At 46.4% G+C, this 144,179-nt stretch overlaps 1 protein-coding gene across 1 annotated transcript; it reads right to left on the reverse strand.

The window, feature by feature from the left end:
- Window positions 1-3,374: 3,374 nt before the first annotated feature.
- On the reverse strand, window positions 3,375-91,134 carry C1QTNF7 (C1q and TNF related 7). Its single transcript, XM_054999647.1, has 4 exons — window positions 90,958-91,134; window positions 11,206-11,443; window positions 8,490-8,735; window positions 3,375-4,233 (listed from the first exon to the last, which is right to left on the reverse strand). Exons 2-4 carry the CDS (start codon window positions 11,291-11,293, stop codon window positions 3,602-3,604), a joined length of 966 nt encoding a protein of 321 aa, XP_054855622.1. The 5' UTR covers window positions 11,294-11,443; window positions 90,958-91,134; the 3' UTR covers window positions 3,375-3,601.
- Between the last annotated feature and the right edge of the window lie 53,045 nt (window positions 91,135-144,179).

A 144,179-nucleotide genomic window follows, 5' to 3' on the forward strand; every position in this document is an offset into this window, starting at 1 on the left:
TTGCCATCCAAATTAATTAAACACTCGTTGATCTGTTATATCAGAATTACTTAGACAGTTAGTTTAGAAATAGATCTTAGGAAAAATCTGCATGCACATTGGTGTGTGAGAGAAGTATCAGGTAAAAAAAAGAGGCCAGCATGAAGTTTAGGAGTACCCATAAGCAGGGCTTTTTTTCTGGGAAAAGAGGTGGTGGAACTCAGTGGGTTGCCCTCAGAGAAAATGGTCACATGGCTGGTGGCCCCGCCCCCTGATCTCCAGACAGAGGGGAGTTGAGATTGCCCTCTGCACCGCTCGGCAGCACGCAGGGCAATCTCAACTCCTCTCTGTCTGGAGATCAGGGGGCGGGGCCACCAGCCATGTGACCATTTTCAAGAGGTTCCGGAACTCTGTTCCACCCCATTCCAGCTGAAAAAAAGCCCTGCCCGTAAGCTATAGGTAATCTATTTCATTTTTAAAAAACAGATTATTGTCAGAGGGCTGTCAAGGGATGTTGACGTAGTGCTCAGTTTCTAAAAAGAGAGCTGCAAGACACTTCCATCATGAAAATAAGCCCTTCTTCATAATTTAAGTGTCTATGAACAGATTTCAATTGCTTAGCAATGAGGGAAAGGTCACTCTGTACATGTTCGGGAGCATCTTTATTCTGTATTTCCTCATGACTTTTTCATTGAAAAAAGAAGCATGGCCCGAAGGTCATAGGTTAAATGGGCTAAAGCGCTTTTTTTAAAACTGCGTTTTTAGCGTCACATCTTCAGTGTTTGAGAGCCCTGGTTCCCCTGCCCCCAGGATTGGGGAAAGGCAACTATTTCTGCCTGAGGCCCAGGAGAGCTGCTGCTGATCAGAGATGACTGGCCTAGCTGGACTTCCAGACAGAGAGTGTGATAAGGCAGTCTAACATATGCTGAGAGCCAAGCTACAAGTGACGCCTGACACAGGTTGGACACTTGTCAGCTTACCTCAAGTTTTGATAGGAAATGTAGGCGTCGTGGGCTTACAGCTTGGATCTCCATTTCATTGAAGTTTACAGACCCCCTCCCCCCCCCACACACACCCAGCGGAGGGGAAGGGGGGCGCCCAGTGAGAGCCCAATGCTTGCACTCCCCTCCCGACCGCATGTTCTCCCTCCCATAGACTGCTGCTCTGTAAACTTCAATTAAATGGAGAGCCAAGCTGCAAGACCAGGATGCCTACATTTTCCATTAAAACTTGAGGGAAGCTGACAAGTGTCCAACCTGTGTCAGGCATCACTTGTAGCTTGGCTCTGAGAGTGTAAGGTCGGGTCTAAGCCCACAACCCTGGGTAGGGGGAAAAGTAACTGGGGTTGGGGGGGGGGAGGCAGGGAGTAGAGGAAGTCTCAACCACCCTTTCCCCACGACGTCTCTATTCCAAACCAGCCCCTCATCTCACAGCTTTGCAGCTGTTGAGCAAATACTTGTGTTCTCGCAGCTTCTTGGGGAATTGGACCAGCATTCCTACGAGCATCTCCATCACTTGGCAATATCAAATCATAACTTGCCTGTGTGAGTAGACCGTCCCCAATATGCCACCGTAGATGGCGTACAATGTTTTGTGGTGGATGTAGTACCACACATTCATATGCAGTCATCAAGTGTAGAGGATTCAAGCACTGTGAAACCAAGCGCTGTCTCCTTAAGGGGTGTTAGGACAGCCACTGTTGGATCCTGTACGTTTTATGCCGCTGCCCCTGATTTGTGACATGGGTTTTAGGATGATGTCGGGAAAGACATTTTAAGGTACCAAACATGAAAAAAAAATCACTGCTGAGAAGGTATACGGACTTGAGAACCCTATCTCAAAGCCAAACGAGACATGACAGCATCTTCATAGCTGCCACAGTGTCATTTAAAAGTAATTTTAAAATGCCAGAAGGGGCTGATTCTGATTGGGCCCCCACTGTGGCGGACTGAGGCGCTCTCCCCTTGCCCCCTGGTTGTGTTGGCACTTGATAAGGCACAGGTGGTGGTGGGGAACAGTATAAAATGGTGGTGGCGTCCTGGGAGCCACAAGGATGCCATCACGTCTTGTTTGGCTTTCAGAAATAGTGTTTGGGTGTGTGATATGAGAGTCTACAATGGGAAGGGTGGGAATCAATGAAAACCACTATCCCTGCGGCTGATGGAAAATGGCTTTTGGAAACAACCTACTAGCCATGTTCTCCCCTCCTCTCTCAATGGAAAATACCAAAGATGGGTTTAATGGTTATTTACTCTTCTCAGAGAAATATAGCTTGGTCAGGAGGGGATAGGCAAGAAGTTTCTAAAAAAGGAATTCTTAGCAGCTCACGAGAACCACAACCCCCAGGATTCTGTCGAGTTAGCATTGACTGTTATAAAACTGGTATCACGTTTGTAGCAGAGATAGTCCTCCTGCTACAGGAAACATAGCCGGCATATTTCCTGTTGTAACTGACACCTGTCAGTTGGTGTAGAAGAAGAAATGGAAGTATAAACAGTTAACAACGACTACCATTCACATTCTGGGATAATTGTGATCTAACGAGGCCCTTTATGCAAGTCCAAGAGCTTCTATGCTCACCGTTGGTTTTCTTTTTCTGAAGAGCTGCTTTTGACATTCTTGACCCAGTACAAAGTTCCACATTGCAAAGGGCGTTTGTGTTCCCACCTCACTCCATCCCATGTCTTATGATCAAGAGTGTTCTGGGAGTTCTGCCCTCAGAACTTAATGTTCAGGTACATGAGGGACCAGTTCAGATTGTGTGCGGAAGGGAGGCTTAAGCCTTTTTCTCAATCAGAACTGGCCCTGGGGAGCTGTTATTTGCTCTGCGGTGGGGTCCATGTGTATAGATAGCCTACAAGTGTAAGTGTCCCCAACAGGGCAAATAGTGATTCACCAAGACCATTTCGGTTTGTGATAAAGGCACAAGGGAGAAGGCCCTTACTTTCCATGCACCATGGTACCAATCAAAATTGGGCCCATGGGGCCTCCTCCCCCAGGTTATGTTCCAAACACAGAACTCTTGAAGTATGTCAAGTCAACAGGACCCAGGGTGGACATTAAGACTTTGTAGCATGTAAAGTGGCCTGAATTTCAGACATCTATGTGGTAAAAGGGGGTGGGGTGGGATCTGCCTGCACATATTACTATATCATGGCTGTGTTCAATTATGTCAAAGAGGTACCTGTGGCATCACCATATTTACATATATCTGCATTTCTTATTGCCTTTACCTTCCTTGAATTATAAGGCTGTTTACCGATACAATTATTCATATTTAGCTTCATAGCAATTAATATTTAGAAATTCTGAAAGTCCACACCATTCTTGAGAACAATATTATCATTCAACATATTTATATAAAACTACATGTACATTATCATAACTTTGTTTAAATACTATTATATAAACTTCGTTTTCCAAAAGACAATCATATACATTTTGGTTGGTTGAACCTGCTATTTGGTAAAAAGACCCGCGGGTGCCTTCGACTTGAGTGCCTTGGTGGCATAAACAGAATCCCAGGGCAAGTCATTTATTGATTTGTCTTGGTGACACTGCGGATCAGGTCCCATCCACTGTCTTGTATTCACTTAGAGATATTCCTTAGCCCTTTCCACTATCACAGCTCATCATCATCGAAAAGGGCATTGTGATAGTCTGTATCGACATATAAGAGGAACCCTGAAAATAAACTGTCTGCCCACGTTGGATCAGCAAAAAGGCCGTTTTGATCCGTGTAGAAAATCTCAAGCCATACTTCATCCTCTGGCTCAAGATACATCACTGTCGACCCAGAAGCTACATCATGGTTTCCTGTGTTCGCATCGAACGTCTTTATTCGGAACTTCCCGTTATGAACCAAGCCTATGGCAAGATGTTTATTTGCCAAGGTGATGTCATAAGAGAAGTAATAGATCCCTGGAATGGCACATGTGAACTTTCCATTTGAAGGGTTGTAATGGCCTCCTTCGTTGAAGAGGACTTTATTGAAGATGATCGGTAATCGTTCCTCGGGGTAACTTGTGGTGATCCCGACAGAAAAGGCAGATTTCAGGACTATTTTCCCACACTTACATACACCTGGCAAACCAGGCTCCCCTCGATCTCCTCTATCACCTTTTGGGCCTGCTGGACCAACGGAACCCACATCACCTTTAGCACCTCCCAGTCCTGGAGGGCCTTTTTTACCGGTCTCCCCTTGGTTTCCTTTCTCTCCAGGTTGTCCAACGGGGCCCGTCTTTCCTCTTATACCTTGAAGAAAATTGAAAGTAGTTTAGTATCGCAGTCTCCAGCAAGCAATTCTCTTTCCATCAAAGGGTCAGATTGATTCGAATTCGGATCAGGGCCTTTTGAACGGAGGCCCTATAAAATTGGCAACGTTCTGAGACCTGAGCTTTGTAGGCCATGTACGGACAATGCATGCATTTTTTCTTAAATTTGCGTTTAAAATGATAGGGATCGCTATAGGATAGAAGCCTCCATGAGGTGCCTGGCAGGTACCAGTGAGGGAGGTAAGGTTGCTAGGTCTCCTTAGCAATCAACGTGTGTGTGTGTGTGTGTGTGTCCAGTACTTACCAGTGTTGCGCACATGCTTTTGTCTGAGGCACAATGATGTCACTTCTGGAAGTGATGTCATTGCGTGGCCTGTGGGAGTGCTCCCACGCTTTGTGTGGGGCCTGTTTGGAGCTCAAATCGGCCTGGCATGAAGCGCAGGAGCACTCCTGCAGCCAGCATGATAATGTTACTTCCAGAAGTGATGTCATTGCTCCTGGACAGAAGCAAACACACCACATGTTTGCCCAGGTTGCCTGCCAGCAGTGGGTGATAGCTTGGAAGCTTGCCACCTGCTCATCACCACTGGGCACCTGGGAATGCTCGAGGGAGGAAGCAAGGGCTTGTGGGTCCATTAAGAATTTGAAATCCAAATGGGAGTCCCCAGCTTATTCTACCATATAAAAGGCAAGCCATATTGGCAACGACTCGCTTTTTATCCTTGCGCAAGCGCACTCTGGCCTCGAGGCCACTGCGAAGTGCCCACTTGCTGCCGGGAAGGGGCACACTGAATCAACAGCCTAAGCACTCTTCCCTGTGACTCCCCTCAATGCCCTCCCACTCTGGCCTCCAGGCTGCCGTGAAGCACCTGCTTGCCACTCAGAGGAGTTCTCAGGCATCAGTTCACCGGGCCCCCACGTGGTGGCAAGCGGGTGCTTTGCGGTGGCCCCCAGGCCAGAGTGGCAGAAAGAAGAGCAGAATACCAATTAATCTTCACACAGGTGCATTACTAGGAGAGGGCCCGCTGAATCGATGGCCTACGCACTCCTCCCCGTGCCTCACCTGAGGGTTGCTGAGGAGAAGGGGGAAGCCCCGGTGGTGCTGGATGCCTGTCTGTGGTTGCCTGGGAGAGGTCCCTGCTGGATCGTGGTGTCACGGGCCAGTCTGTGCTCAGTGAAAGTGAGGACTCCTCAGGAGGAGAGGAGCCTCGTGTAGCCAGCCCTGACTCAGCCCAAGCCGGTGATCAGGAAGAACAGCTGCTGGCTAATCAGAGTCCACAGCCAGCAGCTGAGGTAGAGCCACCAGCACCCTCCAGCTCCTACACCAGAGGTGAAGCCCAGCCAGGGACGTCCAATACCACAGGGGGAACCCAGCCAGGGGCTTCTACCCCCCAAGGTTTGCCCACACCCAAAGAACGCCACAGACGAAGGCAGAGAGTGGAGCTGCAGGAGAGAAGGCGCAGTGCTTGCCTCCTGGGACAACGCCAGCTGCTTATGGAAAGCGATGAGGAGTAGCATCAGGGTAGAGCCCAAGCAGTTGGCTGCAAACCACGCCTGGCTATAAAAGCCAGCCTAGAGAAACCGCTAGGCATGGAAGCAATGAGTTGAAGTCCTGCTACTGCTGTGGCCACGGCCTTGAACCTTGCCTTGCTCCTGTAGCCTTTGGACCGTGCTCTGTCTCTGCTTGCATCTGGACCTGACTTTACTGGTACTGGCTTACGGACCCCCTGACTTGGCTCTCGAACTTTGGACTCATGCTCTGACCCTGGCCTGGCCTTTGACTACTCTGCTGGGGCTAGCCCAGCACCCAACATGTGTGGAGCTTATTCTCCCTGCCCTAAAGAAGCCTGGCTGCAAACCTGAAGGCAGTTTCCTCGGAGTAAGCTTTTATGAAAATGTTTTATGAAAAAATTTAAAAAATGACCAACAACAGTTTTCTATTTTTTTCCACTGCTCTCTCGGAGCTCTCTCAGCCCCACTCAGGGTGATTGTCGTGAGGATAACAACACATTTTGCAAACCTCTGAGCGGGCCTTAAGTTGTCCGGAAAGGTGGCTTATAAAGCAAATGATGTTGTTGTTGTTAAGGGGTTGAAGGGGACAGGTCAGGAAGACTGTTCGTTTTGAGGCCAAACGTTTCTTTCAAGGATCTTGGACACAGTGTTCTAATGAAGTAGAAAGTAAAGCATGGGAAGGGGATGTTGGGGTGTAGAAAAGAGGTGTAGGGCTGTGGTGTTAGAAATTGAGAGACCCAGGTTCAAAACCAAGGCCTTGGATCTGTTGCGCTCTCTTAGCCAAACCTACCTCATACAGTTGAACAGAGAATAAAATGGAGAAGAATCCTTTATGGAGCCCTGAGCTCTTAGATAAAGGGTGGGGCAAACATGGGAAAGAAATGTGAAGATAATGAACTGACAGGAGAATAAGAGTCTCTCTACGCAAGACATCTGACATGTGAAGGACACGTTAGCCGGGATTAAATTTTAGTTTAAAAAGACAGAGCCGGAGGCAGGGCAAAGGCTTTGCTGTACACTGGAGCTGTATGAAGGGGCTGTAAAATGCCAGCGGGGAAACTTCAGTGCATTATAACTTCTCCAGGTCCAAGCCCAGCTCTGGGAGGCAGCTCCGGCCCATTTCCATTCCTTGCTGCCCTGTGGTTGCGATCCCACACAGTTTTAGCCTGGAGAGGTGAAATTGACTGAACCTTTGGGGAGGCAAAGATGAAATTAACAAACCCTCTGAGGAGAGATCTTCTTTGCCTCTGTCTTTTTAAACTACACTTCCCGGCTAACATGTCTCTCCCTACACTTGAGGAACATGCACTGGGGTGTCTCATGTAGAGAGACTCTAGGTAGCTATACAAGTCAGGAGTCAGAGCATACTGGGGCGTTTCTTGGGAGATGCCCTAATGAGAAGCAGTAGAATAAACAATAACAAAACAACAGAAGAAACATAACGAAAGTGCTGAAGGGTCAGATAAATGGTTCCTGTGCTCCCCTCCCCCATCCCTGGACATTGCCAAGGCTGTACACAATATGGATTTAGTCTTGCAGGCTTGTAATGGTTGCAACCCATTTGCTGACTGAAGAAGTTCAATGCAACGAAGTTGAACCAAAGCAATGAAAAAAAATCAAGATATTTCTAACAAAATTAAACACACAGTAAGATGAAATTTAGTGAAATGTAGTTAAAACATTTGCTCCATTTGTCTGTGTCCCCTCCCCACACTGTACCCCTTCTTTTCATTTTCTCTCCTTCACACCCACCCTCCAACCTATCTTTTCTCTGTCCCCATCTTCAGCTAAATGTATCACTTATTTACTACATTTATATTTCATCTTTCTCCACAATGAGCCCCCAAAGCAGCTTACATCACTCCTCCTTTGCATTTTAGCCCCATAACAACCCTGTGAGATAGGTTAGGCTGGCATGTATAACTAGTCCAAAGATACTCAGTGAGCTTCCATGGCAGAGTGGTGATTTGAACCTGGGTCTCTCAAATCCCAATCTTTTTTTTTTTTTTAAGATTTCAGATTTTTCTGCAAACCCAGGGTTTTTCTCAGGTTTGTAAAACTATCTGTCTTGAGTTCCAGATTTAAGTATCCATAGATGGGGCCATGTTGAGAATTAGATATATTGAAAATATGCTGTAGTACGTGGAAGTGCTCAAAGTGTTTCATAGACAACATTGTTGCCAGGGCTTTTTTTCTGGGGAAAGAGGTGGTGGAACTCAGTGGGTTGCCCTCGGAGAAAATGGTCACTTGGCTGGTGGCCCCGCCCCCTGATCTCCAGACAGAGGGGAGTTTAGATTGCCCTCCACACCATGCCACAGAGGGCAATCTCAACTCCCGTCTGTCTGGAGATCAGGAGGCGGGGCCACCAGCCATGTGACCATTTTCCAGAGGTTCCGGAACTCTGTTCCACCGCATTCCTGCTGAAAAAAAAGCCCTGATTGTTGCCATCATTATTACAATGACCCTTTAAGGATGGCTGGTATGATGCTAATATCGCAGTGAAGTCCTGAGACAGAGACAATGTGCTTGTCTTGCCTGGTGAGGTTTGAACTAGCTCTTTCCAGACCTGTAGCTCCATCTCTTGACTGCTGTATTATGGCAACTGCAGAACTCCCAGTACAGTTCTCCATGGCCCACAGATCAGAGATCTGAAAGGTGTAATTTGGCAACAAATGTCCTGTGTTTTTTGTGTGTCTGCTTTTAAAAGGAAAGAACATTCAGTACCTGCATTTCCTTTCTCACCCTTTTCTCCTTTCCGGCCGTCTCTCCCATCCCGTCCTGGGATCCCAATTCGGCCATGCGGTCCAGGTGGTCCACTAGCTCCAGTAGGACCTGCAGGGCCTGGCAATCCAGGTATGCTACAAATGTACTTTGAGGAATAATTTTCTCCTTTAAATTGGCTGTGGAGAGGTTGTCCACTTGTATAGAAGGCAAAGCTTGTAACATACAACAGCACAAACATCCTAGAAACTGGAGAAAAACAATAAGGATATGTAAACAATAAATTAATTATTAAAGCTTTATAATTAGATTGTAAATTTGATTGCGACAAGCAGGAGAGGGAATGGGAGGTGGGGACATGGGAGGGGTGGCCAATAGCAATGGCGTGATATCACTTCTGGGAAAACCTTTCTAGGAATTGCCAGAAACTGTATGGCAGTTTACAATAGAGTTTCTGGCAATTTCTAGAGTGGCATGGTGTCAGATTTGGGCCGTTTCCACACTACTCACCTTCATCTGAAACGCTGCGGAACGTCATGAAAAAAAGTGGAAGATAGCGTCTTCTCGCACGAGTTTTGCACAATGTTGTGCAGAACTCGCACGAGAAGACGCTATCTTCTGCGATTTTTTTGCAATGTTCCACAGCGTTCTGGATGAAGGTGAGTAGCGTGGAAACGGCCTCTGGTTTTCCCTGAAAGTGATGTTACACCATAGGCACAGTGTTAAGTGATTCAGCTACAAACCAGCACTCTGCTGGTTCGAATCCCACTACTGCCATGAGCTCAGTAGGTGGCCTTGGGTGAGCCACTCCTCTCAGCCCCACCTCCCCAGCTGGGATAATAATAACACTAACTTGTTCACTGCTCTGAGTGGGGTACTAATCTGTCTAAAAAGCAGTATAGTGCTAGTACTATTTTTCTCCCTCCACGACTCACAGTGGCAGAGGGAAATGTGAGCTGAGGGTAGAGGATCCACTAAAAATCGTTATACACAAAACTTTTATATTACTGGAGATAACTGTAACTTGAATGCAAATATAAAACAACCCTCTTTTTAAAAATAGCATACTAGGGAAAAAAACTCTAGACTTGCATTTGAGTAATTTGTCAAAGTGCCTCCATTCATATGTCACAACTAATTGGATTTTGTTGAAGACCTTCCATCTAAGCCTACTGCATGCAGGGAGGCGGGCTGGAGTATGTAAACGCAACAATTAACCAAGTCCATGCCCATTATGAACAAGCTGCTTGGCTGTGCTGTTTAGAAGTGAAAGCTGTTCTCCATCCAGATCTCTCTCGTGCCAGGGAACGTTTATTCGAGGGGTTGGGGGAGGCAGTTTCATTTCCACATGGCTCTCTGCAATGACTAGTACCAGTAAATAAAATTCGTACAGGCCAATACAGAAAGATAGATACTTCTTGTACCATCACAGGCATCAATGATGCAGATTCCAGGTAGCATGCTACCTGCAGAACCTGGGATGGGGTGAGGGGGGGTGGTTCTGCTCAGTGGGGCAGCTGCTGTAGGCATTTGCTGCCCTTGGTCGTTGAACCCTTATGCAACCCAAACAGCAGCAGCCTGGTAGCTGCCCACATTCCTGCCCTGCAATGATTCTTCCCTGCCAGCAGGGGCACTGTGGTTCCAAGCATGGCTACCTCAGAGTTGCAGCAGCTAGGTCTGATGGCCTTTCAGGCTCCTCCTGGCAACTCAGGTGCATGGCCCATTCAGGATCCGAGCTCCAGGGCAAACTAGCAGTAGATAGTTTGGGCAGTAAGAGGGAAGGACACAGCTTCCTATGAAAAACCAAGGTCTGTTGTTCCCTGGAAGCACCACACTCATCATTTGTTTCCAGCCAACAACTGCCATGCCAAATTTTGGGAGCCTTTCTAGATCAGTTTCCTCATGGACTAGGCAGGAATACAGCTTTCTGAAGCCTCCAATGAAGTCGTCGTCTTGTGTACTCACAAGCCAAGGTCAAAAGAGCCATTTAAGGAATTCCATGAGCTCGAGGAAGCCATACTATTTCATTTTTATTTTAGACTTGCTATTCTTAAACATCCCCTCTCTCACTACATGGAAATCAAAACCTCTTTTGAAATGAAACGGTGTTGGCAAAGCAGTTTTGCATTATGTGTTCTGAGCGCCCGCTGTTTAAAGAACAACCAGAAATTCCACCGGGCTACCATAAGCCCCTTGTTGCTGTTTTGAGCCTTGGGACTAGTAAATGAAACAATTGGCCCTTACTGATTCTTAAAGGATTATGCTAAAGATGGAGTTGCAAGCAGGGCTTTTTTTTCTGGGAAAAGAGGTGGTGGAACTCAAGACCGCAAATGATATCACTTTGGGTCAGCTGGAACAAAGGGGGAGTTTTTTAAAGTTTAAATTTCCCTTGGCAACAATGGTCACATGGCCGGTGCCCCCCCCCCCTGATCTCCAGACAGAGGGGAGTTTAGATTGCCCTCTGCGCCACCAAGCAGTGTGGAGGGCAATCTAAACTCCCTTCTGTCTGGAGATCAGGGGGTGGGGCCATCAGCCATGTGACCATTTTCAAGAGGTGCCAGAACTCCGTTCCACCGTGTTCCCGCTGAAAAAAAGCCCTGGTTGCAAGTATTTTAGGCTTTGTTTCAGAATGAAAATCTCCAGTATAGATTCATCTCAATATATTCAGCACACGTTAATAGTTTAAAGACCAATTTATACACAGTGGTAGAAGACATACCTAATGACACTGGCTGCCAAATAACTTGGTGATCAATGGTGGAGGCCACACTTTGCAAGCTGATGGCCCTCGGCTCAGTCTCTGGCATCTCCAGTTCAAGGATTGCCGGTGGCAGAATGTAGGCAAGACTGTTCTCTTCTGGAAAACCCCTGCCGGTCAGAGCAGATAATTCTCAGCTAGATGGGCCAGTGTGCTGACATGGTATAAAGCCGCTTCAGATGTTCCATATCCCTGAAGCCTAGAATCAAACATGGGAAAGCAATATTTTCCATGGGCAATTTCCCCTGGTACAGTTTTTTTTAAAAAAATTGCATAAGTAAAAAAGACTGACAGGTCCACACATGAGTAACTTTACCCTCTTAAACAAACATGGTGTATGCCAGGAGAATATTTTCATAGCTGTTCCTTTTGGAAGCAATGAGTGTACACACCTAGGTCTCAAAATGCTTAAAAATCCCATAAGGAAAGGGCAACAGAACCATTTACAGCTATTTTTCCCCACAACACAGGAAACAGCCATTCAGAAAACCCACTGGGCAGAGTGGCTGCCGTTTCCTTCCCTTAAAAGTGTAAGGGAAGGGGTGGGTATCTACCAGGCTGTGTGCATGTGGCACTTAACTGTTCTGTGATAAGGTAATCCAAATTCCACAGCAAGAAAAGCTAAAATCTATAGTCTCTCTAGGTTACTCCCGTTCATATGATATTATCTATGTAATTCCTCAAACGGTTCCATTGTGTGAATAAAAAAATCTACAAAGGGAGAGTAACCAAGAATATGTTATATTCTAAACCTAGGAATCCCCAAGTTTGCAGAAAAAGTATAAGAAGTTTATATGTGTGTTGTGACCATGTGTATGTTGGTTAACCCACCGGTAGCTGGTGGCCTCTGTGTAGACACAAAGAGTTGCTCTTTGTGTCTGTGTAGACACAGAGAGTTGCTTCTAAAAAAACCTGCATCTGATGAAGAGCTGTGATTCTCAAAAGCTTATGCTACAATAAAGTTGGTTAGTCTCAAAGGTGCTACTGGACTCTTCTAAAAAAAACCCCTATGTGAACACAGACAAAAGGGCAGGAAAGAAAAACCATGCACCAGGGGGACCACATGCTGGGATGGTTGGGGCCACAACAAGAGGAAAGAAAGTGGGTGCTAGTAGGAGAGATAGGACTTCCCCTACCCCACAAGTACTTCTGGGCCCCTGATTATGTGTGTATTTCATGAAAAGAGAAAGACTGGGTTGCATAGTTTCTGCTATTGGGTTCTGGCTGACATAGCCACCTCCCTCTTCTGAAGGGGGAGTGCATTTCTTGTTACAGAAGGGATAAATGAAATGTTGTTAATATAAGCACAAACTACGCTACATGCAGTCGTGGCACTACATGCTGTTGTGGCATAGTCCTGTGGGCTACAGGGAATTTCACGTACAACTCCCCAGGCTTCTTAAAAACTGAAATGTCTAAATCCTCTTTCAGTTTCAATCATGCCAGAACCCTGATTGAATCCCTGGGATCTCACAGGATATACTTCTGCACTGCTAGCGTTTGTATTTCCATTCTCTGAATTTGCAACCTTACATAATAAATCCCTTCCAGTTCTTACCCTCCGCAGGGAGAGTCCTGGGAACAGCTGCATTCAAAGAACTGCAAAACTCCTTCTATATTCCCACCCAAGTATGTATTTCTCCTACCCACCTGCCCACCCCACAAACAGCTCCTCTTCTGAAATGAAAGGAAATCCATAAGCAGTTTGTGATATGGCATAGGAGGGGAGGCAAGCACCAGACAAAGGGGGAAAGCAACAAAAAAAAAGCCACTGGGTGTGGCCAAGCAGATGAGCATACCAGAACCAACATTTTGGATCCTAGCCTGAAAATGGAACTGTTTGGGAGGTATAATTTCATATATATCACTGCTTTCCACTCAGCTTTGTAAACAGCATGCCAGACTAAGGTCTGTTGCTGGACATCTCGGTTCGATACGAAAATACTGAATAATCAGACACTTTGCAAAAAAAAATTGAGAGAGGAACTTGCAGAAAGGTGACGTGGTGATAGGGCATCTGCTTTGTGTGCAGAAAGTCCCACGTTTAATCCTTGGCATCTCTCGTTGAAAGGATCGGCTAGTAGGTAATATGCAAGACTTCAGACCCCCGAGAGCTGCTGCCAGTCAGAGTGGACAATGCCGATCGCAAGGGTTTGACTCAGAAGGAGGCAGCTTCATGTTGAGCAAGACGGAACACTCCGATATGGATAGTCAGACATTATTTCCAGTGCTTTACTGTTACAAAACTGGTGCTCAAAAAATTAAGCTGTTGGTGCCAGCCCAAACATTAGACATACACACTAGTTTCTTGAGCCAACCCAATCTGCCAAGGGCCCCCTTACAGAAACTTTGAATAGTCTGTACAGAGGCCTTGCCCTTCAGTATGACAACAGCTACACAATCCACTGAGGATGAGAACATCATCGAGAAATAAAATATAGCTAAAAAGGATTCCAGCTGGCCTTGACTGCACATCAGATTTTTCATGGCCGTTAATTTAGTTATGGACCCTGCCTTTGTAGTTGTATAATGTGACTGCATTCACACACACTGTTAGAATTACAGTTGTGAGGAAAACGTGTTATGTGTCAGCTGAGATTCCAAGGGAGCAGTCCTAAGCAGAGATGGGCACGAATCGAATTACGACCCAAAAAAAACGCATGGACCAGGCTGGTTCGTGGTTTGCAGACCAGTGGTTCGTGGAAGCTCATTTCCACAAACTTCCATGAACTGGTCTACTGGTTCGTTGGGTCGTATTTAAAGGGGCAGTTTAAATGGCCATTTCCCCAGGGAAATGGCCATATAAACTTTTCCTGCCGCTTCCACGCCGCCACCGCCTGCCAGCTGATAGTTTGAAGGGACCTGCCACTTGCAAGGCAGGAAAGGGCCCTTTAAACTGTCAAATGTCTTTTCCCCTGCTGCTGCTAAGCGGCCGGAAAGGGGCATTTAAACCCCTCGAACCACGAACTGGATTGTAACTCACCCCACTTCCGTGCCAGTTCGTGGTTCTTGGTTCATGAAAAGCCATAAACCATGAACCTCATGGTTCGGGGTTTTTGGGGGGTTCGTGTCCATGTCTAGTCCTAAGCCCTGGTCCTGCATTGCTTGTGTTTGGCCATTTCCACACACGTTGAATAATGCACTTTCAAAGCACTTTCGCAATCCTTTTGAAGTGGATTTTTTGTTCCACACATGGAAAATCAGTTTCAAATGTTCACTAAAGAGTATTGAAAATGGATTATCCAACGTGTGTGGAAGCAGCCTGTATGTGAACACTAAAACCTACCCTGCTGGAAAAATGGCTGCCTTGTCAGTGGGTTGTACCAGCTGATGCCGGACTAGGATCTGGGAGTCTCACGTTCAAATCCTCCCTCTGCCACAAAGCTCACTGGATGACCTGGGCCAGTCAGTCTCTCAGCCTAACTTACCTCACAGTGTGGTTGAGAAGACAAAATGGAAAGAGAGCTATGTTTCTCTGAGATCCTTGGATTCAAGGTGAGATAAAAATGTACTAGATAGATAAAAATATATTTTAACCAGACCCAGTTTTCCAGATTCTCAGTCTCCTGGAGCACATTTGGGTGCCTTGGTGCATTTTCTGTCAAAATTATTTATTAAAGAAAATTTTCTATCAGTCTCTGAATGGTACAAGTAAATTTGATCCTAAGGAAATCTAGACGCCAAGAACGAAAATTAACTCGCTGATTTGTTCTCTGGCTGAGTTTTCCCTCTGGCTTGATCAGTACATGATTTCATTTTGAATAAAATACTCTCTTAACCTTCTGCTGTAAATGGAGATAAGCTTCTGAAAGAGACTTCGATCCTTTTCTAATGGAGCCTTTCACTATGGATTAAATTAACAGCCTAATACACATCTCTCACTTCTGCAGATATCGTTAATTCGATGTGCTGTTGTATATTCCCCTTCTTAAATTCTGATTTCCTTTGAAGAACTGATTTTGCTGGGCAACCTTTTCTTTGAGGCAGTTTTTACCATAATTCAACTAACAATGTTCCTCTGCCTTTTACTCAACAACATTACCGCTTCTATCTCCCAAAGTTCAGTTCAACTGATATCTCTTGCTAAGGTGGTAATGCTGGGCTTTGCCATTTTGGACTGTGCAGGGGGCTGTCACGTGACTTGATAATGGCACCCTCAAGAATTCAAGCTTTCCCCCTGTGCCATTTTTTCCCAACCTGACATCGCTCCATGGATCTGCTCTTTGCCCGTTATGTTTGCCCCAAGAGGTCTTGTGTATGCCCCTGTATGCTTGCTGCAATGGAACATAAATAGATCTGTGAAAAATAATAGATAGGCTTGCCAAACTCCAGGTGGGAAACATATACAGAAGATCACTGTGTAAAAGGGCTAATGAATCTATTATAGATTTTTATAATCAACCATAAATAATTGTTATTTGAGATGTCTGCTAGGATATATAGGACAAAATCCTTAGTGTAGGTAAACTACACATCAGAAAATCACCTAAAGACAAGTACAATTACATTCAACTACAAAACATATATACCATTCAAATGTTGATTAGAATATTCAACAATTTATCAACTTATCAGTTGTGTATTCTAATCAACATTTCAATGGCGTTGAGTTGAGCTGTGTATTCTAATCAACATTTCAGTGGTGTTGATAAGTTATTGAATATTCTAATCAACATTTGAATGGTGTAGAAAACTTGGATTTTTCTTGTTTGTTGATTATAAAAATCTGTTTGTTTGTTTGTTTAATGCCTTTTCCCTCCAGTTTTAATGTATCCCCTTTTGTGTTTGACATGCCAATAAAGGTTCTCTGTGTGTGTGATTATAAAAATCTATAATAGATTCATTAGCCCTTTTAACTTTTACACAGTGATCTTTTATATATGTTTCCATTTACACCGTGGCCCATTGTGTTGTATAAACTCCAGGTGGGGGCTGGATATCTCCCAGAATTACAACTTGACCAGTGCCCCTGAAGAAACTTCTTAGATCAGTGCCCTTGAAGAAAATGGTTACTTTGAAGGGTGGGCACTACGGCATTATACCCAACTGGAGTTCCTTGCCTTCCCAAAATCTGCTCTCTCCAGGCTCCACCGCTCAAATCTCCAAGAATGTCCCAACCTGCAGTTGGCAACCCTAATAATAGATTGCATTAATTTTGTAAGCCACCTTGATTGTAAGTAAAGTAACTAAATAAAACATGCGGCCATTTCAGCTCAGACAAACAACTCAAGGAAAGTTTAACCAGCCTTCCCTTCTGCTGTAGTGCCAGTCCAAACTGAGCAGCACACTGGACTGATTTTTTAAATTTATTAGTTAAAATATTCATAGACAACTTTCTTTGGACAAGCCAAACCCAAGGGTGTGTGTGTGTGTGTGTGTGTGTGTGTGTGTGTGTGTTCATGAAGCTATCAACCTCCCGTGCCATTGTCAGACGCAGGACTTCTTAAAAACTGCTCGACCCGTTTTCCTTGCATGGATCTGTTTCCCTCTGTGAAGTGCTTAGGCAAAAACAATCTCAAATATCATCAACGTTTGGGAAGGGTAACAAGTTTTTCCTTGTTCTACTCATGTGTCACTACCCTCTCCTCTTGCAGGAAATTCATTCTCCCTCTTATAGCAGGCTTTTTAGGGACCTGATTAGATTTATCACTTTTGTAAAGGTAGGATGGAATTCTCCCCCTCCCCCCATATCTCTCTTTTAATTGTGACATATTTGTGGATGTGGAAAGAGATTCCAGAAATGTTATACTGACATGGAAAGATGTTGATGTGCCCTCCTTTGTCCCCATCCAAACAACAATTGTGGGGAAACATGGCAGCCCATGTCCGTCCAATCACATGTATTTGGAAAATCATAATATTGCTGTCTTTTACCCACATTTTGCTTCACCAGCTGCTCTGGTGTGTGTGTGTGTGTGTGTGTGTGAGTGAGAGTGAGAGAGAGAGAGAGAGAGAATGCCAGTACCTACGATATCAAACCACCATGTGGCTCCATGAAAATGGAATCCGTTATGGAATTGGTGATGTCAGAAATCGCATGAAGAAGCCGCCAGAGTTCCGTGAGTGGGGCACTATTTTTAAGATGTCGGGAAATGGCCCATGTTTTGTTTTTTAAAAACTTTTGGGAAATGTAGTTGCCTTCTCCCTGAATCAGGCACAGGGAGGCATCCATGGTTCTTAGATTTGCTTTCAGGTTGTTTCTACAAAAGCAAACACTTAGCAAGTCAAGTGTAGAGCCAGGGCTTTTTTTCAGTGGGAATGTGGTGGAATGGAGTTCCGGCACCTCTTAAAAATTATCACATGGCCGGTAGCCCTGCCCCCTGATCTCCAGACAGAGGGGAGTTTAGATTGCCCTCCATGCCACCAAGCGGCATTGCTAGGAGCAGGATCAGCGGCTGGGCTGATCCTGCTCCTAGCAACAAAAAAGTGGCACAGTATGGTGAGTGGGCCAGCTGTGATTGGTGGTGTCCTCTTAAAACCTGATAGTGTGCTAATCAGGGCTTTTTTTCAGCGTGAATGCAGTGGAATGGAATTCCGGCACCTCTTAAAAATGGTCACATGGCCGGTGGCCCCACCCCCCGATCTCCAGACAGAGGGGAATTTAGATTGCCCTCCGCACTGCCGAGTGGCGCGGAAGGCAATCTAAACTCCCCTCTGTCTGGAGATCAGGGGGCGGGGCCACCGGCCATATGACCATTTTCACTGAGGGTGATTTAAACTTTAAAAAACTCCCTCTTTGTTCCAGCTGATCCAAAGTGATGTCATTGTGCAGTCTTAAGTTCCACCACTGAGTTCCACCACCTCTTTTCCCAGAAAAAGAGCCCTGTGTAGAACCATATGAAATTTGCTTATTATAAAGGTGGGGCAAGTGCTGTTACTGTAGTGGCATGTCTATCTGAAATCAATATAGAATATGTGTATACACATCTTACTCTAAATGGCCCAACTCTGAAAGAAAATCAGAAACGATGGTTGTTGTGGGTTTTCCGGGCTGTATTGCTGTGGTCTTGGCATTGTAGTTCCTGACGTTTCGCCAGCAGCTGTGGCTGGCATCTTCAGAGGTGTAGCACCAAAAGACAGAGATCTCTCAGTGTCACAGAGCACCAAAGACAGAGATCTCTCTGTGACACTGAGAGATCTCTGTCTTTTGGTGCTACACCTCTGAAGATGCCAGCCACAGCTGCTGGCGAAACGTCAGGAACTACAATGCCAAGACCACGGCAATACAGCCCGGAAAACCCACAACAACCATCGTTCTCCGGCCATTAAAGCCTTCAACAATACAAAATCAGAAACATTGAACGTAATGAAGGGATTGCTGGCTCTTCTTCCATCTTGCTCTAAAGACTAACTTGCCTTTAGGAACTGATAGTCTACATAGACAAAATAAGTACTAATAAGTTTGTTTCAGGAAGAACTACTTGCTACAATTTCCTTGTAGACTAAATAATCTTAGTTCCAGACTCCCTTGCTGCAAAGAGAAATAAAGAAAGCAGATCCAGGGAATGACTCACTACATACATCGAGGACCTGGGGTCTAGAAGCAAAAGCAGCATTTCTGGCAATCATACAAAACTGGTTATTGCAAAAACTCTCAATCTCCCCAAGAGGTGAAAAGTCCAAGGCCAGTGCGGAATGGGGCAATTTGCTTTGCTTTGAATGAGAGAGCGCTAGAGACTTAAGGTGGCCGATTCCGCACGGCTTACCTGAAGCCGGAACGTTGCGGGACGTTGTGGAACATGCCGGCAAAAACGCGAAAGATCGCGTTTTCTCGTGCGAGTTTTGCGCGATGTCGCATAAAACTCGCGTAAGATTGCCGGCATGTTCCGCAACGTCCTGGCTTCAGGTAAGCCGTGCGGAATCGACCGGTGTCTGCAACAGTTGTGATGCTGTTGTAACAGTTACTCAGTTTGTAACTGTCCAAGCAGAGCTTTTGGGATGTGCTGCAAAACTGATGAGCCTACATTTATATTTATTTGTTTAGAAGACTGTTGGGCCGCTGCTCAGAAAACGGGTTGAGGTGGCTTACAATATAAATCAAACAAAGCCATTCAAGTTCAAACAGCCAGCTCAATAAAACTAGCCTTATCTAAGGTTGCCAAACTCCAGGTGAACAGCAGGCTTTGAGTCCCGTGGCTCCTTAGAGTCCAAAAAGATTTTCAGAGTGTAAGCTTTCAAGAGTCCGAGCTTCCTTCTTCAGATACAAGCAGGAATGGAGACTCGTAAGCCTTTATATCCCAGCCAAAGGTGGTTGGAGTGTTATTAGGGAAGACATCAGGATGTGTGGGTATAATACAGCTTGATTAGACAGGAGGGGTGTAATAAGAGAGATGTTAGGATGTAAAGGTACAAGGCACTTGATTAGAGCAGAAATTAGCATCTCTCTGCACAGTGCGACACTTGCGCCCATTTGAGGATACTACAATCCCTCCTATATTACAGATGCGTCAGCAACATCTGTATGTGTGGTTTGGGGGTCTGACAACACAGTTCTTTCCCATGCCATTGTCACTTGGCAAGGAGGCACGGTGAGGTTTACACTGGAAGAGGCCATGAAACATAGGAACATTGAGATGGAAGGTACCCCCAAGAGTCATCTTGTCCAGCCCCCTGCACAATGCAAGAAAGTCACAGCTATCTCCCCCCTTGCCTCCCCCAGTGACCCCTGCTCTATGCCCAGAGGAAGGCAAAAAACAACAACAACCCACCCTCCAGAATCCCAGGCCAATCTTGACTAGAGGAAAATTCCTTCCAAAGTGGCATTTGGTATTACCCTGGGCATATAACTCCAGCGATAAACATCTATTAAAGACCCCTGGCCCTTGGGAGGCCTGCCTGGCATCGACCAGGGCCAGGGCCTTTTCAGTCCTTGCCTCAGCCTGGTGGAACACTCTGTCCAATGAGACCAGGGCCTGGCAGGATTTGTTAGCTTTCCGCCGGGCCTGTAAGACAGAGCTGTTCCGCCGGGCGTATGGTTGATGTGAGGCGGTGCCCCCTAGCCAGGGAAGTATGGCACATGCCCTCCCTACTAGTGACACCTTCCATCTCTCACATATTTTCCTACCAAAATGCTCTGGAGATGGCTAAAAAAAGGTGATCGTCTAGATTATTGTGCCGCTGTGTCTCTATATATAGAGATATATGTATTTTATTCTAGGGTATTTAAATGTTTTATGGTTTTCAATCATATAAATTGTGAAATGTGATTTTAAATTATGGTTGCAATCCGCCCTGAGCCTGCTGATGTGGGGAGGGTGGAATATAAATCGAATATAAGTAAATAAATAAGAAATATCCACGAGAGCCAAACTCCAGCTCATCTCTTCACACACTCCCTTGATGTCATTGGCCTCGCCCACGTACATGAATCGTTGCAAAGGACTATGAAGTTTATTGCAGCATCTTCAAAGTAAGCACGTCTAGGGGCTGGTTGATGCAACCATTCACAGAGATTGACTGCAGTAAATCTGATTGGCCAGCAACCAGGGGTTTTTTTTCTTGGGAAAAGAGGTGGTGGAAATCTCAAGAGGGAAATGAAAAAGAAGAAACACACGGGATTCTTTGAAATAATATTATTTTCAATCCCTATTGCCAAGTATTTTCAAGAGGTGCCGGAACTCCGTTCCATCACGTTCCTGCTGAAAAAAAGCCCTGCGCAACCAAATATGTAAACCGAGTCAGTAGAAAGACATTCTGTTTGAGATGGTACAAAACATTTTTTGGTGCAGATCATTTTTTTTCATGCGGCATTCATCAAGTGCAAAACTCACACATAAAGCTGCCTTATACTGAATCAGACTATTGGTCCATCAAGGTCAATAGTGTCTACTGAGACTGAAAGTGGCTCTCCAGGATTTTACGTAGAAATCTTTCACATCACCTACGGCCTAGTTCTTTTACCTGGAGATGCCGGGGATTGAACCTGGGACCCTCTGCATGCAAAGCAGAGGCTCTTCCAGATCCACAGCTGCTCCCCATGTATGTTTGTACAAACTTGTATGAACAGCCTCTCTATCCTTTTTTCATACTCTATAGTTTCAAGCAGGGCTTTTTTCGGGGAAAAGAGGTGGTGGAACTCAGTGGTGGAACTCAGGACCGCACAATGATGTCACTTTGGGTCAGCTGGAACAAGGGGGGAGTTTTTTTAAAGTTTAAATCGCCCTCGGCAAAAATGGACACATGGCTGGTGGCCCCGGCCCCTGATCTCTAGACAGAGGGGAGTTTAGATTGCCCTCCGCGCTGCTGGAGCGGCGTGGAGGGCAATCTAAACTCCCCTCTGTCTGGAGATCAGAGGGCGGGGCCACCAGCCATGTGACCATTTTCAAGAGGTGCCGGAACACCGTTCCACCGCATTCCGGCTGAAAAAATGTCCTGGTTTCAAGGAAACCACACCTGCAGGATTTCTGTGATTCCTATGCAGAAGGATGCAGTAACTTAATCTAGATAAAGGGCTAGTTCAAGATCATTTGGCATTCAAAGCAAGATACTTCCATTCCCTCCCGGGTCTATGGCACTGGTTGCTGGACCCAAGCCAAGGCCCTGCATTGTTGGGTTGCTAAGATGCTCTCAGGAGGCATGGCTGGAGAACCGGTCCTGTATAGATACATTATTGGTTGGTATCTAGATAACAAAGTGGTTATCAGTGCTGGAACTCAGTGCTGGGACCATGCGCAGCAAAGTCTGAAAGTGACATCATCGTGCAGGGTCTCTTTAACTTTTAAACCCCAGAGGTTTCAGCTGGCAGGAGGGGGCTTCTTTCCAGCTGAAGCAAACTGCGCAGGCTAAACTTCAGCCAGTCAGCTGAAGTTTAAAAGCTCTTCCTGGGCGCTGCTTCAGCTGACTGGCGGGGAAGCCCCGCCAGTCACCTGAAGTTTAAAGGTGATCTCTTTGGAGATCACGTGACCTCTTTGGAGAGGTGCCAGAATGCCGTTCCACTGTGTTCTGGCTGAAAAAAAGCCCTGCCCATAATCATTCATATCAGAGTCCCTTTCCATATCACCCAGCATGTTTTTCAAAGTGATACAAAACTGCCTGCAAGTCCAAGGAAGAGAAATTATTTTAAACCAGAAGGAAAAGGTTTAAGCTTTTTAACCAAGGTTGTTTAAGCCTTTTTACAAAGACCTTTTCAACGTTAAGTAATTGAAGACAAAATCAAGGCATGCAATCCTCTTGTTGCTTTGATCATGTCCTTGCATCATAAGCGTTACTGGAAACACTAGAAAAACATATTGTCCTTTGACCACTAGATGCCACTATATGGTATTGGTGAAACTGTCATTTCAAAAATAGTTGAGGGGAGTCTGATTGCTGTGAAATTCTAGCAAAAGGACCTGGTCTGAATGGACATTCCTGGACCTTGAAATTCTGAAGCGAATTTGGATCATGTCTACAAATGAAGAGAAAGACATGCTCCAGAATGACAGAATAAAAATCCTAAGAGTTTTTCAAACCAGGATCTAAGCAAATTTTCTTCCTTGCTTTTGAGCAAGTAATTCAACTGGCTTCAGTAGCCATATGTTTTATGGCATTGGACAGTAATAGCTTTTAAAACCACAGCGGGCCTTAATCATATCAAGCACAGCTGGAAGGTGCAGAGATTTTAAAAATCTGTGATCTTCATTGCATCTGTTTTGGAATTCAGCTGGGCCTGCCTTTAATTTCTCTCTCTCTCTCTCTCTCTCTCTCTCTCTCACACACACACACACACACACACACACACACACACACACACGGTGTGTGTGTGGCAAGGCCTGATTTCAATAGGATGGGCAAGCAAGAAGAATTTACCAGTCAAGGAGTGAATGCTTTTGGTCTTTGGTATCTCACTTAAAATGGGCTGCTTTATCTAGAAAGGGCCTGGTTAGGATGTCAGGTTAGGATGTCAGACTAGGAGCTACGAGACTCAAGTTAAAATCCTCAGTCTACACCGGAAATTCACTGGGTGACCATTCTCTCCCAGCATAGTCTACCTTACAGGGCTGTTATTTTGAGGATAAGATTGAGAAAAGGAGAACAATGTAAGACAGGATTGCTAGCCTGAAGCAGGCAACCAGAGGTAGATCTACCAGCAAGCGCTGAATGGCCAGGATTGAGTCCAAAAAAGCCAGGATAGGTGATGTCAGGGGGTTTGGCATGTGCAAATTAGTTATACTAATGACACACTTCTGGTGATGGCAAGGGGTGTGGCATATGCTAATGAGGTATGCTAATGAGTTCCTCCAGCTCTTTTTCTACGAAATGACCCCTATGAACAATAATGCAGAAGAAGGGGGGAGGGGGAGATGAGAAATTTAGATTATTGGCTTGCATCTGGAATGGGCTACCTCTGGTCATATATGTTCATCACTAGAACTGGTATATAGACCCACTAATATCTGTGATGCAGATTTCTGAATTTTGTGCCCACCTATCCAGATACTTGGCATATAACCAAGGACAGACTGCCTCTGAAAATCAGGGCCAGTTTTGAAGGCAAATGATTGCGAGTCTTGTGTGCCCATCTAATTCTGGGACTGTGAAATTTCTTTTACTAAAGCCACCGAAAAGTTGCTGAAACAATCTGGAGGTAGAACCATCGCTTCATTCCCATGCAGCAATTTTTCTCCGTGCTGGGGCATGTTTTGTGAATTCCAAAGAGTGTAGCTAAGTCCTATAAGCAACACAATCCAACTGGCAGCTTTATGGACCAGGAAATGGGATAAACAATAAAAGATTTAAGGACAGCCATCATTGTCCAAAAAGTCAAAGATCCAAATCCGTGCCTGGCTGATGAGAAACCAGGGAATGGGGCGGCTGTCTGCTTATTGGCAAGATCCGTCAAAATGGCTTTCAGCATTCTGGAGAACAGCATGCCCAGTTGCTATCATCCCGATATTTAGTCAACGATAATAAAATAAGTATCAGAATACTGTAAAAAAAAACTTTACAAAACAAGACGGAACAAAAATTTAATTGGCAAAGAAACAAATCTAGCAGAAGCAAACAGCATCGTGGCATTTAAGTAAGGAGGCCTTTACACAGTTAGTAGCTAAAAAAGCTACTTTAGTGGCATACTGAGGGCTAGAAGATGCTTGCACACTGATATGGTGCAGCTGCTAGGGACCGAACCTTTCCACCTGCACGCTGGGGAAATAGTTTTGGCAGTTTGTCTGAAACCCACATCAGAGAAAGAAGTTTATGTTTTGAGAGCTTTTCAGGTAATGTATTCTCCAACCTCTTGAAAGACGTGCTCGTAGTGCCTCTGTTTTCATAGCAAAGATGCCTGCTGGAGTCTCCACAGTGGAACGTGCTGCTCTGCTTGCTACATACTGTATTCAGCTACCTTAGTAGGTGTCCCTTGGCACGTTGGAGGATAAAAGCAATCCCAGCATAAGCATTTGCAAGTCAGAAATTGTTTCATGCATCTGATGAAGTAAACATCCATAAGGCCAAAAAGAGCCCAACCATAAAGGCCAATAGCAGCCTAGAAAGACTGATCTTGTCATATCTTGGAAACTATGGCTACGGTTTTGCCCAGACCTGCATAGCCCAGGTGAGCCCGATCCCATCAGATCTCAGATGCTAAGCAGGGTCAGCTTTGGTTAGTAATTGGATGGAAGACCTCCAGTGAAGACCAGGGTGGCAGAGGCAGGCAATGGCAAACCACCTCTGTTAGTCTCTTGCCATGAAAAACCCACCAGGGGTTGCCATATGTCAGCTATGACTTGAGGGCAGGATTTCATTTGCCTTGACCTAGGAGAGCCTGATCTGGTCAGATCTCAGAAGCTAAGCAGGGTCGGCCTTGGTTAGTAATTGTGTGAGAGACCTCCAACAAAGACCAGAGTTGCAGAGGCAGGCAATGGCAAACCACCTCTGTTAGTCTCTTGCCATGAAAAACCCACGAGGGGTCGCCATAAATCAGCTATGACTTGAGGGCACTCTCTACTTATGACTATGGTTAGTATTTGGATGGAAGATTGCCAAGGAAGATGGGGGGTGCGGGTTGCTATGCAGAGGAAGGCAATGTCAGAACCACTTCTGGTCACCTCTTGCCTTGAAAAACCCCTGAGAGACTGCCGTAATTAAAAAAGACCTAGAAAGATGGGAGAAATTACAACTATCATTGTTAGGAAGAATTTCCGTTATTAAAATGAATGTTTTGCCGAGACTGCTATTTTTGTTTCAGACAATCCCAATTTTAAGCTCTGATAAGCAGTTAGAGCTTTGGCCAAGAGAGATAATGAAGTTTATATGGCGAAGGAAAAAAAACCTCGTATTAAGCAAAAGGCTTTGCAAGATGCAAAGGAAAGAGGTGGACTGGGGGTGCCAGATCTAAAATTATATTGTGCAGCTGCCTGTTTAGTTTGGTTAAAGGACTGGATAACGTTAAAGAATAAGAGACTCTTGGAATTAGAGGGACATGGTTTAAGGTATGGTGGCATGGCTACCTGTGATACAATAAAATCAAACGTAGACTTTAAGAATCATATTATACGCCAAGCCCTGATACGAATCTGGAATAAGTTCAAGGCAAGAATAACAATAAAAACACCACTGTGGCTTTCACCACACGAGGCACTATTTAGAAGAGAAATATTACATAAGGAAAAGAGGTTAACATATTATGATTTATGTAATTTCTCACAAGGGGGGGATAAAAATGCACTCAAGAGAGGAACCGAAAGAGAAAGGTCTGGATTGTCAGTGGTTTGCATATATGCAACCATCAGAAAGGTTTCAAAATGACCTTAAAATGTATGGCATGGAAGAAACAACTAGTACATTTGAAAAAGAGTCATGTACAAAATTGTGTTAAAAGTGGGACTGGAAGAAGAACAATTGAAGGACTGCATGATTAAATGGGCCAAACGTTTTGGATATAATATCCATATGGAGCAGTGGGAGAAAATGTGGGATTATGGTCTAAAATTTACATTATGTTACAATCTGAAAGAGAATTTTTATAAAATGATGTACAGGTGGTACATGACCTCACAAAAATTAGCTAAGATGTTTAATGGGGTGTCAAATAAATGTTGGAAATGCCAAAAAAATTAGGGTTCCTTCTGCCATATGTGGTGGACCTGCCCCATTGCTAAGAAGCATTGGAAACAAATACTTAACAATGCAAAAAATATTAAAGAGTAACTTACAATTAAAGCCAGAGATGTGCCTATTGGGCTTAGTGGATAATTCAATAGAAAGTGAATTTGGCATTTTGATTAGATATATGACAACGGCTGCAAGATTAGTCTACGCATGATATTGGAAATGGAATAAACTTCCAACAGTAGATGACTGGTTAATGAAAATGTTGGAGATTGTGGAAATGGCAAAACTAACGGAGTTGCTGAGGGATAAGACGGCAGCCAACTTTGGGAAGGCCTGGAAACCTTTCATGGACTTTCTGTATGTAAAAGAGAAGTCAGAGTTAATGAGTTGCAAATTTGAAAATTGGATTTGTAAGGCAGGCAATAAATAATAGGCTGAAATATGGAAAAAATGTGGATATCTTCGCAGTAAAGTCAAAGTCAAAGTTATATACTTGGTAAAGATATGGGTATTATGGAAGAGTTACTGATTATGCAATGAGTTTAAAGAAATTTTATAAAATCTTCAAAATGGTATGTCTCCCTCGATGCTCTTTTTCGTTCATTCTTTTTTGTTTGTTTTTTGTTTTTCATGTTCATGTTCTTGTTTCTTTATGTGAATTTTTGCTTGTCATCTGTTGTAATAAAATAAAAAATAATATTAAAAAAAGAGAGATTGCTGTAAGTTGGCTGTGACTTGATGGTATTTAATTATTACACATTAAATTCTGCAAACATCAGAATGGCGGGTATGCGTGCGTGCATGTGGTGTTACAAAGAAAGGCCCCTTTAAGATAAGTGCAGCAAAAGCAGGTTACCCACAGACAAGGGGAATTTCCCTGATATGGAGAAAAATCTGACAGTGTACATTAAGAAGCCTTAAGAAATAGCCTAATGAGGCTGACTATTTTCCAGGAGCACAAAATGCTGAGAGCAGTTGAATGCTAAAGAAAATAAAGGACGGAGGATCAGCTTTCTTTGGCCCCCAAGAGCTCAAGACTGAGTGAGGGGGAGAATTTGGGAGGTTCAGTTTCCAAACTGTCCCCTCTCCTGCTTCTCCTCACAGGCTCCCACCTCGTGTGTCAAATTTTTCAAAGGATCCAGGGCTGGCAGAAATGTTTGAATCAGATCTAAGTCAGCCCAGATCTAGCAAAAATGTCTCAAACCATCCACAGGGTTCTTAGAGGGGATGTATTACCACCTTTATCCCGCCCCCCCCCCCCACATCTGGATACTTCCATTGTTATATGTGCAATTGGCCCTGAACCACTTGGCCATGCCTGCCTGCAGCAGAGGGCGTAGTTCTGTAATAGACGCAAAGCCCACAGCTGGGCCATAGAATTTTGGATGGCAGGTGTGACGGACTACGACTGAAGGCTGCTACTTAAAAAAGTAAATTCTCCGCACATATCAAGCTACAACTATCATTCAGGCAGCCGGCTTAATTCACAAACCCCTTTTATAGTTGATATGAGTTGCTCATTAAAATATCTGGCTGGAAGGCTCAGGATGGGGGGGGCAAAAGAAAACGAGAACACACACAAAAATCTTATTAAAGCACAAATAAACCATAATATAAACTGCTACCCAACTTTCTTGTCAATTTAACTATCACCACAGAAAGCTTGGACAAATAATTTTGCCGGCCACACTCACACTCGCACTCGCACTCGCACACTTGATCTGTACTAACAATCAGGGCTTTTTTTCAGCTGGAATGCACTGGAATGGAGTTCCGGAACCTTTTGAAAATGGTCACATGGCTGGTAGCCCCGCCCCCTGAACTCCAGACAGAGGGGAGGTGGCACGGAGGGCAATCGAAACTCCCCTCTGTCTGGAGAGAAGGGGGCGGGGCCACCAGCCATGTGACGGTTTTCTCCAAGGGCAACCCCCACTGAGTTCCACCACCTCTTTTCCCAGAAAAAAAGCCCTGCTAACAGTAGATGAAGTGTTTGCAGACTATGGCAGCAACCCTAAGATAGCTTACTCAGAAGGAAGTCCTATGTTATCCAGTTGAGCTTACTGAGAGCTAAACTACGAGAGACGCATGACACGTGGTAGGTCCACACAAGTTTACCTGGGAAATGCAGTTAGAGATTCCTTCCCCTCTCTCTAGCAGCTGCGGCGGCAGTCTCAGCAGCTCCTTCTGCCGCTGCTTGCCGCCTGCCAGCTTCAGGCTCCCCTTGCTGGCTGAAGAGCTGGAGGAAGCCAGCAGCAGCAGCCATCACAAATCATTCTTCCAGGCACGAGCCCGCCAGATGCGAGGGCCCCCAAAGACTGTTCAGAGGTTGGCAGCTGCTGCTCTCTCCCAGGCACCCTGTGTTTGGTGGGCTGCCTGGGGATCTGCTCTGGAGACAGCCACCGTGTCAGCAAACCTCCAGCCACAGCGAGAGTAGAGGGTTCTGCTGCTGCTGCTCTGACATGCCCTTGCTTCGGTTTTCCTCTGGGAGCTCAGAGGCAGGGGGAGGCCATGTCATTGCCTGCTTCTGCAACCTGCGCTGGTCTTCGTTGGAGGTCTCCCATCCAACAGTAACCAAGGTCGATCTCGCTTAGCTTCTGAGATCCGATGAGATCAGGCTCACCTGGCCTATCCAGGTCAGGGCATTATATATATTATTATATATTATATTATAGGTCTCTCCCTAGACTCCGCCTTCTCCAGGCTCCACTCCCAAACCTCCAAGAATTTCCCAACCTGGTGCTGGCAAACTAACTCAACTCCTTCTCTTGGCTATTCATGTTCTTAAAAGCACCGCCATTTGATGTTTTATTGTTCTGTTGTAATGATTTATATTGATTCATTGCCTTCGGTGGTTGTTTTAAACAGAAAGGGGGGTCTAGATAAAGAAATCAGTGCTGCACAAACCTGTAATTTTCATTTTATGGATGGACCAGACATGGGATCTTTGTCTCGTCTGTTTGAACTCTGCTCAGGTGGGAAACTATGGTTAGCACTTGCCTGCCAAAACAAAATTGGAAGCTCTCTTTAGACTTTGGTTTCTGGAAGAGAAGCACCCATTTTGTTATTCAGACCTCGTGGCAAATTCTGGTAAATGTTTAACAGGAAATAGCAACGGATGGTGGAGGAAGGAGCTGAAAGTATATCGTACAACCTAAGATGAATTTCGGCAAGATACCTGAATGTCCCTCTTAGTTTGGAAGCAGAGAAGTTTTTTCTGCAAATCTACCGAGTTAAGAGTTAAATGTATATAGGAGGAAATGAAAACAGAGAATGGAAATAATAATTGAATACAAAACAAATTTTGAGCGAGCCAAGGTCGGCTAAGGAAGAAGGACTTCATATGAACACCACATGGCTGTTAACCGAGAGCTATTTCGCTTGAAAGTTAAAGAAGGCCTTGCTAGCATGCATTTCATGTTGTTTCAAAAGACTGGGGAAAGCCATGGCAGCAGTGAAAGAAAAGCATCCAGAGCCATCTGAGGCAGAAGCCAATTAAACTGCCATCTGCCTGGTGATACTGTCAAAAACTACCAGATCAATTCTTAGTACCAAAATGGAGAATATCTAAGGTTTCTGTGTATAGCAAATGCAGTGGCAGCTAGGGTTGCCAGCTTCCAAATAGGTCCTGGAGATCTCCTGGAATTACAACTGATCTCCAGGTGACAGAGATCAGTTTCCTTGGAGAAAATGGCAGCCTTGGAAGGTGGGCTGTATGCCATTATTCCTTGCTGAGGTTCCTCTTTTCCCAAACCCTGCCTTCCCCAGGCCACACACCCCCTCCCCAAATCTCCAAGCATTCTCCATCCTGGAGCTGCCGCATTGCCACACTGGATAATCTAAAGCAATACATTCCTAATACTGCTAAAGAAAAACAATTATATAAGTATCAAATCTACTGTCCAATAATTTTAGTAGAGATAGGCATTCATTTATTAAGGAATGTAACAATGGGAGAAGAGTCCCATCTATTATTGTAATTATTATAATAAAAATGAATAGGGCCTCGAAAATTTGTTTATGATTCTGGCACCTAGCTGTCTGGTTTTCATAGAATCATAGAATCATAGGACTGGAAGGTACCTCCAGGGTCATCTAGTCCAACTCCCTGCACAATGCAGGAAATTCACAACTACCTCCCCTCCCCACACCCCCAGTGGCCTCTGCCCAGAAGATGGTAAAACACCATCAGGATCCACGAGAACTAAGCACTGATGTAACCCTTCCTGCCCATGATCTGTCTAGGTTCACAGAATAAACATTGCTGTCAATGGCCATCTATCCTGTGTTTAAAAACCTCCAAAGAAGGAGAGCCCACCACCTCCCGACCACTCTAATGGTCAGGAAGTTCTTCTTAATGTTTAGCTGAAAGCCCATTTGATTTAATTTCAACTCATTGGTTCTGGTACGACCTTCTGGGGAAGCAGAAAACAACTCTGCACCATCCTCTATATGACAGCCCTTCCAGTACTTGAAGATGGTTATCATATCACCTCTCAGTTGTCTCCTCTTCTGGCATATTGAGCTCCTTCAACCTTTTCTCATAGGACTTGATCTCCAGACCAAGAGTTAATGAGCAGAGTTAATGCTCAGCTACAAAACAACTCATGGATGGTGGACTGGACAGACAGACAGACAGACAGACAGACAGACACACACACACACACACACACACACACACACACACACACCACTCCTTTCCTCTTCAAAACCTGCTTAAATACCAGGGCCGGATCTAGGGTTGCCTGCACCTGGTGCGCATACGTGCTCCTGGCACTACGTGATGGCATCACTTTGTGACATCATCATGCAGAGGCAGGAGGCATGCCGCCCGTGCTGCAGAGCTGGCGGTGGCGGTGCGGACGTGTGTGCTGGGGCAGCCGACTTGCCGCGTGGGCAGCTGAGTGTAGGGCTAAGAGGCTCTCTGGGCGGTTTGCCTGCCCCACTGCCCCGTGCTGCCTGTCAGACTGTGGCTAAATAAGGCTCTCACTACAGGGTTCCCTTTAGAAGCAAACACAAGTCCATTGTTTGAAAAAGGAAACTTTACTGCAGAAAAGGTCCATTATAGTCCACTGTCCTGAATAGGAGACTCAGGATGGTACATGATCATTGTTACCAATGAAGAGTAAGCATAAGGTACAGAGTAACAATACCCATCTGGATTAGCCTCCCCCCACAGTTCTCAAAACAACATCTCTCAGTCCTGGGAAGCTGCTCTCCTTCAAGGCCAATGCTTGGTGGAACGGTGTTAGACAAAACAGTCTCCTCCGGTGGGAACGCTGCCTGGGAACTGGTGCACCTGGGAAGAAAGCACTTAGACACTAGAAGCATTAGAAAATGGAGTCAGTACAGTTTAGATATACACTGGACCTGACATTCTGCCCCCCTTAAAACAGATCCCCCCCTGGTTTATATGGGTAGCGAGTATGAAAAGCTTTGGTTAATTTAGGAGCATGAACATGTGCAGAGTTCACCCATTCATCGTAACCAGAATCAAAGTCCTTCCATCTAATGAGGTAAAAAAGCTGATTTCGCTTGAGTTTAGAGTCCAAAATTTGTTGTACCTCATAGTGTATTTGGTCGTCAATTAAAGTTGGAATGGGTGGAGCTTTGATGTGCCATTTGTTGTCGGTGGGAGCTCTCTTTAAAAGACTGACATGGAACGTATCATGCACATGGCGCAGGTTCTTGGGCAAAGTTACAGCAACAGTCACTTTATTTATTATCTTGCGCACAGGAAAAGGTCCCAGGAATTTCAGAGCGAGTTTGCGGCTTGTCTGAGCTAGTTTCAGGTTCTTTGTGGAAATATACACATGATCTCCAGGTTGTAATTCCCATTCGGCCACACGATGGCGATCTGCGTATTTTTTGTAATCCAGTTTGGCTTTTTCAAGGTGTTTTTTAATAAGAGTCCACTGTTGCGCCGCCTCCCCCCACCACGAAGATACATCTGGCAATTTAGAGGAATGGAAAGGGGGAGCGTCCAACGGGAAGGGATTGAAGTGAGTTCCATAGACAATTTTGAAAGGGGCCTCTCCCGTTGAAGCGTGTACACTGTTGTTATATGAGAATTCGGCTAGAGGGAGAAGGTCCACCCAATTATCTTGTTGAAAATTAATGTAGCAACGAAGGAACTGTTCTAGTATCTGGTTTGTTTTTTCGGATTGTCCGTCGGTTTGTGGGTGGTGGCTTGAGCTGATACCTTGCTCAATATTTAACATTCTCAAAAGCTCCCGCCAGAAGTTGGCAACGAACTGTCCGCCGCGATCCGAAATCACCTTGGACGGAAAAGAATGTAATTTTACGATGTGTTTTAAAAACAAATCCGCTAGTTTTCGAGCGGAGGGTATAGCAGTACAGGGGATAAAATGAGCTTGTTTGGAGAACAGATCTACCACAACTAAAATACAATTATGTCCTTTTGAAATAGGTAGATCAGTGATAAAGTCCATAGATATTATTTCCCAGGGTCTGTTTGGCGTTTCCAATGGTTGCAGGAGACCCGGAGGTTTTCCTTTTCTGGTTTTGGCGCTGAGGCAAATGGGGCAGGAACTAACATATTGGGAAATGTCTTTGCGCATGCCCGGCCACCAGAATTGCCTTTGGATTAGGTGCAAAGTTTTCAGATACCCATAATGACCAGCAGTGGGAGCATCATGACAGCGCTGCAAGACCTCCAGCCTGAGGCTGTCTGGGACATAAAACTTGCTCCCAGCTAGCCAATCCCCGTGTGGAGATTGGGTCAGTTTGTTTCGCGGAGCTTTATCCCCCTCCTTCTCCACTTCAGTTTTAAGTTTCGATTTCCACTCCTGGTTGGCCGGGAGGGGCGGCTTGGCACGACTGCGAGTAGTCACCACGCCTCCAAGTTGCGTAGGCGAGAAGACCGTGTCGACAGTCTCCTCCCGTTTGCTCTTATGTTGGGGCATGCGCGATAGGGCGTCCGCCAAAAAGTTAGTTTTGCCCGGGAGATAATTTAGAGTGAAGTTGAATTTGGAAAAGAATTCCGCCCATCGCAATTGCTTGGCATTCAGTCTGCGCGGGCTTCGGAGGGCCTCCAGATTTTTATGATCTGTCCAAACCTCGAAAGGGTATCGCGCCCCCTCCAGCCAATGTCTCCAATTAGTAAGGGCTGCTTTTACTGCAAAAGCCTCCTTCTCCCACACATTCCAATTCCTTTCCGCCTCCGAAAATTTTCTAGACAAGAACGCACAAGGCCGCAATCTTCCATCCTCCCCCTTCTGCAGTAAAACTCCCCCTATTGCCGTATCGCTGGCGTCGACTTGTACTATGAAAGGGGATTGTTCGTTGGGGTGGGAGAGGATGGGTTCCGTTACAAATTGGTTTTTTAGGCATTCGAAGGCAGTTTGGCAATCGGGGGTCCATTGTAGTTTGGAGGAGGGTTTTTTAGCTTGGTCCCCTTTATCTTTTGTTTTTAGCAATTCTGTTAAGGGGAGTGTGATTTGGGCGAAATTTGCTATGAAGTCTCTATAGAAGTTGGCAAAACCCAGGAAGGATTGCAGTTCTTTACGGCTGGTGGGTGTTTGCCAGTCTTGGATCGCTTGTATTTTGGCTGGATCCATTTTTAGACCCTCTTGGGAGATACAATACCCGAGGTAAGTGAGTTCGGTTTTATGGAATTCACATTTGGACAGCTTGATGGGCAGTTTATTCTTCATCAAGGTGGCCAGGACCTTTTGTACCATTTGAACATGTTCTTCCTCGGTGTCCGAATAAATTAAAACATCATCAAGGTACACCACCACCCCTTTGTACAGAAATTCGTGTAGAACTTCGTTTATCATGGACATGAATACAGACGGGGCTCCCGTCAATCCAAAAGGCATAACTAAGTATTCATATTGTCCGAGGGGCGTATTAAACGCGGTTTTCCACTCATCCCCTGCCTTGATACGAACGTGGAAGTAAGCATCTTTTAGATCTAATTTCGTAAAGATCTTACCTTGGGCCACGACGTTGAGAAGGTCTCGGATGAGCGGTATAGGATAGGCGTTGTTGGTGGATACTGCATTCAGTCCCCGGAAATCCGTGCACAGTCGGAGTCCCCCATCCTTCTTTTTCACGAAGAGGACCGGAGTGGCGTGGGGGCTATTGGCTGGGCGGATGAACCCTCGTTGGAGGTTGGTGTCGATGAATTTCCAGAGCTCTTCGCGTTCATGGAGACTCATGGGATAGAGTCGTCCTTTGGGCAGTGAGGCTCCGGGTAGAATTTCCACCGCACAGTCCGTTCGTCGGTGCGGGGGTAGAGTATCAGCTTCCTCCTCAGAAAAAGCATTTAGAAAAGGCCAATACGGTTCGGGTATTTGGTTGACTTCTTCTTGGGTGAGAAGGGCCTTTTCAGTATGAGTTGGATCATCGCCCCAGTTTTGGTTCCAACGGTGATTTTTACAGTTGGCATGGCTGAAGGTAATACATCCTTGTGCCCAGTCTATGTAGGGATTGTGATCACATAGCCATTTGCTGCCTAGAATTAACGGGTACTTGGCAGTAGAGCTGATGACGAAGGACCTCCTTTCCCAATGTTGTCCCATGCCTGTGATCACTGGGATGGTCTCAGTTGTGACAGGGTTCATGTTGGTACCATCCATTTGCTCAAAGATTACTGGATTTTGTAAATCCCGAGTTGGTAAGACCAGTCCATTGACTAGAGCTGGGGCGATGATGTCTCTCGAACAGCCCGAGTCAATAAGAGCTTGCACCCGAATGTGCATTTTTCTCTCTGGGTTGATTAGAGTCACTGGCATGAATAAGATGGACCCAGGCGGCCGGTTCCGTGCAGGGACTGGCTTGGGGCGGATCTGTCGTTTGGGCCCTTTTACGACAGATCCATCTCGTTTCCCGACTGGGGACTTTCTGGATTGACTTCTGCGGTTGGGGAAGCGGGGTCGTATTCCATGACTTCTTCCGCTTCCAGCCCTCTCTCTGAGGCTGGCCTTTGGGAAGCGCCGCGGCCTCTATTCGCTCGTGGTGCGGGAATCGGGCGTTGGAGAGTAGGAAACGGAGCAAGGGTTGGACGCCGTAGTTGAAGCGGAGGTCTTTGCACAGGCCGGTAGGGGCATTGTGCTGCAAAGTGACCAGCTTGTCCGCATTGCAAACACAGCCCTTGTTGCCATCTAGCATCTCTCGCTCCACGGGTGGCGTAGCCAGCTCCCCGTCCTCCCTTCTGTAAAGTCAATGGTCTTCTTTGTCCCGTTTGTTGTTGTTGTTCAACCAAACGGACTTCCAAAATGCGATTCTCCACTTCGCAAACAAGTTGGATCCAACCTAACAACGTAGGGGGATTGTCTTGCATGAGGGCTCTGTCCAAAAGTCTCGGGTTTAGTCCTTGCTTGAACAGAATAATCTTGGTGGACTCCTCACACCTAGGGCACTTGGCTGCCAACTGCCGGAATTTTGTGACATAGTCTCTTGCTGACATGCTGCCTTGTTTGATGGCTTGCAATTCTGTTCGGGCCCTGGTTTCTTCTAAGGGGTCTTCATATTGTGCTCGGATAGCATCCACCAACCCCTGGAGAGTATCGAGTTCTGGGGCCCCAACATTGTATAGTCCTACATACCAGTCCGCTGCCTTGCCTTGTAAGCGAGATCCAAGATGTTCAATTTGACTGGCCTCACTGCCGAAGAGGTGTCCCCACCGGTTGAAAAACTGTACCACTTGCACCAAGAAAAATCCTAGTTTGGAGGGATCCCCATCGAAGGTGGCTTCCAGTTTCACCCAGCCCATCGGGAGTTCTTGTCTCGGAGCAGGCGCTGGGTAGAAGTCCATCGGCAGTCTTAATTGCGCCTGGGGCGCGGGAGGAGGTAACTGGGGCCTCGGTTGGGGCAACGGTGGCGGTTGTACTGGCGGTGCTGGCAGAGGTTGCCGTGGTTGGGCTGCCGGGGGTGGTCTCGGTTGGGCCGGAGGCTGCAGTGGCGGGCGAGCAGGTGGCGGCAGTCTTGGTCTGGCTGGTAACACGGGAGGCGTTGGCTGTAGCTGTCGAGGTGGAGGAGGCTGGTGTGGTTGAGTGGGGAACGGCCGCGGAGGAGGGGGTTGGAGATGTCGTAGTGGTGCGGGCCTTCCCGGTTGATTCGGGGGTGGTAAGGCGGGCTGGTCCTGTGGCTGCTGCAACGGTATGAGCTGCGGTCGAGGTGAGAGGGGCCGCAGCGGCGAAGGTCGGACGGGTGGAAGGCCGCGCGGGCTTGCCCCTCCGGGCGTCGTTATTCTGGGAAGCAAAGGCTGGCCTCGTGGCGCTGGTAGACCGTCCCCCGAAGGTTGCCCGACGGGCACAGTTTCCCGCGGTTGACGAGGGGCTTCCTCCTCGGATGGAGCCGGGTGTGCTCCCGATTGGTCCGGCCGGACCGTTATAGGAGAAGTATGGGGGGGTATCACCGGTGTATCACTTGGCTTTTCTTCCCCTTCCGTAGGCCGCTCAACGGGAGTCTCGTCTGGCGGCACATCCCCTCCCGAGTTAGGAGGTTCGGTGGGAGTCTCTCCGGGTGGCTCAACCGGGTTATCCCCTCTCGGTGGAATTTCGTGCTGTTTGGGAAATTCCTTGGGTTGTTCTCCCGATTCGCCAGGGTAGGTGCCCCCCTCTCCGGTAGGTGACGACCGTTGCTGGACCCCCTCCACCGGATAGGAGATGACACTTTGGAGGGTAGCTATCTGTACCGCCATCTCTCCAGGAGACAGTCTCTCTCCTGCTCCCATTGCAGAAATTAAATGAATGGCATGAGCCAAACTTTCTTCCATATCCATCAGTTTAGCTTCTAACTGTTGCATTCGACTTGGCCCCGGTTGCTCCCTCATGGAACCTCCATTCGTTGCACTCACCGGGGAGAAGGGGCCCCAAGGAGGAGGGTCCCCTTGAACGACTCGCGATCTCGCTGCTAGAATTCCCTTGGCCAGACCCGTCACTGCCGAGATGCTGGTATCTACGGCATAGGTGCGACCTTGTATCTGCTCCCAACTATGTTCAGGAACTTCCGTTGGCTCTTTCCACGGAGCAAGTTCGGAATAATCCCAACTCAGGGCGCCGCGGCGGGACGTGTCCCCCTCCGTCTGCTCGAACGTCCTGTTCCAATATCGCCATGGTTGGCTGCTATCTAGCTCAGGGACGGTTTCTAGGCTTCGGCGCCCGTCCATCGAAACTCGTGGATGGAGTCCACCTGCCCGGCGCTCTCTCGTTTCTCGGGGTCTGGCTCCCCACTCCGACGGGGTGGGTACCGAGATCAAGGGGAGAGCGGTCGCCTTCGGCCTTGCCCCGAGGTCGCCTTCGGTCTCGTCCCGAGCACCGAGGTCGATGAGAGGCGGGGTGGAAGTGGAGGCTCCGGTCCCGTTCCCGGCTGCTCCCAGCTCCTGGGAGTCTTGGGCTTGCACTGGTTGATTGTCGGGAGACGCATATGGATCAAACAAAGGATCCCTGTCCGGGACAACCTTGGATTCCGCTGGGCCCGACTCAGACATGATTGGTAACAAAATGTCAGACTGTGGCTAAATAAGGCTCTCACTACAGGGTTCCCTTTAGAAGCAAACACAAGTCCATTGTTTGAAAAAGGAAACTTTACTGCAGAAAAGGTCCATTATAGTCCACTGTCCTGAATAGGAGACTCAGGATGGTACATGATCATTGTTACCAATGAAGAGTAAGCATAAGGTACAGAGTAACAATACCCATCTGGATTAGCCTCCCCCCACAGTTCTCAAAACAACATCTCTCAGTCCTGGGAAGCTGCTCTCCTTCAAGGCCAATGCTTGGTGGAACGGTGTTAGACAAAACAGTCTCCTCCGGTGGGAACGCTGCCTGGGAACTGGTGCACCTGGGAAGAAAGCACTTAGACACTAGAAGCATTAGAAAATGGAGTCAGTACAGTTTAGATATACACTGGACCTGACACTGCCCACGGGGCAAGCTGGCTGCCCCAGTGCATGGTGCGCTGCAGAGCTGGCGGTGGCAGCAGCAGCACGGGTGTGTGCTGAGGTGGCTGGCTTGCCGCACGGGTGGCTGAGTGCAAGGCTGGAAGGTCCTGCGCAGACGGCAAGCCAGCCGCCCCATTGGCAGGGCAGGCAAGGGCCTCCCAACCCTGCGCTCAGCTTCCCGTGTGGCAAGCCACGGCGTGCTCCTGGCAGCTGCCAGCTGCACTAGTGCCCCCTCTTTGGTGGCGCCGGGGGCAGGCTACCCCCCTGCCCCCCTCGATCCGACCCTGTTAAAGACCTGATGCTGCTTAGAGATTTGTATAAGCAGCAAATTTGGGCCTAATCTTTTGAGATGCTGAATGACATGAAAGAAGTTTGGCACACACCTGGAGGTGAGGGTCTCCCTCCATTGCTAAAATGATTTGTTTAAGAGCTCGTTCCTTTAAGCTGTAATTTGCTGTCTGGGAGCTGAATTCCACCTGGCATTTTAATGCATTCATCTGATTATTACAGTAAGAGAAACTCTGTTCAGTCCCTAAAATGTTTTCTAAGCAGATACATAACTGAGTCAGTTATTAATAGACCAACTCTATTAATAACTGACTCACTCGTCCCTTGGATTTTCAGGTCAGAAAATTTTAAATCTTCACTTATTTACTTATTGGCTATAGGAGAAATTAAACTGTTAGGCATAAAACCTACATATGACGTAATCCACGTCACAACCTCTCTAAATTCCTGGGGGCAAAATCATGTGATGTCCAATATGGGAAGAAAATATCTTGACAGGGTAGCACTTCCAGAGTTGATTTGCTTCCTGCAGTCTCTATGAACATGTGAAAGAAAGCTTGTTCAGGCCACAGGTATGGCAAACCCCCATTTGATTCCCCTGGGAATCCACATCAGCCACCACAGTCAAGAGGAGGCAATGTATGAGACAGCCACCACTTCCATATGGGGCAGTATGTGGGCCGCCACAATTTGCACAATGGCGCATGTATTACATTTTTTATCCTGCCCTCTCTATGTGGAGTTAAGGGTAGAGCATCCCATCGCCCACTTTTTAACCACACAGCCACACTGTGAGGTATGTCAAGTTAAGAGAGATCAACTGGCCCAAGGCACCCTGCGAGCTTCCACGGCTGAGGGGGATTTGAATCTGGAGCTCTCTTGTTAAGTTCAGCATTCTAACCAATACATCATGCTGTCTCCTTCGAAAGGTAGTTTAGATGGGTAGCCACGCCAGTCTGCAGTAGAAGAGAAAAGTTTGAGGCCAAGAAGGCCAACAAGTAGAAGAGCCAGTTTGGTGTAGTGGTTAAGAGTAGAGATGGGCACGAATCCAATTATGACCCAAAGAACCCGCACGAACCAAGCCAGTTCGTGGTTCACGAACCATGGATCATGGAAGCTCCTTTCTACGAACTTCCACAAACTGGTTACTGGTTCGGGTTTGTTTGAGTTGTATTGGGAAAGGGACAGTTTAAATGGCCATTTCCCTGAGGAAATGGCCATTTAAACTTTTCCCTGCAGCTTGCAAGCGGCAGGGCCCTTTAAGCTATCAGCTGGCAGGCGGCAGGGGGGTTGCCTGCCAGCTGATAGTTTAAAGGAACCTGCTGCTTGCAAGGCAGGAAAGGGCCCTTTAAACTTTTAAATGCCTGTTTTCTTGCTGCTGCTAAGCGGTCGGAAAGGGGTATTTAAACACCGCAAACTGGTTCATAACTGGCCCCAGTTCCATGCTAGTTCATGGTTCCTGGTTCGTGAAAACCCACGAACTACGAACCTCATGGTTCAGGGCTTTTTTTGGTTTGTGCCCATGTCTAGTTAAGAGCAGCAGGACTCTAATCTGGAGAACTGGGTTTGATTCCCCCCTCCTCCGCTTGAAGCCAGCTGGGTGACTTTGGGTCAGTCACAGCTTCTAGGAGCTCTCTCAGCCCCACCCACCGCACAGGGTGTTTTGTTGTGGGGATAATAATGACATACTTTGTAAACTGTTCTGAGTGGGTGTTAAGTTGTTCTGAAGGGTGGTATATAAATCACATGTTGTTGTTGTTATAACATGATTTCCATAGTATATCATGGCAACTGAATCTGACGAAGGGGGTTTGACTCTTGAGAGTTTATTCCCTTGAAATTTTGTTGGCCCTTAAAGTGCTACTACACTCAAAGCTTGTCCTTCAAAAGGGTTGTTTCAATGGCACAAATTGCTGAATAATGGGAGTTAGTGGTCACTTTCCTGGTAATATCAACTAAAATATTACTGTGGTTGTTGTGGGTTTTCCGGGCTGTATTGCCGTGGTCTTGGCATTGTAGTTCCTGATGTTTCGCCAGCAGCTGTGGCTGGCATCTTCAGAGGTGTAGCACCAAAAGACTTTTGGTGCTACACCTCTGAAGATGCCAGCCACAGCTGCTGGCGAAACGTCAGGAACTACAATGCCAAGACCACGGCAATACAGCCCGGAAAACCCACAACAACCATCGTTCTCCGGCCGTGAAAGCCTTCGACAATACATAAAATATTACTGTTTTACAATGTTTGTAGCTACATGGCCACATGGCAAGCAAGAACTTCCTGCGGCTGTTAAGCAGTATGAATAAATGGATATTTTCTCTTTTAGGCTACGACTTAGATCCAACGGAGAATTTCTGTGTGAGCTTGAGAGGTGGGATTGGTACAGACTCCCCCTCCCATAACAGACCTCTGACTCCCCCCTCATGCTGTTCCTGGGGTTTCCTGCATTTTGGGGGGGCATTTTGGATTGCAGTGGGAGGAAGCCAGACTCTTGATGTGGACAAATTTTCTGTCCATGGAAACCTTCCAGTAGATCAATGTCCAAGGATGTCTCATAAAGTAATTAATTAATTTTATTTATTTATTTGATTTGATTTGTAGCCTGCTCTCCTCACAGATGGACTCAGGGCGGCTAACAACATTTAACAAATACAGTAAAAGTCACAAAAACATAAAATCAATAATAATTTTTAAATTTTTAAAATAACAAACAAACAAATAAATAATTTTTTTAATAACAATTTTTTAAATAACTAAGTTTAGTGAATTAGTAACGTTACAGAAGGGTTTTGGTTTTGGGGTTTTTTTGCAAGGCTAAAATTGAACCATAGAATTTTTAGTGAATACTAGAGTGTCACTCAAGGTCATGATGTTACTTTCAGGCTGCACCAGAAGCAATATCATCATGCTAGGGACACTGATTGGGTGGGAGACTGCAGTGGCAGGGGAGTCTCTTGCTATACCGGGAGTCCTGGCAAACAGAGGTGTGACCTACCAAGCCCAATACAACCCCCCCTCCCCATTTTTGAAGTTAATCAGCAAAGATTGGTTTAACTGAACACCTGGTGAGTGCCATACACAGCTGTGTGGGCTGCATTCAGCTTAGCACAGCACAAGTTGCGAGGTTGCTGTTGTTATAATACAAGTTCGGCCTCTTTTCTGAATGTATAGTTTGGGAATTCAAAGCCAGGTATGTGCTGAAATTCATCTAACTACCACTCTCTTTTGATACTCTGCATAAGTAATGATGTATGTTATAGAACCATTTAGCACATGATTGCCATTAAGTAACAGGAAGAAACTAACCCATCAGAAAGACACAAAACAACATATGTGGCTTATTAGCTATTGAGCCAGGAAATGACATCAGACACTCAGGAAGAGGGGCGCTTCATAGAGTCTATGGACTCATGATAAGACCCAGCACATTCCTGAAGGCAGAAAATGTATACAGAAGAACATTTGCAGATTAAAAAGAAAATTAAAGGGGTTAACCATCTGTGGACCACGGAACATCTGCAGGATCAAAGACGCAAGGAATGAAAGGCTCAGAAAGCATTAAATGTACTGACGACACATCTGTCAGGGATCTATCTATGACTCTGTTGCGAATACCTACACCCTGCATAGTAGAATATCCAGGGTTTATTTCTGAAATAACATCACCTAACATTTACAGCACTTTCAAGTGTTCAAAGCACTTTGCACATATTATTTCTGTAACCTTTGTAAGTGCCTAATAAGTTAGATTTGTAATTATTATCCCCATATTGCAAGGCCCTGCCCTCCTCAGCTGAGAAAAAATGGCTGTCATAAGACCCTTTAGTGAATTTTGGGCTGAGAGATGGACCAGGGACTTCTTGGCTCACACTTTCAGCCATTGTGTTATACCAGCGTTCAAGTCTATATCAGTTTCAGGAACCTATTTATAAGGCTGTGTTTTCTTTTCTGTGGACATTCCTGGTGGCTTACAAATGCCAAGAATATAAGATAAAGACATATACATTTACATTTTTACAACAGACTAATAAAGAGTTGAAAAGCCAAATGATAACACTTCCAGCAGCCTGCCTAAATAGTTCAGCCTTGGCCCAGCATACCTACGGTACCACTTCCCTCCCTATGTTCCTCCACGGCAGCTTCGCTCATCTGAACAGGGACTCCTGCAGGCGCCAGGCTACACATGGGCGAAATCAACAGCAGCCCATACACGGCTTTCTCTGTGGTGGCCCCTACCCTATGGAACGGCCGGCCTGAGGAGGTCAGGAGACCCCCCCACACACACACACTCGCCTAGCTTTCTGCAAACGATGCAAAACTGAATTATTCAAAAAGGTTTTTTTTACTCAGATAGGAGGACTGTATCGTAGGGAGGGGGTCTCAGATGCTTTGCTAAGGGTTCATAGATTTCACCACTTTGTTGGCATGCATATTAACTGTTGCTTTAAATATGTACTCCTATGTACTACCTGGGCTTCATGTCAGTCCTAGAATTGATTGTGTTCTGTTTCAGCATTTCTTCATTTCCGTATTGGATTCTAGCTCATGCTATGTCTTTGTAAAATTGTGTTTACTTACCCTATGGCATTGTTTATGGAAATGTCCTTGAAATTGACTGTACTAATCTCACACTGCATAATCTGCCTTGAGTCTCAGTGAGAAAGGTGGACTATAAATGACATAAATAAAGGTTCGAAAGGACTGGGGGAGTGAAGGGTAGCTGTGAATTTCCTGCATTGTGCTGAGGGTTGGACTAGATGACTCTTGGATTGCTTTCCAGCTCTGTGCTTCAATTGCTGCCATTCTAAGGACACTTTTCTGGGAGCCAGTCCCATTGAATAACGTGAGATTTGCTTTTTGGTAGACCTGTTTAGGAGCACTCCCCTATATTTCTAGAGCACAGACTTCTGTATTCTCAGGGACCTCTCTCTTCTTAGATGTTAATTTGTCACAGTATTAATCAGGTTCCAGTAACGAGCTTGGCACATCTTAGAGTTAAGGATTTCTCAGGGCCAAGCTACACATGACGAATGACACTTGAACAGCAAGTGTATTTCTCCCTGTTCACTTGCCCTCCACTCAATCCACTTGCCGTTCAAGTGTCATTCGTCATGTGTAGCTTGGCCCTCAGTTAGGGGAACTATTCTCAAACTATGTGTATGTTATGCGCTGTCAAGTCATTTGACTTATGGTGACCCTATAATTTAATTATCTCCAAAACGTCCTATCATTGCCTTGCTCAGATCTTGCAAACTGAACACTATAATCTCCTGTATTGAGTAATCTATTTTACGTTAGGTCTTCCTCTTTTCCTACTGTCTTCAGCTTCTCCTAGCTTTATTGTCTTTTCTAGTCTTGTCTTCTCATGATGTGACCAAGTACGATAGCTTCAGTTTAGCCATTTTAGTTTCTAGGGAGATTTCAGGCTTGATATGATCTAGAACCCACTTATTTGTCTTTTTGGCAATCCATGGTATCCATAAAACTCTCCTACAACTCTCCATTTCAAATGAATGCATTTTCTTCCTGTTAGCTTTCTTCATTGTTCCGCTTTCACATCTGTACATAGTAATGAGGAATCCCACAGTATGATCTTGGTCTCCACCAATGCTTCCTTACACGTAAGAATCTTTTCTAGTTCCCTCACGGCTGCCCTTCTGAGTTTCATTGGACATCCATTGAAGCTTTTCATTTCTTTTAGCTACAGGAATAGCCTTTGCACATTCTTTCTTGAAAATGCCTCTGGTTTCAACCTGTACTTCTTATGGTTCACATTCAGTTGCACTTAGTAATGCAAATCTGTCCTTTACACAGTCTTTAAGATCTTCAGGAACGTAATTTAAATTATATTTTGACACTATTTTTTTGTGTGTTTTTCTTCAGCTTCATTCTAATTTTTGATATAAACAGTTTGTGATCTGTACCACAATCAGCTCCTGGTCTTGTTTTAACAGACAGCTTCTCCGTCTTCTGCTTCCAATTATTTGATTCTTGTATTGGCCATCCAATGATTTCCATGCATATCATTGTCTGTTCAATTGCCTGAAGCATGTGTTTGCAATGAAGAAATTGTTGGCTTCATCAAACTCTGAGCTGTTCTCCTGCTTCATTTCTTAACCCTAGTCTAAATTTTCCAACAATATTTGATTCTGCTTTGTTTCCTACTTTTGTGTTCCAGTCACTTGATCATCAGCACATCTTGTTTACATGTACGATCAGTTTCTTCCTGGATACTTGCTAAAAGCTTTCAATATCTTCTTCAAAATCAAAAAGAGACCAGTAGCACCTTTAAGACTAACCAATTTTATTGTAGCTTAAGCTTTCGAGAATCACAGTTCTCTTCGTCAGAGAACTGTGATTCTCGAAAGCTTATGCTACCATAAAACTGGTTAGTCTTAAAGGTGCTACTGGACTCTTTTTGATTTTGCTACTACAGACTAACACGGCTAACTCCTCTAGATCTAATATCTTCTTCAGAATCTGTAGCTGGGACATATATTTGAATGACAGTGATGTCGGTTGGCTTTCCATGAAATCTGATATTTTTCAGTCAGACTTTGCATCGCAGCCCCTGATTGCTTGTGCTACATCTCACCCAACTATTAGAGCAACACTGTTTCTTCTGCGTTTGCCATTTCTGGAGCAAAACACTATAATTTTCTAACTGAAAATGTCCTAATCTTGTTCACTTTACTTCACTCACACCCAGGATTATGATATTTAAATGTTCTGTTTTTTATTTTACAATGTCAAGCTTACCTTCATTCGTACAGCTCACATTCCATGTTCTTATTTTATATGTTGTAAAGCTTTGGGCTTTCCTTTTGCATCTGTTCACATCAGCAACTGAATGTCCTTTCGGCTTTAATCCAGTTGTTCATTAAGAACAAAGCGATTTGCACTTGTCCTCTGCTCTTGAGTTTCTAAACCACAAAAGCTGTTATACTCGAGAACGCCAAAATCTGAAGACTCAACAAAAGCTCCTGGTTCCACAATGTTAACAACTCTTCAATAAATTTACTGTAATTTAAAGCGCTCTGTGCCCAAAGTGCATTCTATATAACAAACATTACAGAAGTCAAAATTCAGAAATACACATGATCTGTCCTCAATACATCTGGAATTCATTCTAATCAATAGTCCCAAGAATACTTTCATTCATGCATCAAAAGCAGTCCATTAACATTTCTGCTTCTCTTTCTGTTATTACTACAATCAATGGGAGTCCAAGACTGCTGACCATGGTCCAGCCGAGTACAATTCTTTCTTGAGGTCCTACGCAGAGCCTGAAAACATGTACAGCTCGACAAACTGCTAGCTTGGGTTTGTTTTGCATGTAATTGCTTCCTCAGGGGCTGAAGGAATTTATACACTGTTGTTCCCAATCATGAATTATGAATACATTCTCCACGGATCACTCCCCTCATCTGTCGGATGCCATAGCCGCAATGGGTAGGGTCATAAGAAACTCTTGAGTGCCTTCTGACCTGGGGGTTCTGTCTTCCAGCTCTATATTGTCTTTTGTTTTGGGATGTCTCATCATAGGGATTTTGAAGTATAAGATGATCAGAGAAAGTACTTTACCATTGCCTTATTTTGTGCTGTACTAACTAGGGTTAACTAATGTGTCACTGTTGTTGTTCATGAAAGATCCTCTGCCAGCGTCACCCTTTACTCTGCTCACCACTGGAACTGTCCATGCTCTTCCGCTGATGTGACCGTTGATTCCTGAAGGGGTGGAGGCATCACTGTGCTGATTCCGCACACGTTGGATAATGCACTTCCAATCCTCTTTATAGATCATTTGGAATGGATTTTTTCGTGTACGGAACAAAAAAATCCACCTCAAATGATTGATAAAGTGCATTGAAAGTGCATTATCCAACGTGTGCGGAATCAGCACTGGTGTCTTATCTTCGACCATTCCACCTTGAGTGACTCTGTTAGGAATTTAGAGCGGAACTACAAGTGACAAAAGGCACAGGTTGGACACTTGTCAGCTTCCCTCAAGTTTTGATGGGAAATGTAGGCGTCCTGGTCTTGCAGCTGCTGTCCAATGGACTTTTCAGCTGTCACTTGTCCAACATTCCACCAAGCTGCCTACATTTCCCATCAAAACTTGAGGGAAGCTGACAAGTGTCCAACCTGCGCCTTTTGTCACTTGTGGTTCCACTCTTAGACTCTTGACAAATTCTAAACTCCTGACAGTACTGATCTCAGATCCACTGATGCACTCAGACTTCCTCACTGCATTAAGGGGTCTGTCCAAGAGAGAGAACTATTGCACAGGACACTCAAAAGTGGTTTTCATATCTTTGCAAGGGAAACTGTGACAAAATGATGACACATTATGCTAATTTATGCAGTCACTACTCAGTCATTACTCAAGTATGATATGTATGTATGATAAAAAATAGTGTCCCTTGCAAAGATATGGAAACTAATACATAAATTAGCACGGAGTGACACTATGACATCACTTTTGGGTTTGCACCTGGAACTGACATCACATGTTGCATGATGCTGTAGAAATCCCCAAATCTCTACAGGGCATTGAGCAGCAGTTGGATCCCAGAGACTAAGGGTGGGAGGTTGCCTACCACAGTGGACAACTGGCAAGCCTTATTGTTATTGTTGTTATTGTTATTGTTGTTGTTGTTATTGTTAATAGTCCACTTTCTCTGCTAAGACTCAAGGAGAATTACACAGTGCAAGTGAATACAATGTAAACAATACTGGACATTCTCTGAGCAAAATACATCAACAGGGTATTCAATAAATAGATACAATAGGGTACGGTTGCAGAAAACAAGCATAAATCCAAACACAGAAATGAAACCTTTCTAAAACAAAGTGTAACTAATTAAACAATTAACATAACATCTTTAACAACACGGAAACTGCCCAGTAGGAACATATCCACATCAGCAGACAATACCAAAAAGCACAGTGCTTTAACAAGGCACTCTTTGAGCTATTTCTTATGATACAGCACCGTAATCTCAGTAGTAAGCCCTCCTGAATCATTCAGTTTTGCAGAGGTTGAAGAAAGCCAGGAGAGTGGGTGATTTCCCAACCTCCTTGGGCACTCCATTCCACAATGTGGAGGCTGCCACAGAGAAAGAGCATACATGGGCAGCTGCTGATTTTGCTTAGCGGAGGGGTGGTATCTTCAGAAGGCCTTGCATGTCTGCCATCTGCACTGCTCAACATGGGATTTCTAAGGGCAAAGAAGGAGATGGGAAAGGGAGAGAGAGGAAGGGAGGGCCTATAGGAGCCCTCTAATTGGCACTGAAAGGGCTCTAAGAGCCAAGCTACAAGTGAGGAATGACACTTGCCTGGCAAGTGAACAGACTCATGTGTATTCCTCCCTGTTCTCTTGCTATTCACTTGCGCTCCAGTTGATCAAGTGAATGGTAAGTGAATGGCAAGTGAACAGGGTGGAATCCACGTCAAGTGGAGAGCAAGTGAATGGCAAGTGAACAGGGAGGAATACACGTGAGTCTGTTCACTTGCCATGCAAGTGTCATTTGTCACTTGTAACTTGGCTCTAAGTCAGCAGTGCCCATACAAAATGAAATTTTGACAGTGTAAATGGCAAAAGTGTGTGGGCAGATATTGACTGATCATTTCATTCTAGCCCTCTGACTTCAATGAGATTCAAACAAGTTAAATTCAAGAAATCTTAAGCCATTTAATCTTTAGCCAGGCCACTACCACAGGGTTGCCAGCAATGCGTTATGAAATTCCCTGAGATTCTGAAGGTGGAACCTGGGGACAGGTTAGGAGAGGGGGGTATAATGCTGTAGAGTCCGTCATCTGAAGCTCCCCTTTTGTCCAGAGGAATTGATCTCTGTCATCAGGAAATGAGCTGTAATTCCAGCAAATCTCCAGCCACCACCTGGAGGTTGGTAAGCTGACCAAGACCCAGCAAACTTCCTGAAAACAACTAGTGGCAAATAGAAGCACTTCAATTATTTCAAACATAATTTAACAATTCAAAACGTTTCTGGGAACTGTGAGAATGCCACCAATGAAACTGCAATCAGTGGTCAACAGGCACCCCAAACATGCACATACACAACTATGGAATTAGTTTCCATCTCTCTCTTTTTGGAAAAATTTCTTTTTGGGGTCACCTTTAATCACACTAAAATGTTGCAGCACCAGAAATTTTTCTTGAATTCCACCATATACTGGGGGGTGGGGTGGGGTGTATATTTGTATTTGTATTTGTATTTGTATCAAACCATTTCCCCATTTTTAAAAAATGTGACGTCTGGGCTGGGGTGGGGTGTATATTTGTATTTGTATTTGTATTTGTATCAAACCATTTCCCCATTTTTAAAAAATGTGACGTCTTTCTTCAGCTTAAATCACTATAGGCTACTGTCTCCGGAAAAGTATTTTGTCATACATATTTCTTATTTTCACTATTTATTGCCAACACCACTTTACTCCAAAAAGGAAATATGCATGATGGAAAGACAAGAACTAAACCAGATAGCCTTCTCTTGAGGCCAGAAATGCCAAGTGGAGATTTCTGTGATTTAAGAGCAACGAGGAAAAAGTACGCCTGGGGAACTGGCTAGTTTATCACAAGCAGAATGTTTCTAGAAACAGTATGCTATTTATTATGCCAGTGGGTAAAGCAGAGCCTCCGTTAACAACCCCTTCCTTAATCTTGGCTGTCCCAAGATTTCAAGAGGCAAGAGAATTTTTTAAAAGGAAGAATGCCTTTTTTACTTACATGGTTTGAAAGTGTTCCGAACAGCTGGAGTCTCTGGATTATAGTATGTGCAGATGTTATGTTTGGTCAGCACCAAAGACTCTGTATTCCTTGAGCCTGATAAATAGCCCCCCGGCTTCTCTCTTAGCAGTGGTCTGCCATGGTGGTGGAAGAACGCACAGCGGCAGCACACTGAATGCGCAAAGCAGTCGTTAAGAGGCACAGAGTCCTCTGTTACTCCAGCCTACAGAATCTTTTCAATTCAGCCTCTTCAAAAAAAAATGTACAATATCTTCTGGCTCAGCCTTGAATGCATATTTGAGCAATAACATAAGAATGAACAATTGCAACACAAGAATTGTGCCATGGCCACTCAGAGCGTACATCTCCATTTGAAACGCACACAGAAGCTGCTCTTCATTCATGCCATTCGTGCTCTACTTTTATCCTCATGTTTTACGGCAATTGTTTCAGCTGTTTTTAGCTTTTGTTTTGCATTGAGCAACAGCGAGACATAATCAGCATCAGGAACCAAACGTTTAAGGATGGGTGAACTCTCCTGGCCCAATCTGGAACTCATCTGGGGAAATGGAATAAATTACCGAGATGGCTGGAGGCCCTCTTGAAATTAACCCAGTCTCCTGGGTCAGTCTCCACACACTGTATGAAGAGTTGCCAACTCTGGGTTGGTAAATGCCTGGAGATTTGGGGGTGGCGCCTGGGGGTGGTGGGGTTTGTGGAGGGGAGCAGCTCCAGGGAGGCATAATGCCATAGATCCCGCCTTCCAAAGCTGCCAATTTCTCCAGGGGAACTTGTCCCCTGGAGATCAGTTTTCATTCCAGGAGATCACCAGGCCCTGGGGGTTGACAGCTCTACCACTATGCCCTGCACAGACTAGTTGAAATAATCAGCTATGCTTCTGGCCTAGTGACCTCTGAGCCTGATATGAATTAGGCTGCATTTAGCTATTACAAAAAAAGTCCAGCATCTTTGGGGTTGCATTCTCCAGCTCCTTCGCCCTCCCACCTTGTCTTACATGCGACACCAAAATTGCAAACCAGAAAGGACAGCGCATTAATTCTCCAACACCCTCTCTTGCTCCCACGGAAACTGCAATGGCTGCCTCCAGAAGTTCAGACCACTTTTAGAAGTGAGGGGCACAAAACTACGTGAGCGGAGAGAATGCATTCTCATCAAGTTAAGTTTATTCAGGGAACTGCTTGAAAAAAGAGAGGCTGGAAATGAGGACGAGCGGTCAAATGGATAATATTCAGCCTTAAAATATTAAGATTTTAATGGAAAATAACGTGTATTAGGAAAAAATAAGAACTGTCTTGTTTTGACAGAAGGCTTTAAACACAGAATATTGATGATGCTACCAAGAGATACTACTAATTTGTAAGAGAACCTTAAGCACGGGATGTCAGCCTCTCGAGAGGAGACATTCCAGAGTGCCGTGGCCAGCTTTTGGCGTCTTGGCAAGTGCTGTTAACAGGGGGAGGAAAGAACATCAGTTCTGCTGTGACAGGTGAATTCCTGTTCAGACCCTTCCCAGTTTTAGCTGTGGGGCGAACAGGACACCAAGTTTAGTTGCAGACATATTTTCAGCCTGCACAGTAACCCTCATTTTTATCTTCTCTTCCTTAAAAGCAGAACATTTTAAGCTTGGTATCCAGGGCTGAATCCACACTCACCTATTTTCCATTTTTCAAACGCAAAGATTGTGTTGGTTCCTATCCCGCAATTTTCAACCCACCTTTCACATTCATGGCCAAATTGCATATGTCTCTCACGACCCGGTGTTCACATGTCTGGAAGAAATCACGCCATAGTGGGCGGGGCTTAGCCCACCCGCACCAACCTCCCCTTTTTGTTTATTTTAGATTTCCGCTATATCAAAATTGGTATGTTTTGAAACATCAGCAAATAGAAATTTCGTGCACCAATTTTTCTTTGTGTTCATTGGTTTATATCTCTGGCGGACAATTTAAAAATGATCTAAAAAGGAAGCACTTAAGAAAGATCGCTTTGTTGGGGGAAGTGGCTGCTAAGAATCAGGATTTACCCAAGTTAAAACATCATTTTTCCAATATTTCGATATTCCCTTAGTTCCAAACCAAAAAAAAAAAAAAGTCGTTGAAGCGGCCATGGAGTCCTAGGCGTTTGTGGCGCTGATAAGTGTTCCCTCGCATTCAGTACGGTTTTCCATTTTTTGTACAGTGGAACTGAAGTGGGGGTGGTTAGAGGGGGCGGGTGTTTGAAAACCGCTTCTAAGCATTCACATCCACCGTGAAAATTGGTAAAAGAACTGAAAACAAACGTTGAAACCACAGCGAAGGAAACACGTAAGACTTGCGGGATTGAGTTGAGGGAGTGAGAACAGTACTGAGAATTGCGCTGAACAAGTGGGAAAATGGCGGGAAAACATAAGAAGTGTGGATTCAGCCCAGGTAGAAACAGGATGATGGCCTCTTATAATGGGCAGGGATCCAGAGAGAGCAACCACTTCGGAACGTCTCCTAGGTTTCAAGAACAGTTTGCTATGGCGTAGGAGGCAGGGGCGGCGCCAGGTTTTTTGGCGCTCGCGGCCGGCCAGCCGGGCACCCCCCCCTGTGTGTGCATGTGCGCTGGCCTGCGTGATGACATCACGTGTGACGTCATCACAGGGTGCGTGAGCTGCCGCTGGCCCAATCGCTGCGGCGGGCAGCTGTGACGGTACGCGGGTGGCCTCCGAGCTCTCCCGCTTGGTTGCCTGCACTGCCACAGATGCCTGCCTGCGGCTGCTGTGCCCAGCCGCGGGCGTGTGCTGGTGGCGACGGTGTGGGGTGGGAGGGATAAGAGGCTGTGGCTCTGTGGCACGCTCCTGCCCCCCACGCCTCCTCCAGCGCTCCCTCCCTGATAGGAGGGAGGATGGGCTGCTGGTTGAGTAAGGCAAAGCTTCCTTAAGTACATAGAACTAGAGCCAAGTTACAAGTGCCGAATGACACTTGAACGGCAAGTGAACAGAGTCACGTGTATTCCTTCCTGTTCACTTGCGCTCCACTGGAGTGCAAGTGGAGTGCAAGTGGAGCGCAAGTGAACAGAGAGGAATACACGTGAGTCTGTTCACTTGCCCTTCAAGTGTCATTCGGCACTTGTAGCTTGGCCCCTACTTGTACAAGATTCGGGTCCAGTAGCACATTAAAGACCAACTAGTTTTCCAGGATATAAGCTGAATAGTCATAAATCTGATATAAAAAAATCTGATATATAAACAGTCAGAGAACATTTTAATCTGCCCGGACATTCCATTGCTGACCTAAAAGCAGCAGTTCTCAAGCAGAGAAACTTCAAAGAAAAACTACATGAGATGACTGAAATTAAGTTTATTTGCAAATTTGGAACAACGGATCCCCCAGGGTTGAACGGGAATGCTAATTTTCTGCACTTCACACCCAGGCTCTATCAAGCTAACTACAACACGTATTATCACTAGCTTTCTGACACTCTAATTGACAATACCCCTTGCACCCTCTGCCTGGATTATAAGGACTCCTTCCTTTTCCCTGAATGGAGCTCTGGTTCTTGAAAGCTCGTACTCTGTAAATGTAGTTGGTGCCACTGGACCCAAATCTTGCTCTTCTACTACAGACCAAACTCACCTGAAACTACCTAGAACTAGTTGTGTGGCCTTTTGAAGCAAAGATGTTATTCCTTGGTCTACTAGAGAACTTGTTAGCAAACTCCTGAAGCAGTTGGCAACAGAAACTATTGCTATAAAACATTTTTTTAAAACCCTCAATAAAATCATAATACAAAACATCAGTAGATCAGTAATAAAAATCAAGGCAAAGACTGTTGCCAGGATTCATTCTGAAACCTTTTCCATGAGCATCTTTGAACAAATGCCCCTCCCAGCCCCATGGAGAGCTCGTTTTGAAACGGGGATACAAAGCGGTTGGGGATTAACTGTGGAAAGAGAGAGAGAAAAACATTCCAGTGGGCTGGTGCATGTCTGTTCTGTGACCCAAAGCAGGTCTTTGGATCGTTGCCTGTAAAAGCTATTTTTCCAGTGTGCTCACTAATAAAGATGAGATGGGTGCTAAGTTTGATCTAGCAGGGCTGTTCTTCTTCCTTAGCGTGGTGATGACACAGTGGCTTGCATTATAGGACTCTCTTTTCCCCATGTTTTCCCCAACCATGTGACTGACTCAGGGCCAAACTACAAGAGACGAATGACACTTGAACGGCAAGTGTATTTCTCCCTGTTCACTTGCCCTCCACTCAATCCACTTGCCATTCAAGTGTCATTCATCACTTGTAGCTTGGCCCTCAGAGACTTCTAGAGGCCTTTCTGGATTCTAAACTGATCCCTCCCCACTAGTTCAGGTTGGGAAATTTCAGGAGATTGGGGGGGGGAGCCTGGGGAGGCGGGAATTTGGGGAGGGATTTCACCTAGACTCTATGGTATACCATAGAGTTTGCCCTCTGAAGTTGCCATTTTCTCTAGGAGAACTGATCTCTATGATCTGGAGATCAGATGTAATCCCAGAACTCTGGGTCCCATCTGGACATTGGCAACCTTACATCTGCATGATGAACAAGAAACAGTTGGGCCTGCTTCTGACCATGAGTCAAGTCCATGAGCCAGAAACCAGCTCAGCTCCATAACCTGTTGCTTGTTTTCCGTAAAGCAAACAACATATTTTCTTGAAGGAAAATGTGGACTGCACAGGCATGTAATTCTACATGTGTGGCTACACTCATCTGAATATTTTCCTTATGTATATGCAGGGCTTTTTTTCAGCAGGAACGTGGTGGAATGGAATCCCGGCACCTCTTGAAAATGGTCACATGGCCGGTGGCTCCGCCCCCTGATCTCCAGACAGAGGGGAGTTTAGATTGCCCTCCACACCACTCTTTTTTTTTCCAAATTTTTTTATTGGATGGATTAACAAACATAAACATGATAATCATTATCATTTTCCACCCCATTACATTTTCCCCATCCTTTCCCCCTTCCCTTATCTAGTGACTCCCAACAGTTTTCCATACCCAACTTAACCTAAATAATATATACTATAAATTCTTAAAATCTATAATAATAGGTATAATATATATCTATATAATACATAGTAATCTAGTCTATCTAATTGTATTAACTATATCAATATAATACTTATCTAACTTAAGAGTATACAAAATATATAAGTATATAATGGGTACATATACTAACTAATATATATATATATATATTATACTAATCCTTAAATACCTATTATCTATATTATAAATCTATTGCTTCTAATACATCACAAAAATATTATATATACTCCCTATTACCTATTCAACCTTAACTTTATAATACTATAATACTATAACTCTATACTAATCCAATAAGATACAGTAAAATATACCCCCTTTTAACATTAAGTAAAGTTCTATCTCTCCCTTAACAACTATCCAAAGACCACAATTTCCCCTTCATGTCCCACTTTTTCTCCACATATTTCTTGAATTTTTCCCAACTTAATGTATATTCCAATACTTCTTGTTCTTTCAATTTCCTCATTAGTTTGTCAATTTCTGCCATATTCAGAACTTTCAAGATCCAGTCTTCCATAGATGGCATCTCCTGAGTCTTCCACAACTGTGCATAACACATTCTGGCCGCCATAATAATATAAAATACCATAACTCTGTCCATTTTATCAAAGTCTTCTAGGTTCATCCATAGTAACAACAATTCCGGGGTTATAATTACATTCCTTTGTAAAATATCCGACATAACCTTAACTATATCCCCCCAGAACTGTTTGCCTTATCACAAGACCACCACATATGATAAAAGGAACCTTCATGTTGTTTACATTTCCAAAATTTGTCAGACATCTGACTATTACCATTGGCCAGCTTCTTTGGTGTTAAATACCATCTATACATCATTTTATAAACATTTTCTCGCACCGTGGTACATGCTGAAATTTTAACTGTATTTTTCCATAACTTTTCCCAAGCTTCCATTGAAATTTCCCTATTAGTTTATTGCCCATTTAACCATCTGAACTTTAACAACCTCCTCCTCTGTGAACCATTTCAATAATATCTTGTATATCTTAGAAATCATTTTCTTCCCCCCCTGAAGCAAGCAGTTCTCAGTCTCAGAATTTTGTAGCCTAAAACCATTTTTCCTTTTATCCTTCTCATACAAATCTTTTATCTGCATATATTGAAACCATCCATATTGGAATGGTAATTTGTCATTGTCTTTAAGCAAATAATTGTTCTGTTTTATCTCAAGAATCTCTTTGTATGTCAGCCACTCTTCACCTGCAAGATTGCCCTTTGCACCACTCCAGCGGCGCGGAGGGCAATCTAAACTCCCCTTTGTCTGGAGATCAGGGGGTGGGGCCACTGGCCATGTGACCATTTTTGCCGAGGGTGATTTAAACATTAAAAAACTCCCCCCTTGTTCCAGCTGACCCAAAGCGATGTCATTGTGCAGTCCTGAGTTCCACCACTGAGTTCCACCACCTCTTTTCCCAGAAAAAAGCCCCTGTGTATATGAACTTACTTTTTTGCTTAGAGTCATGTCCCACAATATTTAGAAGGCTAAATAGATTGGCCAAAAAAAAAATAAAATTCTCAGAGCTGGGAATTGAAGAGCCCTAATGCAGATAGCCCAGGCAAACCTGATCTCATCAGATCTTGGAAGCTAAGCAGAGTCAGCCTTGCTTAGTAATTGGGTGGGAGACCTCCAACGAAGACCAGGGCTGCAGAGGCAGGCAATGGCGAACCACCTCTCTTAGTCTCTTGCCACGAAAACTCCACCAAGAGTTACCATAAGTCCACTGTGACTTGCTGGCACTCTCTTCCACCACCAACGCAGAAGAATGGAACTGCACTAGAGATAGGCATGAACCAGGAAAATGGCGGTTCATGGTTTGTCGCATTTCATGAATCACAAACTTGCATGAAATTGCCCGGTTCGCGAACTGTTTCATTTGGTTTGTGAATACGTCACTTCTGGGGCAGCAGACGGTCTGCAGAAAGCCCATCCCCCCCCTGTTGCCTAGGAAATGGATTGATTGGCACCGCAGTGATGAACTGAAAAACAAACCAAACAAACCAGCCTAAAAATTGCTGCGGTTTGTCATGGTTCATCAGAAATGCCTTCCGACAAACTGCTGGTTTGCAAACCAAAAACAGCCCGGTTGATGATGAACTTTGGTTCGTATTTTGGTTTGTGCCCATCTGTAAGCTGCACTAATATTCTTCTGGAAGTATACATTTTTCCCCTGGAACTGTATCTTTTGAATCTGGTTGCATATCTTAAAAAGTCCCATTTGTCTAGTGGTCTCTGGGTTTGCTAAGCAACTGTCCTCTGTAGAACTCTGCCTGTCTTTTTTGGTCGTCGAATGCCACCCCTTGCCTGCTCTGTCATGAAAGAATTTTAATTGCCTTTAAACACCAAACTTTTCCCAATCTGTCTAAAATTGGGGTATAGATAAGGTTGCCAACCCCCAGTTGGGGCCTGGAGATCTAAAATTATCTGACAAAGAGAGCTGTGGCTCTCGAAAGCTTATGCTACAATGAAGTTGGTTAGTCTTAAAGGTGCTACTGGACTCTTTACTATTTTGCTACTACAGACTTGTGTGTCTGGTCTGCTGAATGGGCCTCCACAGCATCTCGGCTAACAATCAGGGTTGCCAACCACCAGGTGGGGCCTGGGGATCTCCCAGAATTACCAGAGATCTCTACGCAACAGATTAGTTCCCCTGGAGAAAATGGTACTCTATGGCATTCTACCCTAATAAGTCTCCCCAATAATAATAACAACATTTGATTTATATCCTGCCCTTCAGAATAACTTAACGCCACACTCAGAGTGGTTTACAAAGTGTTTTATTGTTACCCCCACAACAATCACCCTGTGAGGTGGGTGGAGCCGAGAGAACTCTGAGAGAGCTGCAACTGACCTGAGGTCACCCAGCTGGCTTCAAGTGGAGGAGTGGGGAATCAAAACCGGCTCTCCGGATTAGAGTCCTGCCTCTCTTAACCACTCATTCTCCACCCTCCCTAGGCTCCACCCCCAAATTTCCAGGAACTTCCCAACCAGGAGTTGGCAACCTCATCTAATATCCCAAGCCAGAGTATTTCTGGGGGGAAATGGCACCTATTCCTAATGCTGCCAAGTTTAGTATTTAGAGCAAGTCCCACAGGTATAATCCCGTCCTCTCCTATATGTATTCAGCCGTGCGTATTCAGTAGGGATAGGGTTGACTCCAGCGTCACTGGCACCTGAGGCAGCTTAAGGGCTGCCTCTATGTGTGTGTGTGCGTGCGCATGCGTGCACGCACTGGACTGCATGATGACGTCATCACGCAGGGGCTGGGTGCACACAGGGTGGGGGGCTTCCAGCCCTCCTGCTCTGTGGGCCAGGCGCAGCCCATGGTATGCGCCCCTGCCCCCGGGCCAGCATCCCTCCGGCATCTTAGCGCCCTGAGGCAGCTGCCTCACCAGCCTCAATGGGCGGGCCGGCCCTGAGTAGGGAACATTTGCACAGGGTTTCTGAAAAGCAGCTTTAAATGCGAAGATAAAGAAAAGCATAAATATCTTGTTTTCTTTATTTATGTTGTCAGGGAAAATAGTTGGAATGTCCTTCATCCTTTGCCAGTAACTAGTTTTTCCACAGCTGTGCCTCTATTTGTAAAGCAAAACTTCTGCTTTTAGTAAAGAGCAAAGATTGACAGAGCAAAGATTACACTCTTCTCTAAGACCATTGACTTTAATGGATTTGCAGGAACGGGGCTTTGACCCCAGGACCATTAGCTGCCATCTAGCAGCCATTTAATTCTTCAGCTATGCTCATGGTTTCCTGGACTGATTCTTTCACTGTGAGGTGATCCATCGAGGGTTGGAGGGGGACTGCGCTGCCCCTGACAGACCCCTGCAGGCCCATCACCTATCCCCTCCTTTCCCGGCTCACAGGGTTGCTTCCCGCACCTGTTGGTTGGCATTTGAGACACTGCTGTTCGAGGCATCCTTCACCCTGGCCTTCTTCGGGGCCTTCAGGGCAGGGGAGTTGGTGGCCGGCTCTCGCCAGGATGAGTCTAGACATGCCCTGGAGTTCAGGTACGTGTTGGTCTAGACAGTACCAGGGACCACATCATCCTCTGGTGCGCCAAGATCAACCGGAGGGGATGGGGGGCCCACATCTCCCTGAGGGTAGCCCTGTCCCCTCCATGCCCTGTCTGCAAGCTGTCGGCATACACGGTGGCCTGCCTGCTGGGCAAAGGGCCCCTCTTGGCTCTCCCCTCATGCGCTTCCAATTAGTCAGTGAACTGCGGTCGGTGCTGGGGGTCACGGGCCTGCCCACTGGGGGAATTCGGGCCCCATTCCTTCTGGATCAGGGCGCTCATAGCTGCATCAGAGATCAGCCTGCCCCCTGTGCCTATCCAGGCAGTGGGCGGGTGATGGTCCAGCCAGTATAAGGTCTACATTTGGCCAGGGCTTGCTATTAATCCCCTCTCTTTTTAGTTTCTCCGGGGCAGCGCGAATGGGTCTGGATCTTTGGGCACAGCATCCTCCACTATGCAGAGGGTTCTGCTTTGGGCCTGGACCTAGGGCTTCAAGAGCTGGCCTTTATGAGGGGGATCGGTATGAGGGGGATGCTGTGGGACTTCTTGTGCCTCATTTCCTTTGGCTTACAGACCGGTGGGGATCTCTGGACTCCTTAGTGACGCAGCTCAAGGAGAACAACTTGTGCGGGCATCCTGGACTGGGCCTGTTGTGGGCAATTCAGGCCGACCCGAGGACTTTGCAGGGTCAGTTTCCGGGCATGCACATCCTGTGGTCGGACTTGTTGGGAGCCGCTCTTGGCGTGGGGCCTTTTCTCAGGAGAAAATCAACATGGCAAGAAAGAGGGTGACTAAGGCTGTGGGGGGGGGCTGGTTATTCACCATCCTGACATCTCCTTTTGGATGGAAGCGTTGTTCCCTCCTGATGGGAGTCAGCTGTCCAGCTGGGGACTGGACGTTTGGCTGCAGGACGCTTGGGACAGGTTGAGGAGTTGGCTGTGGGAGCCATTTTTGGCCTCTTGTGGCAGTTTTGATATTGAACATGGATCCTTTTTTAGGGGGGGGGAACATGGCCTACGGACACTGTTTCCCCATAGTTGGGGATCTCCATAAGGGATCTTGGGGCAAGGCATGGCAGGGACAAGCCCAGCTCGGCGACTGTCAGGGCATGCCCACTCCCAAGTGACAGGTGAGCCATGCAGAGGCTTATGCCCCTGTGGAATCCTACTTATTGTCATCCCTTGGTTCCCCCCTTCAGCTGAGGAGGTGTGTGTGTGTGTGTGGGGGGTAATCAGCTGGCAGGTGGGTCAGCCAATGCTTGGCTCTGTGCCCTATGCTGCACCAGTGCTCCTAACACTGTAACCAATAAAGTTGAGGCCTTTCGACTCCAGCTGATGCCTCTGTTTGTCGCCTTGCCCCCCTCCCCAAGCTAGCCCTGCAACCTAAAATTCTTTCTCAAAGATTCTCCTCACAATTCTCTGCAAATTCAGATGCGCCCTGAAGCTCTGTTTAACCACTATACTTTCGGTGTTCAGACTTTGCATAATCAGAGAGTGTGTTGTTAGCCATGATCCTTCCAATATGCACAGTCACCACATTGTTTAAATCATGCAGTGCATGGATTTTCCAGCTTTGATACACAAACATGTACCCTCGAAGAATCTGGATTTTCAATTATGCATATGGAAGCTCCACTGCAGATAAGGTTGCCAACTTTAGGAAGGCAACATTCTGGCAAAGAACTGGCCCACCAAGGCATGTGGCCCAATCACCATCTAAATCTTTCCTCCCTTTGGTCATAGATCCAGAGGAGTTAGCCGTGTTAGTCTGTAGTCGCAAAATAGTGAAGAGTCCAGTAGCACCTTTAAGACTAACCAACTTTATTGTAGCATAAGCTTTCAAGAACCACAGCTCTCTTCGTCAGATGCATCATTATGCATCTGACAAAGAGAGCTGTGGTTCTTGAAAGCTGATGATGCATCTGACGAAGGGAGCTGTGGTTCTTGAAAGCTGATGATGCATCTGATGAAGAGAGCTGTAGTTCTTGAAAGCTTATGCTACAATAAAGTTGGTGCATCTGACAAAGAGAGCTGTGGTTCTTGAAAGCTGACGATGCATCTGACGAAGAGAGCTGTCGTCCTCGAAAGCTTATGCACAATAAAGTTGGTTAGTCTTAAAGGTGCTACTGGACTCTTTACTATTCCCCCCCTTTAAAAGCTTACATGTGGGCCCAGTCCAAATCAACCTACCTACAGGCTTTCTTACCTTTGAGTAGCCTGAATAGTCACAATTCAAAATAGGGTCACACAGCTTACTCAAAAGTGTAAGTCTTTTTCCCTTTAAAAAGCTTACATGTGGGCCCAATCCAAATTGGCTCTCTCATAGGCTGTTGAAAGAGAGGAAAACTTTAATTCCCTTAACTCTTCATAATGACATGGGGTGATTTTTGAACTTACAAACTGGCTATCTGAATTAGACTTCCGAGGGAATGAATTCCTTTGAAACGGCCATTCCTTCCCTCTGAATGAGCTGTTAATAGACCTTAAAGTGGAAAATACAAAAGATCAACACAGTTCACATTTGAGTGTCTTGATGAATTATTATAAATCCCAAAGCCTTATTAAGGTAGGCATTGCTGGCTGGTGTAACAGATGGCTCGGGTAATAGTAAACAAAAGACATCTGGAGTATATTTTGGGTTTGAAATCCAAGCCCATTTGAAAGATGTCAGCAAGGCTACGAAAGACCAGATAGCATGCAGGGACCGTGAGCGCGGGATATTCCAAAACAACTAACCATTGTTCTCTGACCTCGCTGTTGAGCTTTGGCTGAGTCCTACAGGCCAGGCATGCTCATATATTCCGAGGAATGTTGTGTGTGGAGCAAGAGAGAGCAGAATCAGTCCACTTTTGAAGGCAACATGTTTGGCCGAAGGTGTGAAGCAGCACATGCACACAAGCTCTCTGTATTATCCTTCGCTGTCTAAGAGGCGGAGCACATGGAGACCCTGGGAAGTGGGCTCCCATTTTAGCCGTTTCACAAAATAATGAAACAAAATCAATGCAAGATGGGAAAAGCCCAAATGAGAAAGTGTTCCAAGATCTAGAATACTAAAGTGTAGTTCAGAGTGAAATTATACGAGATGAATTACATGAATATGCGCAAGTGAAGGGAGATACAATGTTAGCCGGGAAGCGTAGTTTGAATTTCACCTCTCTCTACAGATCACTCCTCAGAGGGTTTTGTTAATTTCCTCTTTGCCTCTGTCAATTATTAACAAAACCTCTGAGGAATATCTTTGCCAGCTCTGTAGAGAAGTGAAATTAACAAACCCTTTGAGGAGCGATCTTTGCCGGCTCTGTAGAGAGAGATGAAATTCAAACTACGCTTCCCAGCTAACATTGCATCTCCCTTCTCTTGAGTATCCTCATGTAATTTGTGTAGTTTAGCTCTTAGCTAACAATCCCAAGCTTATCTTAATTGGATTCCTCAGCACATCCTAGATCATAAGTAAAACAGAAGTAAAAGTATACATTAATGGGGATGGTTCTTAAACTATGGCCCAGCTCTCATCCACTGATGTGTTTCTGAGCAGACTCCAAGACCAGGCATAAGAGCACTGAAGATTTTTCTGCAGAACAATTCGGAATGATAGCTAAATTTCCATTTAACTGATCATGCAGGGTGAAGAGAAATGGGCCGATTCCGCACGGCATACCTGAGGCCGGAACGTTGCGGAACATGCCGGAAAAAATGCAGAAGATCGCATTTTCTTGCGCGAGTTTTGCACGATGTCGCGCAAAACTCGCGCAAGAAAACGCGATCTTCCACGTTTTTTTCCAGCATGTTCCGCAACGTTCCGGCTTCAGGTAAGCCATGCGGAATCAGCCCTGGAGAAGTAAAACAGACATTGTGAAATTTGCCCATACTCCATGGCCTTGAAATGTTTGTTCAACAAGATGGCATAATTGGGGCCCACTGAAACCTTGCACACATTCAGCACAGCTGTGTGGGCAACCCTGAAGAAGTTAACTCAAAAGCACTCCAAGTAGCCTTCTGTTTGGTAGCCTTAATGAAAGACATTGATACAGTCCAAGTAAGTCAGGGAAGTGGTGGGAAGAAGAATGTAAAGTGGTCTGAAAGGTAATAAGACTAACTGAAAGGTAATAAGACGAATTTCCAGGTTGGGCCTGAAGTTCTCTCGGAATTAGCTCTCCAGACTGATACCAGTTCCTCTAGAGGAAAGGGCATTTTTGAAGGGTGGACTCCATGGTGTCACTTCTCCACTGATCTTCTTCTCCTCAAGCTCCTCCCTCCTCAGGCACTGCCCCCAAATCTCCAGGAATTTCTCAAACCAGAATTTGCAACTCTACATCAATATGTGCTGTTGTGAATATCAAAAGCTACACTATCCCAAATCTGGTGACTAGACCCCCTCTCCCTCAGTATGAGTCGGTACAAGGATGGAGAGAAGGCCCTGTAGCCCCCATGCCACCAGCACAACATCTCCAGTGGCAGGGTTACATTGACAGCCCCAGACCAGAGCATTACGGGAGTGCGGCTTCATCCTTGCCATCCACTTTGTAAGCTTTTTTAAAATTCTAGGAACCGAATGATATCGAACCAAAATAAACAAACCGAATCACAAGCCGGTATAACATCAAGTCTAGGGCTGAATGGAAACTTCTTGGCTCATTCCCTGTCAAAAAGTGACTCTCCTTTGAGATACAGATATTTTTGGCACTTGTAGCAAACCCATTTTTTGCTGTTCTTCTCAACACCGTTTTCCTTCTTCTTCTTGCCCTCACGCTCTTCAGTCTCATTTGGCCACACTACCAGAGTACCAAGAAGCAGCTACACAAAAGGGTGATAAACAGCATTAAAACAACGCATGTATTTGGGGAGTTTTGCTTCCCCCCCTCTGCAATCTGTTTGGCTGCGTCAGTGTGCTACTTCCAAAGAGACTATTGAAATTAGAAAACATTTGGCTGAGCTGCCATCAAAAGCAGCAAAATCACATCAGCAGCTGCTTTGTCTCAGCAACAGTACAGAAAGAGGAGAGCAGCAAACGATGGGAACCGTCTTTGGGGTGCAAGAAGGTTCTGCCTGGCAAGAATTGCTTTTGCGCAGTTGTGCCCTTTGGATCAACGTGGCAATGAATCGCACACAGCAGCGCTGAAGAAACGAACATGAGAAACGACTCTGAGAAACAATGGATGAATTGCTTGCCTCGGTCCATGCATATCTTCATAGCCCTTAGCTAACTGATCATCTGCAAAAACTATTCCCAGACTGTATTATTTCAGACTACAAATGTAGAATGCATATTTTATTTATTTATGCCATTTATAGATGGTTGTTGTGGGTTTTCTGGACTGTATTGCCGTGGTCTTGGCATTGTAGTTCCTGACGTTTCGCCAGCAGCTGTGGCTGGCATCTTCAGAGGTGTAGCACCAAAAGACAGAGATCTCTCAGTGTCACAGTGTGGAAAAGATGTTGGCAGGTCATTTGTATCTACTCAGGAGGGGTGGGGTTGAGCTGAGTCCTCCTGTAAGCGTTTCCCAGGGTGTGGAATGCTAATGGCGGGAGGCTTCACTGTATCCTGAGGAGGTTCTTTTTGCATATGGATTGGTGCTTGATGTGCTAATCTTCTCTGCAGGGCTATTGTCGGGTATAGAGTGTTTTGTTAGCCTGGTGTTTTTCAGAACTGGAAACCATGCTCTGTTCATTCTTAAGGTTTCTTCTTTCCTGTTGAAGTTTTGCTTATGCTTGTGAATTTCAATGGCTTCCCTGTGCAGTCTGACAAAGTAGTTGGAAGTGTTGTCCAGTATTTTGGTGTCCTGGAATAAGATACTGTGCCCTGTTTGAGTTAGGCTATGTTCAGACACTGCTGATTTTTCAGGTTGTCCAAGTCTGCAGTGTCTTTCATGTTCTTTTATTCTTGTCTGGATGCTACGCTTTGTGGTCCCGATGTAAACTTGTCCACAGCTGCAGGGTATATGGTATACTCCTGCAGAGGTGAGGGGGTCTCTACTGTCTTTTGCTGATCGTAGCATCTGTTGTATTTTTCGGGTGGGTCTGAATACTGCTTGAAGGTTATGCTTTTTCATAAGCTTTCCCATCTGATCAGTAATTCCTTTGATATATGGCAAAAACACTTTTCCTGTAGGAGACTGTTTTTCCTTGGTTGTTTGATTAATCCTGGGTTTGATTGCTCTTCGGATTTCGTTTCTGGAGTATCCATTTGCCTGAAGTGCGTGGTTTAGATGAAACGTCAGGAACTACAATGCCAAGACCACGGCAATACAGCCCGGAAAACCCACAACAACCATTGTTCTCCGGCCGTGAAAGCCTTCGACAATACATATGCCATTTATAGTTTGCCTTTCTCACGGAGACTCAAGGCAGATTACGTAGTTATGTAGAACTGCATAGTTTACGTAGAAAAGATTACATAGGTTACGTAGAACTACATAGATTACGTAGAAACGAACATGAGAAACGACTCTGAGAAACAATGGATTAATTGCTTGCCTTGGTCCATGAATATCTTCATAGCCCTTAGCTAACTGATCATCCGCAAAAACTATTCCCAGACTGTATTATTTCAGACCACAAATGTAGAATGCATATTTTATTTATTTATGCCATTTATAGTTTTCCTTTCTCACGGAGACTCAAGGCAGATTACGTAGTGTAAGATTAATACAGTCGATATCAAGGACATTTCAATAAACAGTGCCATAGAGTATATAAATGTAAGTTTATAAAGACTTAACATGAGCAAAAAATCCAATGCCAAGTTGAAAAATTCTGAAATAGAGAATAAGCAATTCTAGGACTGACATTAAATAGCCTACAACTACCCAGTAGGATCATACTTGAAGCAACAGGTATCATATGTTTCAATGCCTGCTTTTAAACATATCCCAGGACACAGAACGTTAAGCCAGAAGAGAGATTTCGCTCAGTTTTTCATTCCAATATAGATGAAAAGTAGGGATGCCAGCCCCTGGGTGGCAATTCTCAGTAGCATGGGTGGGAGAGGAGACTTCTTGGAAGTCACTTCCTGTTTCAAAGCAGGAAGTGACATCACGACACTCTAGGCATTTAAAAAATCTTTATAGCATTTTTTGAAATTCCTAGAGTGTCAGGATGGCACTTTCTGCTCTGAAACAGAAAGTTATTTCCAGGTGCAATTTTCCCCTCCCCCCCTCCCCCAATCTATTCTGGAATGGTAGGGGACAGGGAGCAGCACCCAGGATGTCCACTGCCATTGCCAGGTAATTGGCAACTTTAAGAGGAGTATCCCATCCTCTGATCCTGCTTTCTGAAGTAATACAGCCTAAACAGTCCTACATGATCTGTTGTAGAGCAGCCGTTGAAGTTTGAAAGCACTTGTTGATTTCTAGTGCCAAGAGTCTTGAATTCTAATAATAATATTTCAGTGTTCGAAGCACTTCAAAGCAACATTCCTTCAGGAGCCCTCCACATACACACACCATGCCACTCACACCACCCCCACCACTGACAACAACAACTCTGTAGAGCAGGTCAGCATATTTATACACCTGTTGGCAAACAAGCCTTTTTAAAATTTGCAACCAGACTGGACACAATGCAGCTCTCAGAGACAATGGCCGTTTCCACACACGTTGAATAATCCACTTTCAATACGCGTTAGTGCACATTTGTAACTGATTTTCCATGTGTGGAACAAAAAATCCACTTCTAAAGGATAACTAAAGTGCATTGAAAGTGCATTATTCAACGTGTGTGGAAACAGCCAATGTGTAATTCCAAAAGAAGATGTGGGCACTTCAAAAATTCAGGTTGTCTAAGAGCTGCATTGTGTTAGTTGACGTAAAACGAGATGGATAACAATGAGGAAATCAAGTCACCCAAGCCCCTCAAGAACCTTAGAGCTCGGGGACAACTCCCTGGCCTTCCCCTTGTGCAGCCCCCCACGCCCCGGTGATGAGCGAGCCTCAACATCACAGGGAAATAACCCAGACACCACCAGCCCAGTCCCCACAAAGATCCCAGCTCACTAGGGGTGAGCGGTCAGGCAGCAGGGAAGGTCAGGCAAGCCGCCTCCAACAGCAACCAGCCTGGGGAGGCAGAAGATGGCAAAGGAGCCGTGAGGGAGACAGAGTGAGTGAGCTGTCTTTGAGAGAGCCAGAGGTCTGGGTGACTCAACACAGCCCCCAGTCCCTTATCTGAGGCTTGCAGGAGCCCTCTGGCGAGACTGCTGACGGATGGGGGTCCAGACCCCACCACTCCTGAGGGCCCACCCCAAGGTCCTTATTAAGGGTACTCGTATCCTCTCCTGCTAAAGACACCCCCCACAGATTCCATGGCTACTCTCTCTACAGAGTACTCACCAGTGTCTCAAAGGTGAAAGAAATCATTCTTAAAAAATGGGGACTCCTTTCCTGAAAAGCTATGCGAAGTTGTCAGAGAAGTGGTGATGCCAGAAAAAATCTGGCATGACATTCTTAGCAGAGACTCTGTTGGGGCAAAGCTTTATTTGTGTCTTTCCACATGCTACTTGTCCTTAGTTGTCGTTGTTTTTGAATAGCCTCACACAAAGTTTTGATGGAGTTAATGAACATTCTTTAGGAGTGCTGTCAGACCCCCCCCCCAACATGTTTGTGGGATTTTCTCCCCTTCTACAGAGGGCCAAGCTACACATGACGAATGACACTTGAACGGCAAGTGTATTTCTCCCTGTTCACTTGCCCTCCACTCAATCCACTTGCTGTTCAAGTGTCATTCGTCATGTGTCGCTTGGCCCAGAGGCTTCTAAATGTCATAGAAGGTGACTCTAAGCAACAAAGCAACGTGCTCGGGTATGTTGTAGTGGTGCACAGATAATCGGATAGCTCTATGCAGTTCCAGTTTTCCTTTAAAAAGTCCTATTGTATGGTTGCCAACTCTGGGTTGGGAAGTTCCTGGAGATTTGGGGATGGGGTTCAGGATAGTGGGGTTCGGAGGGGGGAGGGAGCTCAGTCGGGAAGTTCCACCCTCCAAAGCTGCCATTTTGTCTGTAGTTTGTAGTTTGTCTGTAGGAACTGTAGTTTGAAGGGCTAAACCCCCTGCCTGGAGACTGGAAACTCTAGCCCTAGGAGGAAAGGTTGAAGGCGCTCGGTATGTTTACCCTGGACTCGGGAGAACCCGAAACAACCCGAAACAGGTTGTTTCGGGTTTTTTTCGGGTATCATATACCCGAATTGCACACCCCTACCCTGGAGAGGAGGGTAAACCCCTGGAGAGGAGACGACTGAGAGGTGATATGGTAGCCATCTTCAAGTACTTGAAGAGCTGTCATATAGTGTGGGCTTGTTTGCCAGCGCTCCAGAAGGTCGGATCAGAATCAATGAGTTGAAATTAAATCAAAATCAAAATAGTTTTGGCTAAACATTAGGAAGAACTTCCTGACAGTTACAGTGGTCCCTCAGCGGAACAGACTTCCTTGGGAGGTGGTGGGCTCTCCTTCTTTGAAGGATTTTAAGCAGAAGCTAGATGGCCATCTGACAGCAGCGCTGATTGTGTGAACCTAGGCAGATCATGAGAGGGTGGGCAGGAAGGGCTACATCAGTGCTTAGTTCTTGTGGTCCCTTCTTACTTGCCCTGAGTAAGGCCAATTGCTACCTTGGGATCAGGTAGCAATTTTCCCCAGGCCCAGGGCTTTTTTTCAGCTGGAACGCGGTGGAACGGAGTTCAGAAACCTCTTGAAAATGGTCACATGGCTGGTGGCCCCGCCTCCTGATCTCCAGACAGAGGGCAATCTAACCTCCCCTCTGTCTGGAGATCAGGGGGCGGGGCCACCAGCCATATGACCATTTTCACTGAGGGCAACCCACTGAGTTCCACCACCTCTTTTTCCAGAAAAAAGCCCTGGTTAGGAATCTTGATGGTGTTTTGCCATCTTCTGGGCATGGAGTAAGAGTCACTGTGTGTGTATGGAGGGAGGTGTTTGTGAATTTCAGGTATTGTGCAGGGGGTTGGACTAGATGACCCTGGAGATCCCTTCCAACCCTATGATTCTATGATTCTATGATTCTACGTAACTGCAGAAAAGCTGATGTGAGGAGAGAGCTGATACCATATTATCTATGGAATTCTTGAAAGATACATGATTTGAATTGGATGCTTCCTTGAGTAGCCATTTTGCTACATGATAGATCTCATTCTAACACAATGCCGTTCATTGGCAGTGCTGCTCATACAATGTCCTTTAAATTTGGTCTAACACTGCTCAGCAGGTCTAGAGAAACACATACATCTGTTACTACTTCTGATTAAAGAAAACAGACAGCATCTGGCTGGCCTCACAGGAAAATGTAATATAAGCTTTGATTTGGACTGACACTTTAGCAAGTCCAAAGGACTTGCAAATATCTTTTATAGAACGCTGCTTATAACAGAATCTAAAAATTATGTTCCTAGTTCACTGGCTGTATCTGTATTCATTGACAGCCTTCAAGTCATCAAACATTCCTAACTACTTCCAAATTCTAAAGATTCAGCCAACTAAACATTCTTCGGTCAATGAAAAAAATCCATTGGAATGCTTGGATCAAATCCAGGGCCAGGTCTCCAGCCGAGCCACTTACATGGGCCGGCACAATGGAGAGAGTGCTGATGTCAGTGCAGAGGCTAAGCTTGCTTCCACCAGCAGTGCACCGAAGGTGACAGGGACCCTCTATGGTAAAAACCATAGAGATTTGGAGAATCCCTAGAGTGTCACAATGTCACTTCTGGGTCCAACCAGAATGCAGAAGGTGCCTGGCAACCCTACAAGCAGCACAGGCCCAGGAAAGGATGGGTGTGCCTTTCTTGTGGTGACAAAATACCTTCCCCATGCCCTGACCACATCTAAATTTCATCCTTACCTCAACATGATTTGAATCAGACCACTGATTAGGAGGCCACCCAGACATTTATCTCAGTAAGTAAAAGGGGCAGAAACTTAATTAAAAAAAAAAAAGAACACCGGCTGTTCAGAAAGAAGCCAGGAATATCCCAGTCAGCAACTGCCAAAGGTCCTCAATAGCTTTAGGTGCGTTGATAATGAATATTAGAAAAACGAATGCCATAGATTCTTTCAACCGGCAAATGTAATTCCACAGTTTACCACAAGGCATGCTTAAGAAGCATTTCTACATCCTTAGGATGCCAGCTCTGGGTTGGGAAATTCCTGAAGGGGAGGGGAGGTACCTCAGCGGGGTATAGAGTCCACCCTCCAAAGCAGCCATGGGAACTGATGTCTGTGTTCTGGAGGTTGGCAGTCCTACCCAAGGTTGCCAGTCTCCCGCTGGGGGTAGGGATCCCCCCTCCCACCCTCTTCCCCCTGCCCCTGTTTACCTTGCCGGCGGGGATAAAGGTGAGGGAATGTTCAATGTGCTCCTGCATGCTGCAGTGGGCTGGTTTGGCCCTCAAATTGGCCAAATTGGGCCTGTTTGGGGCTGAAATTGGCCCGCTGCAAAATGCAGGAGCGCTCTAGGGCCTGTTGCGCCTCCCCAGCAGTGCTCCCACATTCCACTGCAGGCTGATTTGGGATGCAAATAGGCTTGATTAGGCCCCAAATGGGCTAAAATTGGCCCGCTGTGAAGCACAGGAGCACTCCCAGGGGTGGTACAAGGCCCTGCATGATGATGTCACTTCCTGGAAGTGATGTCATTGTGCAGCCCAGGAGTGCGTGCACACTTTGCATGCCCCTGAACAAATCAGTAAAGGTAAGTGCCAGGTCTCCTGCCACCCCGTCTGGAGGATGAGGGGATCTGGCAACCCCACCTGGAGGATGAGGGGATCCTACTCACCCTCCACATCTTTTAATTGCTCTTTCAAACCCCCACTTATCAGAATTAAATTGATTTCTGATTAAATAAATCAGTTCTAGCCTTAGGTCTATGTAGTTGCTCAGTGATAAGGAAATGGCACTCTGTACATGCTCAAAGTTACTTTGCTTTATTACATATCACATCTGTTCCCCCCTGCCCCCGCTGCCGAAGTCTGAGCATTTGCAAGCCATGAGGAAGGAACATGTCCTCCTCGTGTGGGTATTAATACTCAGCAGTGGGACTCCAGCAAGCTGAGCCCACCTAGACGAATTCTGACAGAGGCCAGAACTCCTACTAAGTGCCTCCGATTGCCCTTGCCAGGCAGGCAGACCCTTCCCTTGTAAGGATATTTTGGCAGCATTTGTCCAAACAAGGCTTTTCTCCTATGGGATCATCTAATTTTAATTTCGAAGAATCCAAAGCACGTTCCAGAGAAACCACAGAGTTGAACCTGGAAAAAAAACAAAGCCATTTGTATTCGCAAAGGACGGCGCTGCTCTACTTCCAGCAACAGTCACTAGGTGCCCTTTTCACACTCAACATGATTATCTGCTTGTCTTGGAGACTCATGTGACGTCCTCTCCATGTTTTGGGGACAGCCTTGGACCAGTCCCGGCCGTGCCTGGCTGCCAGCACGCACGACTGTGAAGCCGGATGCCCGTTTTCTCCATATTCAGCTTTACCTCATACAGAAAGTATGAAAACTACCTATTGCCATGTAGGGCGAGATGTGGTGGTAGGGGGTTGCCTTCCAAAGAAAAACACAGCTGGCTCCTTCTAGACAAAATAAACCGTACTTGACCTCCAGTGTCAACAGACCAGTGCCAAAGATGCAGTGGTTCTATTTATTGCAGCCAGCTTGCTTTCTGAGGGGAAAGCAGGAACCCCGTAGCCTTCGCTGACAAGAGAACAGCCTTCCATGAGGAAAGCAGGCAGAAATGTCGATGTTTATGGGAACTAGGATGTCAGCTAAGGCAGGGGTGGCCAGCTAACAAGCTGTGGGCTGGTCCCAGCCCCTGAGGCAATTATATCTGGCTTGGGGACTCGGCCAAGTTGTAATCAAGAAGTAGTAAAAAGTTCACTCACACTCATAGGAAAAGGGGGAGGGAAAGGTCTCCCGGTTATAAAAGACAGAGGCAGTTCATGTCCTAGTGTCACACTTCTGCCACTTTATTTATTTCGGTCCTGGATTTCTTTTCACAGGAGACTCAAAATAGCTCTCAAAGAAACATAAAAATACACCAATGAAGAAAAAGAATACGGCACAACTCCAGTACATCTCCATGGCTGGTCTGGCACCCGCTCAGGCTACAGGCTGCAAGCTGTTGGCCTTACAAGGCTGGGGCCCCTTTGCTCTTACCCTTTGGCTAACAGTGCCTCTGGCCACACCCAGACTTAAATACCTGTAAGGGAGGAAATCAGAAGCTCAGCTCAGATCCCATTCAGCCTCCAGCTTTCTAGAGTGGTGAGAAGTTCCAGGGAAGTGTTGTAATGGATTTATACAAATAAATAAGGAGAGCGTAAGGAAAGCTAATAGACCCTCGAGCCGCTGTAGGCGGTAGAGCCACTAGCCATAAACCAGATGCCCACAGGCAGTCCCTTCACCCCAACATGTTTCACAGGGCCAAGCTACAAGTGACGAATGACACTTGCACGAGACTCACGTGTATTCCTCCCTGCGTGAGTCTGTTCACTTGCTGTTCAAGTGTCATTTGTCACTTGTCGCTTGGCTCTCAGTCAGTCTACACGTTACTTCTTTTACGAGTTCTCCATGGAACCAACCCATGCTCTATGCAGTTGCACATCACCTTGGAGACTGGCTTCCATAACAGCATGCAAATGGGCTCAGAAAGCTGCCACCAGGGGAAGGAGATCTCCTGCCTTTCTCCCAAGCTTCCCCCCCCCATGCAAAAACAATGCGGAGGGGAGACGTTTCCCCATTTCTGCTCCACGTGGAGAGATTGTGTGCACGTGCAATGGCAGAAAGGGAAAAAAGTCTCCTTCCTTGCATTGTTTTTTGGAAGGGTGAAAAAAAGACCAGTCCCTGAGGGGATGTGAGTCTGTGCAGAGCACAGGTTGGTTCCATGGAGAACCAGGGCTTTTTTTCTGGGGAAAGAGGTGGTGGAACTCAGTGGTGGAACTCAGGACCGCACAACGACGTCACTTTCGGTCAGCTGGAACAAGGGGGGAGTTTTTTCAAGTTTAAAAATGGTCACATGGCCAGTGGCCCCGCCCCCTGATCTCCAGACAGAGGGGAGTAGAGATGGCTCTCCGCGCCGCTCAATGGTGCAGAGGGCAATCTCAACTCCCCTCTGTCTGGAGATCAGGGGGCGGGGCCACTGGTGATGTGACCATTTTCAAGAGGTGCTGGAACTCCGTTCCACCGCGTTCCAGCTGAAAAAAAGCCGTGTGGAGAACTCATAAAAGAATGTGTAAAGTGTCAGAATTAGCTGCATTATAGTGAGCCAGATCAAAGACAGTACTGTCTGTTCTGACCAATTAGATGCAATTAACAAACCCTTTGAGGAGTGATGGGGTTCTGTCTTTTTAAACTACCCTCCGGTGGAGAGGAGAAATTGACAGAGCCTTTGGCTTTTAAACTATGATTCCCAGCTAACATTGCATCTCCCTTCACTTAAGCGTCCTCATGTAAGAAGTATCATGTAGAGAGACTCTGACTAATCCTGGGTTCTTCTGCATCACAAGCAGATGCTCTATCACTGAGCCAAGCCGCAGCCCCTCAGTTTTACACTTTTCCTGTCTCCCCAATTTCAGCTGCAATTTCTCTGTTTCATCCTATCAGCAGGAGCATGCCAAGTTCTCAAACTGTGGCTATTATATTACAAAGGCTAAAAAGATAGTTTCACCTACAGGAGAACATGTCCTGCTATGAGGTCCCACTGATGAAGCATTGATTGTGTTAGAAGAGGAGGACTTGACACCTTTCCTCAGGTTTCAGAGGAAGACAAACCAAAGAGTTAGAGAGGTTGGGGCATCTATTTACTGCTATAACTATCCTTTGATGTGTAGATTGCTAGTCTCAGGACTTCCTCCTTCTCTTCCTGGCTTTATCACACTTCTCTCCTCTCCATCTTCTACCATGGATGCAGGATTTGTCCTGCCATCCATGTACATCCTTAGACTAGATAGGTAGATAGAAATCTATCTCTCCTCCTTTCCTATTGGAATATGGAGTTCCTGTAATAAAGAACTCTTATTTTCTTTCTAAATCCAAGCAAGTGTAAGATTGTTATTTTCTCTCTCACACTCACACCAGCCAGCATACAAGCTCCAACCACCCATCATGTTTTCTCTGCAATCGATACTACTCTGCTAAGAACAAACTATGGATTCCTTTAAATAGGTTAACAGGCCCAGCGTATGCTCTTTAATAAACTGATTCTCCTGGGCTATTTGTGAGACATTAGCCAGGCCCTTCTAACTTTATAATGGAGCATGACTGCTTTTGAGGGGGCCAGGTTATATGGCAAAACATTTTTTTTGGAACTTGGAGAATAGAGTGTTCCCAATAGATAAAAAGTGAGCCATTAATGATGCAATGCAAATGTTCCTCTTTGATTGATTCTGATGCGGAAAACCACAAAGCCGCTTTCCCATACAAATAATCCCAGCAAAGTAAAAGCTGGCACGCACTTCACATGCTGTAGCACACACCACACCATAGTTCATCATGTAAAAAGAAAAGCTGTTTCTGAAATATCCTCCAGAAAACAACAGAACCATGTCAACCACTAAACTGGTAAAAATGCAGGTTCTAGAAGACCTGGGGATGATCCAGTTGGGCATATATTCTGTTTACACTTATACATGATGATGGGCATGTGAGAAACAATGGCAAGAACAGAAAGTCAATGCAGTTATCGCTAGAGGTGGGCACAAACTGAAATACTCACGAACCGGGCTGTTTTTTGGTTCACAAACTGGTGGTTCGTTGGATGAACCACGCATTTCTGATGAACCACGACAAACTGCAGTGATTTTAAGCCAGTTCATTTGGTTTGTTTTTTGGTTCGTCACTGCAGACAGCCTTGCACCGATCAATCAGTTTCCTAGGCAACGGGGGGATGGGCTTTCTACAGACCTTCTGCTGCCCCAGAAGCGACATAATCACAAACCAATCAAACCTATTCATTAACCAGGCAATTTCATGCTGGTTTGTGGTTCATGAAACATGATGAGCCATGAACTGCAACGAACCACCATTTTCCTGGTTCGTGCCCAGATCTAGTTATTACTAGACATGGGCACGAACCCAAAAAATTAATGAACCTGTGGTTCGTGGTTCAGTACTGCTGCCGAACCTGAACAAATGAACCATAATGAACATTTCCCGTTACCGAACCGGTTCACGGTTCGTGGTTCATGGGCGTCGGAAGGGCCCCTGTTGCACTTAGAGAGCACTTATTCACAGGGAGTGTTTAGCAGGCTATCCTCCAGCCAGCACCCAAGTTTGGTCAAGATTACGATAGGGATCTTGGCGTTATACCGTCTCCAGTCCGAGGCCCCCAGGAAACTCCCACTCGATACAGTTAGAGCCACCAGTTGACATTGGCCCAGTGTACAAGGGGTTGGCCATCAGAACTGCCTATCAGGGTTTGCAGGGATGAGATTGGAGTGCCCATGGCTACAGAACACCCCCTCCCCCTCCATCCCCCCAAGTGTCTTCTCCCATGTAACCAATTGTAACCATTTTGCAGCTCCATGGTTGGAAGGAAGACCTGCCAATCAAGGTAAGCTGGGCTTCGATTTGGGTTTCCAGGGCAACAGAAGGAGTGCAGACAGAGTTCAGGCATTCCCCCAGCTCCGTTTCCAAAGGAATTGATTAACAGTGCCTGACTGTCTGGCTTCACGAACTGTGGGCAAACACAATGAACAGGGCTTCCAACGAACGCTGGTTCGTTGGCCCTTGACCCTCACGAACTGCCGGATCACAAACAGACGATCCGGCGGTTCGTGGGTTTTTTTGGTTCGTAATGCGGTTTGTGCCCATGTCTAGTTATAACACAAAATGGTGATTGCATGTATCGAGGGGATTGTGCATAGCACACTCTCTTGGTATGTGAGATAGAAGTGGCAGAAACATAATAATGGAAAAGAGCTTCTCTTGCGGCCTAATCTACCTTGCAGGGTTATTGCTACGATTGAACAGAAGGGGGGAGAATCTTGTGTGGTGCTTTGAGTTCTTGAGAGGAAGAATGGGGTTAAAAAAATGAAGCAAACTCCACTGCTAGACCTTCCATACTGTCTCATGTCACCTCAAATGAATTGCTTTTTGACTGAGTTCCCCATTCAGCTGCGAGCCATCAAGGAGACATTAAATTAAGAGCGAAGGAAATTGTGATCTGCATACATGTGCAAGCCAGGCCTTCTTTTATGATACACTGAAATGACTTCTACTAACTACGGCGCTACAGCTGGCTTGTGCATTCGCCCACTAAAGCCCCATGAGATTGTACTTTCATGTAGGAGTTGGAGTTGCCAACTTCTAGGTGGCGCCTGGAAATCTCCCAGACTTACAACTGATCTGCAGATGACAGAGATCAGCTCCTTTGGAGGAAACGGCTTCTTTGGAGGATAGAATTGCTGGCATCGTATCCCTGCTGGCATCCATCCCCTCCCCAAACCCTGACCATCCTGAAATCTTCAAGAATTTCCCAGTCTGGAGTTGGCAACTCTAGTACAAATAGTGGATAAATACATACAACAGGCTAAGCCCAACCACTAGAACAGCCACAACAAAAGCTGGATGACCAAAGAGCACCTTCGGAGATTGGTTCGACATAATTAAGTCATTTTGCCTGTTATCCTGGAATGATTTAGGACAGAGTAGTCCTATTAACATTAACGCAAAATTCAGTTTAGAATTATGGCAGCCACATAAATCTCTTTCTATTGGCCTTTGGTCCACACATCTTCGGATGGATGCTTCCACACAACACAGCAACAGCAAGCAGTGTGGGAACAGCAGCCACAACTCCAGTGCTCCTCAATCCTTACTCTCCCCCCTTTCCTGTTTCACACCTGTACAAAAGCGCATGCCTAATGGTAAGTTTGTGTGTGTGGGGGGCGGGGGGGGGGGTTGTAGCCCTGAACCACTCCTTCCCTGCTGAGCCATGAAGCAATGCTACAGTGCAACTCAGCAGGGAAAGAAAGAAAGAAAAACCTTTTAAAGGGCTAAAGGGTGGAGTGGTGGGAATGGTATATGATGACAGTGAGCTGCCGAGGGTTGCCAATTTCAATCTGGGAAATTCCTGGAGATTTGGGGCAGTGCCTGAGGTAGGCTGAGTTTGGGGAGAGACCTCAGCAGAGATGGGATTCCATAGAGTTTGCATATCCTCCAGAAATGGCTATCATGTGATAGCAATACCCCTCCACTCTCTACATTGGACAAACTGGCCAGTCCCTTCAACAAAGAATTAATGGGCATGTCGGATATCAGAAACCAAAACATTAAAAAATCACTGGGGGGACATTTTAACCTTCCAGGACATTCAGTTGCTAACCTAAAAGCAGCAGTTGTCCTGCAGAGGAATTTCCAAAGAAGATTAGAAAGAGAGACTGCTGAATTGCAACTGATAATGAAGCTCAACACAACACATCCACCTGGACTGAACTGAGATCTAGGCTTCCTGTTCCGTTACCAATGCTAATTTCTCCACACCCACTACTCCTCTGCATACCGGATCACACCTGCCAGTGTCATTCACCAGCTATCATCATTCGGCTTCTGTAATCCCTCCACTCTCCAAGATATAAGAACAGATGGACTCTCATTCTAGCTTTATCTGAAGAAGTGAGCTGTGGCTCATGAAAGCCCATGCCCTACCACAAATTTTGTTAGTCTTATAGGTGCTACTGGACTCTTGGTATTTCCTCCAGAGGAATCGATCTCTGTAATTTAGACATCCATTGTAATTCCAGGAGAATTCTGGGGCCTACCTGGAATTTGGCAACCCCAGACCTGCCCCATGCCATTTCGAAAGCAGGGCTTAGCTCCAACCCACCTCCTGTAGTGGAGATGATAGGAACGTACAACATGACATTCTCTTGCAGCTAAGCCAAAAATTCCCCTTTAAAAAGGAGAAAAGCAGGTTTAGTTTTTCTCTGAATTAATGGGGAGATTCCCAAGAATGAGCATGGTCTCCTGTGAATGTTCCTCTTTTATCAGGGAAGAATCTGAGAACACACAGACAACTGTGCAACTGACAATTATTTCTTAATTATGTCTGTATACCACCTTTCCCTCCAGAATCTCAAAGTATAGCCTTTGACACAGTAGACCATGCCATCCTGTTGAGGTGTTTAGAAACAGAAGTGGGCATCAAAGGATGTGCCTTGGACTGGTTTAAATTGTTTCTCATGGAATGGACTCAAAGGGTTGCCATCGGAGATCATCTGCCTCCAGAATGGGAATTATCTTGTCGGGTCCAGCAGGGTGCAATCTTATCTCCCATGTTATTCAACCTCTATGTAAAAACTTTAGAAGTCATTCGCAGCTATGGAGTTGGATGCCATCAATATGAGAATGATACCCAACTCTATATCTCACTATTCAGGTCCCCACAGGATGCAGTAGAAATCTAGATCGCTGCCTGACAAATTAAAATTGAACCCAGACAAGATTGAAGTGATGCTTGTTGGGAAGTCAGAGATCTTGAAAAACATTGTACTCCCCACCTTTGATGGAGTTCGTTTGACCCTTGCAGACTCGGTTAAGAGCCTAGGGGTTATACTGGATCCAGCGCCACTACTAGAAAAACAAGTTAAGGCAGCTGCAAAAAATGCTTTCTACAACCTCACTCTAGCCTGAAAAATGGCTTCTTATCTCAACACGGCCGACCTGGCCACCTGGATCCATGCTATGGTAACATCAAAACTTGACTATTGTAATGCATTATACATTGCTCTCCTATCTAAGTTAATTAGGAGGCTCCAATTGGTGCAAAATGCTGTGGCTCAACAATTATCAGAAGCAAGCAAGAGCTTGAACATCATTCCCATCCTACAGTCACTCCATTGGCTACCTATCAGTTACCGTGCTCAGTTCAAGGTAATGGTTATTACATACAAAGCTCTTCATGGCCTTGGTCCAGCATACCTACGGGACCACCTCTTTCCCTATGTCCCTCCACAGCAGCTTCATGCATCTGAACAGGGTCTTTTGCTGGCATCAGCCTGTACATGGGCAAAAAAAATAGCAGTCCGTACTCGGGTTTTCTCTGTGGTGGCCCCTGACCTATGGAACAGCCTGCCTGAGGAGGTCAGGAGAGCCCCCACCCTCCTGGCTTTCTGCAAACTATGCAAAACTGAATTATTCAAAAAGGCCTTTTTTCTCAGCTAAGAGGGTGGCATTGTAGGAAAGGGATCCCAGATGTTTCGCTAATGAGTTAGAAACCAGAGATTTCACCATTATGTTGCCTTACATATTATCTGTTGCTTTAAATATCCCACCTGTGCTTTATGTTGTTCAGTGTAAGTCCTAGAGTTGATTATGTTCTGTTTCCGCAATTCCTCAACCCCAGACTGGATCCTGGCTAATACTGTATCTTTGTAAACTTGTATTCTTTTACCCCATGACATTGTTTATGGAAATGTTCTTGACACTGTATGGAAATGCCTGCCCTTGTCCTTGCCACTAATTGTACTAATCTCACACTATGTAATCTGCCTTGAGTCTCAGTGAGAAAAGCGGAATATAAATAACATAAATAAATAATAAACAAACAAACAAATAAATAATACAATGGGGAGAGGGCTCCTCACAATACGCTTGCAAGGTAGGCTATTTATTAATTACTTACTACAATATTTCCCCCCACTTTTTGATACAGAATACCTCCAATGTGGCATAAATAATAATTTTTTAAATCAAACTAAAGACATTCCAAACATTATCAAACCATGTATCACTACACATCAGAAACAGTACGTCAGGGCAAAGTGACTTAAAATAACCAGCCGAGCAAAATCCATAGTGATCTAAATAAAAGTCAAGTTATTTCAATCTAAAATATGCCATAATTAATTTAAAAAAATGCTTTTTGGAAAAAATGTTTTAACTATCCTAAAAGTCGAAATAGTTCGGCTACGTATGTCTCATTGTGAGGGAGGTTTCATAACGTTAGTGCAGCCGATGAAAAAGTCCTGTCATGTATCTCGACCTTCTGACAGTAGATCCTCACCAGCTGACCTCAAGGTAGGCTGGCCCAAAGTGACTGGCCCAAAGCCTTTCTGTGAATTTCATAGCCAGGAAGGAATTTGAACCCGGGACCAACAGTCTAGCCACTGCGCCACAGCAGTTCTGACATTGTCCTCACAATACATATAGGACATAAGTATACTCTTTGGAACAACTCTCTCCCCCTTTTTAAAAACCCCAGGCTGGCTCCTGATTCTTAACTTATGGCACGGGACTCTGACTGCTACCTTTTGAAACCTTTCCAAGAAGGGCTGCAGGCAAAGAAAAGCAAAGGGTGGTCCTCATTGACTTTAGCCATAAGTCATCATTACACGCCAAGAGAAAAGTGGAATTCATTCTAGGTTAGGAAAGTTTGGCATTTGTAGGACAGGAAGCCCCAGGGGTAGACAGTATAAAGAAGTGAAAGACTCTTGATCTTGAGGGGTAGGGTGTGTGTGAAGAAAGGGCTTGTCCACTGCGCTGAGCTAGAAGGGGCCAGGCCACCCCACAGCAAGGATAGGCCTAGTGAGGTTTTCTTCTGGGTCAGACCAGAATGTGATGCGGGTTGTCAACACTGGGTTGTGAAAATCATGGATTTTGGGGGTGGAGCCTAGGGAAGATGGAGTTTCAGTAGGGGTGGGTTCTAGGGTTGCCAGATCCCCTTACCCTCCAGGCGGGAGGTTGGAAACCTCGTACTCTTCTTACCGATCGCCTCTGAAATCAGCCTGCTGTGGAGTGTGGGAGTGCCGCTGGGGCACCATGATTGGCCCTGGAGTGCTCCTGTGCTCTGCAGAGGGCTGATTTAAGCCCGATTTGGGCCAAAATCAGCCCACTGCAGCACACAGGCACACACGGCTGTGCACAGGAGCACCCCCAGGAGGCACATTCCCCTGCCTTTTCCCCCACTGGCCAGGTAAGCGGGGTGGGTGGGTGGAGGGCAGGAATCTGGCAACCGTAGCGAGTTCACAGTGAAATATAATGTCATAGAGTCCACCCTCCAAAGAAGCCATTTCCTTCAGGGGAACTTATCTCTGTGGCCTGGAGATAAGTTGTAATTCTGGAGATTTACAGCCAGCACCTGGAGGCTCAGCCCAATATGAGGCTTTCATGACTAAGAATTAAAGGCTGGCAACCAGGGCTTTTTTTCAGATGGAACGTGGTGGAATGGAGTTCCGGCACCTCTTGAAAATGGTCACATGGCCGGTGGCCCGCCCCCTGATCTCCAGTCAGAGGGGAGTTTAGATGGCCCTCTGCGCCGCTCCAGTGGCGCGGAGGGCAATCTCAACTCCCCTCTGTCTGGAGATCAGGGGGCGGGCCCACCAGCCATGTGACCATTTTCACCAAGGGCAATTTAAACTTTAAAAAACTCCCCCCTTGTTCCAGCTGACCCAAAGTGACGTCATTGTGCGGTCCTGAGTTCCACCACTGAATTCCACCACCTCTTTTCCCAGAAAAAAAGCTCTGCTGGCAACTCTATGGAAGAGTGGGAACTGTGACAAGCACACCTGTGCACACAGACTCCGGCTGGGCCTCTGGTTCATTCCCTGATCTCTGCAGGATTGCTTCTTTTAGTCCTTTTAACAGCCTTAAAAAAAAGTCTGTCATTGAGCTTAAATCAGTGGTGTGTTCTAGATTTCTAAAAGTAAAATTCCAACATGTGCTTCCTTTCACAAACGCTAAAATTCACACCCTTTCAGCACAGCAGCTTTGAATTGTTTTGGCAAAACCATTTTGGATATTGATTAGAATTTCCAAGATGAACCGTGCAAGAACTGAGCTTCCGCAGCTGTTGCTTTCAGAGGGATAAGCAGGGCTGAATCTCAAGACAAGCCACTCAACCAAATCCACAGGGCGTTATATAGATATCTCTTTATTTTATTTTATTTTTATTTATTTAAAGTATTTGTATGCTGCCTTTCTACTCAAATAGGGTCCTCAAGGCAGCAAATATTTAACATTAAAAAATGAAAACAATTTTTTAAAAAACAATTTAAACTTAAATCAGCATTTAAAATAGTATAAAAACAATCCAACACACACACAAACATACAACACAAAGAATGGGACGAGGGCCAATAGCAGTTATTGGCGGTATGCCGAACAAAATATTTAGGCAGCATATAATATTTTTATGCTACTGGTGGGATCTTGGGTAGTTTTTCTATTGAGAATGTGGTCATTTTTATGATTTTATTGTAATTTTTACACTGTTGAACAGTAAGACTCGAATCCAGTAGCACCTTAAAAACCAACAAGATTTTCAGGGTATAAACCAGGGGTGGCCAAACTGTGGCTTGGGAGCCACATGTGGCTCTTCTAGACATATTGTGTGGCTCCCAGATGTCTCTGAGTATTGCTGTGACCATACATTTTATTTGAGTTCCCTCCCTCCCCTTCTTTCTTTCCATGTCTTTCCCTGTCTTTCCTTCCCCTTTCCTTTTTTCCATCCTTCTTTCTTTCCATGTCTTTTTTATATTTTCAGTAAAAATGTTGGGTTTGCCAGGTCTGACGCAGAAAATACCTGAGGACTTTGGAGGTAAAGCCTAACAAGGATGTGACATCACTTTTGTGATGTCACTTCCAAATCAAAGGTCATGTGATGGCTCTTCCCAAGCTCCACTCCTTCTGATGATGTCCCTTCCAGCATACGGCATCAAACCCCCACTCCTTCCCATGATGTCACTTCCAGGACACTCCCCCAAACCCTTTTCATCTGAAGTCACATCAGTGTCTTGCGGCTCTCAAACATCTGATGTTTATTCTATGTGGCTCTTACATTAAGCAAGTTTGGCCACCCCTGGTATAAACTTTTCAGCGTCAAAGCTCCCATCGTCAGGTATCTGGCATACCTCCTGCCCTCTTGAGGTAAGAAGCATGACAAAGAGGCACAAACAAATGCCAACATGCGCCCATTCTGCAAGTGAAAAATTTAATTCTGTATAAAATGGAAACTTTCCGCCGTCTGAAATCTGGCCGTGTGGTTCCTTTGGGTGAGGGCAGCAGTTCCTGGGAATGACATCCCAACCGGACTGGGGGCAGGGACACGTTACAGGGGGAAATGTGCTTTCCATTAGCAACCAAAGGAACTGAAAACCAAACCCCAAAACTGCTATGAATAATTTTAATAACAACTTAATCAACATGGATCTATCAAGCTTAGTCAAAACAAAATGAACTAGAAGGAAAAAAAAAGATTTTGTACAATTTCCTAATAAATTCAGGAAGGGGGAATTCTCAAGACACATCCCAATTTAAGTATGTTTACGCCTAGGGTTGCCAGCTCCAAGTTGGGAAATTCCTGGAGATCTGAGGGGTGAAACCTGGAGAAACCTGGAGAACGTGGGTTTGGGGAGAGAAAGGACCTTGGCATGGCATAATTCCATAGAGTCCACCCCCAAAAGTAGCCGTTTTCTCCAGGTGAACTGATCTCTGTGGCCTGGGGACCAGTTGTAATTCCAGGAGATCTCCAGCCACTACCTGGAGGCTGGCAATCCTATTTATGCCACAGTCCTTTGCATGTTTTCTAAGGACAAAGATCTATTAAACTGAGACTTATACCTGAGAAAACATGCATGAAGTCAAGATGTTAATGGGGCCTCCAACTTCTAGATGGGACCTGGAATTCTCCCAGATTTACAGCTGAGCTCCAGAGTGTAGTGATCCATTCCCCTGGGGGAAGTAGCCGCTTGGGAGGCTGGACTTAGGCACACAACCCACAAGAGCGACCACCAGCCAGGTATTAAATAGTCTGGCTATGTGAAACATCCTTTGTAAGTTTATACCAATTCAGAATGCAGGTGGGAGAACATAGCATTCTAATGCTCCTCTCATGTTAAAAAAATTCCTCCCTCTGCATACTGAACTGGGATATCAGGGGAAAGGCTTAACTAGAACTCATCTTCCTGACATATGAGTTATATAAGTGCGACAGGGAGTGCTTTTAACAATTGTGTTGGAATGCCCCCACTTTATGGAATGGTCGTCTTGAAGAGGTCAAGAAAGGTCCCGCGCTCTTGGCTTTCTGCAAACTATGCAAAATTGAATGATTCAGGAAGGCTTTTTACTTGGGCAATAGGGCTCAGAGAGGTCAGAGATGCTTTCGTAAAGAGACAGGGACCGCGGACTATACTACTGGGGACTGTCTGTGGATGTAGAAATGCTCTTACTGGGCAATTTCTGTGTCATGTAATAGGCCACATCAAATGACTTACGTTTTGTTTCAGAAATGTTTTATCGCTGTATTCCTGTAATTGGATTTTATACTTCTTTTCAAATTTCTGCTATGCATAACTAATTTATGAATGCCCAGCTGTTGAGTACATGGACTTACACTGTTTAATCTACCTTAAGTCTCAGTGAGAAATGCAGACTATAAACAAACAAACAAACAAACACCTCCTCCTTCACAGTCTGCAATGGTATAGCCAGCCCCTGGTCCATCTCTTGAATCTCCTGGTCATGCATTTCAAGCTGGATTTGTCAATGGAAAATAAGGTTGCCAAATGGGGTCTGTAAATATACTAGACCCCAGGGAGGGGGGAAGAACAGCACTAACCTTTTTTTAAAAAAATGTGTGAGTGCAAGTGAATATGAGTGCACAGCACGCACATGCTCCTGTCCAGCGTGACGTCATCCACCTACTACTGGAAGTGACATTATCTGCCTAACCCCTTCAGTGTGCCTTGGCTGGCCAGCTACTTCCCAAGCTGGGCTGTGTCACCATGCAGCCACAGGAGGATGGACGGCAGGTCTGGGCAATGGAGCAGGGGGAGGGGCCAGTTGTTCAGTATTCTAGGGACTTTTCCGTGGACAGTCCCCCCAAATACCGAACTGTCCTGGTGAAAACTGGGCACCTGGCAACCCTAATGAAAGGCCATTCATTTAAACGTGGATCTGCCCCAACCATGAATAAAATGGGGTGGGGAGAGTAGTGGTCTGAATTATAGCACGAAGGTGGGCACTGGACTTTCCTGACTTCCCCAGCTCTTTTCTCCCAGTGAAACTCCTCTCTGATACTGGAATTTCGCCAAGGAGAAAAGGGACGGGGAGATTCTGTAGGGAAGGAAGCTGCTGGAGGAAGGAGGATGGAGCAGTCTCCCTATTCCATACGATCTACAGATCCTGCTTTATAGAAGCCTGTTTGGTGTAGTGGTTAGAGTGTTGGACTAGAACCTGGGAGACACAGGTTCAAATCCCTGCTCTGCCATGGAAACTGGCTGGGTGACCTTGGGCCAGTCACACACTCTCAGCCTAGCCTACCTCACAGGGTTGCTGTAAGGGTAAAATGGAAGAGTGGAGAATGATGGGAGCCCCTTTGGATCCCCATCGGGGAGGCAAGTGGGGTATAAGTGACGGAAATAAATAGTATCATCAAAGTTGGCCTTGAGGCAGCTACTTGTGATGCGTGAAACTGGACGGTTAAATTCTAGTTCTGGGGAAGATGCTGCTATGACATTGTACCGAGTCAGACTTTCATCCACAACACCATAAGAAGGTACATGTACCTGGCAAGATTTTTCTGCCCCAACCCCAGTAGTTGAAATGGAATAATGTTAAATCCTCTTCTTTTAAAAATTATACCTTTATTTAAAAACAAGTGGATTTGGTGATCTGTAATTCTCAAGGGAAAGGGCAGAGGGTGACTCTTTGAAGATAATCTGGAAAAGATTTTCCTACTTTAGTGATGAATGAAAGAAAAATGTGTGTGTGTGTCTTCCCCAGTGCTTCTCTCTTTCCTTCCCTCCCTCTCTGGAGTACTGCGGAACCAACATCTCCTCGACTAGCAAAGAGCGATGTCGACTATCTTGCCTGAACTGCCACGAGTTGCAAAGAAAAACAAGAATCCCCCGCAGTGACACAATTCTCGACACTGTGACCACAACACACGTATCAATTGTGATTCAAAAATACTCAGTACAAATGGATAATTAAATCCAACCCAGAGCTTCCAAAAGTAAAGATAAAGGTATTTATACCATCATTCTCATGACCTGCTGTAAACTGACACGTGCAACAAACCAGAATAATGATAAATACATAATCAAAGTCATAAGTATTCAAAAAGTTCCAGTCAAAATTGATCAGGGTGATGTACACTCAAAGAATCCACCCTTCACACAAAGGTCCAAAATCAGAAAGCTGGAACAGCCAGCAATCAAAAGTCCATTGTACACAGGTAAGACATAGTCCATAAAGTGTTTGTAGCGCAGAAGAAAACTTTTTTTAAAAAAAATTATCGGGTGGGTAAACATACATTCCACAAATCATTTTATTACATATTTCCCCCTTATATTGATATATGTGACCCACCCCTCCCCCCTTTTCTATGTTGACTCCCAACAGCACTATGACTCTTTTATTTCTTATCATTAACTCTACATTACTTTCATTTGTCCCTATTATTAAAGGCAAAGTTCTAACTTATTATTTATTATTACATTACTATAGTTATCAATAGACTACTCTTATTCTATCAGATCCCCTTTCTTTTCCAAATAAATTTTGATTTTAAATCCCTTCCAATCTATAAAAAAGAATTCTCTTGAATTTATTCTCATAGCTATCTTATCAATTTGATCATTTCCACTATATACCACAGTTTAACTCCCATCTTCCATATATTACAATTTGTTTCTTTAACCAATTAAATATAACTTTACATATTTGCCGTAAATTCAATCCCTTAAATAGCTCTTATAGCTTGAAGCTAGAAACGTAGTCCTTCAGGTGTTTCCCATCTATAGCGTAAATCTTGCACTTTTATCTCTCAGCTTCTTTTCCAAATAAATTTTAATTTTTACTTTCTCCCAATCTATAAAAATTTACTTAAATTTAATTCTCATAACTTCTTATAAATTTGTCCATTTCTACCATATACAACAGTTTAAATTTAATTTTCAACATATTTTAATTTTGTTTCATTAACCATTTAGATGCAGCTCATATTTTAACCATAAATTCAGTCCTTTAAATGGCTCTTGTCGCTTAAAGCTGGAAACTTAGTCCTTCAGGTAACTCCCATCTGTAACTTAAATCTTGAACTCCTATCTCTCAGCTTTGGTGGTCGTTCTCTGTTCTTTTTGCTTTCTTGCCTGCTCCTGCTAAGATGCTCTTTCATAATTCTTACTCTGCTTCCCTCCATTAACAGAGAACTTTCAGCTTGCCATTTCAGGGTTTCATCTTTCCCTCTTCTAGCTTTCCATTGATCCATATTATCTCTTTGTAAATTCTTCTGTTGTATATAACTGGAGTTGACTCTGTATGCCAAGACCAAATTTGTTGTTAACTCTTCTGACTGCTTGTTTAAAAATTCTGAACAAACACTGAGAAGCCATGAAACAAGCTGTTTAATCCGGATGCTTGTTGGACGGTACAGCCTGTTACCCGGTGTGACTGGATTCTCCATAGTGTGCCCTTCATCTCGCGCACCGCCCTGCCCAACTTATGACCATTTTCTCCAGTGAATTATAAGACTGTATAGATGAAAGGACTCAGTTAATTTGCAAATGTTCGATTCACTGGAAGAATCCATTGAGGCAAGCGATCTTGTGTTAAGCACCTAGTCACTTTATTATGAATGAATGTTCTTACACTGTTATATTTACTTGAATGTACTTGATTGTTGTATACACAGGGCTCATTTCGAGGGGGAACGCACAGGAATGCAGTTCCAGCAGTTCCCCAAAGAGGTCACATGTCAGGTGGCCCCACCCACCTGACTCTCAGCCATTTTGGGCCCGTTTCAGCCCAGATTGGGGCCAAAAAGGCCCAGATCGGGCTCTGACAGGTGGTGGATCACTCACCCACTCAGCAGCAGCCCAATCCTGACCATTTTGGGCCCCTTTTTGGTCATTTTCAGCCCCTTTTTGCCATTTTGGGCCCAATTTCGGCCCTGAATGGCCAGGATTGGGTCCAAAACAGCCAGGATAGGTGATGTCAGGGAGTGCGGCATATGCAAATCAGTTATGCCAATGACACACTTCTGGTGATGGCAAGGGATGTGACATATGCTAATAGGTTATGCTAATGAGTTATGCTAATGAGTTCCTTCAACTCTTTTTCTACAAAATGACCCCTGTGTATACACCTTACATGACTAAATTTCTTTTGTACTTTGTTACAATATGTGGCTCCTTGTGGCTTCTCAGTGTTTGTTCAGACTCTTGGGAGCCGCCTCTGAGTTTGGTTTGTTTAAAAATTCTGCCAAAACTTCAATAATTTGCTCTTGCACACTCTGAGATATTTCTTCTAGCACATCGCAAATTCCCAGCTCTTTTTCTGTAATTTCATACTTGCTTCCTGCCACACGATCTTGAAATACTTGCTTTTCAACTTTTAAACTAGGTAACAAATCGGTGGCTTTTTCCTAGAAGAAAACTTTTTTTAACAATTTTATTTTTGCAGAAAACCTTCCAATACTGCAGGTGGTGTTTCCACGGTTCGCCCATCGAGGGAGCCAGCTTGTTTGAAACGCTGGTTTCAACTATCTTCCTCAGGAACACCAGCACTTCCAAGGATGTATGGTTCCATTCTAAAGTTCAGTATTTTCTGCAAAGTGCGTATCTCAAGGACCACCTGGCTACTGTGGCTGGATCTTTTTCTTTTCCCTTGTTGCCCTGCAACAAGTGACAATGACCATTTCCACACGTACCTGCATAGCGCTAACCTCTCGCAACAAGGGCGTCTTCCTGGCACAATTTCTGACATCATTGTGCCATGATCCCGTTTTCGTGGCGTAATGGCGTCAGAAATCGCTCCAGGAAGATGCCCTCGTTGCGAGAGGTTAGTGCTATGCCAGTACGTGTGGAAACGGCCACTCTCACTTCTAAACAAGCATGTCCTGGTAAAAACCAGCACAGACATACTACACCTCGATGAAGAATTTATGTGCAGACCTGGAAATAAGCCTAACGTTTCGCCTCTGCAGAAAAAGAGTGAACTTGGACCAGATTGCAACATCAGCAGAATCTAGTTGAAAAACTGTTCCTTTTTGTGCACAAAGAATCAATGTATGTCAGAGCAAGGACATCCTTCTCCGCACAAGCTCCATTGCTACATGCAAGGAGCTCCCCTTCCTCACCATTCTTGGAATACCGTTTCAGAACATTCCCCCCTGCCCTCCTGCCTACCATGTCACGATGCATCAGAGAGACAGGATTCTGATCTGTTTGCTGCAGGATTTGAGTCCTGTGACACCTTAGAGACCAACAAGGTTTTCAGAGCATAAGCTTTCAAGAACCAGAGCTCCCTTCTTCAGATCTATTTACTATTTATTGAGATCTGTTTATTGATCTATTTACTGGGTCTGCACATGGCTACTCCAGTAAACAATGCCCCAGGTTTAAGTATGCTAGGTATATGCACCAAAGGCACAAATCTCTCTCTCAGTGTATAAGAGAGGGCTGTTTGATCTATCTCGATAACATTGCTATAATTTATTTTAAGGCCTAAAAAGCCATGAACCACCACCATATGTTCTTAAAACTTAAAATTTGTTTGCAGTGTAGCGCATTCAAGTGCAGACCCTGACATCACTCTAGACCTGATATCTCTTTTCCTCCTATTGCTGATACTGGAAATGGCAACTCCAGGGCGGAGCATTCAAACACACAATGTCCCCTCCCTGCACATGTACGCGTACTGGCAGGCTGAAGTGGTTCAGGCCAGTTCCTGCTGAATAGATAAAGTGGCTGCTAATATTAATATAAATACAATAAATTCAATTCAATTCAATTAATTGACTGGGATGGTCCAGGCAGGAGCTATCTTGTCAGGTCTGGGAAGCTAAGCAGGGCCAGTCCTGGTTAGAACTTGGAGGGGAGACCACCAAGGTAATCAAGGGTTGCTATGAGAGCCAAGCAATGGCAAACCACCTCTGAATGTCTCTCGCCTTGAAAATCCTATGATGTCCCCTTAAGTCAGCTGTGACTTGACTTATGGCACTTTACATAAACAATATTAAATGAGGGTAGGATCATCTCACGATGTATGAGGTTTGCCAACTCCAGGTTCTGAAATTCCTGGAGATTTGGTGGTAGAACCTGGGATGGGCGGGGTCTGGGTCTGGGGAGGAGAGAGACTGCAGTGAGATATAATGCCATAGAATCCACCCTCCAAAGCAGCCATTTCTCCAGGGGAACTGATCTCTGTAGTCTGGAGAGCAGTTGTAATTCTGGGAGATCTCCAGGCCCCACCTAGAGATTGGTAACTCTCACCTTACAAGAGACTGCATTTTTATTTTGTTCATTCCAGGAAGATCCCAAGAACCACATCATCTTTCACATGACACACTCTTCACTGCAAAGTTAGCTGCTTTGATTTGTTCAAATAGCCCCGTCAGCCAGCACTGTGCAGGACTGTTGTTGCTGTTGTCGTCGTCGTCATCATCATCATTATTCAAATTACACACAACACAAGCAATAATAAATAAAGATCACATGTTATCATTGATTGGCCTTGCTGAGCTGATACAAGTTTCTGCCAGAGACCCGAGTATCAGCCACGTATCAATGCAATAGGTATGTTGTTCCAAGGAACAACATCTTTTGCAATTCTGTAGGTGTTATGTCAGAAAGCTGCAGCTTTCCATTATTATTATTATTATTATTATTATTATTATTATTATTATTATTAACGATGCTCATAGAGAATCACCCTGAAGTCCTACAGTTTATTTCATATTTACAGAACAGTTAGAAAAACAAGTGTGTAGGAAGTCATAGCAACAGGACAAAAATGAATGTTTGGAATGATGTTTGCATCTTTCATGGGAAAAACAAACCAAACATACTAAACAGAGTTGATAAGAGGAAAGTTGAAAAGCCAACAAAAATATGTATGCGATTTTTTTTTTAATGGACAGAATCCAGCCCCTTCCTGAGCCTTCTTGATTTCAGTGGGAGCATTAAGTACACAGTTAACAGTGCAATCCTAAGAAGAATTACACCCTTCTGAGCTCATTGATTTCAATGGATTTAGAAGGGTGTAACTCTGTTTAAGATTGCAATTTTAATCTTTCTCACAGAAAACAAAAGATGCTTGACTTCCATGGCATCTTGGCCACATGGGCTTTTTTGGATAATCTTAAAAATATTATTCATTGTTACCACGTTACAGAAAAGTAATTCTAATATTACATTAAAATGCTAGAAAATCGTATTTTCTCTCTAATTTTGCAGAAATAAACAGGTCATTCCTTTGATAATCTCAATTTTGGGCAATTTCCAGGACATTAACTAATCACTCCATAATTTACTGGACCTGGCCCATTTTAGTAACAACAAAAAGATTTTGCAATAATAAACTCTGAGCCTCTTTCTCCTGAATTTCAAAGGCAATCAACTTTTAATCTGTGATGTCCACTGTAATTGTCGCAAGCCTGAACGAACCCGACTTCTAAAGAGCCTTTCTGTTTGTACAACTGACTGGGTTTTACAAGTCTCACATGCACTCAGTGCAAGATTATCTTCTCAGCACTTTGGGTATACAATTTTTTATTGCATGACAGGATATATATATACAACCTCTACAGCGAACTGGACAAAAGTGGATTTCTGGTTCCATTGTTCCTTTGTTAATAACATCTGTCTTTTCATCAAAGCCCATCTATTAACTGATTTTCAAAAGGCTCCACAACAAAACCAGTTGCCTCTTACCTTGCTTTGGAGTCACACCACTCAACGTTCCCAGTAAAACCAGTTGTTTCCTTAGAGGCCACAGCACACGTCTTCAAATCCAAGAAAGTATAGATATTCCAATGGGTGAAAATCTGTCCCAGACAAAGGCTAAATGTCTTCCTGTCAAATAACCGACTTCTCTGGACTGATCTGGAGTGCCATTCCCAAGTTTTGCAACTGTCTTCCTTAGCTAAATAAACTCCCACTCATTGCCTTGAACTGCAGCCAATCGCTCTAATTTAAAGCAACTGTCAACCTTCCTATAAAGTTCTCCCTTGGAGAAGAGACTTCCTACATATTGGAGGCGAATGAAAACCCGTTTGCTTTGCCTTCAGGCGGAAGTAATATGCCACTTTTAGTCTGACTAGAAAGCACTGCGTCCTTTGGCAATCAGGTAACATAATGCATGGGAAATGTAGCGATCCAAATTCTCTCATTCTGTGAAAAGGAGGTGGTGGTGGGGAAACGGAAGAAGAAGAAAAAAATAAAACTATTGTTTCTGGCCAAAACTAAATTATGGAGTTTGAAACGAAGATTACCAGCCTCAGGGAATTGAATATTAAAAGACTAAGCAGCTCAGCCTGTCTGTTCAGCAAGGACACTTGAGGCATATCGACTAGATTTCTGGGAATTACAACTGATCTCCAGACTCTAGAGATCACTTTCCTTGGTGAAAATGGCTGCTTTGGAGGATGGACTCAATGGTTTTATACCCCACCAAGATCCGCCCCCCTTCTCAAACTTTGTCTTCTTCTGGCTCCATCCCAAATCTCCAGGAATTTCACAATCCGGAGTGTCTATTGACACTAAGAACCTGTATTGGTTTTATGCCACTTAAGGCCTGCTCCCAAAGAGCCTTGAGAAGTGAAGCTGCACAAGGGTCCGGAGAATTCGCTGTTCACTTGTAGTGTGTAGATGTGTCCGGGGTCAGCAGCCCAGCCCCCGGACTTGCTGGCAGACAGCGGCAGGGGGCAGCCGGGAGACAGCAGTTCAGCTGCTCTGTCTGGCAAACAGAGCCAGACCCTGCCTACTCCAGGGGGAAGGGGCAAAAGGCCAAAGCCTCAGAAGGCTGGAGGGAGCAGGGAGAAGCCAGCTAGTCCCACCCACCATGGGGGAGAAAGGGGGCTAAGCAGGCTAGAGGAAAAGGGCCAAGGCAAGGGGAACAGGGACACAGCAACAGCCCAGACAGAGCCCTTACCTTCCAAGGAGGAGAAGCAGCCACCACAGCCCAGAGCCACACCCTGGCTAGAGGACAGCAGCCTGGCTCAGGAGGTGCTAGGAGCCAAGCACCTCCAGGTGGAGCTGCCACAGGCATTCTGGGGGAGGAGATGGGTAGCCCCTCCCAGCATCAGTGAACAGGCAGCACAGAAGCTGGCCAGGGCAGCTCCTCGCGAGCAAGGCCAGACAGGCTCAGCAGCACAAAAGCTGGCCAGGGCAGCTCCTCGCGAGCAAGGCCAGGCAGGCTCAGCAGCACGGAAGCCGGCTGGGGCAGCTCCTCGTGAGCAAGGCCAAGGAGACCTCAGCTGGGGATGGCTCGCATTCAACCCCACCCTGCCAGCAAGGCAAGGAAGCCAAGAAGGGATTAGTGGTAGGAGGGAAACACCTGAGGGAAGGCACAGCTGGGCCAAGTCAGGAGAGGGAACAAGCCTAGAAGGAGGGCGGGGCGGGGAAAGGAAGCCCTATATAAGGTGGCTAGGAAGAGCTCTGAGGTGGTGGGTGTGAGTGAGGAGTGATGATGTGGAGTGAGAGCAGTAAGATGCAAGGGTGGAGGTTTGGAGGAGAGTTCTGGAAGGAGGAGATGAAGGAGGATGCAGAGGGTAAGCAGGCCAGGTTGAGCAGGCCAGCGAGTGGACTGAGAGGGAGTCTGGGTGAGGTATACCGCCCCTCCTTCCACAGAGCAGGGTCCTGCAGAATCCCTGGCCCCCCTGTGACGTCAGGAGCAGACCGCCCAGTGCCACGCCCAGCGGCAGCGGCGGCAAGCCCTGACAAGTTGGTGGCCCGTACGGGGAAGGTCGTTCCAACGCAGGCGCCAGGCGAGGGGATGCATCCCAATGCCACTGCAGAGCTCAGACCATGGCTAGAGGCACACCTGGACGAGGTGTGGAGGAAGCTGGAGGCAACCTTCCAAGCAGCTCAGGTGAAGCTAGCACAGGCGGTGGAACACCAGCTACAAGCCTGCACCCCCACAGCCACTCCACCAGTGGTATGCGCATTCGCGTGGGAAATTAACCCACCAGCCGGCAAGGCAGTGCAGGGGCTGTGCGCCACCGTGAGAATAGGACGGCAGACCCTACAAGCCCTATTGGACTCAGGGAGCGCAGTATCAGCAATTTGTTCCCAACTTATCCCAGCTGACACCCCAGTGCATCGCTGGGTCCCGGTGACAGACGTGAGGGGCCGCACCCAGCCGTACCCTATGGTCTGGATCACAGTGGAATACCTGGGAGCGCTCCGCCGCCTGGAAGTGGCCAAGGTAGCCCACTTACCGCTCCCTATGCTGCTGGGGAGAGATGCCCCGGGGTTCTCCAGGCTACTTAGGGAGGCAGCCGAGGGACTGGCAAACCCACAGGTTGCCCCAGCGCTGCAAGTGGAGGAGGCCCCCGACCCGGATGAGGGTCCCTCTACCAGACCAGGAGCAGGCCCGCAGGCCAAGGAACCAGCGGGACCCCTGGCCGACCGCCCCTTCTGCGAGGCCCAAGGGGCAGATGAGTCCTTGCAGCGCTTGCGGGAGACAGCAGTTCGTGAAGAGGACCGAGTGCAGGATGAGCGGAGGTCCCAACGGCTTCCCCGCATTGAGAAGCAAGGAGGGGTGTGGGTCCGCCTAGCCCGTGCCCCAAACGGCCAGGGAGAGATCCGCCAGCTACTGGTGCCGGCAGCTTACCGGGCAGAAGTCCTCCGCACGGCCCATGAACACGCTTGGGCCGGGCATCTGGGGCACCACAAGACCCTGAAGAAGATCCTCGAGCAGTTCTTCTGGCCCTCTGTGAACGCGGACGTGAAGGCCCACTGCCGCTCGTGCCCCACCTGTCAGCGGGTGGCAGCCCGGCGCCCACCAAAGGCCCCCCTCTCCCCGCTGCCCGTCATGGAGACGCCCTTCCAGCGCATCGCGATGGACTTTATCGGCCCATTGCCATGCACGCCCCGGGGCCACCGCTTTGCCCTGGTGATTGTGGACTATGCTACACGATTCCCTGAGGTCATCCCGCTTAAGACGATGCAGACCCCGGGGATGATACGAGCCCTGTCCAAGCTTTTTGCCATGGTGGGACTGCCTGATGAAATCTTGACGGACCGGGGGGGGCCGTTCCGGGCCAAAGCCATGCGTCAACTCTGCCAGAATTTGGGGATCCGGCAGGTGTTCACCTCGGCATATCACCCTCAGACTGACGGTTTGGCAGAGCGTCTGAACCAGACCGTCAAGGAAGCCTTGAGGAAGATGACACGGGACAAGCCTCGACAGTGGGACCTATACATCGACCCCCTCATGTTCGCCCTTAGGGAGACCCCGCAGGCGTCCACTGGCTTTAGCCCCTTTGAACTGCTGTACGGGCGCAAGCCGCGGGGGATGCTCTCTCGGCTGGCAGAACAGTGGGGTCCCCGCACCAGCAGCCCTGCTCCCCCCATACCGGAGTACATGAGCCAGCTCCGTGGGCGGGTGCAGCAGTCCCAGGCTGAGGCCAACCACCAGCTGACCCACGCCCAGACAAAGCAGAAGGCGGCCTATGACCGGGGCGCAAGGATGAGGACCTTCCAAGTCGGAGAGAAGGTCCTGGTACACCACTCGGTGTTCCCACGGGAGGAGGGGGACCCATGGAGGGGCCCTTACCAAATTCGGAGGGTGCTGGGCCCCACCACCTATGAGCTGCAGTGTGGGCCAGGCCGACGCCGACGGAGAACCCTGCACGTGAACCTGCTCAAGCGGTGGCATGAGCGGCCAGAGGATGGGTGCGCCTTGGCCGAAGACCCCTTAGACCTCCCAGACAGCGAGCTGCCATGGACCGCTGACGCCCCGGAGTTCGAGGAGCCGAAGGTGGATCCACAGCTCAACCCTGCACAGAAGGCCCAGCTACAGGCCCTGTGGGAGCAAGCGCCCGGGGTCTTTTCAAGACGCCCCGGGGTCACGAACCTGGTGCACCATGCCTGTCCGGGGTCTGGGTCCCAGCCCCCAGACTTGGAAGGAGGGAACAGCAGGTCAGCTGGGCTGACGGGCAAACAGAGGGGGCAGCCAGCAGACAGCAGGTCAACTGGTCAGCCAGCTGACAGCAGGTCAACCGGTCTGACTGGCAGGCAGAGGGAGCAGCTGGGGGACAGCAGGTCAACCCCTCCCACAGGCAAATGGAGCCAGAACCTGCCGGTGCCAGGGGCAAGGGGCAAAAGCCCAGGGCCTCAGGAGGCAGGGGGAGACAGAGAGAGGCCAGCGAGTCCCACTCCCCTAGGGAGGGAAAGGGGGCTAGGCAAGGCGGAAGGGGGCAAGGGCAGAGGGATTGGGAGCCCAGCAGTCACCCACCCAAAGACCTTACCTGAGGAGGAGAAGCAGCAGCAGCCCCAACAACCCAAAGCCATGCCCCAGCTAGAAAATAGTAGCCTGGCCCAGGAGTTGCCAAAAGCCAAGCCACTCCAGGTGGGGCTATTGGAGGCACTCTGCAGGAAGCCCTGGGCAACCAGCCAAGGAGCCTCAGCTGGACCCACCTTCAGCCATCAGCTCTGCCAGGGAGGCTGGGCTGCTAGCCAGGGGACTGCAGCTGGACATGCCTTCAGCAATCAGCCAAGGCAGGGAGGCTGGGCAGCCAGAGAACAAGGCACAGCTGGTGCTGGTCAGTGGGGCCAGATCAGCTACCCCAGCTGCAACTGCTTGGTGCAGCCCAAGGCCAGGCTGGAAGAGGGGTGGGGCAGTAGAAGGAAGCCCTATAAAAGCTGGCTGGGGAGAGCCCTGTGGTGGTGGGTGTGAGTGAGGAGTGATGATGTGGAGTGAGAGCAGTAAGATGCAAGGGTGGAGGTTTGGAGGAGAGTTCTGGAAGGAGGAGATGAAGGAGGATGCAGAGGGTAAGCAGGCCAGGTTGAGCAGGCCAGCGAGTGGACTGAGAGGGAGTCTGGGTGAGGTATACCGCCCCTCCTTCCACAGAGCAGGGTCCTGCAGAATCCCTGGCCCCCCTGTGACGTCAGGAGCAGACCGCCCAGTGCCACGCCCAGCGGCAGCGGCGGCAAGCCCTGACAAGTTCACCCCCCCGCTTAGCTTTGAGTTGTGGGGGTCAGGGTCAGACTCAAACATGCGGGACATGAAGTCCGCATCCACATGCTGAGCCCCCTTGCGGTACTTGATGGTGAACCGGAAGGGGAGGAGGGAGAGGTACCACCGCAGCACACGGGGGTTGTGTGCCTTCATGTGGTGGAGCCACTGCAGGGGCGCATGGTCTGTTAGTAGGACAAAGGGATTATTGGCCAGGTAGTATTGCAGGGCCCCCACTGCCCACTTGACCGCTAGGGCCTCCCGCTCCACTGTTGCATAGCGCCTCTCTGCGGGCTGCAGCTTCCGACTCAGGAAGAGGATGGGGACGTCGGTTCCGTCACGTTCCTGAGTCAGGACTGCCCCAAGGCCGGTGTCAGAAGCGTCTGTGGCCAGCGTAAAGGGTCGGTCAAAGTCCGGGTTCCACAGGGCTGTGGTATTAGAGAGGGCTGACCGCAGGTCCTTGAAAGCTGCTTCTAGTGCTGGGGTCCACTGGACTTGGTTGGGCAGCCCCTTCTTTAAGCAGTCTGTCAGGGGGGCGGCTCGGGAGGCAAAGTGGGGGATGAACCGCCCGTAATACCCCAGTAGTCCCAGGAAACGTCGGACCTGCTTCTTGGTCCGGGGCTGGGGGGCATCAGCTATTGAGGCCACCTTGTCTGGTGGTGGGCGAACTCGGCCTCCCCCGACCACAAAGCCCAGGTACTGGAGTTCCTGGAACCCCAGGTGGCTCTTCTTTGGGTTAGCCCGTAGTCCGGCTCGCTGGAGGGCCCTCATGACAGCTTCCAAGTGTTGGAGGTGGGTGGGCCAGTCCGGGCTGAAGATGATGATGTCATCTATGTACGCCATTGCATACGCCCGGCACTCTCCCAGCACTTGGTCCACCAGCCGCTGAAACGTGGCAGCTGCCCCGTGTAGACCAAACGGCATCTTCTTGAACTGGAAGAGGCCTCGTGGGGTGGCAAAGGCTGTCTTCTCCCGGTCCGCTGGCCGCACGGGCACTTGCCAGTAGCCCTTCGTCAAGTCTAGGGCCGACAGGTAGCGGGCGGACCCTAGGTGGTCTACCAACACATCTGCTCGGGGCATGGGGTATGCATCGAACTGGGCCACCTTATTTAGTTCGCGATAGTCGATGCAGAATCGGGTGGTCCCATCCGGCTTGGGCACCAAGACTATCGGGCTCCTCCAAGCGCTTCGCGAGGGCTCAATTACCCCAAGCCTGAGCATCTCTTCGGTCTCCTTCTCCACTGCCTCCCACCGCTTCCTGGGGATGGGGCGCCAGGTAGCCCGGGCTGTCTGCCCCGGGTCCGTTGGAATGGCATGTTGGATCAGGCTCGTGCTGCCCGGCCTGCGGGAGAAGACCCCGGGAATCCGAGCCCAGAGGTCTTGTAGCTGGGCCCTCTGAGCTGGGTCGAGCTGAGGGTCCACCTTGGGCTCCTCAAACTCCGGGGCATCAGTGGTCCAAGGCAGCACACTGTCAGGGAGCTCTAGCGGGTCCTCAGCCACGCCGCACTCCTCTTTTGGGCGCTCGTGCCACTGCTTTAGGAGGTTCACATGCAGGGTCTTCCGCCGACGCCGGCCGACCCCACACTGGACTTCGTAGGTGGTGGAGCCCAGCACCCTTCGAATCTGGTAGGGACCCCTCCATGGGTCCCCTTCCTCTCTTGGGAACACCGAGTGGTGCACGAGGACCTTCTCTCCGGCCTGGAAAGTCCTCATCCGCGCACCCCGGTCATAGGCGGCCTTTTGCTTTGACTGGGTGCGAGTCAGTCTGCGATTTGCCTCTGCTTGGGACTGTTGCACCCGGTCACGGAGCCGGCTCACATACTCCTGTATGGGGGGCGCGGGGCTGCTGGCCCGGGGCCCCCAGCGTTCCATCAGCCGGGAGAGCATCCCCCTTGGCTTGCGCCCATATAGCAGCTCGAATGGGCTGAAGCCAGTGGAGGCCTGCGTGGTCTCCCGGAGGGCGAACATGAGCGGGTCGATGTACAAGTCCCACTGGTGAGGCTTGTCCCGCGTCATCTTCTTCAGGGCCTCCTTGACGGTCTGGTTCAGCCGCTCTGCCAACCCGTCTGTTTGAGGGTGGTACGCTGAGGTGAACACCTGCCGGATCCCCAAATTCCGGCAGAGCTGACGCATGGCTGTGGCACGGAACGGGCCCCCCCGATCCGTCAAAATTTCATCTGGCAGCCCCACCATCGCGAAAAACTTGGACAGGGCCCGTACCATCCCCGGGGTCTGCATGGTCTTCAGCGGGATGACCTCGGGGAACCGCGTGGCATAGTCCACAATCACCAGGGCAAAGCGATGGCCCCGGGGAGTGCGTGGCAGCGGTCCGATGAAGTCCATTGCGATGCGTTGGAAGGGCGTCTCCATGACGGGCAGCGGGGAGAGGGGGGCCTTCGGCGGGCGGCGGGCTGCCACCCGCTGGCAGGTGGGACACGAGCGGCAGTGGGCCTTCACATCTGCATTCACGGAGGGCCAGAAGAATTGCTCAAGAACCTTCCTCAGGGTCTTGTGGTGCCCAAGGTGCCCGGCCCAAGCATGCTCATGGGCCGTGCGGAGGACTTCCGCCCGATAGGCTGCTGGCACAAGTAGTTGGCGGACCTCCCCCTGGCCATTTGGGGCACGAGCTATGCGAACCCAGACCCCTCCTTGCTTCTCGATGCGAGGGAGCCGTTGGGACCTCCGTTCATCCCGCACTTGCTCCTCCTCACGAGCGGCTGTCTCTCGCAAGCGCTGCAAGGACTCATCTGCCCCTTGGGCATCACGGAATGGGCGGTCTGCCAGGGTTCCAGCTGGGCCTCCAGTCCGTGGTTCTGCCCCTGGCCTGGTGGAGGGACCCTCTCCCGGGTCGTTGGCCTCCTCCACTTGCAGAGCGGTGGCAACTTGTGGGTCTGTCACTTCCCCTGCCGCCTTCAGCCGAGACCCAGCGGTCCCTGAGGTGTCTCTTCCCAATTTCTTCGCTGCCTGCTGGAGGAGCCTGAAGAACCCTGGGGCATCTCTTCCCAGCAGTATTGGTACGGGTAGGTGAGCTAACTGGGCAACTTCCATTTGGTGGCGGACCCCTAGGTACTCTATCGTGATTAGGGCCGTAGGGTACGGCTGGGTGCGGCCCATCACATCCGTCACCGGGATCCAGCGGTACACTGGGGTGGCAGCTGGGAGGAGCTGGGGCCGAATTGCTGAGACTGCACTCCCAGAGTCCAACAGGGCTTGTAGGATCAGCCGGCCTATCTTCACGGTGGCGCATAGACTCTGCACCTGCTTGCCAGGCGGTGGGTTATTTTCCCAAACGAGGGCGCAAACCCTTGGCAAGGCCTCAGTGAGCACGCCGGCTTGCCTCTGCAGCTCCGCTGTCTGTGCTAGTTCTACTGGAGCGGCTGGGTAGGCTGCCTCCAGCTTTCCCCACATCCTATCCTGGCATTCCTCCAGCCACGGTCCAAGCTCCGCTGGGGCGGCGGCCTTGGGAGGCTGCCCCTTGACTGGTGCCTGCGTTGGAACGTCTCTCCCCGTACGGGCCACCAACTTGTCAGGGCTTGCCGCCGCTGCCGCTGGGCGTGGCACTGGGCGGTCTGCTCCTGACGTCACAGGGGGGCCAGGGATTCTGCAGGACCCTGCTCTGTGGAAGGAGGGGCGGTATACCTCACCCAGACTCCCTCTCAGTCCACTCGCTGGCCTGCTCAACCTGGCCTGCTTACCCTCTGCATCCTCCTTCATCTCCTCCTTCCAGAACTCTCCTCCAAACCTCCACCCTTGCATCTTACTGCTCTCACTCCACATCATCACTCCTCACTCACACCCACCACCACAGGGCTCTCCCCAGCCAGCTTTTATAGGGCTTCCTTCTACTGCCCCACCCCTCTTCCAGCCTGGCCTTGGGCTGCACCAAGCAGTTGCAGCTGGGGTAGCTGATCTGGCCCCACTGACCAGCACCAGCTGTGCCTTGTTCTCTGGCTGCCCAGCCTCCCTGCCTTGGCTGATTGCTGAAGGCATGTCCAGCTGCAGTCCCCTGGCTAGCAGCCCAGCCTCCCTGGCAGAGCTGATGGCTGAAGGTGGGTCCAGCTGAGGCTCCTTGGCTGGTTGCCCAGGGCTTCCTGCAGAGTGCCTCCAATAGCCCCACCTGGAGTGGCTTGGCTTTTGGCAACTCCTGGGCCAGGCTACTATTTTCTAGCTGGGGCATGGCTTTGGGTTGTTGGGGCTGCTGCTGCTTCTCCTCCTCAGGTAAGGTCTTTGGGTGGGTGACTGCTGGGCTCCCAATCCCTCTGCCCTTGCCCCCTTCCGCCTTGCCTAGCCCCCTTTCCCTCCCTAGGGGAGTGGGACTCGCTGGCCTCTCTCTGTCTCCCCCTGCCTCCTGAGGCCCTGGGCTTTTGCCCCTTGCCCCTGGCACCGGCAGGTTCTGGCTCCATTTGCCTGTGGGAGGGGTTGACCTGCTGTCCCCCAGCTGCTCCCTCTGCCTGCCAGTCAGACCGGTTGACCTGCTGTCAGCTGGCTGACCAGTTGACCTGCTGTCTGCTGGCTGCCCCCTCTGTTTGCCCGTCAGCCCAGCTGACCTGCTGTTCCCTCCTTCCAAGTCTGGGGGCTGGGACCCAGACCCCGGACAATGCCATCCCCACCCAGCCAGGGCAATCTGCAAGGGCAACCTGGCGACCCATCCCCCGGAAGCAGTGGGAGGCGGTGGATCGGGAGACGGAGGAAATGCTGCGCCTGGGGGTGATTGAACCGTCCCGAAGTGAATGGCGCAGCCCCATCGTGTTGGTGCCAAAGCCAGACGGGTCGACTCGCTTCTGCATCGACTACCGGGAACTGAACAAAGTGGCCAAGTTCGACGCATACCCCATGCCGCGGGCGGACGTCCTAGTGGGGCAACTGGGGCCGGCCCGGTACTTGTCCGCCCTCGACCTGACGAAAGGGTACTGGCAGGTACCAGTGCGCCTGGAGGACCGGGAGAAGACGGCCTTCGCCACCCCCCGGGGCCTCTTCCAGTTCCGCCGCATGCCCTTTGGCCTCCACGGGGCAGCGGCTACCTTCCAGCGGCTGGTGGATCAAGTCCTGGGGGACTGTCGGGACTTTGCAATGGCTTACATTGATGACATCGTCATCTTCAGTCCCGACTGGCCCTCCCACCTACAGCACCTGGAGAAAGTCCTCACCGCACTCCAAAAGGCAGGGCTGAAGGCCAACCCCAAGAAGAGCCACTTGGGATTCCAGGAGCTCAAGTACCTGGGATTTGTCATCGGAGGTGGACAGATCCGACCCCCGCCTGAAAAGGTGGCCTCCATAGGGGATGTGCCCCAACCACAGACCAAGCGTCAGCTCAGGAGGTTTCTGGGGCTTCTTGGCTACTACGGGCGCTTCATCCCCCATTTTGCGACCCGCTCAGCCCCCCTGACGGACTGTCTGAAGAAGGGCAGCCCTAGTCGCCTCAGCTGGACGCCGGAGCGGGAGGCTGCCTTCCAGGACTTACGCACTGCACTATCGGACACCACCAAGCTCTGGAATCCGGACTTTGAGAAACCCTTCGTACTGGCAACTGACGCATCGGCCTCAGGCCTGGGGGCGGTCCTGATGCAGGAGCAAGATGGAGGGAGGGTGCCCGTCTTGTTCCTGAGCCGCAAGCTCCAGCCAGCGGAGCAGAAGTATGCCACCATTGAGAGGGAGGCCCTTGCCATCAAATGGGCCGTGGGGGCTTTGCGGTATTATCTGGCGAATAACCCCTTTACATTGGTGACAGACCATGCACCCCTCCAATGGATGCACCGGATGAAAGAGCACAACCCTCGCATCCTGAGGTGGTACCTGTCTCTACTGCCATACCGGTTCACCATTACCTACCGCCGGGGGACCAGCCATAGGGATGCGGACTTTATGTCACGGCTCTTCGAGCCAGACCCCCCCGAGCCAGCGTCCAGGCTAAGAGGGGGTGTGTGTCCGGGGTCAGCAGCCCAGCCCCCGGACTTGCTGGCAGACAGCGGCAGGGGGCAGCCGGGAGACAGCAGTTCAGCTGCTCTGTCTGGCAAACAGAGCCAGACCCTGCCTACTCCAGGGGGAAGGGGCAAAAGGCCAAAGCCTCAGAAGGCTGGAGGGAGCAGGGAGAAGCCAGCTAGTCCCACCCACCATGGGGGAGAAAGGGGGCTAAGCAGGCTAGAGGAAAAGGGCCAAGGCAAGGGGAACAGGGACACAGCAACAGCCCAGACAGAGCCCTTACCTTCCAAGGAGGAGAAGCAGCCACCACAGCCCAGAGCCACACCCTGGCTAGAGGACAGCAGCCTGGCTCAGGAGGTGCTAGGAGCCAAGCCCCTCCAGGTGGAGCTGCCACAGGCATTCTGGGGGAGGAGATGGGTAGCCCCTCCCAGCATCAGTGAACAGGCAGCACAGAAGCTGGCCAGGGCAGCTCCTCGCGAGCAAGGCCAGACAGGCTCAGCAGCACAAAAGCTGGCCAGGGCAGCTCCTCGCGAGCAAGGCCAGGCAGGCTCAGCAGCACGGAAGCCGGCTGGGGCAGCTCCTCGTGAGCAAGGCCAAGGAGACCTCAGCTGGGGATGGCTCGCATTCAACCCCACCCTGCCAGCAAGGCAAGGAAGCCAAGAAGGGATTAGTGGTAGGAGGGAAACACCTGAGGGAAGGCACAGCTGGGCCAAGTCAGGAGAGGGAACAAGCCTAGAAGGAGGGCGGGGCGGGGAAAGGAAGCCCTATATAAGGTGGCTAGGAAGAGCTCTGAGGTGGTGGGTGTGAGTGAGGAGTGATGATGTGGAGTGAGAGCAGTAAGATGCAAGGGTGGAGGTTTGGAGGAGAGTTCTGGAAGGAGGAGATGAAGGAGGATGCAGAGGGTAAGCAGGCCAGGTTGAGCAGGCCAGCGAGTGGACTGAGAGGGAGTCTGGGTGAGGTATACCGCCCCTCCTTCCACAGAGCAGGGTCCTGCAGAATCCCTGGCCCCCCTGTGACGTCAGGAGCAGACCGCCCAGTGCCACGCCCAGCGGCAGCGGCGGCAAGCCCTGACAGATGTGCCATCCTAACAATGCAGTTCTATGCTCCAGTTAAGTTGTCTGAAGGGTTATAGGCTGAAAGGTGATAGGATACTACATCCCTGGAACCAGTAGATACCCTGACAACAGGGACTTTTGCTGTGTTGTGCGCCTTGACTCTTAGTGAGAAAAGCAAGCTATAAATAAAATAAAGTAAAATTCTGGACTGGGATCGGCATACCTGTGGGACTGCTTCTCCCATTGCAACCCCTGCAGGGCTGTCTGGCCTTGGCCAGGGCTTTTTCTGCCCTGCACCTGGCCTGGTGAAACGCTCTCCCACTGGAGATGCAGGCCCTGCAGGACCTGTTACAGTTCCACAGGGCCTGTAAAACAGAGATGTTCTGCCAGGCCTTTGACTGAGGACCAGCGGGTGTCCCCCCCACTTCCACCTAAGGGCCAAGCTACAAGTGACAAACGACACTTGAACGGCAAGTGTATTTTTCCCGGTTCACTTGCCCTCCACTCAATCCACTTGCCGTTCAAGTGTCATTCGTCTCTTGTAGCTTGGCCCTAAGACCACCACTGTTTCTGGGACTGCCCTTGGTCTCGTGCTGTGCCTGTATATGGACTCCTGTTTATTTAAGTAGCCTGTGGATGAGATGCCTGGAATATTTTAATGACTGTTTAAGATTGTTACTGATTTTATAGTTTTATGATTAATGTACTGTATTTTATGGATGTTGTGAGCCGCCCTGAGCCCATTTGTGGGGAGGGCAGGGAATAAATAAATAAATAAATCTACTATGGATAAAATAATAAATTTGTGGCTATACAGCATAATGTTATGCCGATCCAAGTTGATGCAGACACTGCTCTACCAGTAGGCAGGCGGAGGTCAGAATGGAACTGGGTAAGAGGTGGAGGGAGGGAGAGCAGTGAGCACCTGAACTTCTTATTTATTAACTTGACTTATACCCCCCTTTTCTCTCCAATGGGGACCAAAAACAGCTTTTATCATTCTCCTCTCCTCCATATTATCTTCACAACAGCCCTGTGAGGGAGGTGAGGCTGCGTACGTGTCACTGACCACAGTGGCTGTTAAATCCCTTCTTAAATCTCTTCTCAACCACAGAGTCACTGGACAACTTTCTGGGGTGGGTTGCCTGGTCTTCTGAGCAGTTTGAGGTATTTTGTCACTCCAACCAAATGACACCTACCAGCCCCTGGCGGCCGGCCCTAGCCAAGGCTCTGCCATTGACCCCAGAGGGAGAAGGTGCATCTTGCTTGGAGGGACAAAACACTACGAGCTGGCCCTGTTTAAACTCCTTTGCCTGTCATGTTATAGACCCACACATACCTAGCTTAGCCCTGAGCCACGGTGGTGGAGGGTTATCAGCTCCAGGCTCTGAAATTCCTCATGATTTCGGGGTGTAGCCTGGGGAGGGTGATGTCTGGAGAAAGGAGCAACTTCAGTCTGATATAATGCCATAGCGTCAACCATCCAAAGTGGCCATTTCCTTTAGGGAACAGATCTCTGTATCTGGAGATCAGTTGTAATTCCTGGAGACCTCCAGGCCTCTCACGAAATGGGTTGAAGTAGTTGGCAAGCTTGTTGGGCGGGTGGGGGTTGTTGCCCCCCGTGGCATTTTGACAGGAGAACACTCATCCCTTGGTGACCTGCAAGAGAAAGAACAACACTGTACTATTGGGGTCTGCACTTAAGATTTGTACTTACCTTCAACAGGTGCAGGAACCTCGTACTGGAAAGAACTTTTATATCTGCAGGACAAGAAAGAATTAGTTCCATTAAACTTCCTGGCTAATGAATGGATTGACTACGGTTATTTATTACTGTATTTATTGATTATATTTATTGCATATGTCTTATGATATGAGAGTGTCAGCATACCGGCAATTTACTAGCATGGTTTGGACTAAATTGAAACATTGGTAATGAAATTTTTAGCACTTGAGCACTTTATATTTATTAGCACTTGAGTATCTATTTTGTTTGATTGTCTTTTTTGCTTGATACTAGATCCTCGGTGGGGGTTCCCCCTTTCCTTATAGTTCGCCCGCCTGGAAGTTGGCAAACCTATAATAGTCCCACCCTCTGTACTGAGCTAATATGACTTTCCTGCCTTATATGATTTTTGTAGTAATTTCTAAGATAGTGTATGTAAACTTCAGCATAAAATGCTCCATATAACACAAATTTGGAATAAAAATAAGATGCTGAAAACTACACGAAGCGGAAAAACTGTGGCTCCTTCACATTCCCCTTCTTGTTTATGCCTGTTTTGCCTGTCTAAAATGCTCGTAAAATAAATCCCAGCGACCCTGGCTGTGTGCAGCCTGAGCAGGATCCATCCAAGATCCCAATGCATCACGAATGATCTCCGGCCCCTTGACAGTCGTGATCTCGCAGAACCGCATGTGGCGAGCAGCTGTGTTTCATTCCTGCTCACCTCTCTCAAGAACTTCTGCGCTTTGGTGGGTTCTAATCAGGCCACAGATATTATTTCCAGGGCAAGGAACTGGGCCAGGAATCAAGTGTCTTCCCAGGTACAGCAAGGAGCTTGTCTGCTGGCAGGGAAGAACGTGGCTTGATGGCATGAAATATGGCACACTCTTTGATGTTAGCAGTTTCCCTCATGCTATAGAAACTGAACGCCTTTTCATCCAGAAAGCGGCTGAGACTACTTTCAAGAAGTTGATGATAACAACAACAACAACAACAACAACAACAACAACATTCGATTTATATATTGCCCTTCAGGATGACTTAACACCCACTCAGAGTGGTTTACAAAGTATGTCATACCACCTAATAATGGAAAAGGTAACTGATAATCTTCATCAAACCGAATGTCACTTTTCAGGATCAAACTTCTGGGGAAAATGGCTCCCATTCTATGAATATATAGAAGCAAAAGAACTGCAACCTCCTCCTCCACACCTCTCTTCTTTGATGTATTAATGTCGAAACACTGTGCTAATATTTTATGAGTGAAATGTATTATATTGGATTGTTGTTTAGTTGTTGTTATAGTTCAAAATTGAATAAAATTCTTTTTTTTAAGTATGTCATTATTATCCCTGCAACAAAACACCCTGTGAGGTGGGTGGGGCTGAGAGAGCTCTGAGAGAGCTGTGACTGACCCAAGGTCATCCAGCCGGCTTCAAGTGGAGGAGTGGGGAATCAAACCTGGTTCTCCAGATTAGAGTCCTGCGCTCTTAACCACTATACCAAACTGGTTCTCTGATGTGTGTCTCTGTGTGTGTGTCTGTGTCTTGTTTTTCATTCTGCATTACGGATTGGGCCCTTTCATCAGGCTGTATCAACAAGGTGGTGAAGGCACAAAGAGCCTCTTTTGCCAGGTTGTATTCCGGCTGAAATGGGTGCTCTTGTGGAAAATTCTGATAATGGAGTTTCCATGTCATTTTCCATTTGGTTTTTATAGGTTGTTAATTTATATTACATCTGTCAAGGGTGGGGCTGATTCCCTTCCCTCATGAGCTTCAGCCCCTTCTTCCATGGAGCTCTCACAGTCTCAGAAGTGTATGTGTGTATGGGGGTGGGGAGTCAGGTTGGCACGTGGAGCCTCCACCTGCTCTCTCCAGCCTGTCCTCATGGGCCTTTTTCCTCCCTCTTTTATAAACCTCACTCAGGCTTGGTAGTTTCCTGTAACTCCCTCAACAGGGTGGGTTCCCAGGAGTGGGGTGTTTTGCCAATCTTTAGATGTCTGTCGTTGGTAGGGTTTTCAGTACTCTGGCACAGTGGTGGAAGGAGAAAAAGAATTAAAAATGGCTACCATTAGTGATGTCAGTCCTCTCTAGGACTCACAGAAAACTATGGTTTTAACATAGAGTTTCTGGCATTTCCTAGAGAGGTGTGACATCCCTTCCTGATTTTTCCTGGAAGTAACATATTATTGGCATTCCTTCAGTGATCGCTCCTCCCTGCCCAATGTTTTGATGTTGTTTATGTCTTTGTACATACTTTAGCTCTAGTTTTAATTGTTTCAATGATGTGATTTGGTTGGTTTTAATGGTTTTTAAGAATGTGGTTTTTAATAAGTGCATTTTAATTTGTTAATCGCCTTAGAGGCCATTATAAAGGCAATGTATAAATTTTGTTAAAATAAAAAACAGTCAAAGACAAGATTGGCCATATTTTGCTGCTGAGTGTGGTGGAGGCCCACTTGATGTTGCCTTTGAGGAATGCCTTGAAGTAGCCAGGGCTCATTTTGAGTGGGAACGTGCAGGAACGCAGTTCCAGCAGTTCCCGAAAGAGGTCACACGTCAGGTGGCCCCGCCCACCTGACTCTCGGCCATTTTGGGCCCATTTCAGCCTGGATTGGGGCCGAAACAGCCCAAATTGGGCCTCTGACAGGTGGTGGATCACTCTCCCACTCAGCAGCAGCCTGATCCTGACCATTTTGGTCCCCTTTTCAGCGATTTTCAGCCCCTTTTTGCCATCTTGGGCCCAATTTCGGCCCTGAATGGCCAGGATTGGGTCCAAAACAGCCAGGATAGGTGATGTCAGGGGGTGTGGCATATGCAAATCAGTTATGCCAATGACACACTTTCGGTGATGGCAAGGGGTGTGGCATATGCTAATGAGTTATGCTAATGAGTTATGCTAATGAGTTCCGTCAGCTCTTTTTCTACGAAATGACCCCTGGAAGTAGCAATGCAGATCAGAAAGCCAGCAGGCATGCTCAGGCCCTTCTCAAACTGTCCAGCTGAAACATAAGGAAATAGTTTTACAGTTTTTAGTTTTTATGATTAACTTATGGTATTGTATGGATGTTGTGAGCTGTCCTGAGTCCATTCGTGGGGAGGGCAGAGTATAAATCAAATCAAATCAATCAATTAATAGACACCATTTCAGCTCTGCTTGAGCCAATCTCATGTGATTGCAGGTTATTTTAACAAAAAGTTTATACTTAAATATTCTCATTAAGAAAATCAGCTAGCAGCATGTTATCAAGCTGGTTAAATAATTTGACCTTATGAATATATTGTAATTGTGCCGTTTTTCCAGTCCCCCACCTACTGAAAGCATCCCTTGATAATGTAAACCAGCATGAAAATCCCATATGAATACTATGTTCTTGGAAGAGGTTGGATTTTAAATTAAATTAATTTTTTTCAATGTAATTAAACATTTTATTTAATGGCAAGTAACAGAACATTTGAACAACTGGTCTTGATGAGATATAAGATCCGGGAAGCCATGTGGACCTGCCAAAGAATCAACGCTGGTTTTTTGGTCCCAAACAAAGCCAGGGTGTGTGTCAAACTCCTGAAAGGCCACCGTACAAGGCTATAGACTGCTGTCCAGATCCCACTTGACGTGGTGGGTCACAAACAGCATCTTATCGCTGTCAGCCTCCTTGACAACGTAAATGGTGGAGATGAGCAAACAAGCAATTCCGAGTGGCAATGATGACCCAACTGTGCCTGCATCCGTGTACAGTTTTCAGAGATTCACCTTGAGCTGTGACTCAAGTTTCTTTCTCACCACGAATGGCCTCTGCTTTGCACACTGGAATTGGCCAAACATGAGGAATTAGACTAAAAGAGGATTGCCAGATTCAGCTGATGTCATTGCTGGTTAAGAACCAAATGCGATGGAAAGGTGTGGTTTTGGACATGATTGCACAACGGAACGCTTTCCTTGAAAACAAGCATCGCTACAAGAGTTCTGCACATCGCTTGTGCTACTTCATTAGGAAATGCCTTCACCACACACAGAGTACGTATGTATTGCTTTCTGCTGTAGGCTGACCATATGTTGCCGGGGAGTGAGAAAAGTTGTGGCATTCATTCAAATCTGTTGGAAAAGGAGGACTCAGCACTGTCCCTTTCCTCAGGTTTCAGAGGAGGACAAACCAAAGAGTTAGAAAGACGCAGAGCCAAGCTACAAGTGATGAATTACGTGATCAAGTGGAGCGCAAGTGGAGGGCAAGTGAACGGGGAGGAATACGCGTGAGTCTGTTCACTTGCCAGGCAAGTGTCATTCCTCACTTGTAGCTTGGCTCAGAGAGGTCAGGGCACCCTGTTTACTGTTTACTGCTCTGACTATCCCTCTGATATGTAGATTGCTGTTCTCAGGACTTCCTCCTCGTGACAGTCTCCTTCTCACTCTTCTCCTCCTGGCTTTGTTCCAGGCACCATCTCTCTCCTTCTCCTCCCTCCATCTTATTTCCTTTCTAAGTATAAACAAGTGTATGCTTTCTTATTTTCTCTCCTGCACACACACACCAGCCAGCAGAACCAGCTCGCACTACCTATAATCAGGCTTTCACTGCCAAACGATAGACTCTGCTATTTATCAAAATCACATTTGGGACCCTTTCCAAGCATGTAGAGCTCTGTGTGTTGGATAGGGGATATCCAGGCAAGTTGAGGATCAAGACTTTTGATCATTGTGGGAAGGAGAACTGACCACGCCCCTCGCAAATCCTCCAGATGGTAGCAAATGCTCAATAGACTGGGATGCTGGGACTCTCTTGTACAGGCACAAGCCAGGACCACCTGGGGATGAAGGTGGCCAGTTGAGCAGGGGAAGAGGAAGGAAGGGAGTCTGCTCTCCAGATTACCTCCCTCTTAAGTTCTCTAAACCTGTTGAGCACTGCCCTCCCCCCAGGGGCGGCGCTAGGGTTTGCCGCGCTCGCGGCTGGCCGGCCAAGCGCCCCCCCCCGCGCACATGAGCACATGCGCACCTGCCTGCGTGATGATGTCATGCGTGACATCATCACAGGAGCGCACGCGCTGCCGCCGGCCCGATCGCTGCGGCGGGCGGCCTCCGAGCTCTCGGTTGCCTCCGCCGCAGCAGATGCCTGCCCGCGGTGCCTGCGCCCGGCCGGGGGCTTGTGCTGGCGGCGGCGGCAGCGCAGGGTGGGAGGAATAGGAGGCTTCTGCTTTGGGGGGCGTGCTCTCGCCCCCCGCGCCTCTTCCAGCGCTCCCTCCGGCACCCCGCGCCTGCGGCCACCGCCTACCTGGCCTCAATAGGCGCGCTGCCCCTGCCTCCCCCCCACCAATCAATTAATGTAAATCAATATCAGGAAACTCAATAGGTGTGGTAAGGGTCACTGATGGGTCATTCTGCATCCTCCATCCCTGAAGATGGCACACAATGGGATATTTCACTCACCTTGCTTCTAGCTCAAAGGGTGTCATGCAGGGCTTTTTTTCTGGGAAAAGAGGTGGTGGAACTCAAGACCGCACAATTATGTTACTTTGGGTCAGTTGGAACAAGGGGGGAGTTTTTTAAAGTTTAAATTGCCCTCAATGAGAATGGTCACATGGCCAGTGGCCTCGCCCCCTGATCTCCAGACAGAGGGGAGTTTAAATTGCCCTCTGTGCCACCGAGCAGTGCAGAGGGCAATCTAAACTCCCCTCTATCTGGAGATCAGGGGGCAGGGTCACTGGCCGTATGACCATTTTTAAGAGGTATCGGAACTCCGTTCCACCACGTTCCCGCTGAAAAAAAGCCCTGGTGTCATGTATGCCTGCCTGCAGTACATGCCATGAGTATGTTCTATGCAACCTATTGGTCCTCTGACACTATGCAGAGTTCTATGTACCATTCAATGCCTGTTATTTAGACATTCTCTGTGTTATCTCTGCTTTGAAGCTAAACACTTTCAGTTCTGCAGCTCACAGCCTTGAGACCAGATGCAGCCAGTCTGAAATGGATCTTCCCTGAGAACAAGGATGATTTCATTCCCAATTTGCTATTGTTGCTTATTGTAGTCTAAACTCTGGTACTTTTTGTCTCTGGCATTCGCGCCAGAATTCCAACGGGCTACTAACCTGAGGGTGGGACCTTAACCAATAACTAACCATGCTTTCCCTCGATGCATCACTTCTGCCAATTCCACTGTCTGAGCACCTTGAACCTGATAGATCTCCAATAATAATTACTTCAACCAATTCACCTGTGCGATTGCTGTGAAGAACTTGGGGATTTACTTGCCACGGACTGACAAAGGGCATGGGTGGGTTGATGACTTGGACTCCATGCATCAAGGAAGTTGCTGTTGCCCCACAATGCAGGGCATCTAAGATGGAAGCATTAAGGGCAGGAAGTGGGGAAAGGATGGGGCAAAGATAGGAGGGAATTTTCCTCCCTAGTCTTCTCAAAAGCCTGGAAGATTCTTCTCCCTGTACCCTCCTCCAGTCTTCCCCTTGAGCAGGAGGTAAAGGGAATCTCCACCCATTCTCCCAGTTTCATGTCTTGCAATTCCGTATTAAGAAACTCATGTCGACATACATATCTTTGCATTCCATCCTGGAGTTCAAGGTTACCACTCCTCTTCAGCTGCCTGCTGACTCAGGGAATCCCATTCCCACTGACCCAAGACAACTCATGGTTGAGCCAAGAGAAGGATGCTTCCTGGGTACCTATAGCAGAAGTTTATTTAGAGGTGTGACAAAAGCAGTAATCTTTCCCCGTCCTCATGGGAGATGCTCAGTACCGACAAAGGAAGGAAAAAAGTTTGTAAAATCACATTAAAGCAGGAAAGCCAATAAAAGGTTCAAATATCCCTCTCTCTGTTGGTGGGAGTGTAGACTACAATCCCCATCATTCAAAGTCTTAAAGAGGCAACACACATTTCTGATAGAGCTAATACAAGCTTCTAAGCTGTGGCTAACAGCACACTCCCCACCTGGGATCCTGTGGATTCCAACCCAACATGCAAGGCTAGTGGAATACTAAGCATATACTACATGCTACACTACATACGTAACTGAGTATATAAGGCATGCTGCAGTACTGGCTAAAATAAGCAAAACAGTGGCGTACAAAGCTTGAGCTTCAGTCTTCAAGGTCTGACTTTCGTACAAGCAGGACCACCTCGGTGACTGGTCTGGTGAAAATCTTCGGGCCGTCATGTCTGGCTACACGGATGTCAACCTTGCGGACCAACCCATCCATGCTGGGCAGAACTCGGTCTATGAGTCCCATGGGCCACGAGTTTCTGGGGGCGTCCTTGTCTTTCAGGAGGACGACATCACCTTCTCGTAAGTTGGGCTCAGACTTCTCCCACTTGCATCGGCATTGTAGAGTGGGGAGGTACTCTTTCTTCCATCGCTTCCAAAAAGTGTTAGCGAGGAGTTGAACTTGTCTCCATTGCTGCTTAAACATACCCTTGGAGACAAAGTCTCCTTGAGGTGCTAACAGCACACATTCCCTTGTTTGGGAAGATGAGATAGATGTAGACTTCAACAGCTGCCTAATAACATTGTGAATTTTCTGCATGGAAAGCTCATCTTTCTATGACAAAGCGAGCACACCAAGAGTATGCGACTGAGCTTCCACGTGCCCATCTCATGCCTATGAATAGTAGGATCTTAGCATTGTTTTCTGCATATGCCTGCCCTCTAGTGGTGCTTTGAAAAGACACGCCAGTTTCTACAGGGGCAGAGACAGCGATTCTGTTTCTTGCACCTCGGAGCTCTTAAGCCACACTTCAACTGCTCCCCGTTCTGTACAGATGATGGTTATTATGGAGCATCTCTAAAAAGACACAGCTGTCGGAGAGAAAACTGTATGTACAGGTACTTCTGGTTAAAAACCTAACATTGGTTTTCAAAACGGTGTGTAGCCTTCGCTATTTGAGGAGGATAGGTTTGATTAAAGGGTTGATGAAAGGATCTCAGCCTAAATGCTATCTCAGCTCTGCTCTGTTTAAAGCTGAGAACTTTTCAGCCAACTCTTAAGTATCCGTGGATAGAAGCAGACTCCACTCATTCGCTGAACTGGGCAACGTAAGAAAAACCCTGTTAGAGAAGATCAATGGCTCTTTGAGTTGCTTCATACAGTGGCCAACCACATGAGCCCAAAAGAGCCACAAAAGGGGCACAGAGACCAAAGATCCCTGCCGCTGCTGTCCCCTAGCAACTGTCTACCCAGGAAGTGTCACTAGATACAAGGTTAGCAAAATACGAGAGTCATAGACTCGCCTGCGACCAAATGTATCAGCAACATAATACAGTACTATCTTGGAGTCTATTATCGTTTCATAAGGTGCAGTAAGTAAAGCCAGTTAAAGAACTCACAAAGTGCTAAAGTGCAATAAATAGTTGTTAAAGATAGCGGCATGTCCCATCGTATTTCTTTACACATGAATCAATAAAGACATATTCAATCAGCCATCCATAAATAGTCCATAAATACTCCCCGCCACATGACACAATAAGTGAAATATGTTTTTGATTTTGCAGGGACCCTGAGAGTCTGTGCCCAAAGCTACATATCAATTGTTCCCAGGGATAGGTAAAGACTGTAAATAGTTGTCTATGCGGCAGTTGATTCTTTCCTTTGCATCACAGTCCTATGGAGAAATCAACTGCCCGGCATATTTTTATAAATATCTATCATATCCCACCTAATCATCTCCCTCCCTCAAGAGCCCCAAATATTTAGCCTTTCCTTGTAGAGGAAGCATTCCAATCCCTTGATAATTCAGCTTGCCTTTTTTGCATCATTTATGTATTGTATATCCCACCTTTCCCCGTGGCTCAAGGCAGCTCACAATCCATACTTAAACACATCCAAGTAATAATAAATCTATGCCCCCCCAATCTAATAAAATGCTTGCAATTTACACTCCATAAAAAGCTTTGGTAAATAAAAGCAGCCTTTCAGTGTCTCCTAAAGGTTTTCAAGAATTAATGAGCTTCCTCAACTCCTCATGAAGCTCATTCCACTAATTGGGAACCACCTGCCACAGATATGACCCGGAATATAAGGGAATGGTCACTGATCCGAACCAAAAAATCATGGAGAACGTTTCTGCACACTGGAAACAGAACTGGCCTAGTCTCTTGCCTGCTACTTGTTCAACCCATCTTTAACCCAGGAGAGAACCTCTTTAGTTTAACACAACTGTTCGGAATTCTGTTTCTTATCATGAAATCCTGTGCAGCCAGTTACTCCATTCTAAGTCCACTGAAGTCAAAAGCAGGACATAAAAGCAATAGCTTTCTCCCGTGATTTGTCTCCAGGATCTCATATTCCCATGTACTGCCTCTGAATACAGAGGTTCCGTTTAGCTATCATTATGAATAGTTATTGATAGACTGACTCTTCATGAATTTGTCAAATCCCAGTTTTTAAAGTATTAAACCAGCATCTGTTTGAGCTACAGAACCCAAATCATGTCAAAGTTTCAAACGGGAAGTAACCTTAGTAGGTGCTCAGCTTCCTTCTGGGAGCTTTGCCTTCTGCCCTCTTAATTTTCACCTCTGGGAGCTAAAACACACGAGGCGAATTACACGAGGACGCTCAAGTGAAGGGAGGTGCAATGTTAGCTGGGAAGTGGAGTTCTAAAATGACAGACCGAAAGGCTTTGTCAATTTCCCCTCTCTACAGAGCCAGCAAAGATGGCTCCTTAGAGGGTTTGTTAATTTTATCTTTGCCTCTTGGAAGGCTCTGTTAGTTTAACCTCTCCTTCTGGGAAGCAAAGATGAAATATGAATGAATGAATTTATTTGCGGTCAGAGACCATAACAATGACAGTACATCCTTATCAATCAATAAAATAATTAGATCCAGCGTAAAAATGTAAAGAACCTAAAAAATACATTTAGCATTTCAAATCTTATCTTAAAATGTATATAGTTCTCTGGGAACCACAGGAATTCTAATACTGAAGTCAAGTCAAGTCAAGTTTATTATTACAGTCTGCGACCAGTACATATAAAACCATTTGCAAATCAGTTTAAAAACAGTTGTGACTGGATACAGGAGAAGTTTTAATATTTAAAACATGGACATTAAAATAGTTAAAATCATAAAAAGATCAGGAGACTATGTATGGCTATTCTTTTTATTATGGAATTCAACCAAACAGAGACAGAATTTGGCTATTTGCCTGGAGATAGTTGGATTTTCTTCAATTAGGAGTTTCTCCAGGCAGGCCTTATTTGCCTCTGCAATTGGTCTGTCTAAGAGTGGGGAAATAAACTTGTCCCTATAGACTTGATGGAAAGGACAGCGAAAGAACATATGAATAAGTGATTCCACTTCACCAATGGAGCAACGGCAGCGTCTATCCTCGTATGGGATCTTCACATCGGGCCAGGGCAAAGATGAAATAAATTCTGAGGAGGATCTTTGCTGGCTCTGTAGAGAGGAGAAATTGACGAACCCTTCCAATCCGTCTTTTAAAGCTTGTCTTCCCCCCTAACACTGCATTTCCCTTCACTTGAGTGTCCTCGTGTAATTTGTCTCGTATGTTTTAGCTCTGGCTTTCTACAGTGAGGATTTTCAGATGACCCATCCATTTTTAATGTCCCTACGACACAAAGTGAGTATCATGTTGTTCTGTAGCTGCAGGGCAATTCTTACAAGGTAGAGTTGCCAACCTCCAGGTGGGGTCTGGAGATCTCCCAGAATTACAACTAATCTCTAGACTCACAGAGATCAGTTCCCCTGGAGAAAATGGCTGTGTTGTATGGTGGACTCGGTAGCATTAAACCCCACGGAGCTTCCTCCCTTTCCCTAACCCTGACTTCCCCAGGCTCCACACGCACCCCCCAAATCTCCAGGAGTTTTCCAATCAGGAGTTGGAAACCCAAAAACAGGGCTATGCTCAATATCTTCTGCTCCATAGCAAAAGGTATCAAAATTATCCAGAATTTTCCATTCATTGTAAAACAAATACTCCAAAGTTGACTAAAGACGTCATTTAATATGTTGAGAATGAGAAAAAAGAAACATGCATAGTATAACTTTAAACCGTGTGAAAACCCCTATGGAACCATGGGAGCTGTAGTTTTCTGCAGGTGTTGAGTGTGCTTTGCTAAAGGCCTTCATCTCTTTAAAAAACAAAACAAAACTACAATTACTAAGAGCCATGAAGTTCAACGTGCATGAGATTGTTTTAAATGTGTACCATAGACACATCCAGAGAGAGTTCTGGGCAGGGCCGGCACACCCATAGAGGCCAGGTAGGCGGTGGCCTCAGGCGTGAGGGCACTGGAAAGGCGCCGGAGGAGGTGTTGGGGGTGGAGGCATGTGCTGCGGAGCTGGCATGGCTGGCCTGCAGCTGCTGCAGCCAGCCAGCCCCGTGCCATTGCTGCTACTGCCGCACAACCCATCCGGGTGCAGCAGCCACGAGCCGCTGCTGGGGCGGCATGCGGAGCGTGGAGCAGCCTCCACCCGCCACCCCAGCCATCCGCCGGCGAATGCCCCCGGCTTGCGCTGCGCGATGACGTCATCGCGCAGTCTGTGGCGCGAGCACACAGTGCGCACACGCGCACGGGGCGGTGGGGTGCCGCAGGCGCCAGAAACCCTGGCACCGGCAGTGGTTCTGGGACGCTACTGTGGTGCAAGAGGACCATCATTTATTAAGAAATAGGCTGCTTTTTTGTAAATTTGCAAAAGCTTTGCAGTTCATACTTCCTGCTCATTTATAGAATAGTAAAGAGTCCAGTAGCATCTTTAAGATTAACCAATTTTATTGTAGCATAAGCTTTCAAGAACCACAGCTCTCTTCGTCAGATGCATCTGAAGAGAGAGCTGTGGTTCTCCAACGCTTACGCTACAATAAAGTTGGTTGATCTTAAAGGTGCTACTGGAATCTTTACTGTTTTGCAATGGCTAAACCCGGTGCTTATTTATAGGATGTTTATGCAGCCTGGCCAGAGTCCTGCTTCAGTTGTAGCCTCCCAGAGCTAGACAACATGTGGCCGACTCTACCAGTACTCACCATTTTCTCAAAATGCGGCAGAGCTAAATTTGAATTGTGGCCCCAGCACTGGAGTGCCTAGTGTGCATTTGTGTGTGTGTGTAGGGGGGTAACTCTTTCCTTTGGGATAAATCAGCACCCCTGAGCTGCTTTAAGACTTGATAGAGAAAAAAGTCAGGGTCTCTTTTTTCCCCTCCCTGTAGATAGTTCCAGGTGGGTAACCATGTTAGTCTGTCTGAAGCAGTAGAAAAGAGCAAGAGTCCAGTAGCACCTATAAGACTAACAAATTTTGCAATAGGGTTTGAGCTTTCGTGAGTCACAGCTCACTTCCTCAGATATAGTGAGCTGTGACTCATGAATGCTTATACCCTACCATAAATTTTGCTAGTCTTATAGGTGCTACTGGACTCTTGCTCTTTTTTCTCTGAAAAGCTTAAAGCAGCTCAGGGGTGCTGATTTCTTACAGGGAAATTATATGCATCAAAGGATCAACTCCCTTCCCCACACACTCTCCAGTACCACAGACTCAATTCAAATTGTGCTCCCCAGGGGCAGAGTTTTAAGCCACGGATATCCTGCATCTCATCCCTTAAAGCAGGATAGATAGCTCTGTGGTGTGTATCTGTGCCTTTGTAATCTTCTGTTTTCCAGTGGCAAATCTGCCGAGTATTTTGTTTCTCTGCAGAGATTTCTTCCATAATTCAATATCATCTGCTTTCCTAGTGCATGCCTGGAATGTTTGATGATTCCATCCGCGCGTCATTGTAAAGACTGTTCTGTGCTCTTTAAAAACTATACTTGCCTGGAGATTTGGAGCAACGATCTGCAGCGAAACACTAGCAGTTGGTTATAGGAAAGCGAATCTTGGATTGATCGGGTCATCCTGAATGAGAGATACTTCTGTGAAGTAATCCAGATTTCAAATAAGGCCAAGGGAAGGGTTTGTTTATTTACAATATCACGATCCTGCTTTTCTGAAAACAATAATCACTCAAAGCATTGCTATTGGTACTTCCCAGTTCAGTTTATAATCAGCTAAATTTTGTCATTGAAGCCTGGTGAGGGATGGTTTAGGGTATCAGTAGATTTCTATGTGGTCAGTAGAATCAAGTAGTCAGGGCTTTTTTTCTGGGAAAAGAGGTGGTGGAACTCAGTGGGTTGTCCTCCGAGAAAATGGTCACATGGGCTAGTGGCCCCGCCCCTGATCTCCAGACAGAGGGGAGTTGAGATTGCCCTCCGTGCTGCTCAGTGGCGTGGAGGGCAATCTAAACTCCCCTCTGTCTGGAGATCAGGGGGCGGGGCCACCAGCCATGTGACCATTTTCAAGAGGTTCCGGAACTCCGTTCCACCGCGTTCCAGCTGAAAAAAAGCCCTGTATTTATCCACATATATACTCTCATAGATGAATAGAATTCTTCAGGAGACCCTCAAAATGGATATAGGGCTATGTACTGCAGTCTAATACCTACCGTACCAGGCTCAGCCTGTCAGCTATTGAGAGGTGAAGGACTGAAATGCAGTAGGGAGCCCAAAATATCTGAAAGCCTAGGGGCCCAGCCAGGGGTTAATATGGCCCTGCAAATGGCCAGATTTGTGCATGTGCGTGTGTGGTGCCAATCCCTTTCACCCTGCAGGCCTTTCTTTTTCACAGATGTTGCAGGGTGGCCTGTTCTTCATTGAGAGTTCACAGAGTGGTGGTCTTCATCTTCTGATGCAGAAGTACTCCCCCCCCCTTTTTTTTTGCATGACTTGGTAAAATAGTTATTTAAAAGTCTATAGAACTCATAGGCACCTTGGAGCTCACCATTCCTAACGGGAGATTCTGCTGCAGTTCAGTTGCGTAATAGGAAGAGCAGGTGACACAGAGGAGTAAATCGTTCTCATCTGCAGTATCTATGGAAGCACTGAGTACTGTAGCTGCTGCTACTTTTAATATCCACACGATGGTGCTAGACCTGTTTTTCTTTCAACATCCATCTGCAGACGAAAATGGGATTCTCCGCTATAGCCAGGTTCTCAGAGGACAAGCGGGTTCCACAGTTCACATTTTCATTTAAACTACTTGTAGTTTGTGTTTACTGCCCATCCCTTCCATTCTTTCTGGAGAGTTCCTCCCCCTGCCCTCCAGCAACATCTAAACTTTCTGTAAAATAAAATAGAGCTAATTCTGAAGTACAACCATGAAACAATATAATTAGGAGAGAAACGGAGATAAATTGGAGATCATCCAATATATAGCAGATGGGAGGTATGGATAGTCTTCTAATTGACAGAGAGAAGTGTCAGGGGGGCGGGGGGGAACATCCATTGCAAGACAGACTTTGGGTCCATGTCTCTCACAACAGCCTGGTAGTGTCTTTCCAAGAACTTGAACGGAGTCCTTTCCCTACTGACCCTTCTCAGATCCTCTTAACCAGAAATGCCGGGAATGGAACCTGAGACTTTGTGCATGTGCTGTGACATGGAGCCCTGACTTTTTCCTGAGGATATAAAGCAAGAGGCCAGTGGTCCCAATCCAGCTCCAGTGACATGCCCAAACACCTGGCTCACTGCCAGCTGATTGATATGCAATTATGGAGTTGCAGGAAATTAGTAGCAGGAAATAACATGGACCTTAAACCCAACTGCCAGTGTGCCCAAAGGTCCATGTTATTTCCTGCAACTAATAGAGCCTCCATAATTTTCATATTTGTCAAGCTTTTTGATTATGGGCTGCATCAAAATGCTTCTGGGAACACCAGTGCGACATTGTTACCTTTGGAGACATTTACATAAAATCAACACCTTTAAAATATAGTTTTCCTTAGTGTAGTCCAATTTAAAAAGGTAAAGGTAGTCCCCTGTGCAAGCACCAAGTCATTACTGACCCATGGGGAACATCGCATCACAACGTTTTCTTGGCAGACTTTTTACGGGGTGGTTTGCCATTGCCTTCCCCAGTCATTCCAATTTAGTTACTTCCTTTTTCATTTTTCCAAGCAAATATTTAAAGCTGGGTGGCTTTTAAAAGGATTTGCCCAAATTTCTCCTTGATTTTTTTTATAAAAGAGAGATGCATAGGGGTGGGTGGTGGTAGTGAAAGCTCCTTTGCCCTTTCATTTTCATAGATTGGATCTACTGCAGCCAGACTGTCGGGAACAGTGAGGTCATCGTCTTCAGCTCGTAGCAATACCATCAGTAGGGCAAGCTGAGAATACTGCAAGCTCAACAGTCTACTAAGAGCTTAGGTGAGCCCCTCGCTGGCAATGACTGATGTCTGCATCCTTGCCAAGGGTTTTATTACCGGAGGAAATTCGATGGAGCACTCTGCTTTCTTTTATGCAGGCCGACTCCCATAGGGAACTCAGCCTGACATACCTGCGGGATCGCCTCGTACTTTATGTTCTCCAGGGGTGCTCCATTTGGTAGATCACCTACTCGTGATCCCTGGCCCTAAGGAAGTTCGCCTTGCCTTGACTAGGGCCAGGGCTTTTTCAGCCCTGGCACCAACCTGGTGGAACCCTCTGTCTGCTGAAACTCAGGATCAGCGGGACCTGTTATCGTTCCACTGGGCCTGTAAGACAGAGATGTTCCGCCAGCCTTGTGCTGGTTGAGGCAGGCGGATCACCCAAATGGGCCTCCTGGGGGGAGGGGGGGCAGCACACATCCCTCCTGGTTCTATAGCCTGTTGGATACCTGGCCACCCTGGTCCCACAGGTTCTGTGGTTGGGTTGGGCAACGTGTGCTGTATCAAGGATGCTGTTTCAATGAAACTGTAATATTATCAGTTTTTATCTTGTTTATTATTGTTGTTTTATTGCTCTATGTATTTCTGTTGTTGTTATTCCCTCTGAGTGGGTGTTAAGTTGTCCTGAAGGGCAGTATAGAAATCAAATGTTGTTGCTGTTGTTGTTATTGCAGGGAGAGTGGACTATCAATTAAATAAATAAAAGGTAAATCAATGACTCTTTTAAATGTGATTTCCCTCACTGACTATTTTTACTTAGAGAGTATCTAAGCACACCAAACATGCATAACGCATCAGCTAGAAAGAGCATCTGCCTGTAGGGATGCTTATGAAACTCCAAACCCTCCCTGGATTTCGGGGGTCCATTTGTACATCTTGTTTGTGGGATGGCACCCAAGTATCAGCAAACTGCTGGCCTTTCATTTCCCACTCATGGGCTTTTTTTACTATGTGTTTCCCCATCACCCACATTCACAGATTTCCTATATGCACCAGGACTCCTTTTTGAGTAGTATTTTAATCCATGTGCAAGTGCACTGAAAAACATCAGTAACCTGTAAGGGGAAAAAAGGACACAAACAGCATCAAATTGTGAGGGCCAGTTCTGAAATTAACTTTAGAAATTCTTCCAGTTTCGTGATAAGGCAAGCAGAGCGGAAAGCAAAGAAGGTGGCAATTTTTTGCACACTTACCTGAGACTAAACCCCACTGAATAACCCCACTTCTGAGTAAGCCCACACAGAATAACACTGAAAGAAAACAGCACAAAGGACATCTGTTTACCCCTATCTACACCTATGACTGACTACTTATCCTTGTCAAATACATTTCACCCAGAAAACAATAGCCCACCCCATGCTTCTCTGTTTTTTTTAAATTAGGTAGCCCTTAGACACATTAATGCTTCACGGCTGTTGTGGCTGATGTGTATTTTGCTGTCAGGTGTTGTGGATTTGACACCTATGCACAGAGAATTGGACCCTAAATCTATACTTCTGTACAGAAACAGATACTTCTTCTCCCCAGAGCACTGTAGAGGACAGAGACTTTGCTCCCTGTAACAAGCAACTTATTCTGCATCCATATCTGGTAAATCAGTTTGGTATGCTTTCTTGTTATTTCAAAAGAAGTGCAAAACCTGTTTGATGAAAGACAGCTGTGTGACAAAGCTCATGGACAACAATGCCTCAGCCATTCCACCATCAGCTCTACTGGTAAACAAAAGCCAGATTCAGTCCATTCACTGGACCAGGCTATTTTATAGTACAATCATAGCATTTGTTTTCCAGCACGGAAACTGTCAAATCTAGAAAAATTCCCCCAAAAACCCAGCTTTAATAAAGCTTAACTTTAGTTCAGCCAAAATGGGTGGAAAATGCAGCAACATCACATTCTATAGGGAAGACTCAGAAATCAGTGGCAGTGGCATGTTTTACATGCTGCAAATTCTTATCCCCTGGCATTTTCAGTTAAAAGCTTGTCAAGTATAGATCTGTTAGTCTCTCTACACAAGATGAATTACAGAAGGATGCTCAAGTGAAGGGAGATGCAATGTTAGTTGGGCAGCCGAGTTCTAAAAGACAGATTGGAAGGCTTTGTCAATTTCCCTCTCTACAGAGCTTGCAAAGATCCTCAGAGGGTTTGTTTATTTCCTCTTCACCTCCCAGAAGGGAAAGCGAAACTGACAGAGTCTTTGGGGAGGCAAAGAGGAAATTAACAAACCCTCTGAGGAGTGATCTTTGCCAGCTCTAGAGAGGTGAAACTAACAAAGCCTTCCGACCTGTCTTTTAGAGCTTCCCAGCTAGCATTGCACCTCATATTCGTTTTGTTTAGAGAGACTGTGCCTGAGACCTAGACAAGCCACTGCCAGTCAGGTTATATAGCAGGGGATCTGTAGAAAGAGAGTCTAACTGGCTATAAGGCAGTTTCATATTTATTAACATTAGAGGTTAAGCTGAAATAAGAAACTGCCTTATGCTAAATCAAACCATTGGTCCTTCAAGGTCAGTATTGTCCACTCAGATTGTCAGTGGCCCTCCATGATCCCAGGGAGAGATCTTTTGCATGCTGCCTGATGCTTTTAGCTGAAGATGCTGGGATTAAACCTGAGACCTTCTGCATACATGACAGATGCTCTACCACTGTGCCACAGCTCCTCCCTGTTGCATTCTCCAAGATTATAACCTGGCAACAATACCTAGAATCCCCATTATTTAAGCATTTCAACAAACCTGAAATTCTACCATCCAAGCAACTATTAGAACCTAGATCCGCAGTGTCTGAATATGTGTCTTGTCCATGAGAGGAACACAGAAACAATCTAAGTGTGGTGAAGGTGGTTCAAACGTACAACTTCTGCACTAAAGACAGATGCCTCAGAGGTGCATTACGTGCTCATTAAAATCATTTCCATCCAGTAATGTGTGAATGCTCTGATGCTCAAATTGCAATTTGGTAAACACATTGAAAGCAGCACTTTGGAACAATTGAAAAAAAGCCATTTTTAAGCAAGCATTTGATTTTGTTCTAATTTTCTGATTCTGCTTTTCTTCATCTCTCCCTGTCCCTTTCTCCAGCCACTGTCCTTCCTACAGGAAAAAAATTACTGTGCAATTTGGATTGCAAATACTTTGCATATTCACACCCTCCTGTCATTCAATTCAGTAACTTCTGAGCATGTAGCAACATGACAAATGTGCTGATTGATGAATGTCATCAACTACACGGGCACAGAAGCAGCATACTCAGCCAAAATATAGTACAGTTTAAATTATGCATGGCCTGTACAGGAAGATTTTGTGACACATGTGCCTATGCCAGTGGAGGCTACCCAGTCACCATGTGGATTTCTATCAGCTATGCAGCTGCAAAATCACCTGAAACACTGCCAGTTTTGACTCATGAACAAGTCATCAATGGAGTCATGCAGGGTTACTGCAAGCATGGTTAATAATGCAAGCATGGTCAATTTCAAATATGAAGGCAGAATCTACCATCACTCTTTAAATATCTATAACTGGAAACAGCAATTGACGTCTGCTTCACCTACCTGGATAAAATTGACTCAACAAAAGAACAGATGCTTTGAACTTCCCTCCAGCTTCATCCTCATCCAGCCACCAACCTCTTAATAAACTGCACCACCATAGAGCCTCTTTACTAAGAGCCAAGCTACAAGTGATGAATTACACTTGCCTGGCAAGTGAATAGACTCACGTGTATTCCTCCCTGTTCGCTTGCGCTCCACTTGATCACGTAGTGGAGCGCAAGTGCAGTGCAAGTGAACAGGGAGGAATACACGTGAGTCTGTTCACTTGCCAGGCAAGTGTCATTCGTCACTTGTAGCTTGGCTCTAAGTGGAGCAGCAGGTTGAAGAACCTAGAGAGCAAGCCTAAGTAAGTCTACTCAGCAGTAAGTCCCATATTATTCAATGCAGTTTACTCCAAGTAAAGTGTGCTTAGGATTGCACCTCCAGTGTCCTAGCCACTGGACAACAAACCTAAAGAACGCAATGGAGAACCAGGAGAGATTTTAAGGTACAGGCGAGGATGGAGAGGCATGTGCTAAGGCATATGAGCATGTTGCCTCCGCCAATAGACTGACTGCCCAACCAAGGGCCAGATCAACGGGGGGGGCGAGGGGGTAGTCTGCCCCTGGCGCTGCCAAAGAGGGGCCATTGGGCACAGCTGCTAACTGCCAGGAGTGCACCGGCGGCAGCGCAGGCAGCTGAGTGGAGGGGGGGTGGCCCGCCCACGCCATTCACCTGCCCAGCAGGAGAGGGAGCCCACGGCAAGCCAGCCGCCTTCTCAGCGGGGCAGGCGAATGGCACGGGCAGCCTCCCAGCCACGGCACACATGCACCAGGGCAGCCAGCTTGCTGCACAGGCGGCACACTCTGCCCCTGCATGATGACATCACAGAAATGACATCATCACGCAGTGCCTGGAGCATGCGCGTGCACGTGCAAGGGAGCTGGACTTGGGTTGCCCTGGGTGCCAGCAACCCTAGATCCGGCCCTGGCCCAACCACTCCCATTTAGTTGAAGATCGAGACTGCTCAGCTTTGTTGGGATTGACTGCTGGCACAAGCAGCTGACATTCAAATGTTCTGATCTCGCTTCTGCAGGCTCACTGATGAATAACCCTTTCTGTAGAAACCACAGAGTCTTGTGGCATCATCAAGATTAACAAATTGCTTGCAGCATGCACTTTTGTGGATTTCACTCTGGAATCTTTCTGTATGTCTGTTACCCGAAATAGGGGGTAACCCTAAATGGGGGAATTATCACACACGGAGTTGCAGTGAGAGGGAGTAAATAGCAATGTAACCACCAATGTATACCAGGATGGTTCCCTTAGAGAATTCTCTAATAAATGGATGGGTGTTCAACAGGAATGTTTTTTTTATTAAAGGAGAAATAACAAGGCAAACACACAGAGAACACACACAGCATGCACACCGAGCTAACTAGGAAAGCACTGAGTTAAAGGGAAGCGCCTTTGAGGGAAGGGTGATATTTACCAGTGTAGGAGATAGAGGACGTCCGTAAAGTAGCCGCTCGAGTGACCAGCACTTAACGGCAAGAAGCAGAAGGCTTAGACACATGTCTGAGGGTGCGCATAGGATCCAAGGACACACACACACACAACTATGGAAGAGGGCAGCCCAATTATGCTGTGAAACCTCCCCTGGGGCTGGATCACATCTTCTGCCCCAAGAACAATAGTTGAATGGCTGTCTCTGGAAGTGAGACAGTGGCTGCTTCCACATACGTTGGATAATGCACTTTCAATGCTCTTTAGTGATCACTTGGAACTGGGGTTTCGTGTGTGAAACACAAAATCCACTTCCAAAGGATCGCTAAAGTGCATTAAAAGTGCATTATCCAACGTGTGTGGAAACGGCCAATAAATTGGGAGAGGCTTGATTGTGCATATCTGAGTGGAACTATAGGTAAAAAAGTGATTGATGACCCAAGATTAGCGGAAGGGAAGAGCCATCAGGTCCCTGAATAACTCTGATTAAGAAGGGGGAAGAGAGAAGATTGGAAAGGTGTGGATCAGATCAACTCAGGATCTCCTGGAAGACCTCTTTTGTCTTTAGTCTTTGCACACCTCCGGGGTGTGGGGCAGCTAGCCAGTCTTGCCTCATGACTCACATTTCAGTAATTTTCCAACTCTGGCCGGGTTGGGAGCCGTTCTGCTGAGCCAGGCAGCGTGTCTTGGGCTCAGGGCACATGAGGGGAAGGAGTTTATGATATTGCCATATTCATACATTGGTGAGGGTCTGACTGTTAACATGTCAATCACACTGTCCTTGAACCAACCGAGCAGGTAAGCTGTGCTGGCCTGTTTCATTAGCAATCAGGTTGGTCCAGCAGCTGGGCGTAAGATTAATTATGTCATAACGCTGGAGACAGTTGGGCAGGCAATTAACTGGCAGGCTCTAGACCTGTACTTTATTTCCCATTTGAACTCCTGCAAATGTTCTGCCAAGAGACTTCATTCCAAAACTACCATTCTGTCAATTGTTTGCTGCTTTCGGCTCCGTCTTTAGGATGACATTCAGGATTCCTGTACAGGGAACTACTGGGCAGGAAAAACGTTCTGCAAAATGTATCCTTCTGTAGGCACCATCTGGCCAATATTCATCTTGCTTAGAGAAATGCCACTGGATACAGGTGCTGATGCCCATCACGAGGCACTGGTGACTATAGCAATAAACCAACATGTAGCAGAATATAAATTAAGGCACATGGTGCCGGACTGGCTTTAAAAAAAGAGCTGAATTTATTTTCCTTGCCCAAGTCCTCATTTCACGGAATTTCCTTTGGAAACATCAGGGCAAAAGTGGTCTCAAAAGAACCAGAAAAAAAACAACCCGGAGGGGGGGATGAAATGAAACTAAAGGTAAAAAAATGCATGTGGAAATCAGGGGATAAATCAAAACAGAATGGGCTAGAACCAACAAATAAAGCGTAGAAAACCCCAGTAGTCTACATGACCTTAATCAGTGGAAGGAGGCTTAATGTGCAACAGAACACACAACTAGAGCAAATTTTTCTCTATGAGGGGCGTGTGATATAAGTTATGAAAAATGGGCACTGCTGCAAAATAGTTTCAGAGTTGGGAAGAATGGAGCATGCTCAGTCTCTCCATTGCAGCCACTGTCCATCCTTGCCCCATACTGGCTATAAAAAAAGCTTCTTCTTTCAAAAACCATCTTTAGGATTAAAGTCATCCCCAATCCAATTAGAAAAATGATGTTGCATACGATGAGACGGCTCAAAAGAAAAGTCAATTCTTTTGGTTTATTATGTCCTCTTCTAGCAGGAAATCCCCACCTCTCAAGTGCTTAATAAAACACTAGATTTGCATAGGGTGCGTGCACTGTATTTGCAGTTCTACTGTCTGCTTTTACACAAAATCATTCTCACAGAAATCGTTTGGAAAAGTATGTTCGTTCCCTGATAATCTATTGGGGTGGGAGTGGTTACTTGGAACATGCAAAGTGTAATAATTGCAGAAAACTAATTCCATAATCCCTTGGTGGGGCTCAGGCGATCATGTCATGCCATTTAGAATGGAAAGGGAGGGCACCTGAGAATGTTCCAGAATGCCATCCATCCATTCTTACCTTTTCCAGGCTAGGATCACCAATCACAAGGTCTGCTTCCCTCTGAGGAAACAAACCTAAGGTGGACCAACCACAACTGAAGGAATAGGAATAGAAATTCTCTAGTAATATGAACCCAATATAACACTTTAAAGCTTCTTTAAAGTATCCATCCATCCATCCATCCATCCATCCAGGGGTCATTTCATAGAAAAAGAGCAGGAAATCATTAGAATAACTCATTAGCATAACTCATTAGCATATGCCACACCCCTTGACACTGCCAGAAGTGTGTCATTAGCATAACATATTTGCATATGTCCTGACATCACATATCCTGGCTGTTTTGGACCCAATCCTGGCCATTTAGGGCCGAATTTGGGCCCAAAATGGCAAAAGGGGGCTGAAAATGGCCAAAAAGGGACCCAAATTGGTCAGGCTCGGGCCTCTGTTGAGTGGGAGAGTGATCCACCACCCATCAGAGGCCCGATCCAGGCCGTTTTGGCCCCAATCCAGGCCCAAACGGGCCCAAAATGGCCAAGATTCAGGTGGGCGGGGCCACATGACATGTGACCTCTTTGGGGAACTGCTGGAACTGCGTTCCTGTGTGTTCCCCCTCTAAATGAGCTATCTATCTATCTATCTATCTATCTATCTATCTATCTATCTATCTATCTATCTATCTATCTATCTATCTATCTATCTATCTATCTATCGTGCAAAGTGATTAAATACATATTACAAAGATAAATATCCATAAAATTCATGCAAAAGTCAGTTCATTCCATAAATACATATCAATTCAGCAAATACAATATATATATAGTTAGCTTTGGACATCAGTTAAAACAATGAAAAATCGTAAGTTCAACCGAGCATTGAAAATGATTGTTCTCTCTCTTTTAGGTGCCTCATGGAGGAACCTATCCATCCTACAAACCCAGGTAAGTCGAAAGCTGCTATCTGAAGAGTGTGAACCAAGCTACAAGTGATGCCTGACACAGGTTGGACACTTGTCAGCTTCCCTCAAGTTTTGATGGGAAATGTAGGTGTCCTGGTCTTGCAGCTTGGCTCTCCATTTAATTGAAGTTCACAGAGTGGCAGTCTATGGGAGGGAGAACATGTGGTTGTGAGGGAGTGCAGGCATCAGGCTCTCGCTGATGCCTTCGCCCCCCCTTCCCCTCCGCTGGGTGTGTGTGTGTGGGGGGGTGTTCTGAAAATTTAAATGGAGAACCAAACTGTAAAACCAGGACACCTACATTCCCCATCAAAACTGGAGAGAAGCTGACAAGTGTCCAACCTGTGTCATTCGTCACAGGATTGAAACACGATTCCTTGCACCGTATCTGGAAGATGGCTAAATTTTAGCATGCCCATACTCAGATCCCGAGTGTTAAATTTTACCTCGATGTTCTGCTCTTTCAGTCTGGTTGGCATCTCTCAAGTGCTTTGACAGGTATCAACTATAAAGTCAGCAGCTGTCATAAGTTTTACTAAATTATCTTGTCAAGCATCAAATATTGAAATCTAATATCACAGGATGTCAAATATTTGAACATTATCTGAAGAGTATGCAAGATCAAAATTCATTGAGGATAACAATTATGCTAACTCTAGAGATAAAAAAGACAGAACAAGGGATGCTGCCATTATACATCCAGAGGAGTTGGCCGTGTTAGTCTGTAGTTGCAAAACAGTAAAGCGTCCAAGAACCACAGATCTCTTCGTCAGATGCATCTGATGAAGAGAACTGTTATTCTCAGAAGCTTATGCTACAATAAAGTTGGTTAGTCTTAAAGGTGTTACTGGACCTTTACTATTTTGCCATTTTACATAAACTGCCATATACCACTGGCCAACCAAATATGAGAACACCTTTATCTACAGATGGGGTTGTGGAACATGACATGTATCAGAGTGGCAAAAAACAAACCAGCTTCCTAAGTTAGACGATGCACTGCACGTATGCTCTGACATGTGAAACCTATGGCTTATGGTGCCTGGTAAAACATATAGTCCTCTTAAATGAGGAAACTATATTGAACTCTGGCATCTCGAAAACTATGGAAGCTTAGCAACCCTCTTTATCAAGAAACAGGCCTGATGGCTGGCTTCAGAGGGCTGCTGTTTTAGAGGGGCTGGATCCAGTGTTTAGTGCATGGGGTCAGGTTGGCATTAGCAGAGCAGGCTAAGAGCTTGGAGATGCTGTTTGAAAAATAGATTGGCATAGAATACCTTCTATCTAGGTGTGGACTGGGAAGCAAAAATGGCCCTGGAAAGGGCCTGCTCCCCAAAAGAGGGGAGAAGGAGCAAAAGGTGGGTCTACGGCCACTATGGCTAGCTAACTGGCTGCCCCGGCCCTTTAGGGACAGAGAAGTCACCTCCACAAGTGAGGTGACTGCCCCAGCTGTGTGTGTGGTGGGAGATCTGCTGCGGCAAGTGAGCTGGCAGTCCCAGCCTTTTGCAGGGCAGGTGAGCCACCGAGGCTCGCTTTCTGCACGTAGGGCCAGGACAGCTGGCTTGCATGTGGTGGGGGAAGCGCCTGCCCTGTATGGGGTTGGCGTAGCCAGCTCATATTGGTGGTGGCACACCTGCCCCACATGGGGCCAGTGCGGCTGGCTGACTCACAGCAGTGGTTTGCCCACCCAACGTGGCTGTGGCTCATTTATGGTGGCCCACAACAGCAGTGGCTATGATGGCCATCCCCTCCCTTGGGGCCAGGGTGGTCCTGGATGGGGGAGAAGGCAGCCCCCACGCCAATCTGCCCCTGCTTCTAAGAGCTGCATTTTGCTTGCAAGCTCTCTCCTTCCTTAGATTTGACTTATCTGGGCAGGACGATCAATGCTTCTGTAACCTTGTGGTTGGATTACTGTAATGTGCTCCACATCTGGCTGCCCTTGAAGACAATGCAGAAGCTGCAGTTTATTCAGAATAGTAAAGAGTCCAGTAGCACCTTTAAGACTAACCAACTCTATTGTAGCCTGGCATCAGCTAGAGTGCATGGCTTGTAGCATAAGCTTTCCAAAGCCACAGATGCTTATTATTTTGCTACTACAGACTAACACGGCTAACTCCTCTGGATCTTATTCAGAATGTGTCAGTCCAATTATTGCCAGGGGCTAGCTGACAGGAACGTATCTTGCCCTTCTAAAACAGATGAATCGGCTGCCAGTTTGTTTTCGAATCCAATTCAAGATGCTGATTATGACCTTGAATAACAACAACAACATTCGATTTATATACCACCCTTCAGGACAACTTATTTCCCACTCAGAATGGTTTACGAAGTATGCCATTATTATCCCCACAACAACAAACACCCTGTGAGGTGGGTGGGGCTGAGAGAGCTCCAGAGAACTGTGACTGACCCAAGGTCACCCAGCTGGCTACAAATGGAGGAGTGGGGAATCAAACCCGATTCTCCAGATTAGAGTCCTGCACTCTTAACTGCTACACCAAACTGGCTCTCAGTGAAAAGTACTTCACATCCTAGGACCCAGTATCTATCTATCTATCTATCTATCTATCTATCTATCTATCTATCTATCTATCTATCTATCTATCTATCTATCTATCTATCTATCTATCTATCTATCTATCTATCTATCTATCTATCTATCTATCTATCTATCTATCTATCTATCTATCTATCTATCTATCTAGGTTTATTATGGTCACAAGACCAGCCAAGCCCTAGTACCTAAAGGGTCATCTCCTTCCATATATCCTTGTGCCCTATCTATGTTCCTCAGGTAGCCACCTGCTGGCTGTTCTCTTACTGGAGGCAGCCCGCTTGGCATCAGCTAGAGCGCATGGCTTGTCCATCATTGCTCCCACTTTGTGGAATGGGCTCTCTGAGGAAGTGAGGGAGGAGCCATCTTTAGAAATTTAACATGAGACTAGCAACCAAGCCTGTTGTGTGAACAATGAGCTTGGTAGGGGTATGATGCTGCAGCGGGCTTCTCCATCGAGGCCGCTGCAGTGCCAGAGAAGGCCAGCGTGGCCCTCCAGGCCTCCCCGCCACCTCTGTGGCCACTGCAGGGCCTCCAGAGGGCCATGCCAGCATGGCGGCCTTCTCCATCACTGCAGGGACCTTGGAAGGACTGCACTGCCACGCCAGCCCTCCCTGCCGCCTCCACGGCTGCTGCTTCTCCAAGCTTCTCTATCACCATGTTGCTGATAAGTCACTGCACCTGAGCCAGGATAAAAAGTGAGTTGTCAGCAACACAGCTTGCCTTTTATATATTAGAAAATGCTGGAGTGCTTTCTCAGTCAAGGCCTTGTACCTTGTACTAAGGCCTTGGTGTCTGCTGGCTCCTCTCCTTTATGGACTGGGAGGTATGAGTACCTTTATAATTTTCGCTCCTTAATTAAGCTGGTGTTTGGAGCAGAGCTCTAGAGGTGGAAGATTAATATATTAGCCTGTCTATTTTAATTCATGTCTAAGACCTGGACAAATTTACTGAGCACTGAAAGGATTAAAATCTCTCTTGATTGATAAGAACAGAGGTGACGACTTTGGCAGCAGAGGGTTTTTTTCACAGATAATCAGCTTAGAAAATGAGAAATGAGAAAAGCAGCAACTTGCTGCGTCTTACAGTGGAAGAAATGAAATTCAGCAGGCCTTAAACATAAATACATTGACTCAGAACACACCAACACTAATTCTAAAGCTCCACCCACACCAGCTAATTCTAAACTAATTCTAAAGCTCCACCCACATCAGCTAATTGTAAACTAATTCTAAAGCTCCACCCACACCAGCCCCAAAACTACAGAGGCTGAAAAGTTCGAACAAACTCAACTTAAAAGGCACAGTATCATCAGTCATACACATACACAACCAGACAAACTTATTCACCAATGGCAAAGAACACTAAATAAATTTCTTCAGGAAAACAAAAAACCAAGAATCGCTTTTGACATACTTCGTCAGAAAAGAACGTATGGAGGCCTCAATTATCCAGATCTTTATCTTTATCATTCTGCAGCCAGGCTGGTCAACCTGCTCCATCTCCTAAACCGCTCAGAATCTCCAGTTTGGGCCAATACACTACAACCACTCCTAAAACAATATACATTATTTAGCAATGTGATTTGGAACAGTTCAAAGGATCGCCCTGCATCAATTCGGAGCAACATCTATTTAAACTCCTTACTGAAAATTTTGGACCGAATAGGAATCATTTAGTGCCAGAGATATCCAGATATTCTACCTTTACATTTCATCGTTGGTTTACATTGGTACAAGATAAATCTTTCAATTAGTTCTGGAACGGGGTTAACTTAACGAGATTAATAGATGTCTCCTCTCACAATGGATTATTACTAGAAAATCAGAAATAGAAAACATAATAAATCATAAAATTCATTGGTTTAGATATCTGCAAATACAAAATCTTGCTGAACATATTAATCTGAAAAAACTTATCGACTCCCCTAAAACAGAATTTGAATGTCTTACAGACTTAGCTCCGAACCACAATATAGGATTGATATCAAAAATATACAATATATTGTTACCTACTCAAAAAAATAGAATGTGGAAATTCCAAGATCAATGGTACATAGATTGCCAAACTGAAAAATCCACCGAAAATTGGAAACAAGTATGGTCATCCAACATTTACACCTCAAAATCTATTGTTACCAAATTACAGACTTATAGAGTTATTAACAGATGGAACATAACACCAAAGACACTATCCCAAATCTCATCTTCTTCCTCACCAAACTGTTTGAAAAATTAGGGGGGGGGGGGATTTTGCGCATTGCTTGTGGGGATGTCCCTTTATAGAAAATTTTTGGAAGGAAGTCCTGAATGAAATTAAACAAATAATGGGGTATGAGATCCCACTACCACCAGAAATCCTTTTTCTAGATCTATTGAATAAATATCGTTCTCCCATTCCCTTGAAAAGAAAAGATTTTGTTGCCACATTATTAGTAGCTACAAAGAGCATGATAGCTATTCTTTGGAAATTGCATTCCACTCCCTCAATTAGTAATTGTAAAAGTAAAAGTGCCAAAATTTGGGACCACTTTATCTCTGAAAAACTTAACGATAAACTATATCAAGCAGAAAATTTCCTAAGAACCACACATTTTTTAGAGATAATGGTTCCCATTTTTATCTTGAAGAAAACAGCTCTTTACCAGGCTTAAAATTTTTTCGTATGTATACTAATATGTAAGTCTTATCTCAACTCTAGGAATTACACAGCTTTCTTTTTAAACATACTTTCCCAGTAAATAGTAACCAATTAATAAGATATGCCTTCTTGTACCTTTGTAGGTTACAATTTGTTTTATTGCTATATTTTGTTATAATGTTTGCTGTTATATGTCAATGTTTTATTGTAATTCTATGTGTTACACAGTTTCAATTAAAAAAAGAAAAAAATACACAACACAACTAAACACATTGCTTCACAGAATAGAAATAATACGGCCATAAAAGCATTTAAGTTATGATGCAATCTCCCGCAAACTAATTACCAAATGGCACTTTCTTCCAAAATCAGAAGCAGCAACCAGGGTGAGGCTTTATTGTCTTAGAAAAGTCTATTTTACTTGTTTCATATATTTCTATCCAGTGACTAAAACAAAATAAATTCACAAAGTACAAACATAAAAGCAACGGCGTGGAGTAATAATCATAAAAGACTTCACAATATCTCTCCTCAGGGAACCTTATTGCTTATAGCATCAAGAACGTAACTGTAGCTGTGGCAGACTTGGACAACTGCAGTAGAATCCTAAGTGATGGTTTCCAACTTTGTGTTGGGAAATTCCTGGAGACTTGGGAGTGGGGTTCAGGAGAGGGCAGTTTGGAGAGGGGAGAGAGCTCAAGGGGAATGTGACGCCAGAGAGTCCAACCCTCCAAAGCTGCCATTTTCTCCAGGGAAACTGATCTCTCTAGTTTAGCGATGAGCTGTAATTCCAAGAGATCTCCATTTGGAGGTTGGTGATCCCATCCTACGCATGTCTTCTCAGAACTAACTCTCAGGGCCAAGCTACAAGAGATGCCTGACACAGGTTGGACACTTGTCAGCTTCCCTCAAGTTTTGATGGGAAATGTAGGCATCCTGGTCTTGCAGCTTGGCCCTCCGACTGCTGTCCAATGGACTTTTCAACTGTCACTTGTCCAACATTCCGCCAAGCTGCCTACATTTTCCATCAAAAATGGAACAGTCTTGATTCCCCCCTATGATATTTGTGTGAGTTGGTTTAGTCTCATGGAGTGAAGTCCCTGCTTTAGTTAGTACTGATTCTAGCTGGAATTGTAGACTGCATGAATCCAGTTGCACCCATCCCTGTATCTCCTTGCAAATAAATGGGTGTTGTTTTGATCACACCTGTCCCTGCTTTTTTTCAGCTGGAACGCGGTGGAACGGAGTTCTGGCACCTCTTAAAAATGGTCACATGGCTGGTGGCCCCGCCCCCTGACCTCCGGACAGAGATCTGTCTGGAGATCAGGAGGTGGGGCCACCGGCCATGTGACCATTTTCGCCGAGGGTAATTCAAACTTTAAAAAACTCCCCACTTGTTCCAGCTGACCCAAAGTGACATCATTGTGTGGTCCTGAGTTCCACCACTTTTCCCAGAAAAAAGTCCTGGGGCTACCCCAAACTCTGATGTGATTCCTTCCCCTGTGGAAACATTGGTCATTTTGATTGCCCTGGCAACAATAAGAAAGTTCTACGGGGCATGTGCAGTTTGCACAACAAGGAAAACAACAAGATTCCAGACCTGGCTGTAAATTGCAGGATTTGATGTTAGGAGAACGCAGCAACCCCTCCCCCCATCTAATATTAATTGGATCTAGGTATCAGGAATACCATAAATATTCATTTTTTTCTAGTATTCAGGTCCGAAATACTACTATATTACCCAGAATTCTGAATATATCTGGGATTTCAAATATATTTGGCTCTGTTGTTCCCTATAGGGAATTGTTCCGGGGGGCTGGAGGGGCCATTTTGCAAGCAAACTACACTGAAATTGAAAGATACTTAGTCCTGCTGTTTCACTAAAGACCTCACAAGTTTTAAGTGAATTGGACCAAAGGGTCCAATTCTACAGGCCCCTGAACAAGCTGCTCCCAGCTGCTCCCAGCCTTAACCAACACACAACAACTGTGACCAAGAGTCTTCCAATGCAAATTGCACCAATAAAGCCTAACAGACTCAACATCAACCAGAGAATCCCACCAGAACTAATGTCAAACCAGAGAACCCCAGCATCCAACCTAGCAAGCCAGTAATACCACGGCAGCCGCCAGACCTGGCACATGGCAACCAAGCAACACTGGCATTCATAACGCTGCTGCCCTCCCCTCTCCTTCTGTCCCTGGGAAGCCTGCAAGGGGTGGGCTGGGGGCAAGCGGCTGAAACCTTTAAAATGCGATTTCCAAATATCCCCAAATACATCCAGATAATTCGGTAATGTAAATACCAGTTTATCCAAATACGCTGAATATATCCAGAAATATCCAAATAATTCTAAATAGATATTTTTGGGGTATATATTCCATATTCCCAAACCAAATCACACACCCCTACTCAGGGGTCATTTCGTAGAAAAAGAGCTGGAGGAACTCATTAGCATAACTCATTAGCATATGCCACGCCCCTTGCCATCACCAGAAGTGTGTCATTGGCATAACTGATTTGCATATGCCACACCCCTGACATCACCTATCCTGGCTGCTTTGGACCCAATCCTGGCTATTCAGGGCTGAAATTGGGCCCAAAATGGCAAAAAGGGGCTGAAAATGGCCCAAAAGGAGCCCAAAATGGTCAGGATTGGGCCACTGATAAGCAGGAGAGTGATCCACCACCTGTCAGAGGCCCGATCCGAGCTGTTTTGGCCCCAATCCAGGCTGAAACAGGCCCAAAATAGCCGAGATTCAGGTGGGTGGGGCCACCTGCCATATGACCTCTTTGGGGAACTGCTGGAACTGTGTTCCTGTGTGCTTCCCCTTGAAATGAGCCCTGCCCCTACTCGACATAGTCTTTGTACTAGGAAGAGTGTGAGATGAAGCCTGTGGTTCGGGTGCCGTGTTTCTCTCCTTGTTCTTAGTTTTTTTTAAATGACGCTCACTTGAAATAAAGTTTTGTTAGAGTTCATGGTGCCTCTTGAACCTTGAGTAGAACACTCTTCTGCATCAATTCTCAGATTTGTCTTACTCACTCTATGGGGTTGATAGATCAAGATGGGTAGCCGTGTAGTCTGTCTGTAGCAGTGGAAAAGAGCAAGAGTCCAGTAGCACCTACAAGACTCAAAATTTGTGGTAGGGTAGGAGGTTTTGTGAACCACAATTCACTTCTTCAGATCAAGAAGTGAGCTGCGGCTCATGAAAGTTCATATCCTACCACTAATTTTGTTAGTCTTACAGGTACTACTGGACTCTTGCTCTTTTCCTCTGTGAAAGTTCTGTCATTGGATCTGACTGTAATCAAGCAAGCATGTGAGCTCATGCAAGGAAGTGCTCTGGTTAGTGGTGGCGGTGCACACTGTGTGTATGTTATGTGCTGTCCTTTGGTGAACAGAGAAATTAACAACCTCCCAAATGTCCTATAATTGACAGCCAGGCTTGCCAGGTGCCTTCTGGTGGCAGGCAAACTTCAGGTGGTTTGCCCCTCTGCCCACTGATCACTGGCGAGGGCAGGAAGTGGCAAGCCACCTGGTCATCACTCACCACCAGCAGGCAACCCGGGCAAACTGAAGCTGGAGCTCTCCCTGCTGTCTCACAATGACGTTGCGCTGGGCATGGGAACGCTCCCACACTTTGAAATGCAGGAGCACTGCTGCAGCTGATGCGAAGAAGTGATGTCATTGTGTGCAGGTGGGGAATGGGCACCAAGATATAAACCTGGTATCACCCCTCCTACCCCCACCCCCCAGCTGCTGAGAGACATGGGAACCCTCTTGACAGCCTTAGTAAGATCTTGCAAATGAGGACTGTGGTTTCCTTTACTGAGTCAATCCATCTCATGTTGGGTCTTCCTCTTTTCCTCCCGCCTTCCACTTTTCCTAGCATTACTGTCTTTTCCAGGGAGGCGTGATGTGATTGAAGTGCAATAGCCTCGGTTTCGTCATTTTAGCTTCTTGAGAAAATTCTGGCTTGAGTTGGTCTCGAACCCACTTATTTGTCTTTTTGGCAGTCCATGGTATCCATAAAATCTCCCCCAACACCACGTTTCAAATGAATCAATATTCTTTCTGTCAGTTTTCTTTTTTGTCTAACATTCACATCCATACATAGTCATGGGAATACCGTGGTATGGATTATCTTCACATTATGTGCACACATTATAACCACATATCACAGTTCTAAATGTTCATTTTTTAAAAATAAATTCCTCATCTGCCAGTTCGACAGCAGCAAATGGGAAAATTCAGCCATGCATGGAAGCTCTGTCACTGACAGGAAACGACGAGTATAGAAATTGTCCTTGGATGAAATGGTAAGAAGATGAGGGTTGCCAGTTGGGAACTTTGGGAGGCAACAGTATGATGTTACTTCTGGTTGTGTAACTGGAAGTGACATCATGCTTTGTCACAATGTTCTAGCATTCTTGCAGTGCTCTAGCAACCCTCCCAAACTCTATGGTATAACCATAAAGATTATGAGGATTACTAGAATGTCGCAGTGAGGTGTGCTCTTATTTCAAGTAGTGGTTTGAGTGTAGTGCCTTTGTAGAATGGAATCCACATTGTCTTTAGTAACCCGTATAGGCATTTTGTCATTACAGGTTGTAAGTTATTTCAGGATATACTGAGAAATTGAGGTTGTAACTTGCAGGTGTCACCGATTTGGGATGAGATCATGGATGTTATTGGTACCTCCCTGTATTGTAAATCTTTTTTTGTACAAAAATGTGAACGCTAGGAACTGCATCACGTAGGAGTTTTCCACGTCATTGGGTGAACTGACGGTGTGCCTGTTAAATGACTTTGGATGGGTGAGCACATGTAGATGTTTTAGCAAGACTATTGATAATGTGTAATATATAAAATAATCAATCAATGTACTATTAGAGAATATATAAATGAGCTAAATTGAATCTATGTAATATTTATTCATTTTTATGTAGTTGTAAATGGTTGCTCCTGAGGAAGTCCGTGGGGACAAAGAACTAGTTGGAAATTGCCGGCCTTAGTTCCGGGCACCATTGAAGGTTCCACTTTTCATCTTGGAACAAACCATGAACTTGTTGAACCAGCTCCTGAAAGGACGTTGATATAGTACAAGTCATTAATTTGCCGCTGCACCCCTTGATCCTCCTGGGGAGGATTCTTGAATGATATATGTAATATAAACTATATACTGAAACTTGCAAAACGAAGATAAAAATTGGCTGCAATATTGTAATATGCTATATTAAAATAATGATTATGTATATGTAATATATGATTGATAAATAATTGTTTTCCCGTTGGTCTTAGGACCTATATTTCTGGAAGTGTTACATCGGGAAAAGCCAGTTTATTCCACACTTATTTCAAGTAAGGCAATGGGAGGTTACTTGCAGCACTAACTCAGGGCACCTTCCCCTGGCTGTTCAAACAGGCAGTTATCCATCCGCTAATTAAAAAGTCATTTCTAGACAAAGCTGATGTGGCCAATTATCGCCCAGTCTCTAATCTGCCCTTCCTGGGCAAAGTGATTGAGAGAGCAGTAACTGACCAACTCCAGATCTTCTTGGAAAACTCTAATGCTCTAGACCCTTTCCAGTTTGGATTCTAACCAGGGTATGGGATAGAGACAGCACTAGTAGTGTTAGTGAACGATCTCCGTCTGAATATAGACAAAGGCCACGTCTCCTTATTGCTCCTCTTGGATCTGCCTGCAGCCTTTGACACAGTAGACCATGCCATCCTGTTGAGGCATTCAGAAAGAGAAGTGGGCATCAAAGGATGTGCCCTGGACTGGTTTAAATCGTTTCTCATGGAACGGACTTAAAGGGCTGCCAACTTGCCATCGGAGATCAGCTATTTCCAGAATGGGAATTATCTTGTGGGGTCCCCAGGGCACAATCTTATCTCCCATGTTATTCAACCTTTACGTAAAACCTTTAGGAGAACTCATTCGCAGCTATGGAGTGGGATGTAATCAATATGCAGATGATACCCAACTCTATATCTCGCTATCCAGGTCCCCACAGGATGCAGTAGAAATCTTAGATCACTGTCTGACAGCTGTGGTGAAATGGCTGAAAAATAACAATTTAAAATTGAACCCAGACAAGACTGAAGTGATGCTTGTTGGGAAGTCAGAGACCTTGAAAAACATTGTGCTGCCCACCTTCGATGGAGTTGGTTTGACCCTTGCAGACTTGGTTAAGAGCCTAAGGGTTATACTGGATCCAGCGCTAGTACTAGAAAAACAAGTTAAGGCAGCTGCAAAAAACGCTTATTACAACCTCACTCTAGCCTGGAAAATGGCTTCTTATCTCAACACGGCCGACCTGGCCACCTGGACCCATGCTATGGTAACATCAAAACTTGACTATTGTAATGCATTATACATTGGTCTCTCATCTAAGTTAACTAGGAGGTTCCAACTGGTGCAAAATGCTGCAGCTTGACTATTATCAGGAGCGAGCAGGAGCTTGAACATCACTCCCATCCTACAGTCACTCCATTGGCTACCTATCAGTTACCATGCTCAGTTCAAGGTAATGGTTATTACACACAAAGCCCTTCACGGCCTTGGTCCAGCATACCTATGGGACTGCCTCTCTCCCTGCGTCCCTCCACGGCAGCTTTGCGCATCTGAACAAGGTCTCTTGCAGGTGCCAGGCTGCTCATGGGTGAAATCAACAGCGGACTGTAGACAGGCTTTCTCTGTGGTGGCCCCTACCCTATGGAACGGCTGCCTGAGGAGGTCAGGAGAGCCCCCACCCTCCTGGCTTTCCACAAACTATGCAAAACCGAATTATTCAAAAAGGCCTTTTTTCTCAGCTAAGAGGGTGGCATTGTTGGAAAGGGATCCCAGATGTTTCCCAGTTAGAAACCAGAGATTTCACTATTATGTTGTCTTACATATTATCTGTTGCTTTAAATATGTACTCCTATATCCTACCTGTGCTTTATGTTGTTCAATGTAAGTCCTAGAATTGATTATGTTCTGTTTCCGCAATTCCTCAGCCCCATACTGGATCCTTGCTAATACTGTATCTTTGTAAACTTAGATTCTTTTACCCCGTGACATTGTTTATGGAAATGTTCTTGAAACTGTATGGAAATACCTGCCCTTGTCCTTGCCACTAATTGTACTAATCTCACACTATGTAATCCGCCTTGAAGTCTCAGTGAGAAAGGCGGAATATAAATAAATAAATAAATTACAGCGATGTCAGTTTTGGCCCTACAATTTCTGTTGCTGCTACACAGGGCTCTTGCACCAGGCAGCAAAAACTGGGGGATGGGTGGCAGGTTGGTCCACCTGAAGACGCAGCTCCTGATTTAGGCAGTAATACTGGATGATTCTCCATAGAGTAAAATAAAATAAGCTACTCCCGGCTTTCCACAAATGATATAAAACTGAATGATGCAAAAGGGCTTTTTACTCAGGTAGGAGGGCTGTATTGTAGGGAGGGGGTCTCAGATGCTTCACTAATGAGTTGGGGACCATAGACTTCACCACTCTGTTGCCTTACATATTATCTGTTGCTGTAAGTACGTGCTCCTGTGTGTTACCTGTACCTCAAGTATGATCCTACTGGGTAGTTTTATGTTATCTAATGTCACTCTTAGACTGACTTATGCTGTGTTTCAGCATTTCTTCAACTCTGTATTAGATTCTTGCAAAAGTCTTTGTAAACTTGTATTTATTTACCCAATGGCATTATTTATGGAAATGCCCTTGATATTGATTGTATTAAGCTCACACTATGTAATTCACCTTAAGTCTCAGTGAGAAAGGCGGACTAGAAATGACATAAATAATAATGCTGTTAACAAAGGGCCAAAATGACATTTCCCCCCCCACGGGTTGGTGTGCCTTAACCGGTAAATTTGCATTCATGCAACCAGTGCTTTTTTTGTAAAAAGAAAAGGTACTGGTTCTCAGGTTGGGATCTTTCACCTCACCTACTAGCTAATCTTTTTTAAAACTGGAGATGCAGAGATTGAAAGCTCTCGAACTCCTGCGTGGCAAGCAGATGCTCTTCTGCTGAGCCGCAGCCCCCCCTTTCCACATTTTCCCAGTTTCTGCTTGACTGCATGTTTCTTGAATCATTCACGTGACTAATCCAAGAGAAATGAAAAAGCAGCAATTAATTTTTTTAAAATGGCACAACAGCAAAATGGGAACAGTATCTGAGAACGGGACTGGAAAATTGGAGATTAGTGCTACCTCCTCCAAATACTTTCCGGCTCACCAGGTGCTGCCTGTCCCACTGCCAGCAGAAGTAAGGTGGGGGTAACCGGAGGCAGGGCTTTTTGGGTGGTTGCGCTTAGCCTTTTGAGACCTGTCGGATGTCCACCTGACATTCCTTTAGGAGTCAGGTCAAAAAAGTTCTCTTTACTGTAGTTTTTTAACTAAGCGGGTTCCATCTCTTGTAGTTGTTTTATGGACTGCTCTGAACTTGTTTTTATCAATACCATTTTAGACTGCTCTGTTTGTTTTATGCTTTTATGCCCTGGCATGTTTTTACTGAGCTGCCTTTTATTGGCTTGGTTTTGTTTTTATTGAGCTGTTGGTATTGTTTTAGCTGAGAGCCACCTTGAACAGCTTCTGGAGAGAAAGAACACACGTTCCCTAGACAAATATAAAGGGGAATATTCTGATAGTTTAGTAGATATTTGAGAAATCTTTCTGTTCACTCCTCAGCACAACTTTGATTTGCAAATTGTGCTGGGTGAACATTCAGTGCAGCGGTACCACTAGGCATGCTTTAGCAACACTGGGCAATATACAATGAAAGGATATGATCTAAGAATCTTGTGTTGATTTTGTTTCGAAAGAGAGGCCTTTAAAGAATCAGTCTCGACAGCATTTGCCAAACATAAGAGCTGCATAAGAGCTGATCCGGAAACTACAACTGGTCCAGAATGCGGCGGCACGGGTCCTGACTGGTATACCTTACCAGTCACACATCACACCTGTCCTGCGCCAGCTGCACTGGCTTCCGGTTGAATTCCGAATCAGGTTCAAAGTGCTGGTTCTTACCTTTAAAGCCCTGAGTGGGTTGGGACCGGCATATCTTCCGGACCGCCTCTCCCTGTACGTTCCCTGGAGATCGCTCCAATCAGTGAATAAATATTTACTTGTGGTCCCCGGCCCTAAGGAAGCCCGCCTCGCTTCAACCAGGGCCAGGGCCTTTTCAGTCCTGGCCCCAGCCTGGTGGAATGCTCTGTCAATGGAAACCCGGGCCCAGCGGGTCATATTATTGTTCCGCCGGGCCTGTAAGAACAGAGCTGTTCCGCCAGGCGTTTGGTGATTGAAGGGGGCGGTGCCATGTCGGCCTCCCACCTTTGGGGTGGGGAAGGTTCTCCCCACCACTGCACCTTGTTAATTTGTTTTATTATTTGTATATTGATTTTAGTTTTTGTTTTTATCGATTTTAATTGTTCACCGCCCAGAGCCCCTGGGGATGGGCGGTATATAAATTGAATAAATAAATAATAAATAAATAAATAAGCACCACGGCATCTTACCTTCGAGGTAATTTTCACTATAAAATTCAGTGTAGCAAATAACGTGGGTTGGTAGTCCATTTATGGCAGGCAAAGCAGTTCTCTCTTACCTGCCTTAATGGACAGATGATAGGTTTGTGTGTTCCATGGAATTCATTGAGAGTAGGTTAATTAAATGGTTGTGTTTCCTTTACAGCTCTCTGGTAATAAGATGAGAAACTTATCTTCATTTATTGCCATTTTTTAGTACCGCCACTGTTCCACAAATACCTTTCTCTGACAGCTAAAATAAATCACTTCCACAGCAGACCTAACCAGCTAGGAAACTGATTCTGATTTGCATCTCCTAAAACAATGATACCATTCCTGTCAGTAGGTTTTATCTTTTGAAAAGGTCACCAAAGTCTTTAGGGGAATTCTCAATAGAGCTATTCGTTGGCTGTGCAGTTGTATAAAGCAGTGGTCTTCAAAACATTCTTCTGTTTCACATGGACTTTCCTGAGTAGAAAATGCTCTGTTCACATGGAGCATGTTCGTTCCCCAGCACAGACAGGGAAGTCACAGGATAACATTTTCACCCACCTTTTCAAGCCCCAGTGAACTTCTCCAGTACTTCGAGACCCCCCAGAAATACAATTTGAAAGTCATCGAGAATATCTCACGGCTACCCATAGTTCTTTTTGAACCCTGTAAATGGAGAACATTTCTGAAGGCAAATGTGTTGGTGTCTTTCTGTAGGTTTCAGAAACTTAGGAACTGCCCCTAAGTGAACTTCTAATGGTCAGTCTAGATGTGATGGTATCCTTGTGGCTGCCCAGCAGGTGGGGGCTGTTTCAGCACTTGAAAAGGAATGTGGGGATAGAAGAAGAGAGCCGCACTGCAAGCCCCATCAGGATTGGGGCCTTGTGGCATTTTAAAATGGCGGTGTCATCTTCATGGCAGCCTCAAGGATGCTGTCATGTCTAGTCCGTCTGTAAGTCCACGTACTGCGCCCTCCTAGAGTTACAGCCTTCGAAGTCCACTGGAATGAATGGGCTTAGAAGGGTGTAACTATGCTTAGGCTGGCATGGTTAGTCCCTTTTTACTTTCTCACCTTCCAAGGAAGAAAACCAGACTCTTCCAGCTCCCAAACTTACCTAGCATATGTTGTGGAAAATATATTAAGGAACACAACACACAGATTAAAACATCTAGAACTGTCCATGTTTACAAGGCATCCCTTCTGTGATATTAAAATAGTAATGTTTAGGATGAGAAAAACAAAATATTTCACACAGCAGCAATCGAAACTAAAGAGTTATTTCTGTCAATCAG

The sequence above is a fragment of the Eublepharis macularius genome, chromosome 15 (genome assembly GCF_028583425.1).
Source record: "Eublepharis macularius isolate TG4126 chromosome 15, MPM_Emac_v1.0, whole genome shotgun sequence".
In the NCBI taxonomy this organism is placed as follows: domain Eukaryota; kingdom Metazoa; phylum Chordata; class Lepidosauria; order Squamata; family Eublepharidae; genus Eublepharis; species Eublepharis macularius.

Excerpts from the sequence above, each read along its gene's own strand:
- C1QTNF7 (XM_054999647.1), bottom strand. The coding sequence starts at position 11,293 with ATGCCAGAGACTGAGCCGAGGGCCATCAGCTTGCAAAGTGTGGCCTCC. Across the intron at positions 8,736-11,205 it reads TTGGCAGCCAGTGTCATTAG|TTTCTAGGATGTTTGTGCTG; the intron begins GTATGTCTTCTA and ends GTTTTTCTCCAG. Across the intron at positions 4,234-8,489 it reads GGGTGAGAAAGGAAATGCAG|GTATAAGAGGAAAGACGGGC; the intron begins GTACTGAATGTT and ends ATTTTCTTCAAG.